This window comes from Daucus carota, chromosome 4 (genome assembly GCF_001625215.2).
Source record: "Daucus carota subsp. sativus chromosome 4, DH1 v3.0, whole genome shotgun sequence".
Taxonomy (NCBI): domain Eukaryota; kingdom Viridiplantae; phylum Streptophyta; class Magnoliopsida; order Apiales; family Apiaceae; genus Daucus; species Daucus carota.
In genome coordinates this window covers 41,481,652-41,620,634 of record NC_030384.2, presented here as the reverse complement: position 1 = coordinate 41,620,634, position 138,983 = coordinate 41,481,652, and the positions used below count along the sequence as shown (strand labels likewise).

The following is a 138,983-nucleotide window of genomic DNA, read 5'->3' as shown; positions in this document are numbered from 1 at the left end:
AAATCAAATTTACTATTTGTTGGGCCTGCCCAGTCCAGGGAACACTAAAAGAGCTACAGAAGTCCAAAACAGGGTCAAGACGGAAAGAACAGCCCAACCCAAAAGAGAGAGGGGACTATAGATATAGCAAGAGAAGGCACAAACAGAGGTTTGCCCTCCAACACTATTATTGTCAGAAAGTGAAAAGTTGTTTGAATTCTTTTCACGTATTTTTAAAAATTTAACCATATATTCATACATTTTTTTCTTATGAATAAAAATATTAGTATCATCTTTTTTATTCATAAATTTTTATATAACTAATATAAATTATGCAATATAAATATACGGTCAAAACTCTTTAAATAAAAAAAGTCAAACACCACTAGTACTATCGTACATTTGGCTCGAATTTACGTGGAATCATTTTTGTGTCAGCCGACATGAACTCAAAGTCAATAAATATAGTAGTAATATTGAGTTCAAGCTCATTTAGGATTTTAGGTGCATCATTTAATCCATCACACCACACAACAACCCACATGTTCAAGTTATCAACCACTCGCGAAGAAACTGGAGCAGCTGAAATATTAATACCAGTTCTTTGATTCACAAATACTATGCGTGAAACCGACCTCGAAATTTAAGGAAATTGAGTGAAATTTATAAAACCCGTCCAATCCCAACTTTCACGTCAGTTTGGGTCCCAAGCTGGCAATTTATCAAAGGACGCGGTACCTTGGTGGAGCATGCGCAATGGGGACGATTAGTTGCTTAATTAATTACAGTCATGCATGGTTTAGAAAAGCATAATCATATTTAAAGCATTGGAGCCCTCGCCATTATTTCTATTCAGCATTGTATGCCTCCCAGGGACCTGGTAGATGGGGATCAAATCTATTGCGAGTCATCCAGGTCAAATCATGGTACAATTATTTGTATCTCTCTCATCATCCTCTTCCATAGAAACCCCGGCGTGATAATTCAAGTACCATTAGGTGTTGTAAATGATCACATTAATTCTATTGAGTACTAGTAGACGATATATATACAACAACGCCTGTTTGGGAATCACAATCAATTTCTTCCACTGACTTCTGCTTTTTCTAACCCGTTTGTGTAAAGAAGTAGAAGCATTTTTAGGAAACAGAGAGCCTGAGGATGCTAACTTCTAAGAGAGATTCTGCTTATTTTCCAAACAATTTATTAACTTATTTACTTTTTAATTCTACTCCATTTTTTTACTTTAAGGAAGCAAATCATTTTTTTTAAGTTTGGCCAATCCACCCCATAATCATATCATTTTTTTCGATTCCAGCAAATATAGGATTGGAGGATCAAGTAAGAAACAATTTATGGGTTGAGAGTAGCTCGTTTGCTGATACAAATGAGTATCCTTAGGTTTATTATTATTGCAATTTTTAAATTTTTGATTAGGTTGATAAAATACTCCTGCTATATTTTTATCTTTCTAGCTAATTCTATATATAGAAACGGAGTAAAAAATACGGGTTAAAATATATGTACTTTAGATTACTGAGAGCTCCCATGGGTGGAAAATGTATGTACTTTTGTGAAGAAAAGTGATGAACATAGGAGAAGTATATGTATGATATATGTACAAATATCAGTGTTGTAAAAAGCGCATTAAACGGCCGTGTAAGCGGAATCAGCATTAAAGCGCTTCGATTTTGTACTAAACGAAAGATTACGCGTTTTTGAAGGTTAAACGGACAATTAAGCGAATTAAGCGGTCGTTAAGCGGATTGAGCGGTAATTAAGTGGTCAAAATGATGTTGACTTGCTAATTTTTTTTTAAAAATTAATTTTGAAAAATTAATTTTTTAATAATATAACTATAATTATATTATAAAATTAAAAAAATATTTTTTATCAAAAAAATTAAAAATGCATATTCTAAACACAACATAATATTATTTTTAAATATATTAATATTATAATTAAATATTTAATTAATCCGCTTAAAATTTCGTTAAAGCGTCCGCTTTACCGCTTAAGCGCTAGAAGCTACTCCTGCCGTTTAGAACCGATTTGCGCTTTTCACAAACACGGAAAATACAGAAAGTAGATACCATCATACTGTTGTTAACTAATTAAAAGGTGGATCCTTCCGGTTAGTTAGAACTTAGATCTGGAACAACAGCATAATTGGGAACAGTAGAATAATAGAGTAGCATATTTAGAAACACGGCCCCAGTAGCTAGCTAGCTTGATACGGACATTGTATGCACAGTCCAAATCCAGTTGAATTATAATCTCTAGTCCCAATTTTTGTGAACCGTCGACTTTTCATTTATGTTATTTATATTATTACATCAAATTAGCTCACATAAAATGGGAGGAGAGAATGTCATAGAACATTTATTCCATCCTTCACATCATTTCTTATATTTGATGGGAGGTGAATTTAAAAAATTAATATAAATATTGAAAAAAGTAAGAAAAATATGTCAAACATATATATATATGAACTGGATGAAAATAGTAAACCGAAATAATATATTGAAATAATTTTTCTATATTATAAAAATTTGTTATTTTGAAAAAAAATGAAGCATAAAACATTGGGAGTGATATTCAAAAAATAAGAATGTAAAGGAATGATTGAATCCGCGAGTAAAAGGGTTTTATATCATCATGGACATCGATCATACACTACAAAAAAACAGGACAAAACCGACCGGATAAAACCGACCGCCAAAAAAAAGTGTCGACTTAAAACCGACCGGACTAAATCGGTCGGTTACGTCGCAGAGCGACGTCGTTTTGCCTTGCTGGCAAGGCCAGACATTTTATAACCGACCGGAGCAACAGTGGTCGGTTTTACGGCTGACGTGTACAATGCTTAACCGACCACAGCATCGGTCGGTTATGTGTTTTTAAAGAATTTAATTGATTTTTAAATAAACTATGAGTTTAAACGACGACGTGTGATCGCGAAAACGAAAACCGACCGCCAGCGGTCGGTTTTATCCTAATATATTCATATAATTTTTTTTATTTATGTGGAAAATGGATAACATAAACTCGTCAGGGAAGGGGTTACGACGCCGTTTTTGTATAAATATCATAACCGACCGGCACCGGTCGGTTTTAACTCGTAATTTTGATTAATATGATTCTCCCCCACCAGTCTATCTTTCTTTTTCCCCAACTTATTTTCTTCCTCTTCTCTTCCCAAAAATCTCTCTCTACTCCCCTCTCTCTGTGTCTCTGCCAACTAATCTCTCCCTCTCCGCCAATAAAATGCACATGAAGAATATGGATTTTAAACTCCGTTCGGTCTCGATTGGATTTTGGATATCAATCTCAATTAGGGTTCAATCTCAATTTAAAGGTATATCGATCTCTCCCTCAGTTTCTCTTTAGCATTTTGTGTATGTATATATATATATGTGTTTTTGTATGTATGTATATATATGTTTCTTTATGTATATGATTTTGAATTTGAGTTTGATTTTGAATTTGAGTTTGATTTTGATTTTTAGTTTCTCTTTAATTGTGAATGTTCTTTGAATTCGATTTTTAGTCGAGTTTGTAAGCATGAATGCATGATAATGAAGAAGGAGTCCGTTTTTGAAGCAAAATATATAATCATTTCATTCATATTCATAATTTATAAGAACACCCATAAACATATATATTTATAAATACTTAAATAAAATTCATAATAAAACACTTGAAAACAACTGTAACAACTTCAAATCCCCGAAGGGCCCGCCTTGCCTTTGCCTTTGCCCGCCTTGTCCTCCTTGTCCTCGTCCTTCTTTTGTTGCTTCAACTTCGCGGTCATCATCCCCGCGAAGCGAATCAACCACTCTTGCTTGCGTAGCGCTGCCCGCCTTTCTTCCTCTAACCGCTCCTGTTCGAGATAGTGATCCATTTGCATGAACATGATTGGGATTCTATAATCCCAATCCATTTCCACCCAAATGTCATCGGGGATGTCGAGAATGCCATAGGAGACTCCATCGATTGTGACGGTGTTGTTGTTGTAGTTGATTGTGACTGCCATTGTAATTTTGATTGTGATTGTAGTAGTTGTAGTTAATTTGTGGTAGATTAGAGCCCTTTTTATAGCACAAGTGTTAAGCAACTAAAAAGTCTCTACATTGAATTGTATTAGTGTTATAATCCCAAGAGTCACCCTTCCATTACCTTGTATTGAATTCTATGAGTTACACTCCCAATATTCATACCCCTTGATTGCTTAGGAATTTGATAGGATTTTGAAATTTAAATATTATTAAGATTAATTTTATTTGATTTTGGACTTTGAATTTGATTTACTCATCTATTTTATTTGATTTTGAGTTTGATTTGATTTTGATATATTTTTTTGAGTTTGATTTTATAAAGCGTGTGAGTTTAATTTGTTGTTCGCATAAATTTTAATTTGAAATATTTTGAAGATTAAACAATTTTTTAGGGAGTTATCAATGACGGGACTGGTTTTTATCAGACGACTTGTGAATAAATGGTTGCGTTTGTTATGAGTTTTCTGATATAAAACCAGTTCCGTCAAATTATTTTTTAAAAATTTAAGCGACAAAACCGACCGACTAAAGTCATAACCGACCGAGGTTACCATTGCCGTAACTCAGTAAACCGACCGATTGGATCATAACCGACCGTTTATAGCATAATCAAGTGCAGAAAACCGACCGATATGGTGGTAGGTTTTGTTCTTATTAGTTTTATTTATCGGTTTATTTGGCTAAGTCTTGAGAATGCTCTGCGGCACCGAAGAACGACGTCGTTTGCATACTATAAAACCGACCGATTTCGGTCGGTTTTGATTATTTTATTTTTATTTCTTGATTTATTTTGGCTAAGTGCTAAGACGACGTCGTTTGTGCAAAATAAAACCGACCGAATTGGTGGTCGCTTTTGGGCGGTCGGTTTAATATGGTCGGTTTTAAATGCTGGGAAAGTAGCGTTCTGCTCGTTAACCGACCAGAAACGGACGTTCGTTTTATTTTGCAACATAACCGACCACCCGGTGGTCGGTTTTGACCCCCATTGTATATTTTATTATTTAAAAAACGGCGGGTAGGTGCGTTTTAGCAGTGATACGACATCGTTTTGTTTAAATAGACATAACCGACCGTTTATATTTGACAGTCGGTCGGTTTTGTGTGAGCTAAAAAGTTAAAAACTACTCTCCACTTTCATTATACAACAAAGCTTGGAAATTATCAAATATCAAAAGAAGAAGAAGAAGAAGGAGAAGAAGAAAAAGAAGAACAAGAAAGGAAGGAATCAATTATCAAAAACAAAGTAAGCTACTCTTCTTAATTATGATCACATTGTGATTTTTATTTATTTTGTTGAGAATAATTTGTATGAATGTTGTTTATATAAATTTCTTGGATAATTTGTAATGTGTATATGTTTTATGTTATGTTAATACATACGTGCGTGGTGTGTATATATATTTATGTAGATGACAAATCTTGATCGAAGTTGGATTAGTAACCGGTTGCAACGAGATAAAATTACTCTTAATTTAGAATATAGGGAAGGTGTAGAGGAATTTTTGAATTTTGCAAGCTTGAAAATGGAGGGAGGTATGATGAAATGTCCTTGCAAGCTTTGTAAAAATTTGAATTGGTTAGGGGTAGATGATGTTCGGTTTCATTTGATATCCGAGGGTATGATGGAGAGTTATACGGTATGGACTTCGCACGGAGAGGTTTCGCAAAAAAATAAAAAGCGAAAATCATGTGAAACGCGAGAATGTCGTAGGGTAGTAGATGATCATGTTGATATCAACTCCATGTTACATGATTTTGCCGGTTCGAATCATGAATTTTATGATACCACGGGTACTACTAATGTTGAAGAAGCTCCTAATGATAGTGCTAAAGAATTTTATAAGGCGATTGTTGAAAATGGTGCTCCTATTTATCCCGGTTGCACAAAATTTACAAGATTAAGTTTTACCGCAAAATTGTTGGAGTTCAAAAATGCGTCTAATTGTAGTGACAAAGCCTTCAACAGTTTGATTAAGATCATTATGGACGTGTTACCAAAAAAGCACACATTACCCGAGTCTTATTATGAGATGAAAAAGGTTATGAAAAGTTTAAGGGTGGAATATGAAAAAATTGATGTGTGCGAGAATGATTGTATGCTATTTTATGGAGATGACAAAGATAAAATTGTGTGTGATATATGTAGTTGTAATCGATATTTGGATAAATCAAGGAAAAATGGTAAGAAAATTCCGAGAAAGATTTTAAGACATTTTCCTTTGATTCCCCGACTGCAACGCTTATATATGTCGGCACATACATCCAACCACATGAGGTATTACAAAAATCGAGAGGTCAATGAAAAAGAAATTTCTCACCCTGCGGATGGAGACGAATGGAAGAATTTTGACCTCCGATATCCATCATTTGCTCAAGAAATTCGTAATGTAAGACTTGGTTTTGCGACCGATGGTTTCAACCCGTTTGGGAATACGGGTAACAAAACATATAGTGTATGGCCCGTGGTAATTGTTGTGTATAATCTTCCGCCGTCCATGTGTATGAAGAGACCGTATATGTTTTTGACGGATATTATACCGGGTCCGGAGAGTATTGGGAAAAATATTAATATATATCTTAGACCTCTCATTGATGAATTGAAGACATTATGGTATACCGGAGTGCAAACATATGACCAATCTCTAAAACAAAATTTTACCATGAGAGCGGCTCTTATGTGGACAATCAGTGATTTTCCTGCCATGAGTATGGTAAGTGGTTGGTCGGGGAAAGGAAAGCTTGCATGTCCAGTGTGTTTGGGAAGTGTGCAGGGGTTTCAGTTAAAACATTCTGGGAAATGTTCTTTTCATGGCACTAACCGAATTTTTCTTGAACCTAATGATCCATTGCGTAAGAAGAGTAGCTTGTTTGACCATTCGGAAAAAAGGTTGTGGCGTGGACGCTTATCCGGGGAGGAAGTTAAAACTTGGATTGATAGCATAGACTTTCCACCACCCGGAAAGACTAACAAAAAGAAAAGAAGTGATGGATATGGGGTTGAGCATCATTGGACTCATGCCCCGATGTTCTATGATCTCCCTTATTGGTCTTCACATAGTTTGCGACATTCCATTGATATCATGCATACCGAAAAAAATGTGTTTGAGAACATATTTTTTACCATTGTTGGGGGCAAGAAGTCAAAAGATCACCACAAGGCAAGGTCGGATTGCAAACACTTCGGTGTGTTGCCTCATTTGTGGATTGATGAAAATGGCAAAAAACCAAAAGCTCCGTACTCTCTTAGTAGAAAACAACTCAAACTTCTATGTCAGTGGATTGAGTCGTTGAAACTTCCAGACGGTTATGTCTCAAATATATCTCGTTGTTGCAATGCTAAGGAGTGTAAGTTTTTTGGATTTAAATCGCATGATTGTCATATTTTCCTTCAAAAATTGTTGCCTCTATCAATTCGCGAGCTTCTACCGGGACCAATTGTGGATGCCTTGACAATGATTTCCAATTTTTTTCAAGAATTATGTTCATCTGTGATTACGAGATCCGACTTGGATCTAATGACGAAATCGGTTATTAGAGCTTTGTGTTTATTGGAAACAATTTTTCCTCAGACTTGGTTTGATTCGATGGAGCATTTGGTAATACATTTAGCAGAAGAAATTAGACTAGCAGGACCCGCTTATTGGCATTGGATGTATCCAATTGAACGGTTATTAGGGAAATTTAAACAAAAGGTTGGTAATAAAGCGCGAGTCGAGGGTTCAATTGCCGAACGTTATATGGAAGAGGAGATTCTTAATTTTTGTTCCTTCTACTTTGCCACGGACTCAATTCATAATAAAATACGTCGCAATGAAGCTCGTTTTGATGGTGATGGCTCCGAAAAATTAGAAGTTTTTGAATATCCAATTGAATGTCTTGGTAAAGAGGGAAGTCGTTATTTGACCGATAAAGAGCGAAAGTTAGCAGAAGAATATGTACTTCTAAACTCTCCAGAAATTCAACCTTATCTAAGGTATCATTTATAATTTAAATAAATTTATTTAAATTTATTTAAATTCATCTTAATTTATTATAATTTATTGATAATTTATTTTAATTTATTTATTATAATTTATTTCAGGCGGTTTACAGATCGTGTTATGAGTCAACGTCCGGAGACAACACCTCAACAATTAGATTGTTACATAAAGACCCGATTTAAAGATTGGTTATTGAAAAAGGTATATATTGTTTTTTCAATTTCTTTTGAAATTTGAATATATTTCATCAATATAATTTTAATATTTTTAGGTTGGACGAAATGATGTAAACCGACCTCTTCTTCAATATTTGTTTGAGGGACCGGCTATGCGGGTAATGACATTTGAGACTTGTAAAGTCAATGGATACAAATTTTGTACGAGAACATCTTCCGGTTCCGGTGTCATTGTTAAGGGCACTTCACATGATAACAATAGTGATTATTATGGACAATTGGAGGAAATTGTCAAGCTTATTTATCGAGGAGGAAATTATGTATATTTATTCAAATGTATATGGTTTGATAGTGTCGGAAATGGTGTTGTGATTGATAAAAATAGGGTCGTGACCGTGGATATTACTTCAAGATTGAAGTCGGATGAGATTTTTATTTTGGCTAGTCAAGCTTCCCAGGTTTACTATGCTCCCAGTGTATTGAATCCACATGGCAAATATTTTACGGTCGTCAAGTCTAAAAGTCGTCCGATAAGCGAATCTATCAAAATATCAAATGATATTGAAGAAGCTTATCAAGAAGATAGATCAAATGCTACTAGTGCATTCTCTATATTTGTTGATTTTGCACAATATGGTTCTTTACCGTTCATTCGACATGAAGAAGATGAACAAGAAGAAGAAGACAAAGATGAAGAAGAGGATGATGATGAAGAAGAAGAAGAAGAAGAAGAAGAAGAAGAAGAAGAAGAAGAAGAAGAAGAAGAAGAAGAAGAAGAAGAAGAAGAAGAAGAAGAAGACAAAGATGAAGAAGAGGATGATTATGATGATGGATTTGATGAAATTGATTAATATAATTGAATATTTTATGATGTTGTTGAATTATTGATTATTAATTTGTTAGTTTCATGAAATTATTGATTATTGATTTGTTAGTTTGTTGGATGGTTGTTGGTTTGGTCGCAGGTAAAGGCAGAGAAAGGAAACAACAAAACCTTGTTTTTTTTGTTAAAATACGCAGAAAACCGACCGACTAGTCACATAACCGACCGCTTTTACCATTCAATACGCAGAAAACCGACCGAACTGCTATATAACCGACCACGGTTACCATTCGGTAAAGCAGAAAACCGACCGATTGCAAATATAACCGACCACGGTTACCATTCGGTAAAGCAGAAAACCGACCGATTGCAAATATAACCGACCGACTTTCCCTATATATTTTTAAAAAATCCGGTTCGCCTAATTTTCACGTTACGAAGTCACACATGTTAATTATAAACTTGACTAAGATGTTTTAAATTTTTAGACAATTCAAAAAACATTTTTATATGTACGGATCCCCTAAACAGAAGACTAATCATATACCAGAAGTCTTATTTTGAATTACCTCGTTCACTCTTAATTATTCAAAAATTAGATGTTTTATTATTTAAACGATCCAACCGTACGGATGTTAATAAAATAATCTCATCAACGTCGAGACAAAATTTCAGATGATTTCGATGAATCGAAATACACCTTTATAACCTTTTTATTGTGAAAATATACATAAATAAAATTTTAAATTAAGAAAATATTTTTAAAAAACCCGGTTCGACTAAATTTCACGTTACGAAGTCACACATGTTAATTATAAACTTGACTAAGATGTTTTAATTTTTTAGACCTTTTAAAAAATATTCTTATATGTACGGATCCCCTAAACAGAAGACTAATCATATACCAGAAGTCTTATTTTGAATTATCTCGTTCACTCTTAATTATTCAAAAATTGATGTTTTATTATTTAAACGATCCAACCGTACGGATGTTAATAAAATAATCTCATCAACGTCGACACAAAAATTCAGATGATTTCGATGAATCGAAATACACTTTTATAACGTTTTTATAATAATACTTTATATAAACAAAATATTAAATTAAGAAAATATTTTCCCAAAAACACAAAACCGACCGACTATATAGTAAAACCGACCGACCTTGAAAAATTACGCGGAAAATGAATTTTTTCGTGAAAAATTAAAACACCCGCGCGACAGAAACGACGTCGTTTGATGGTTCTGCACAGATTTCCAGGTCAAAACCGACCGGGTTGCCGGTCGGTTTTGGTGCGTCAGTATATAAACAAAAAAAAGCCCCCTTTTTCCTCTTTTATTCTCACACGAACACTACTGCTGCTCCAAACTCTTTCCTCTCCAAACTCTTTCAAACTCCAAACTCGAATCAAACCCTCTCCTAACTCTTTCAAGGCAAGAATCAAGTGCAATGGCGGCAAGAATCAAGAATCGGAAACCCTCTCCAAAATCCTCTTCAATGGTAGAATCCGAAACCCTCTCCTAACTTTTAATTTGTGTTAGTATAGAGCTTAAATTTGTGTTAGTATAGAGCTCTATTGAACTTCAATTTGTTTGATTTGTTTAGTTTTCAAGCTTTTATATGTATGCATTGTATGTATATAAAATTTGTATATGTTAGTTTGGAAATATACATGCAAGTTCTTGTCGTCGGTTATGTCATGAGAATGAAAACGATAGGTTTTAGTTTGTGTATGTTAGTTTTGGTTTGTATATGTTTTAGTTTTAGTTTGTATATGTTAGTTTTAGTTTGTATATGTTAGTTTTGGTTTGTATATGTTAATTTGTATATGTTAGTTTGGAAATCTCTGTTTTTTATTTGTTTTTATATTTTTGTAATTTTTAGTTTGTACTCACATTCATAAGGAGGGCTTGGAATTTGGTTTTGTGTTTGTATTAAGGGGTTGTGGTTTGCATTTGGCATTTTGATATAATTAAGGTGTTGTGGTTTGCATAATTGGTTGTGAATGAAATTTATGTGATATAATTAAGGGGTTGTGGTTTGTATTTTGGCATTTTGATTTATAAGGGGTTGTGGTTTCATTCATTTTGGCGTTTATATGTTCAAAAATGAGTCGATTCATAAGGTGTTGTGGCTTGCATAATTGGTTGTGAATGAAATTTATGTGATATAATTAAGGGGTTGTGGTTTGCATTTTGATTCATAAGGGGTTGTAGTTTCCATTTAAAGTCGATTATTTTTTTATTCATATTCTAACCAATGGTGTTTATGGTGTTTGATTAGGGCACCTTGTGGTGGTTTGTCATCCTTGTGGTGATGATCATTGCCTTAATGGCAAGAAAAGGCAAGGGCAAGGGGAAGGCCAAGGAGACAACCAAAGGCAAGGGAAAAGGGAAAGCCAAGGAGACAACTTCCACTCGGAAGGGTAAAGGAAAGTCTAGCACCTTGGCTATACGTGATGAGCCAACTGATTCGGATGAAGGCGGGGAGAATCCGAATGAAGAGGAAGTTCCAAGACGAAGGGTAATTAGGAGGCCACGATCCCATTCAGCCGGTTTGTTTGGAAAAGTCCCTCCGAAACCAATCCGTATCAATATTTCAGGAGGACAGTAAGTCTACTTGTAGTAACTTATATATATATATATATATATGTATATCTATCTATCTGTATATATATATATATGTATCTTGCACTTGTTTAAATTTTGTTGACATACATATATATGTACATATAATCTCTTTTCACATTTTGGTAGTATTGAAGATGATCAAGCAAAGAAGACTTTGCTTGCTATTGTTCGTGAAAGGTGGCCCGTTGGACATTACACGTTCACCGACATTGTTGAACATGATGGTGAATGGCTAAAACACGTAGTCGAGGAATTTAATGTAAGCTACTCTTCTTATGCTCACATCGTGATTTGTATGCATGCTTTTTTATTTATTTGTATTATGTGTAAATAGTCTAACCATATGTATGTAATTTATCTTGATTTTATTATAATTGTAGTTATATTTCAAGCAACAAAAGGGACAAAGCCGGTCCGAAGCAAAAAATATAATTGAGAAGCATATCAAGAACACAATAAAGAGGACGTTGAATGAGCTCAAGACAAATATTGAGCAAAAATCAAAGGAAAGCGGAATATCAAAATTGAGTTTAAGACCTGGATATTGGTCTGAACTTTTTTGGAAGGATTTATTAAATTATTGGGAAAAGAATGAGGGGCACTTGCATAGGTCATCCGTTGGATCTACGAACCGCAAGAACGTCGAGCGGTTGCATAGTGCCGGTGCCCGGTCTTTTAATAAAGTGAAGGAGGTATATATAAATATCTATTATCATACACACCTTAATTTCTTAATTAAGATTTAATTCACATATATATTATATTCATGATTTAAATTGTTTTTGGAAGGAAATGAAAAGGAAGGAACGTGGAAAGAATCCAACTCGCCTTGAAGTATGGAACCGGACGCATACAAGGGTTGGAAGTGATCCTGAGCACCCCGTGTATACCACGCCTGCTGCAATGGCCATAGCGGTAATTAAATGATTGTCTTGTGGTTTTTTTTTAAAGTTTCAATGTCCATTTTACTTTTTAAGTTGTTTAATGTACTGATTGATGCACATTTCTCTGTAGACACGATATGCTTCTATTCTAGAAAGCAGGCCGGTGTCGGTTACACAAACAGGGGATAGAGACGAGCCCTTGGAATGGTGGTTGTCAGCAACCGGAGTTCCCGAAGGCAAAAAGCCTAAGAAGGACTACCTTGTTGGATTCCCCGAGGCTCGTGCTAGTCAACTTATTCCGACTCTTGCCTCACGTTACAGGGATTCAACAAGAGGCGAAGCCGGTGGATCTTCCGGTCAGAGACAAGAAGCCGTCATTCCCGACAATGTGTACCTCTCGGTCGTGCGCAATGTGCTCAATGAGGTCCGTGCGAACCCCCTTCAATTTCAGCGACAAATGTCTGAAGAAGAGATCGCGAATTTTGCAAAAACCGCACTAGAGGCCTCCGATCCAGCTGCCGATCCAAGTACAAGGGTTCAATGGAATTCTATGATTGGTGGGGAGATGGTACACATTGTGGGGTCGATGGTCGAGGATATACTCCTCAAAATGGAAAGGAAGGTTGAAGAGGTACGAATTCATATTTGTTATCTACTTGTATTGATCGAGTATGCTTATTTTCTTATTGGTTGTCATTGTCTATTATATGTGCAATTAGGAAAAGGAACGCAGACTCGCAGCGGAGAAGGATTATACTGATCCAGAGGAGCTGTCGGAGGAGGAACGCGGGGGACCCGAAGCCGGTGCTGATGCGGGTGCCAATGCTAGTGCTGCTTCGGGAGCGGATGCTAGTGCTGCTTCCGGAGCGGGTGCTACTGCCGCTGCGGATGGAGCTGCTTCCGATTCAGATGTTACATTAGATTAGTTTGGCTTTTGAATATTTGTGTTTTGAATATTGTGTTTAAGTTGGATTTGGAATTTGGTTAATGCTTGTGAAGGGCTTTTGGTTTGCCCTTGTAGACAATTATAAGTTTGATGTTTGGGATTGTAGTTATGGTACATTTTGTTGTTATATATGGTGTTGTGGTTTATGTATTTTGGATATTGTTGTTTGTTGGTAGCAGGTATGGCAGTATATAGAAACAGCAGGATTATTTTTTTTTTGATAGAAAACCCAGAAAACCGACCGACTTAAGACAAAACCGACCGTCCTTACCATTCAATTCACAGACAAAAACGACCGACGTACACATAACCGACCACGGTTACCATTCAAAAAAGCCAGAAAACCGACCGATTGCTTACTTCTCGGTCGGTTACCTTTGGTAGATCGGTCGGTTATACACGGTCGGTTTTAATCCCTGCAAGCGTTCTGGTCGTTAACCGACCATGTCCTGTCGGTCGGTTATGGGAAACCGACCGAACGCGGTCGGTTATAAGGTCATTGTTTTAGTTTGACTTTTCTGGTCAAACGTTTATAACCGACCACCTGCGGTCGGTTTTAGTGAGCTGCCGCAACTTTGACTTTTTGGTCAAGATATTTTAACCGACCACAGACGGTCGGTTTTAGTTCCCCCAACAAATTTGACTTTTTTGGTCAACAGATTATAACCGACCACATACGGTCGGTTATATTATTCTTATATCGATTGACCATATTTTGGTCAAACATGTAAAACCGACCGACTCCGGTCGGTTTTAGTTTACACGTGGCTGTGGCGTCCACGTGGCTCCAGATGGCATTGCTGCAGGGCCCAGGTAGCGACTTTCTTAAATAAGCAAAACCGACCGACATTCCGGTCGGTTTTCGTCTTTAAACCCGACCAATAGCTGATAACCGACCAGGTTACAACCGACCAGCTTCTCCGGTCGGTTTTAGTGTTAAAACCGACCGTTTACCCTTTTAACCGACCGTTTTTGGCGGTCGGTTTTGTCCTGTTTTTTTTAGTGATAGCCGGAGAAATATAATTACAGTATAGTTTCTTTTTTCTTTGTTTTCTTAATTATCAACAGTATCTGTAATATTTGCTGCTATCACAACTCTTGTTCTTGGTAATGAATACTACTCTAGCTGAGATGAATGAAATAAGAAATATGGCATCCATGCATGTCATGTCATATTCCCTCATAATCTCATTATGAGAAGGAAGGAGACCAAAGTAAGGTGATGACTGGAGCGGGCTGCAACCCCATGCTCTATTATTACTCATATTATTATTAGGAAAGCAGGACATACTATAGAAAACGCGATACACATGTAGGGCAGAACCAACGGTGGAACTTTACTGGGGCATGCTTTGCATGGACCCTTTCTAATTCTCCATCCAGGCATCCACCACACCAGTTCATTGTACGTATGAATGTTCATACACAACTTATACAAAAAACTGATAACTATTTGTAAATCTCATATTTTTGTATTTTTTTTATATTCGGAATGCAAATAAAACAAAGAGACTATGCATAATGCTAATACATGTCCTTCCATGCAATCGCTACACTGTTCATAACTTCATTTTATTGTTTTGACTATCACAATAATCATGGAAAACAATGTTATTGATGGATGAAAGTATTAATTGGTAGCATTTCAGCTGCCCCTAAAAACATTTAGAGGGTAATATTTTGATTAAGATACTAGATACATTTCAAGAGTATAAACTTAGCTACTGCTTATATGCGGACTTCTTATTGTTGCTCGTCGTCTGTCATTGCCGGTCGTTAGAGTGCTCTGCCATAGCAACTATCTTGTTCTCAATCCCGAATATATTAAAGATTTGGTTCATTATTAATGACTTCTCTTAACATTATTCTTGATCCGCGTGCATGTCGTATTTGTTATATTTTGAAATGATATAGAGTATTTTTTTTTATTTTAATATTTAATAAGCAGATATTTAAGAGTAGAATCGTGTGTATATAAGGTGTATGTTTTTCTTAAAATAAATAAAAAATAGGTATTTGTCACCGAAAATTTCCGCTCCCGTTCTCCGTTTTTAAGTTCGCACCAGTTATAACTGCGTACACCGGAAACACTACATATTCGAGCATGTGTGAATTGTGATGGTGGCTTGTTTGTTTTTGCACGTAATAAACTTTAAAGTATTATTCCCAAATGTATTTAAATTTATAGCCTTTCATTTGTGGTGAGGAGATACTCAAGTTGTTACTCCACATGTTTTGATGAGTCCCAAAAAGTCAATTTTCAGCTTCATATAAACACATGAACGCATGGTTTCGGTCAGATAAATATTGACTTTTAATCAAATTCTATATCCTATTTTTTTTTTTAATCAAATGACATATTTGTGACAAATTGAAAATTCTAATTCAATAATTTAAGTGTATATATGAGATCCCATTATTATTAATATAAGTCAATCATTATTAATTAGGATTTGAGAAAATTTAAAAAATAGTGTTTGAGATAACTAGTATTTTCCTTAATGAAAACGTCACCAGCTCTCATACAAAATAATGTGTAAATGAAATATTTAATATTAAATAATATACGTTATAGTTAAAATTAAAATTTTGAAATTTAAAATTTACATTAAAGCTCCTCTTAAATCACACACTATTATAACAAAGTATATATAAACTAAAAAAATTCAAATTTTGAATTATATGAAATATAAATTATTTATTATATTAAATGTCATGATACTCATACATATGTTTTGGAAAAATTAATAATTGTAAAATATTATACATTAAATTTCAGAATTGTGACCAAAGTTTACACCGATTTTTAAAAATTTGGCCAGAGTTCCGGATTCTCAAAAAAGTGGCCAAATTTTGGCTCCGCTTTTCAAAAGTGTGGCTATCGTCGTTAAATGTCATTTAACAGGAGCCACATTTTTTAAAAACGGAGCCAAAGTTTGGCCACCTTTCTGAGAATTTGGAACTCATTAATTTTGAAAAATGGAGTCAAAATTTGACCTTTTGAGAATTTGAAATTCTAGCCAACTTTTTGAAAATCGGTGTAAACTTTGGTCACGATTTGGAGTTTACTCAATACTCCCTCCGTCCCAGTCATTTGTATATAAATGGCTGGGACACGGAGACCAATAAATTGTGTAAGAAATGAGTAAAGTTAGATGAAAAGTGGGTATAGTGATGGGACCCATTTATATTTAATAATAGATTTGAGATAGTGGAGGAAAGTAGTGGGTGTAATAGTGTTTATATTATTATAGAATGAAGATAGTGGAGGAAAGTAGGTGGTGTAATGATATTTTATATTATAAAAATTTACTACTTTTGGAATGTATACAATTGATGGGACGTCCCAAAAAATAAACTGTATACAATTCACTGGGACGGAGGGAGTATTATATATCAAATATAAATTAAATATAATCGACTATAATAATGTGATGTGATATACATCAGAGTCAAAAAAAACCCGGTACAACCAAAACGTATCTTACCACCGGAATCAATCATATGATGTGATATAAATCGGAGTCAAAAAAATTTCTCAAAATTAATTAAGAGCCGTATGGCCTCATGCATACACAGCACCTCATGTTCTTCTATATAAGAAATGTTCTTCGTCTACACAATGTCCACGCAGAAACACATATAGATGTGTATATTATTATCAGATGGTCTTCAGTAGGTTTCTTCATATTGCTTGCAGAATGCCTGCATATTTTACTAATTTTGTACCTATACAGCAGCACCATAATACACATACAATCTTTCTTTCTTCAGCCCAGGATGCTTAACTTGAACACTTTGCTACCGGACCACCTGGTAAATTCTTCAATAATATCAATACTATCCTTGTTGAGTTGAATAAAAACAAAACTATTTTTATCATTAGATTCTGTCAAGAAATGTGGTGTTGTTTTAAATTTGTAAATATGTTGTACTTGGTGTCAACTAAATTTACTGTACTGACTTGATTTCCATGGACCATGGAAGTGAGAAAGCCTTTGTGAGAAATATCTGCCCACAAAGGACCCCTGCTTCTGCGATTCTTGTATATAAGGAAATTTGTTTAGGTGTGGGATTAGAAGAGATCTGCGAAGATGGGAATTCTGAATCTATTTCTTGCTGCTTCAATGCCGGTGCTGAAGGTGCTTTTGGTAACTGCTGTTGGATCATTCCTTGCACTAGACCGTATCAAAATATTGACAGAGGATGCACGGAAGCATTTAAACACTGTAAGAAATAATTTTATGCAATCATCTAAATTGTGCTTTCTGCTGGATGATTTTATGTTGCGGATATGTGGTGCTAGAGTATTTTAGCCACTATCATAAAATTTAACCGGGAGAAATGAAAGAAGAATATAATTTTTCTGCATTCTTGGAGTATTCTGTTCAATATACTTTCCATGTGACAAGTTGATACCTACGGCTATAAGAGAAACAACATCAATATTGCATTATTCTATATTTAGTTTGCTAATGCTGATTTGATTGTTCAACTTTCTGGCTTGGCCGGAATATTCACATGTAGTAACTAAAATGTAAGGCCCTTCTGCAATCTCAAAATATATGCATAACACATTTTCATCTTCTGGAGAAGCTCGGATCCCTAAACACATGCGAATAATTTCTCAACTAACAAACTCTAAGATGTGTGTTCTTATCGTCGTTCTTTTAATTTTTTGATGCTCCACCAATCAGCCTACCTCTGACAACTCTCCTGTCTTACTTCAATTGAAATCCTAAAACAATTTATGAATTATATTATCAGGTCAGTCTCTCATATTCGACAGAAATGACATCTTTTATTTTTTACGGGCAGGTTGTATTTTACGTTTGCACTCCGGCTCTTATACTTGGAACCTTGGCGCAAACAATAACATATGACAGCATGGCTAAGTTGTGAGTTCCTTTTTGCTGTCACAAACTTAAGGACATGTCAGCCTGCCAAACTTGGTTGCAACATATTTAGACTGCTTTGTATTTGATTGTAGGTGGTTCATGCCCATAAACGTCTTCATTACATTTATAATTGGTACTTTGCTTGGTTGGCTGGTTAACCTTGTCACTAGACCTCCACCTCATCTTCGAGGACTTGTTATAGGCTGTTGTGCTGCAGGTAAGTAGTAGCTATTGTTGGTGATATATTTTGTGTACTTGTCAATGGGGTGAACGAATTCAGGCTCTCGAATGGCCTCTTCTATAGATGTTGTTACTCTGTCTCTGTGCATCTTTACTTAGATACTGTTTGGGGTTGCTGTTGCAGACAGCAACAACAGCTTTTTGCTGAAAAGCAGGTGAAAAACTGTCTAGATAGCTGCAGTTATAATCATCTAAACTGTTTCCTCATTGGAACACCATAATTCGGGACACAAGTTAAATAGCTTGTTTTGCTATTTTTTTTTGGGAAAATTAAATTGCAGGTCCCTGAACTATTGACGTTTTATTGTCTAGGTCCCTGAACTAAAGATTCCATATTTCAGGTCACTTAACTTTTCTGTTTTCTGATCTAAGTCCTTCCGTCAAAAAGATTCTAACGGTGTTAACTAGGGTTCTTGAGTTTCATACAGATCAAAGCAATTTTGAAGGTGTTAGTGATATCCAAATTCAAAGTTCAAGTAGTCAAATCGAAGCTTGGGTCGCTGGCGACACTCATATGACACCAATTTTTAAAAATTATGTTTAATTTAAAATTTTATAAATTTAGGTCACTAAATTCGATAAAAAACCTTAAATTTATGGTCCAATTTGGGCTTTTTTAAAATTAAATCTAATTTGTGAAAATTGTTGTCATATGAGTGTCGATAGTGATTCAAGATTCAATTTGACTACTTGAACTTTGAGTTTGGATATCACTAACACCTTCAAAATTGCTTTGATCTGTAAGAAACTCAAGAACCCTAGTTAACACCGTTAGAATCTTTTTGACGGAGGGACTTAGATCAGAAAATAGAAAAGTTAAGTGACCTAAAATACGGAATCTTTAGTTCAGGGACCCAGACAATAAAACGTCAATAGTTCAAGGACCTATAAATTAATTTGCCCTTTTTTTTTTTGAATAGTTTCACAATTTAATTATTACAGGAAATCTGGGCAACATTCTCATCATTATAGTCCCAGCAGTTTGCAAAGAAAAAGGAAGCCCATTTGGAGATCCCGATGTCTGTAGCACATATGGACTTGCTTATACTTCACTCTCCATGGCGGTATATAATCTCTTTTAGCTAATCCTTAATTTGGAATATCTCATTAGATGAATGCAACAAAAAATGATGTTTCTGTCATCAGGCACTCATTGCAAATTTTCGATATGGCTATTGTTGCATTGCAGATGGGAGCTATCTTTCTGTGGGGTTATGTTTATAATGTAATACGATTATCTATAGAAGTAAGTGCTTCCTCTGTTAGTGAGTGCACTACTATAACAGGCACTGCAGAACCGGAGAGTTTCACTGAACCATTACTTTCTCCAAAAGAATACAACGTGTCTGAAGACAAAGCAGATTCATTACCCTGCACTAGGTTTGATGGAACACAGGTTAGTTATGGCAATAAAATTACTACTTTGCACTAGAACTTTAGAAATAATCTGCAACTTCACTAGATTCTTTTAAGCACTCTTTTCTGTTATACCCTTATGGCCCCTCCAACAGTTCTTTCTTGGTGTACAATTTTGTACAGTATATTTCTTCACTATAATTTTATATCAAATGTTAGTCTTGATAGTAGATCTTTGGCAGGTGGGAGTTGCAGATAAACTAAAGCAAAATGTCATGAACATCTCAAGAAATCTCAATTTGAAGAAGTTATTTTCCCCTTCAACGAATGCAGCAGTAAGGTCCCATTAATATTGTTGACATTCTACGTTAAACATAGCAATATGCAAATACATGTTAGGTTTTTCAAACTATTGGCCGTGTCGGTTATAGGGAATTATGTGGTGACTTAAAAAATTTCTCTGTTTCATGTACAGATCTTGGGCTTCATAATAGGACTTGTGCCTCTGCTTAAAAATTTATTGATTGGTGATGAAGCGCCTCTCCATGTGATTGAAGACTCAATTGTCTGGATTGGGTAAAAGCTCTGAACACGCGCTTGCTTAAAGTCTTGAGCAGTGCCTTGCTTGTAATTTTGTATAACTGATCTTCCGACTTCCATTCAGTTTTAAATTATTGAATTATGTTCTGTATCTGCGTTTCTTAAACTGCAGAGATGCAGCTGTGCCAGTTCTCACTCTAATAATTGGCGCAAACCTCCTGAAAGGTAACAACAAACTACACCTGCCTCAGCTTAGTTAAGACTGAATCTATATGGACAAAGCCAAGCCTCTAACACTTCTGAAACTTTCCGAGCAGGTTTGCAAGCATCAGGAATCCAGAAATCCATGATTGTTGGCATTATAATTGCTCGATACATTGCCTTGCCAATAATAGGCACTTTGATCGTTCGCACTGCAGTCAGGTTTAATCTGGTGTCAGCAGATCCTCTGTACCAGTTTGTTCTTTTACTTCAGTTCGCGGTCCCTCCTGCTATGAATATAGGTAATCCTACATAGGTGACTCTCTCTCTCTTCTGAGTCTGAGCCTCTCGTCTTATACTTAGCATCTTTCATGAAGCTATTGCCTTGAATATATTGTAGTCATCTGGTCTATTTGTTCAACGTGACTGCAGGTACAATAACACAGTTGTTTGGTAAAGGTGAAAGCGAATGTTCTGTTATAATGCTATGGACCTATGTTTTTGCTACTGTATCGCTTACTCTTTGGTGTACCTTCTTCATGTGGTTGGTCGCTTGATTCCGCTATTTCTACCACATGAAAGGATTACAGATTCGAAGGTGTGAAAATAAAGAACTGCTACAAGACTACAGGAAAAGAATGTGTTGCACCCTTCAACATGTATTTTTGAAATATAGCATATTGAACTGAAAATATAGCTTCAATACATAGTTTCTTCCTGGTTTTTCATCTTTTTTGCCAGTTGATTACACTGTGTGGTGATTGCTGCAAATGCCCCGATTTATGCAAATATTAAGATTTGTATAAATTAGTTAAAAACTATCTAAAATTTAAAAAGTGAAGTTTCCAGGTTCACTGCTAAAAAATCTAGACCATCCTCTTCCTGATTGGGGTTAGCTGATGACATTTGCTGCGGTTTCCACTGGGGAATCATGCCGGTTCATGAGCCTGTTGACAACGGGCCACATTTCTTCATTCGGAATGCCCCCAAAAAATTGTTAATAGTTGCAGCACAAGCAGTACACATACAACTTATTTTCCCTTTATGCCCTCTACATTGTGGGACTAGTTTCATTTATTTTTGCTTTACTTGTGATCGGTAATTAAAGGCATTTTATCACAATATACTACAGAAACTACCACACAAGTTTTTTCCATACCTAAAAGGCTAAAATGTTACTACTCCAAAGATAAGTTTAAGTTAATTTGTTCATGCAGATTGGAACCGCGTCGCTCCCTCTTCCCTTCAAGTACGCAACCATTATTTATGTTTGACTAGCCACTCTACAAATCTCAACTTACATCTTTACAACCCTTCCCACATTCCTTCACTTCGATCTACGTAACAATCTCAAATAGACCCTGATTTTCTACGACTCGTCTTCGCTTTAAATTCAATTCTCTCTTGTTATTTGGCGAGTCTATATTATTTTTAGGTGTTATAGTAAGTCTTTTCTCATATAATCTATAGTACCTTTGAGTTGTGATCATTTTAGGTTAAATTTGTTAGTGCGATAGTACATTTTTCTTTTATGTATTCCATCTTATGATTTGAATTGATTTGTATCTGTTTGATATGTGAAAAATGTCAAGTCAAGTGGTCGGAGTGATTGGGCTAATGCGGCTTTTCAGCCTTTTTGTTGCTGCCTCAGTGCCGGTGGTCAAGGTCCTTTTGCTCACTGCTCTGGGATCATTGCTTGCTCTAGACCATATCAACGTACTCAGCCCGGATGCACGTAAACATCTCAACACTGTGCGTAAAACTCAGTGTCTCATCTATTGTCAATTGCATACTTGTATTAATGTTTAGAATCTTCTCGAACAAAATACTAGTTAGCTGCCATGATTTAATCGAGATCACGATCCATGTATGATGGACTAACAGATAATGCAATTTGCAGATAAACCTAAGTGCGGCTTTGTTACTTGATATGTAGAGCTTAGGCAAATTTAACCTAGATATTAAATTATTTTTCAGTGTTATTTAGCTAAAATTCAGATAAACTTGGGTCTGGTTCTTAATGCACCTTCTAATTATATATCTGAAAGGGACTTGGGTAGAAACTTTAATCCACAATCTCCTGCTTACAAAAAAACGATGACTTGCTCATTTATCTCCTCGAAGGGTGAGTGTGACAAGAGTAGGATGTACGCAATCTTACCCCCTTACTTGCGAGAGTAGAGAGACTATTTACAGAAACATGTCAGATAAGAGAGTCGAAGTCATGACATGGGCACCTGAAATGTTGAACGGATGCCTTCTGACTTCTGAGACCTGAAATAGATAGTAAACGTGTCCAAATTATTAAAATAAAACTCTTATCCCTCATCCTATGAAAATAATTTTTAACACCAACAAACCGCGTTTATGTAAATCTCTCCATTATGTTGATCAATTTAACTACAGTTATGTTAGAGCAAGTCCAATGTAGGTACTAAAAGTGGTGTTATATCTATGATATAGCACCCAAGAAAAAAACCTCATTCCAATGGGATGCTAAACATGGATGCAAAATAGCAAAATACTATACTTGGTGCTAAATATAGAACACAAGCATAGGTATTGCTATAATTCACAGTTTCACACATAAGCATGCAAGTGAAAAATCAACATTTAAAGTAATGTTGACAAATAAAATAGTGCATTTAATGAGTTAGCGAGTGAAATATAGTTATATTTAGATAATTTGGTGCTATTCTAAAATTATCATTGGAGTATAAGTTCTATTTCAACATCCAAAATCACTTTTTGATCATAATATAGCAAAATCTATATGTATTTTAGCACCACGATTCTACTTGCTCTTAGTTATCATGTAGAACGATGTTCCCTTGGTCCCTCATATCTGGAACATATTATAGGTTTGTGTGTGCACAAATATATGCCTCCGTATGTTAAGATTGCCTGTCACACAAATGGTCAAAATCGAAATTTTCTGGAGCATTTTCTCGACTCCAAATTAATAGTTTTGAAGAAATGGTTTTTCTTGTGATGAATAAGTCTCCGTTTGATGTGATGACATGGTTGCTTCTTGCAAACAGATTGTATTTTATGTGTTCAGTCCAGCACTTATAACAAGCAACTTGGCGAAAACCATAACATATGAAAGCATTATTAAGTTGTGAGTTACCTTCTTATTCTTACATCAGCATGCTGTCTGTAATGAACAATCATATCATTTTTTAAGTTTGGTTGCTTCCTTGTTTTCTGTAGGTGGTTCATGCCCTTAAATATCCTCATTTCATTTGTTGTTGGTTCCTTGCTGGGCTGGGTGGTTAATTTACTAACAAGACCACCACCACATCTTCGAGGCCTTGTTGTAGGCTGTTGTGCCGCTGGTATACCATCTTCAGATTTTCCCCAAATCATGTTTTCGTGGAAGTTACTTTATAGTCCTGTACAATATTGCAGATTCAAGTTAATTAGTACTTACCCATTCCCATGGCAGTAGTATTCCCTATGCTTTATTCATAACATTTTGTTCCTTTGACGAATATAGGAAACCTTGGCGCCATTCCCATTATTATTGTCCCAGCAGTTTGCAAAGAGAAAGGAAGTCCGTTTGGAGATCGTTATGCATGTAATTCATATGGATTGACTTATGTTTCACTTTCAATGGCGGTATATACCTATTGCTAGTGGTTAATTTTTTTAATATTACTGTACATGGTAGAGGGTGAACAGAAACTTGTGAATAGGACAACCATTTTGCTCATAAAGACATTTTTTAATCATTTGAAGCAATAGGGTAAATTCATAATGCTTTACAATCAGTGCAATAAAAAAGATTTGATTGAGATAATGTATTTATGCAAATATAAGCTTAGATGCAAATATAGAAGGAAAATGAGACTCTGTTCTGCCAGGTACTTGATATAATGTTACAATCTGGTTATTGTTGAATTGCAGATAGGAGCCATATATCTATGGGTTTATGTTTATAATGTATTGAGGTTATCTATACAAGCAATTCCAGAAGAACTAAGTGTCTCCTCCATCGGTAAATGCACAATGGAACCAAATATTGCAGAACAAGGGAGTCTCATTGAAGCTCGACATTCTCCAATAAGATTTGTAAGATCTGAAGACCATGCAGATGCATTGCCCTCAACCAGATTCGATGAAGAACCTGAGGTTAGTCCTTGAATATGTCATTTTTCTACATTTCTTGATTAGTACCTCAGCGTTATGAGAAGCTCATCCACAACTTTTTACTTTTTCGTTCTCCTTGCTAGTAATTTCAACATATAGTGTGTACTTGACAAAATGATACAAGGACAAAACTAGTCTTGCATAGGCATCCCATTCCTATTCAATCATGGCTTTACACTGGCCTTAAAAATTCTAGGATTGAGCATGATTCCTAAGTGTCTTCATGAACGGATTCAATTTACCAAACTATGGCTAAAAAATTAATAGAATTACAAGTCCTGTAACAATTTACAGGCCTGTTTTGGTTCAGCAGTTTGATAATATGAAACACTTGTTATAACATGTGAATTTTGTTGGATACGAGCATAAAAGTAGATATCTGATTTAATAAGTTCTTTTTAAAATATAAGTTCCTATACCGATAGTTTAATGTAATGCAAGTCTCTTAAACACAAACCTTAACTTACGTAATTGTCTACACGTCCAAAATGCCTATTGTTAAGTTCTAGAAGTTTAAAGTAGAAGACCTCTAGAAGCCTTATAAGTAATCATTTTATCGTACCATCTCTTGTTGATGATTGAGAATGAGAAGACCTTGATAGATCGAATGGTCCAGGGATACCACTAATAAGTAAAGCCAGCAGCCTTGTTAGATGTTATGCAACCTTGCAGGTCAATGAGGATAAATATTAGGCACTAACTAGTGAGTTGAAAGTTAATCATAATTAGATCTGTTGGCAGTTGGGATTTACATATAAAATAAAGCAGCACGCGATGGAGCTCTCAGGGAAGCTCAATCTAAAGAAGTTGTTTGCCCCTTCAACCAATGGAGCGGTAAGATTCTGCTTCTTGCATTACTTAATAATGTTCAACTTTTCCTGTTTTAGATTTATTATGATTTGTATCATCTGTAATATATTTTGGCATTCTAACAAAATACATTACAAAGTGGATTGTTCTTAAGCCTGGTAAGAATAATGCAATCTATTAACAGATTGTTGGGTTCATAGTTGGACTTATACCTCCACTTAGAAAATCGATGATCGGTGATTCAGCTCCCTTCCATGTGATTGAAGACACTATCATCTTGCTCGGGTCATTTCTTTAACACAGTTCTCATTGAATACATTTAATTTAAATTTTTTGTCATATTTGAAGACATGTATTGGAGAGTCAACATTGAAATATACTTGATGGCTTGCAGGGATGGAGCCATCCCACTTCTCACTCTGATAATTGGAGCCAACCTTCTTAAAGGTAACATCTGCATGATTTAGTTATGGATGGAGTTTCTCTTGTACAAGCCAAACATCTAATACCTTTGATTTTTGTGCAGGTTTGCGATCATCAGGAACACCAAAATTCATGGTTTTTGGCATCATAGTAGCCCGTTATATTGTTCTACCTTCGGTGGGCATTGGCGTGGTAAAAGCTGCAGTGCATCTGAATTTGGTACAGGCAGACCCCTTGTATCAGTTTGTCCTTCTGCTTCAGTTTGCACTTCCACCTGCCATGAACATAGGTAACATTCATCAGTCGTCGCCTTGATTATTTAGGACAGTCACCCAAGTTATCTGGCCTCATTTAGTAAATACAGGAGGGCTGAAAACAAAACTTTAACTGTGTTTGACTCGTCTGTGCCACGTTACAGGCACCATGATGCAGTTGTTCGGCAAAGGTGAAAGCGAGTGTTCTGTGATTATGCTATGCTGTTATGTTTGTGCATTGGTGTCACTCTCTCTTTGGTGTACTTTCTTCATGTGGCTGGTTGGTTAGTTTTGCTGATTTGCAAAATCACACACACTTCTTGTACTCCTGTGAAAGATGAATGATGGCAACCACATTACTATATAGACCATATTCTTACATGAACTCCATTCATTCTCTGTTGTCTACGCGAAAATAATGTCTGAAATTGGGGCAGCTTGACCAAAGATCCTTGTGGATGCTCGTAATATACTGTGCATCAATATACATCAGGATCTGTGTTAGGAATATGCCAGTGGGACAAATATCAGGATCTGTGACTCTGTTAGGAATATGCCAGTGGGACAAATATTTGAGTTGTTTCTTACAACTAATGAACTAATACAGGGTTTAACAAGGAGAGTTTTAGCCCCTTTCCAAATAATTAGTTATGATCTTTTTGCAAGAGACAATACATTGCTCTTGATGAAATCCAGGGTAATCTTAATTGGCATGAACAATGTTGACAATGTAGCAACAGTCTCTTTTTCGGTTCCCCCAGGCAACATAGTTTCTCCTCCAAATCTTGGCACCCTTTATCACAACTTCAAGTAATAATGTCTCAAATATCAAGTCTGGAAAATATATTCTCAATTATCAATTTATAATTTATTTTAATTTAAAAAAAAACAGAAATGCTACATTATGCAGCGTTTACCATACTCAAAAAAAAAACAGTCAAATACCTATAAACCTGATATAACGTTATGAAATAATCTAAATATCCCTTAAACGTTGTATCATATTACGTTTTATTGTTATAAGCTTACACGATGTAGTGTTTTAATATGAGATATGATATGCCATATTTTTGAGATGACATTTCAGCTCGAAATTGAGGCCAGTTTCGACATAACATAAACAGGTGAAACAGTCTTTTTCCGTGCTATTTGTTATACTCATTAAAGAAAATGTTGACAATCAGATCACTCCACTTCAGAATTCAGACTCTCAGCCTCTCAGGAGCTGATGCTTGAATTTCGGTCAAACTACAAATAAATGAAATAGCATCCAGGTCAGACTTTAAAACCTTACTTTAGGGTAGATGATTCCAGAATGTAAAACCGTGGAGATATTCCTTCAGATTATTAAAATGAAAATTTTACAAAATTTAGATGAAGCCAAGGTTTCTTCTCATCAAATTTGATCAAATCTATTCATCTGTAACTCTGCAACAAAGGAAAATTAGAAAAATGCCTCATAGTAAAATTTCAACGCTGTGCAAGTACTTTTTGCATCTACACCCCGCTGTTGGCTGGGGACGACACCATGGAGAGAATATTTGTCACAGCAGCCATGGCACTCAATGCCGCTTTCAGAACATCCTGTGAACATCCTGGTTTCACTATAGTCCTCACCTGGCAACATAGACATGTGTATGCTATTAATGATTAATCAATGCATTTCCACCCATGTAAAAGGTAATTAAATTCTCAAGGAACTGATAGCTAAAATCTCAACTCTTATTCTCCTGATGCACAAAATGTGATATAAATATAAAATTTAGTCTTTAGAATATTAAAGATCCATATTTTTTTAATATCAATAAAATTAGTTTTAAAGCCTTTCCGATGCACTTTTGCTAGAATAAAAAATTAGGTCACCTATAAGTTACAAATTGTAATGCATAAAGTTACACATATGTACCTTGTCAAGATATACTTCCAGTTCCTTGATACGGCCCATATAATCCTGATCCTCAACACACAAAGTCACAGCCTTTGCATCAGCTCCAGGACCATCAAACTGAAGGGGTCCTGGATTTCTGTAAATGTCCTCGAGCAAAAATTTTGCAGCATTTTGAGTTAACAACCTGCATTATATAGTGACTTAGACGCAATATATTAACGGTGGTGATAAGCCATTTTATCTACCAATATTGTGCAAGGCAAAGCTTGTATGTTGAAATTCTGAATAAGCATAAACATTGCATAAAAGACTTTCAAGAAAATCACACAAGATGACATACTCATATGATTTGCCTTTCAAATCCACAGTAGCAGGATGAACAGCGGGTTTCCCGCTAAATGCGCCCCCTGGACCGCTGCCATATCGTTTGACAGTCATCATTGCCTGACAAGAAATTTTAGAGGAGTCATTTCTATGCGAGGAGTTGCAAAAATATACAGTAACACAAAACAATCAACCACTCAACCCAAATGTAGATCAGGCAAGCACGAACAGAAGTAAATATTTATCATTAAAACCCTTTTACTTGAAAAACAAAACTGAAAGATAAGTTTATTGTTTTAATATCCCTAACATGTGAAAATTGACACACAAGCTTGTCTGTGTGTAGAAAGAATTATCGTACTGTTATTGGGGCAGCACCACAACGCCACTTGTTCAAAGGATTCTTCAGGTTAGTTACAGTTGCCAAGTACCCATTAAGACCAGCTGCCAGAACATGGTAGGCTATGTGTCCAAGCACCTATATGAAGATTGGTTGGCAAACAATTTTTAATCCACAGGTCGGTTGAAGGACTCCACATAGATCAATGTTAATATAATGCTGAAAAAATCAGTTCAAATGAAATTTATATACAGAGTAAAACTGCTTACATAAGCATAATCACAATCAAACTTCGACGGCAAAGATCCACGAGCTTGATAGCCAAAGAAGTGACAAATAGCATTGAATTTTTTTCCTTTGTATGTCCCTTCTTTCTGTTTAGATCACAAAAGAAACACCAAATTGAGGTTTTACTCGATGATAATGTGATAAATTCTTTATTCGATTGAGAAAGAAAACGTGTTTACAAGCACTCAAACGGGATCTAAATGAAAAACAGTTGAGTATGCATACACAAAATTGCAGTTGCTACATAAATCAGCATCATATTTAAAATGTTAGCCAGAAAATTTCATAGTAATCTAAATGAAATTTGGAAAACAGAAAACTACTTTTAAGGTTTGTCTGAACTTCAGTAAGCACTGACGGTATTATACGTCCGTCGGGAAAGACTACTAATTTTTAAGGCATTGTTTCCACTAGAGAAGACTTCAAAAAGAACAACAATGAATTACTAGAAGGTTTCCAGAAAAAAAATAAAAAAATCTTGATTTAGACCATTGCGACAATGCTTACTTAAAAAGAAATGTCGCAGCTTCTTTGAACACTCACGTCAAGGTAAATTCAGCAATAACATTGCCCGAGGGCAGATAAATGTCAAATTAAAGAGACCGTGTGTGTCTGATCAGTAACTTATAAAGTTCTATCAGCACAAGCCATGCACATCCCTACGGCACTTCTAAACCAGCCCAATAGCCAAAGAGTCTGGAGGACTTTCCACACCAAACAAATGGTGCAACTGATGGGAAAAGATAAAAATGTTCATCCACTGTAATTAGAGAGCGCTACTAACTACTAAAAAATGATAGTCAGAACAATGAGTATGTTCCCTTTGCACACCATCTCATAACCTGGCAAAGAGTATGTAGTTGTGTTCTCATGTAATAAAAAAATAAAGACTTGAGAAGAAAGTGGGAAGTGGGCTATTATTTTTCATATGGGAAAGTGAGTAAAATGCGAGTCCCTGAACATCACACTGTCATTTGTCAGAAAGGTTAACATACCAAGCGCTTGTTCATTTCTTCTTCCACAAGATGAGCAAGAAGCTTCTCTGTCTCAATCTAAAAGGGTTTAAAGATATTTAGAGTTACTTAATTTGAATAATAAATTTACGTAGTACAGCAAAAACAACAGTTCCCAATACCTGAGAGAGTTGAGCAGAGTCGTCTGATTCAGGATGGAGGAGCAACTGCCATATAACTACTTAAAATGAGTACCTCAGCATGAAGATAGTAAAATTCGCATTAACATGAATTAGAATATAGACCTGTTTTCTGATGAACAGAGGCAAGAATTCAAACAAGGCAGATGCCCAAGGTGACAATTTAGAGGAAATATTATCGACTGAATGGCCCTCACGGAGCAAACCATGAATTTCCTGTAATAATAAGATGTTAAACCACACCAATAACCACTTTAGTGAATTCTTGGGAGAACAAAATTTTAAGATACAATACTTGGAAAGTTGAATAGCAACCAAACAATGTAAAACTTATTGGACTTTACCTGCAATAAAGCATAAACCTCAGGAATGCTTTCTATGAGACCCTCTGGTAGTAGGATAACTCCGTGGTACTTGTCTGTTCAAATAAAATTATATTAAGTGGATGATAAGCATCATAAAACACAGAGGGGAATATGATATTCTCACCTTGCTCTGCTCTGGTTTGCACTGCGTCACATAGTTGTTTTGTAAGGTCAAAAAGAGTGAGTTTTTCTGCAGCCACCTCCTCACCTAGAATAACCTGCAAATAATAAATCAGCATCCATCTACAAGAACCTGAAAGCATTATAAATATTAAAGTATAAGAGTAAAAGGCAGACCATGTTTGGATGTGACTGGAGAGTACATTCCAGAGCAACATGTGATGCCTTCCTGCCCATGAGTCTGATGAAATAGTAATACTGAGGAGAAATAAAAGGTCGCTCAGTTGAGTTTAGAAAAGCAGAAACAAACCTAGTTAGCCAATAAAGTGCATGAACAACAGATTATTTAGTAGAATAATATAAAGAGGATAAGTAAAGGTTGGCAGTCAAATTCCTTGTATGGACGTGGGATATATACCTTCTCCGCTGAAAGGGCGTCAGTGCAGACATTGCTAATAAGCTGGGAATTGACCTGTATACCAGAAAAAAATTTAACTTAACAAATATTCACCAATGTTATGAACAGAATATGACATCGTAAGCCTCTGAGAGAGGATGACAATGAGAAGCAAATAACATAATCTGTCACAACATAAAGACTAGCTGCACCTTACAGATAGTGTCAAATCCAACATTTGCTTCAACAAACTGATTCTTGAGATCCCCATTTAATGTAACAGGAACCCCAACCACCTGCAGATCTCAAACATAATCAATTACCATCGAATCATAGAAGCGCAATCTGTGGTACGTTTACGTAAAGTTAAATGAAGATTATCCTGATTGCAGACTGATGCCTTATGCACAGAAAAGTACCTTTGTTGGGCATTTTGCTTCTGCAAAAGTTTCTGCAAGCTGCGCAGCATCTGTGTTTGATGTTACCCCTATTACAGTATAAAAACTGTCTTGTTAGAGGAGGAGGAGAAAAGGAGGACAAGAGGAGATGAGAGAAGCTAATTTACCCCCTATAATGACAAGGCTGTCCAACTTTAAAGCTTTGCATGTTGATAATGCAGCAGTTACTTGCTCTGTTGTTCTTATTTGATCTTTTGTCCTTCCGAGCAAGTCATAACCACCTTCACAGGATTAGAAAGTATAAGTGAATTGAATCTAAATAGATCTTTATCTTAATATTAAATAATTATTGTTTTCATCTTAATATTAAATCATCATTCTACTGATACCTTGATTTTTATAAGTTGCCAGTATTTCATCGGTGATTTCAAGAGTCTTTTGTGCAAATAAACCTTCAGATCCACCTGGTATGGAACAGAAAGGCAATCTCACAGTTAAAAAAACTTCAAACTCATTCCTTCTTCTGGAGACATAACCTCCAAACTCATAACAATGAGCCTTTAATTGATACTGAAAATGTCTTTAAGTTTGTATATGAATTGCAGAAAGGTCTCTTCTGCTAACTCCACATAACTCAAACAAATAATATAATGGAAGTGATACTGGACAACTCAAGCTCATTTGCAGCAAGAAAAATTGATCTATACAATGGAGTGCAACGAAGAAATTTGAAGTCAATTTCTAAATGCACGGATTTTGAAAATTTTAAGAGCTGTGCTGAACAGAAGAGGCAGAATACTTACCCAGAAACCCGAGCAAAGTACTGCTGGTATTATGAGTTTTAAGAGCATTGTGAAGACCCCATATGACATTATGTCCTCCTGGTGATTGTCTACCGCAGAAAACCACTCCAACCCTGAGGAGATTTATAACAAATATTAGTTTGAGTATACAACTAGATACAAGATTCTTCCTCACCTTTATGATACCAACACTGTCTATTGTTGTTATGGCACACATTACAGGAACATAACGAGATCTGAGCAAAACGATTCTATTATAAAATCAAATTTGTTTTGCACAAACTTAAACAGCAAGTTAAATACTTATACATATGCAGATTTAAACTAGAAAAAAGTTTTTCTGACTGGGTACTCCAATCCGAATACTTTTAGCTAGGATGGCCTGTTGTGCAAGTCAACTGAAAGAAAAATGAAATCCAATTCAGGTGTATACCTAACTGCTGGATGCTCGGAGATTATCTGAGCATCAGGAACCTTGGCACTTGCTCTAAGAAAATGAGCCAACGGCTGACCATATGTATGCGGAAAGGATCGACTTATGGTGTGAGCACCAGAGGGATCTGTAGAAGCAGTGGCATCACTAAACTCTACCCGCACGCTTTTTCCCTGTAAATTACAAAGCAGAGTCAGATATTATTTATGTCCACATAAACACAAATTATCAACAGCAAGGAGCCGAGCAACATTTTCTGAAAATTTCAATAAAATGCCACATAAAAGTATATTAGCAAGAAGTGATGACCAACATGGCTTCGCTTCACCAGAACTTTAGTTCACAAGTTCACAAGGCAAAAGAACACTCAGCATAGTGAGATATGTTCTTGCCATAACGAGTCAATAACAATACCAACCGAAAATGCCAGGTGATCCAACCTTTTCCGGTTTCCCCATTCCTAAATATATTCTAGTAATCACAACTATCCAAATCTTAACTCATACTCATTGTAAACACATTGCATTAAAATCAAGAAGCCGGCCAACAACCCACAACATCCCCATGATCCAACACCTGAGATCTACCCCTTCACTCTAGAACACTATATTCCCAAACTTAAACTAAAATCTCACTTATATATCAACAATAATAAAAACAAATCAAGTACATATTCACAAACAACCAATCAGATGTATATTAGCATTAACAAAGTAGGGATCACAACTTTTAAAAAACACCCAAAAAAAACTGATAATTTTTCAGCATTGTAGATGATAAATACAAAAAATAATTAAAAAATACCTGCAGGCACGGCGGAAGCTCCGGCTGATATTGAGATCGGAGCTTCTGCAAGTGAGAAAGCTCTCTCGGGACACCAAAATCTGAATCCATAACGCGATTCTCCGACGTCGTTTTGTTTTTATTAACGTTTAATATAATCGATATACCTAGAAACAAACCAAACAATATTTTCTTCTGTTGTGTGTTTGAGGTTTTATATACAGGCAGTTTGTAATATTACACTAGGACGGCGATACGTACAAGGTAGTTGTTGTATGTATCTAAGCAGTCAGCCCACCCGTTTGTAAAGTATAAGCTTCCAGTACTTTTAAAAGCCCATAGATTCATTTGTTATATTGCGAAAATTACACACTTTCTTCCCGACTTTTTCCTGCAACATAGTATTGGACTTGCCTTTACTAGGCTGACCCATCACAATTTTTTGTTACGAAAACTGAATAAATTGTTAAACTTGACCCTATTAGAATACTGGGGATTCGTGTTTAAAAAGATTTTTTCAATTGAACTTGATTAAAAATCATTATAATCTAGAAATATTTAATTAAAATTTTAAATTATGTTACAGAATCCGATAAATATTCAATCAGAAATTTAAATTATGTTTATAAATTCGATGATATTCAATTGGGATTGTTTAAAATTCATTAAAATCTGATGGTAATCATATGTATATGAATTTTTTGGATTTTGTGAAATGATGGGTTTATATCAATTGTGCTTAAATCCTAGAAAATTTATAACAATTATGTGACATTTTATCAAGAATCCGCATAAAATCAAAATCAGATACAATTCATAAATTAAATTTTAGGAAAATATTATGAAAAATACAAATACTATTTGCTAAAACAAAATTTTGAGTTTTTATATTTTAGCTCATTGTTATTTATTATGTTCCGGGGAGAAAAAAGATTTCCCACTTAAATTTGATTAGAAAAAGTGAATCAAAATAGAACCTTCTAAGGCAATTGGGTGCCATTTTGTTGGCTTGTTTATTATATGTAATTTGTTTCTAAAATTTTAGATATTATCTTGAAGATGTTTTATATTATATTACTTATATTATTAATTATTCTTAGTAATTATATAGCTTGTTTTATATCTAGCCAAAGGGTCTCCCTTTGGTTAGATATACTTTTTTTCTATCTTTTATTTATCTTCTGTTTTTGATAAATTATTTTTGGTTTATCTTTTTTTGAGAATGAGAACTATACCCATTTTAATAATTAAATTTATTATTATTATTTTCTTGTTATTAATTGGATTGTATTTGTTTTAGGTAGCGTGGTCTTACAAGTTAGGATGTTTTTCTTTTCGGACATTACGTGTTATTGTCTAAACTTCCGGAGACATTTTCATGTCTTTCGGTTCAATAAGCTTTTTGAATGAAGGAAACTTCTCGAAGTATTGGTGTATCTCATTACGGGCAAGTGCATTTCTGTCAAAAAAAAAATTTAGATAAATAAAATAAAACCTTCTAAAGTAAAGAAATTATAAAATTTTGTCCACACACTCGTATTTCTCACACTCCAAGCTACTATATGCTGCAGGCATACACCTTCACCCACCACACATATATAGTTTATTTTCCATCGCCCGTACTTATTCTCACGTCAGAGGCGTTGCGAGGCTCAAATCTCCCACCGGTGTTGTTCAGTAGGCTCTCATTCAGCAACATTACAAGACACTCGTACACGGCGAAGGAGGCACTAGAACGGAATATGTAGTTATCATTGTCTGAATAATATTAGAATATATTTAATTCAATTATTGATATTCTCAATGATTTATTTGTGAAATTAAATTCTGTGATCAAACCAGTATAATAAACAAACTTATGAGCCCTATTCAACTTAAAATAAAAATTATATTTGACAAATTTAGAATAAGATTAAAATCTGCGATCGAAACTAATATAATAAAAAAAATTCTGAGCTTTGTTCAATTTAGAATAAAATTCCTGTCAAAAAATCTTAAAATAAAATCTTGTATATTCGGTGGACTGGTTTTCAAGGAAAAAATGTGGCTGCCTTCGGAATTGACTATCGAGGATATGCGTGGTTACGGGAGGAAAAGGTAAATGAAACACGCCTTTGCTCTTACCTAGCCTAGATAGGCTAGATTATATAAGTTACTGAAATTTTGATCAAGTGAACGTGGGACAAAGCGAAACTCGCATGTCAAATTGTAGCGTGAAAAGGCGATGTGGTCCTTGGTCCCAAAATGGAAATTTAGACCACGCCTTAATCCTGCTTCACACTTTAATTACTGGTGACGTAAGCATAGCCTCGTTCAATCTAGGTCTTTCTCCGACAATCTATTTAGGAGTATCCTATGGAATAAAATATTGACAATCTGTCCCGGATTATCTTCTCTAGGGATCCAGGGGTGAGCTTGTTCGGTTAACCGAAAACCGTACCGAATCATTGAATTTTTTCGGCTCGGTTAATCAAATTATATAATTCGGTTCGATTTTTGATAGTGAAAATTTTGAAATTCGATTTTTTGGTTATTAGGTTATTAATCACAATTAATCGAAAAAACGATCGATTAGCCGAATTTTCAATATTTAATATATTATTTTTATTTTTTAAAAATAATAATATCCATGATTTTATTATTTTTAAAAAATAATATAATATGTGGCTCGTAGTAAGTTGATACATTGAATATTGTGACAACCCCAATCCTACTCTTTATTCATATTTTATTATTATTTGAGAGAAAAGTTGGAGAGAGAATTAGGGAGACATGAATAAAAATAGAAAGAAGTGATTATTTTATTCAATGAAAATAAGTTAAGAGCACCTAGATGCTCTTTAAAAGAAAGGAGAACGAGGAAACTCTTAAATTTTTAAAGAGCTGCTAGGAGCCCATTAGAGTATAATTTTTCATATCATCTTTAAATTTGGAGTTAGGATCTTGTTTTAAGAACCCACCGAAGATGCTCTTAAATCCTCATCTCATTTACAATTCACTTATTAAACTGAGACTATAATCTAAACTGAATGAAATAAATTTTAACCGTGTTTGTGAGAATGATCTTAAATCAAGTAATTTTTATAAATATAAACCTCATTAAATAAAATCTTAAGAGTTCTGAGTAGTGCATGTGAATGAAATAATTAAATTTAAAATAATATATTAGTGATTTTCAAATATAATGATTTTCTCTCTCTCTCTATATATATATATAACGTGTATCAATTTAATGTATTGTATTTATGGATAGGATGATAATGGCACTGGATAAGATGATAATGACACACTCGATGAAATTGATAATGACACTGGATAAGATGATAATGACTCATTTGATGAAATTAATTAAAGTTAACCTATTACCAATTGATCACGTCGAGAGATGGTAAAATAATCTGATCCGTTCCGATCAGATTGGATATTACCGAAACTGATATTTTTGATTTGGATCTTACGTGTGCCGAATCGAAATCTGAAACCCGATCGAAACTCGATAAAACACACACATTCATATTATAATTTATATATTAATATTTTAGATACAATACAAATACTATAAATACGTTTCTTGCCCCATTTCAATATTAATCAATATTCAAATTATTCCATTCTTTTATTTCATGAAAAAAATCATTTAGTTCTTAATTCAATGACTATAATAATTTAATTTCCGAACAATTCATATATTACCAATTAAACTTATTTGTTTATAATGTTATGTGTTACACACACACATTATATTATTTGCTAGAATAACAAAAAATGTTATTAATTGCTCATATTAAGTATAATGTACTTGCATGTATTATTTAAAAATTTGTAACCCGAAGAAATTTAACTTATCCGCAATCCGATGAATTTAGATTTAGTTTTAAGACACAAAAATATTTGAATTAGCTAAAATCGATCGATATCCGACTCGTTGTCATCCCTGATCATGAGTGTATACAACTATAGAGACATTCAACATCATCCAAATATAACAAAATAAACTAGCATACCAGTATTTATAGACAAAAGATGAAACAAAAAAATAATATAATTAAATACGTTTATCCATAGAAATAAAAATTTAGTTGTTAGGTGGGAGATACTGTATAGGATAATATTGTTTATAATATCCTATAGATTATATGATAATTTTCAATATCTTATTGACTTTTTATATTTATAGATAACATCGTGATCTCATAACATTTACTATAAAAAATTCGCTTGCAGATAGTTTTAAATATAATATTATGATAAATATTTATATTTGCAGATAACATTTGATCTTACAACAGTTACTTTCAGATAACGAGATACATTAAAATATCCAGTAAAAAGATTACTTGTAGATAATTTTAATTATAATACATTAAATACATGTTACTAAGCACACAACAAATTTTACTATTTACACTCTTGAACTAAGTATTTGACAATGACAATATCTTTCAATTTAGACTAAATTAAATTATAATGCATAAGTAATTTTAAATTAACATAAGGATGTAAAGACAATAGATCAAATAATAATAAAAAAATTAGTTTTTAAACAAGGTAATCAATAACATATTATAAATTTAAGACTATGTTAATAGTAATTCTAAAATTGTTATATTTTATTATTTTATATTTTTTTTATATATTAAAATATAGAATTATTTGAAATATATTAATCTTTTGTATCAACCTAAATTATAAAAAATATTGAATCTAAATCTAATTTAATATATCACATAATTGTCTAAATTTATATGTTTAAATACATAAAAAAAATTAGTTTGCGCAAAAAATTGGTGTCAAATATATTTCCGAAAGAAGTTCGAACATGATTTTTTTGCAAATGTTTTTATTAAACTGATAGTTTGTACTCCTTTCGTTCCCCTCAATTGTTTACATTGGGAAACGGGGCTCGGCACGCATTCGAATGCCCTCATTAAATTTAGTTTGATAAATATTTTGAATTATTTTCCTTCTGAATAAATATTTACCATCTAAATTTTTATACATAAAAAGAAAATTTCCAAAAAAAAATTTTGGAACCATATTTTATATGCCCCTGAAAATGCGTGTCGGATAATGTAAAAAAAAGTGTAAAGAAATGAGAGAGACGGAGAGAGTAATTATTAGATGATTTTTACTCTTCAATTATAATAAATAAAAATATATTTTAACGATTAAAAAAATAATATACTTTTCGAAGGTATCATGCTATATAAATACACTCTTGGTTATTCACATATCGATATACCCTGACTTTCTTCTTCCTGATACTAAAATATTACTCTGCTCGATCAGTTATATCCGATAACAATGTCCGGCACCAGAAATATATCACCGTTCGTTCAAGTCGATCGGCAAAAAAAATCAGAAATACATAGGTAATGATCGACCTTTCAACCTTTTATTTTATGCAATAATTTACTGATTTTCTTATAAATTGTGTGTCATATTAAGTAATAATATTTACTAAACAAGAATTTTGATTCGCAAATATATTAGCATCTATGAATGATTAATCAGTTGTCCATGTAAATGTTCAATTGCAAAAAACTTGATCAATTTAGTCGAAATCATACTTATAAAATTTTGTAACAGTTTTCAATGACAGATATATTTCGTATTATTTGTTCGATTTATATTATATATTGTTCGATTGAATCTGTTCTCGGTCCATATTCATTAGGTATTGTTCGAACTGTAACACGAATTTCAAGCTTGAAAGCGATGGTTCGCTTCAATCTTTACGATTGAATATTATTAAAAGACATGAGGCATATTTGAGGCATATTTTATGGATACAGTAATCATGTATGGGCGATTATCACCCTACTTCATGTTCGTGAAATTCAAAACGATGATCGTATTATCGAATGTCAGGTTTGTTCATATCTATCTGAGACGCTTTTAAATATAATGATCATTTAATTATTTTTACAACATATTATTTTACGTCTCTGATACCAAATTATGTCAGATACCAGATTAGGTCATCGTCTTTGATACCAATTTCCGTATCGGATTTCCGAAATCCTTCTTTCAAAAACACAAGAATATCAATTATTAATTCACATACTTAACTAATTAACATCTCATCAAAATTTCTTAAAAAGCATTGAAAAATTAGTTGTTTCTCCCCTCTGGTAATCTTGAAATTAGAATACATCTATGATTATTATGCATACCCAATTAGGGAATGAATTTGCTAAATTGGTGTGGCAAAATAATAAAAAAAAAAATGTGGCACTCCCCACCTAAAAATTTGACTATGTGTTCAACAAAATCTCTGGAGATAAAAAGAGGATACAGCAGTAAATGTTATGGCCACGGTAAGGAGGATTGTTTGAACAATAGGATACTAATTACATCTACAAGACTCCTATATATATCGTCACTATCCCTCAGCCTTTTCACACAACACAAGCAGCAAAAAATTCCCAGTTGTTAATTCTCGCTTCTTGTCTTGCTTAGCTCTCATTCCCAATTATTAAACCCTAATTGCAGTTTTAATTTGGTGCACTCTTTGATTTTGATCAGGGGCTCTGTTGCTGATCACAAGGAGTCAGGTATGTTAATTCAATTAAAATTTTTGATTGTGTGTGCGTGTTGTTGTTTTATATACTGTGACACTGTTTTTTAGGTACAATGCACGTGTTTTGGTTTTGTAATTATGTGATTTTATTATGTTTTTGTGGATCTGTGAGGAAGATAATTTATGGGGTTTTTTGTGCGCGTTTGTTTTGTCGTAGAACTGTGTGATCGTGTTGTAATTGTGGGTTTAAATGATGGCTGGTACTGGGGATGATATGGTGGGTTTAAAGGGCTTAACGGGTGGTGTGGAATTGAGTTCACACCAGGATCTGACCCAAGTCGGTGGAGATTTTGGTGGGACCAAGATTGACTTTGTGGACTGTAAAGGGAATGGCAATGCGTGTGGTGGTGATGGTGGTTCGTATGTTTTTGTCAGTAAGGTAAATGGCGGTGGTGATCCTGTTGGTGGTGGGGATTGTAATGTGGAGGTGAAAGAGGGGGTGTTTTTGAAGGATGGTGATGGGAGAGTGGGGAATGGGGGAGTGGTTGTTGGGATTGGGGGAGATGACGTAGAGTTTGCGGGAAAGGGGAATGATCATGTGTTGGCTGCGGTGATGGATAAAGGTGGGGCTTTGCATGGTGAATTGGTTGTTGAGAATGGAGGTGTCGGTGTAGTAGGCGATGGACAGGCTGATTGTGAGGTGAAGGTTGAGGATCAAGGAGGCTTGAAGGATGAGAGTGGTGTCGGGCTTCAAAATGGGGAAGTAGTTGTTGGGGATGGGAGGAATGGTCGTGAGGTGGAATTTGGGGATCAAGTTGGCTTGAAGGATAAGACTTGTCTTGGGCTTCAAAATGGGAAAGTAGTTTTTGGGGATGGGAGGAATGATCGTGAGGTGGAAGTTGGCTTGAAGGGTAAGACTTGTGTCGAGCTTCAAAATGGGGAAGTAGTTGCTGGGGATGGGAGGAATGATCGTGAGGTGGAAGTTGAGAATCAAGTTAGTTTGAAGGATAAGAGTGTTGTCGGGCTCGAACATGGGGAAGTAGTTGTTGGAGATGGGAGGAGTGATCGTGAGGTGGAAGTTGAGGATCAAGTTGGCTTGAAGGATGAGAGCGGTGTCGGGGTAGAAAATGGGGAAGTAGTTGTTGGAAATGGGAGGAATGATTGTGAGGGGGAAGTTAAGGATCAAGTTGGCTTGAAGGATGAGAGTGGTGTAGAAGTTGAAAATAGGGAAGGGGTTGTTGGGGTTGGGGATAATGATCAAGATTATTTGAAAGAGGAGAATAATTGTGGGTTATCGACGGTGACTGATAAAGATGTGGCTTTGCATGGTGAATTGTTTGCTGAGACTGGAAGTATAGGTGAGGTAGAGGATGGCCAGCCTGCTTGTGAGGTTAAGGCTGAGGATCAAGCTGACTTTGAGTCTACTACTGAGCCGATAGAGAATCAAGAGTCTCTGACTGACACTGATAGAGAGTTTGGAGAGAGGAAGGGGGAAGTGATTGGATTAGTATTGGCTCGTGAATTACCTGAGAACAGCGTTAAGTCTGTGGAGCAAAATGTTGTACTGCCATCTGCAGATATAGGAGAGAATAAGAAATCTGAAGCTGTTGTTTTTTGGGCTGATGGATGTGAATTGGCGAAGGTTGAGCATGAATATGAGGTTGATGTTGGGGAAGGACAGATGAAGCGAACTGAGAAAAAGTTACCAGAGGAAAGTTTGGAACCTCAAATTAGTGTCACAAGTTCTGTTGATTGTGTGTCCTCTGATGTTGGAAAAGATCAGGCCAAGTTAGAGCAAATCAATTATCTGGCTAATGATGTAGAGCTACGAGAGGGCAAGGTTACGGTGATGAAATCTGCAGAGGATGATGAAATATCTGATAACTGTGCAAGGGCTGTGCAGCAAGATGTCATAGTCTCGCCTGCAGTTATTGGTCAGAAATCCGACACTGTTGTTCTGGATGCTGTTGGATGTAAACCGCCGAAGGTCGAGTCTGGGACTGAATTTGGCAGTGTTGATAGAAAGCCTGAGGAGCAAGCTGAGTTAGAATCAGGAGAAGACAATTTGAGATCGCAAATGAGGATCACAGAATCTGTTGATTGTTTGTTCAATGAACTTGAGGATGGCGACAAGTTTAAAACTGAGAAGGATCTGGATTGGGATATTGAGGGAGGAATTCAGTTGAATAATGATATTAATGCAGTAGCTAATAAAGGAATATCCATGGCTTCTGCAGATGATTACGAAGGTTCGAGAGAAAGCATTGACGAGAGCCAAACTGTCAACAAACTAGATTCAACTCCTTCAAATGCTGGAAGCATTTCTTCAATAGAAAAGGTGCCAGTGAACTGTGGTGAAGGCATTAATGCTGGTACAAACGATGGTGCGACGGTAGAACTTGAGCCATCCGGATTTATCCAGGTGACGAATGGTGATGGGACAATGACAAATGAATCTCTCACCTTACAGACAAATCTCGATAAACAGATAGGCAGTTGTGCAAATTCACTTGAGCTGAACAGAAATTCTGATGATGCTCAATGCAATGGTATGGTAATGCAAGCTCAAGGTGATGGAGGCTTCCAGTCTGATTCCAATGGCAGTGCAGGAGGACCAGAAGTTGGAAATCTGGCTTTTCCAGTCACTGAAAAGAAGTCTGAATTGGAAACTAAGAATCTTGACTCAGAAGATGTGAAGACCGGCTCTGCTACGACTGGAACACATTCTGATATTTCTGATTGTGTTTCTAGTCGCCATTCTAATGATGGGATATCTGCGATGAAGATTGAATTTGGTACTTTTGATTCAGCAGAATTACTTTCCAAATCAAGCGATGTGGATGTGCTTTCCAAATCCCAAATCTCAGATGGTGAAAGTGAAAATACTGGGAGGGCGGACTTAACAATGAATTCTGGGTCTGATAGTTATGTGGATATGAATTTTAAAACTGGCGTTCAGTACCATTCTGATGTGCCTGCTAAAGATGCAACTGTAGCTGAATCTAAAGTTCCAAGTGGACCAGTTAATGTTGGACCTGCTCCTTTGCTGGACTCTTCAAGTAGTGATTCTGTAAATGGACAAAATTTGGGTTTTGTGGCCAAGGCAAAGCCATTCCAATTTCTTGTCAGACTTCCCAGATTTGATGATGATAAGCTTCGACAACAAATAAAAGATGCTCAGCTGTTGGTTGATGAGAAGACAAGTAAAAGAGATGATATACGACGTGAAATTGATATGAAAAAGGTACGTACTAGATATTTTTTATTGTATATGATATAATTATATCTTGAGTTGTAACCAATCTAATGTTCAATGAACAGGCCAAGCTCCAATCAATTAATTATAAATATGAAGCTACTAAATCAGATGAGAGAGCTGCAAGGAGATCAGTTAAGCTCAAAAGACAGGAAATAGATTCCATTCAAGATGATATAAATAGAGTGAAGAACTCGATTTCAGTCATAGATATTACTAACAGGGTAAGCATTTGCTCTTACGATGACTTTTATTTCTTCCAACTAATTGCTAAAAATGAAAACAACTGGCATTATGTACAACTTGAATCCAATTATAGCTTATTTAATGGGTTTTTTTCAGATAGCGCATATGGAACACATGATAGAGCATGAGACCAATCCCTTGAAGGAGGAAAAGCAGTTGCTACGTGAAATTAATACATTGAGAAAGCTACGAGATCAAATTTCTTCCAATGTCTGTCCCGCGGACGAAGTTAACCAAGCTTTTGGTCAGATAGAACCCATGGAAATGCAGCTAAAGGTATGTGTGTCTCTGTTGTTCCTTAATGAACAAGCAGTATGCAGATTTCGCTAGCTCATCACATCAAATTGAGAAAGGTAAAATGTTTAAAATCTACATCCGAAATCAACCCGGTTGGAGCTTTAGTTTTCTCACTTAATTGTTCCTGGTTCCCATTTATCAATTAGCAATTACTCTTATAGGCAGAAGTCGGAGCATTATTCTTTTGCTAATATACTATTTCTTCTTTTTTGCTGATATATGTAGACTTTGAAGAGGGATCTAAGTGATCTGAAGGCCAAGGTTTCTGATGCTGAAGCTGCTGTCATACTGTTAGGAAAGGAGTATAATGGTGAAAGTATAAGGCTAAAAGAATTGCAGGCTCAGTTCAGAGCTGTCAATGATGTTCGGCAAGACGCATACAAATATTTCTCTAGTTTGAAAAGGCAGCTGCATGAGAAGGTTTGTTCCAGTATCTTAAGTTGCATCTCTTTATTTTGTGATACTTATTAGTTATTTCTATATTGCTTTTTTGTTGGTCTACTTGTTCTCCATTGGATTGCAATAGACCCTATCAATGATATGTAAATGTTTTTATGCTAAGTCTATGATATCCGAAAATGTTGTCCTCCTTTTGGCAACACCAAATGTCGTACGGAGAATGCGTTATTATACCATCTATTAATATGAGGGCCAACGAATGGCTCATAGATCAGGTTGGACTGCTGGAGTTTTGTCACTGCGTCATATACATAGATAGTACAATCTGTTTCAGTACAAAAAAAAGCAGCAGAAGCAATACAATAACAGAGATATATTCACTAAAGCAACACATTGCTGAAAAGCAGTATAATGCAGCATTTGATAAGAAGTAATTACATTGCAGAGCAAGAATTTCTGGATGTACAAGGATGAAGCAAAGGCAGCTAATGATTATGCACTGAGTGGAAATAAAGAGGCACTTTATCGTCTTTGCTCTAATCAGGTTGGTCAGGCTTACCCTGTTTGTTAAAGGAAAAAATTTATCTTCTTTCCTCTGGTTTACATTAGCAAGTTTTTTTTTTTATCAGGTGGAGACTTTCATGGACCTTTGGAACAAGAATGATAAATTCCGGGAAGACTATGTTAGATGCAACAACAGAAGCACATTGAGGAGACTAAAGACATTAGATGGCCGTTCACTTGGAATTGATGAGGAGGCACCTGTAATTCCTATGTATGTGGGTGAAAAGGAGGAAATGCAACAGTCTACTCCACTGGGAACAACCTATCCATCACTGGCTACAAATCTGAAACAAGAAAATTCAATGAAACCTGTTAAAAGTGAACAAGTAGATGGGAAGGCCAGGGTTGTGGCAGAACCTAAAAACAAGATTTTAAAAGACAAAACATCTGTCAAACCTATTTCTGGGTCTGGGAGTGTGTTAAATATTGTTTCTGACTACCTGGAAGATGTTAAGACAAAGGAGGAAGTGAAACAGCAAACCGAGGAAGAGCTGGAATTGGCAAGGAAAGCTGAGATGGTGAGAGAAGAAGAGATCGCTGCGAAGTTGAAAGAGAAAATTCGACAGGAGGAGAGAGCGAAAGCTCAGGAGGCACTCGAGCGGAAAAAGAGAAATGCAGAGAAAGCCCAGATGAGGGCCATGTTACGGGCTCAAAAGGAAGCAGAACAGAAAGAAAAGGTAATCGCCGTTCCATTTCAACTTTGCTTTCATTTACATCCATCCTTCGGATACATATTACTGTCTTCTGTAAATTTTTTGGTTTGCATTGCACTCTTGTCTTGATATAATAGTAACTGCTTTGTATGTAGGATAAAGAGAAGCGCCAAAGAAAAAAGGAAAAGAAAAACACCGATGGAGAAACTGGTCTTGAAGTCCAGACAGAGTCTATTAAGGAAGAGAGGACAGACAGTCCCGGGACACAGCCTAAGAAATCTTCCCAAGTTAACAAGTACAGCAAACCAAAACCTGCTGCTATTCCCCCAGCTCTTCGCAACAGGGGGAAGAGACACTACTGTAAACAATTGATGTGGTGGATACTTGCAATCCTGATTGTTCTTTTCATGTTCCTGGTGGCTAATGGTAGTACTCAGCGCAAGGCGAAACCTGTAACCAGAGGTGACAGATTTCCCGGCGACCAGTGGCAACCTATTTGACAATCTTTGACAACCGGGAAAACTTGGCAATGGAATTCCTTTGCATATTTTCCCAGCATTTCACATTGAAAGTTGCAACTGTTTTCATGGACTCATTTGGGCATTTTATGTGATTTTCCTTCCGTCAGTTTTTACATATAGATTATATAAATGTTATCTAATAGGCTATTTGAACAATAGGATTTTAATAATTTTCAATATCTGCTATATATATATATATATTTAAAGCACAGCTATGCTGGTTAATGTTTCTTGAACATGTTGGCAGCATTTCAAAACTTCTGGTGCCTCTATTTTGTATGTTCTGCTGTTTGCTCATTCTATTTTTGTTTTTGAAATATGGATATCAGTTTGGGCCAAACTTTGCATAACTGAACGGGCCTAACTTTCTGGGCTGTGAGCCTTACGGTGGAACACATGTTAGGACATGAATGTGACCACTGATAAAAAATTTGGCGTAACAAATTTGAGCTCTGGTCACACATGAAGCCAAAATGCAGGTGGGGTCCAGAATTTCAGTTCATGCATATCCGCTCGTCCGTCCCAAAATTCACCTCATTAATCACAGTGCACGTCGTTTATTATTTAATTTTCACATCTTTATCTTATCTACTAGGAGTGTTGCCAACAAATCACTCCTCTAATGCCCCAATAATTCAGTTTTAGATAGTTTAATCTTATACTATTATATTGGTTCCTGTCGACCGAATTATAATGTTTCTAGTATATACTTTTCTATATTTGTTTCAATCCTTTTCATCTTGGTTTAATAAATATATTGATTAAAATATATTAGTCTTTAGTCTTTACCTCTTCTAACTACACCCTCTGTCTTTCTCTCTTTCTCTCATTTTATGATCATATAAACACAAAAAAAAACACCCCAAAAACAGAGCAAAAGATAAGTGACAAGTCTGCTCAGTATACGTGACGCTTTTGTGTTCATTCAAGGTGCATACAACACTAATTTCAAAGGTTAGATTTTTATTTCATCTTCTTCGATTTGCAGTCTTGTTTCTTGTTTGAATTCTCTATAAATGGTTTAATTCATTCTATTTTTCTAATATCTACAGCGTTTGATTGAGGTTCTACATAAGAAACTTATGCTTTTCCCCTGTTTTTTTTTTATATTTTCTAGATTTTTATTGGTTTTCAAGAAGTTGAAATTTCTTATATTTATGTGGTGATTATATGGATTATGTTCTAGGTGAGTTTAGCTAGTGGAATGGAATATAAAGATATTATAAGTCCCCCATGGTTGATTCCATTGCTGAAAGCTGATTACTTTGTGCCCTGCCAATTTCATGGAGCTTCCAGCAAATGTGAATGCAATATGTACTGTTTGGATTGCATGGGAAATGCTCTTTGTTCTTACTGTTTGATTAATCACAAAGATCACCGTGTTATTCAGGTCAGTTTGGAGGTCTTTTCTTCAATCAAATTGATTGATAAAACTAGTTATCTGAGATTTTTTGTGTGTTGTAGATACGGAGATCTTCGTACCATAATGTGGTGAGGGCAAGTGAGATACAGAAGTACATAGACATCACTTGTGTCCAAACATATATCATCAACAGCGCCAAGATTGTGTTCCTGAATGAGCGTCCGCAGCCCAGGCCTGGAAAAGGTGTTACCAATACTTGTGAAATTTGTGCTCGGAGCCTTCTTGACACTTTTAGGTTCTGTTCTCTCGGCTGCAAGGTTAATATCTTTCTGCGCAATTTTTTTCCTATGCCAGTAAAAATTCGTGAAATTTGATTGTTATGATATGTAATGAAATAAAATTAGGATTGCTGTAGCTTTGGTGGTTGGATTTGTATTTCTGTTCTGTTTTAGTGATTTTGCTTTTCATTGCATAAATATGTTCCGCATTTGATTGAGTGACTTATTGTTCATCTATTGAATTACATGTAAGAAGATATATTTTTGTTTGAATTATAGTAGCTGCCATATGGATTTTGATTATGTTGATTGCTGTCGTCGATCTAATAACAGCTTGGGGGTATAATGCGGGGTGATCATGAGCTCACATTCACGTTGAAGGTGAAAGACTATCATGGATATTATGGATCAGAGTTTGATGAACCCTCCACGCCCAAGAAGATTCAGAAGAACCATGTCTTCAATCGTTTCAACGAAGTCTCGTTGTTTTCAAATGACTCTCCGCGCTTCTGTTATGGTGGTTATGACAAGTATTCTGGCTCTACATCGGGAGACGAGGAGCAGTATCATCGAAGTATTTCCCCGGGCACTCCCCCAATCTTCAATCATCGGAATCCCAGCAGAAGGAAGGGAATTCCGCATCGGGCTCCTTTTTAATCACGTCTTGCAATGCACATTCCGGAGCTAGTCAGCTAGTGGCCTAAACGCTGAACAAGGAAGCAAGGTTAGAAACAGAACAAAATGTTAGATGAATAAGAGTAACTGATGGCGAAAAAGTTAATAATGAAAAAAATGTATACATAGTGAAATGTAGAAGTACAGAGTGTGTATTAGTGTATATAGAAAACAAAATATGTAATGTATGTGTAATGTGATAGTATCTTGTGCGACGTTTGGCAAAGGTAGAAGCAAGCATTGTATATACTCTGGTTCACAGAAAGTAGAAACGAGCGGAGGTAGCACATTAATAGTGAAGATGGTGTATATTCTTGTATAATTTTTTTTTTTTGCTAAATATTCTTGTATAATTAGATGTACTCGAAAGTAGGAATAAACGTGTTTTATACGTATATTTAAATGCATGTTATACAACAAGTTTATTGTATCTGTGATGTGTATTTTTTGGATAACCTTGTTGCCATGTGTAAAATTAGTTTCTCTTGTTTTTATGAGAAATGTGGAGTGGACATGTTAATTGGCCCCAAATTTAATCGATAATGATACAAGATTAATTTGAATAAGAATTAATTGAAAATCAATTTAATTAGTAAAATAATTAATTGAATATTTGAAATTATTTGACGAATTAGATAATAACGATCGACTCTGTTCCTTTAAACATGAAGCACAGCTATACTACAAGTGAAGCTGTAAATTTTATCCACTTCAAAGGAACATTATATCCACTTTAAAAAGAAAATTGGTAGCCACAAGTCAGTGACTCATGTTTACAAACAGAGTAATATATTATTAATATATAAATTATGAGTCAATAACGGCCGTGTTATATTGACTCAGCAGGCACGTACGTGCAACAGAATATAGTACACAAATAATTATAAATATAAATATATATTATCGAGAAATATATTACTCCATAGGATAAGACTGGAGACAGGGAGCTAACTTTGTGGATCATGATTGTAAACGTGGCGTTGTTGAAATATGCCACGAATATGAAGCTACAGGTGCTGTTCTGCTGTTCTGCCACGGATTTTCAAGGCTTTGTCACAGGCCGTGTTGACTCATGAGCTACCACTTACCAGAACTCGCCTACTTTGTTGATTGTTCCGTGTGTTTTCTTCCTTGTTTTCGCCCCTTTTGTTCTTATTTTCAAAGCATAATAACCTGGGGCAGAATAAATATGTTCCTATCCTTTTCTTATTTTGGTAGAATAAATATTTGGTCTAGACAAGAAAGAATTTTCGAGATGGCATATATTCGTTTTTTAAAATTAAAGTGAGGATTTTTTAGTTTGTATCCATACATACACAAATAACCATGTTTAAGTTACTCTTGAGTGGCCTTGAGTATATAATGTACTCTCTCCGTCCCCCTCAATTGTTTACACTGGAGGGGGATACGGAGACCAAGACAATGTATGAAAAATGAGTAAAATTAGATGAAAAATGAGTAAAGTGGTGGGATTTATCAATATTTAATAATAGATTTGAGATAGTGGAGGAAAGTAGTGGGTGTAATAGTGGTTTTTATTGTTAAATATGAGATAGTAGAAGAAGATAGTGGGTGTAATGATGTGAAAAACTTACTATTTACGGTAACGTAAAGAAATGAGAGGGACATCCCAAAATAGTAACCGTAAAGAAATGAGAGGGACAGATGGAGTATAAGATTAAAAATAATGGGGAGACTATTAATCTAATTTTATTAGTATTGTTACAACTGTAAGTTTTTTAAAATATGTATTTACAAAAATAAAATAAAATGAGGCCACAGTGAAATTTAGTCTAAAATAAATAAAGACTAAAAGATCAAGTATATACGAGTGTCCAATACTCTCAATGACTCAAGCCCCAAAGATAGTATCATATATGGATCGACCCATTACTCTAAGCCCAATCAAGCCATCTACTTGCCCCAACTAAAGAACACCTTGCCTGAAATCACGTCACGGTAACAAAAAGATCAAAGTAGCATACTTAATGGGAAATCTTATTAATAAATCATCCATCCTACCGGACAACAACGAGGTGACAATGTTGTGAAAAAAGAATATATAAATAATTGAATATTAAGAACTTTATCAAATCATGTTTGTGTTTAGTCATAGCAAGTAGCAACATGGATTTGATTGAATTATTGTAATATGATGAAGTCTATAATGGACCAAATTCATAAATAGATCTTTTTTTTCTTCATTCATAAATTGAATATATTGACATAAGTGAGGGAAAATGTTAAATATAATATGATCTTAATAATTATTTTTAATGTTTTTTGATGGTTTAAGATTTTGGAAAGACTGAAAATTTCCAACTAATAATATAATTAGTAGGGGCGTAGATTGTAGAAGGGCCGTAGATTAGTGCGAGAACTCTCTAACAAGCATGCAATTGTCTATCAACTAAATCTAATGTAGATGTGTGTGTACAAATTTCAATCGTGTGTAATACTGCACTAATGTTTCTTTGAAGAGTGTGTAGCTAGTAATAAAGCAAGAGTTGACATCTTGTTAGTAATTTTAATTTGCAATGTTGACGAAATATTTGTAACATGATGAACTCAACAGTGGACATACAGATTTTATTTATTTATTTCATAAATGAGTAGAAATTGTGAATATAATACGATTCTGATAACAATTTTTAAAATATTTTTTGATGGATTAATATCTTGGCAAGACGGAAAATCTAAACTACTCAAATTCAATATACTTTATGTCGATTGGAATTGGAATGTGCTAGAACTATCTAACATGCATGCAAGTCTCTAAACTCATTTTATTTAGATATGTGTACAAATTTCATCCATGTGCAATACTGCATTAATTATTATTTGAAAAGTGGTAGCTAGTAATGAAGCAAGAGTTGACAAAACCGTTCCTGTTAATTCAGATTCGTATGTTTGGACTTGGTAAAATATTTATAGATTCTTCTTATCGTGTGTGTATGTGGATTACAGGAGGCCGTTTAGATAAACACCGGCCATGAACATAAAATTATAAAAACGGGGATGTTAGATGAGTCAGCGACAACTTGACAATAAGGTTAAAAGTCAGAACCAAGATTTGAGGCACTAGTCACGCATTCACGGGTTTTGTAACACAGGCCGTGAGTTTATAGGATAAGCAATAGAGCCTGCTTATGCAATAACGCGTCATGGCTTAACGAATATTAATCCATGAATATTAGTCTACAGCAGTATGTCAATAACTTTATTCTAAAGAAACACGCAAACCCTACTAGTCAATCATCGCCTTGAGTGGTTTCACGCCGCACTCGTGTCTGTGGGCTGGGCTTCACTTTATATTAAAGCTAAACCGTTAACTTTGTTTTTCTTAATATATTTGTGTTAGTATAGTAGTGCGCTTAATTGTTTTTTAATCTCACTGATACAAACATAGTGTTGAGCACGGTTGGATAGTTAGGTTAAGAGTTTACCCTCTGTCGTTCCAGGTTTGGAAATCATATTTATCAAAAAAAAAAATAAATACAAACCCATTATTTTAATGTGTTGTTACTTATATATCTCTTTATAATAATATCACAAACTCCCCTTTCGCAGATTATTAATTTGTTAAATGATATACTAATTTTTAAATTTTACTCCAAAAAAAGAAGAAAATCTGAAGTTTGATTCCTCAGTAACAACGATTGTAATCACTCATTTAGTTACGTGTTATGGATATTTATTTTAAGCAACATTCTTTCACATTCTAATAAGCTTTGTTTTTCCAATCTTAAAAATAAAACTCGGTCAAAAATAGCTATCACGGTATACTTTTCACAAGGGCACTTTTCACAAGGGACCACTTTAGAAATTTCTCTTGTTTTTCATTCGCCGAGACGTCTATAAGAACATGCAAAGCCTCGCATTTCATCCCATTAACACTATCACCTTGTATTTCCTCACACGCTAACTTAGCTTTACACATCTCCATCTCTCCCAACTAGAATATCATCTCCATCAACAACAAAATCACAAGCATTTCACGGAAGCGATATGGGTGTATGTTTCTCTGTTATGATCAGTCCCGACATGAACGATAACAAAATATCTGCAGCATCAACAGCAAACATCGTCACCGTTAAAGGAGAGTTTCGACAATTCGTTACACCAATTTCTGTCTCTCAAGTCCTCGAGCAACTCGAGTCCTCGCCTTCCGAATCATTTGTATGTAATTCGGATAGTTTGTACTACGACGAAGCCATCCCCGCTTTGAAATCGGATCAAGAATTACAGCCTGGCGAGATTTATTTTGTATTGCCGAACTCGAAACTTCTATATCCTTTGACCGCATCAGAAATGGCCGCACTTGCGATTAAAGCAAGCGCCGCTCTTTCGAGTAGTAAAGCCAGTAGGTCTCGCATATCTCCTCTTTTGTCGATTGAAGTGGACGAGAAGGTTAACGAAAATTCGGTTTCTGACGGGATCGTAAAGACGAAAAAGAAGGGCGGTGGTTTAGATAAGCAACATGATATCGGAATATCGAGATCAGGGTCTATAAGGAAGCTGCAGAGATACTCTTCTCGGCGGGTTAAGTTGGCGGCTCGTTCGTTTAGGCTTAAGCTGAATACTATTTACGAAGGTTCAGTTCTTGTGTATTGATGAAATTTTCGTAGATATTTCAGTTTAATCTAAACTTAGTTAATAGTGAATAGTGAATACGGTGCTAGCTGAAATTGTATCCTGTTAAAATTTGCGAACAGGGCTGGCCAAAATGATAAATGTATAGTTACGATATAAAAAAAAAGACTATCTACGACTGTGTTATGCATCGATCGGTTGTTTATCTGATGTTGTGCGATTAATAGAGATTAAATGTTTTTTTTTGCAGTAATCTGAATCTGTAATTTCGTGCTTATACTTGTCTGTGTTAATTGTGTTATCTCCTCTAACAAGAGGTTTTGAATGCAAATTCTGTTTGTACGTAATCATCCGGACTAGAAACCATTTTGGTCTATGAGCGATTTATTTTATTTTACTTTGATAACAAGCCAGAGATTAAAGCGGATGTTTCAAATATAGCACCTATACTATATAGCTGGCTACCTAGATCTAAATCTTTGCTAATGACGCTAAGTGTCGTTCTTTCTTGGCTAACAAGGGAATAATATGGAGGCCCGAAACAAACTTTCTTGCTAAGAAATATGCTACGTTCAAACCGTATGTGTCAAGCGTGGACCGTATTTTGCGAGATTCGGCCTAGGAGACACCTCTCTGCTCTACTCTACTCTACGCTTAAATAAATACGTATCCCCCTGGAATTAAATTTCTTTAATAGACATGTATTATCTAAGAAAATGGACCACGAATCTTTGGGGGAAAATCTGCTTCATTATTTATTTTTGAAAGCTAGAAACCCTTAGTATATTATGGAGTTCAATCCGTCCCGATTATATTTTAGAAGACCTTTAAATTTTAAATTATTAAATCAATTACTAAATCACTAAAAAATTATGATTATATGTTGGGACCGACTGTCTTAATTTAAAACAAGTGATATTATTTATAATCAAGAAATTATTTATAAATGAAAAATATTTTTAGATTCTGACTTATAAATGAGAAATAATAACTTAATTATACAAATAAAACAGTTAAACTATTTCTATTCAAGTATTTATTTATAAACAATAAACCGGTAAATAATCGCTCGCCAAACAGACACACTGCATATCAGACCTAAATTTTTAAGAGCACTTTTAAATCGAAAGTTTGGTACGGGCCTAAATTTTTTAGAGTAGTTTTAAATAGAAGGTTTGGCACGGTTGGGTCCTGCTCATCCTGGTCGACCCCCAGAGCCCTAACACGGTTACAGAAACATGAGCTGTCAGTGCCGTCTTTTCCTTTCTTAGAGTAAGTTACAAAATCCAGTTGGTGTCCTTAAGAAATATATTCATGTACGGCAGTGTGAGGAGACGTGAAAAATATATTATACGCGCCGTCCGGTGTGAAAAAAAAGGAGCTAGATACAACAGCTGTGTATGAATAAGATTTATCTCCCATTGCCGTTGAGATACTCTAGCATGTTCTAGTTGTTATTATTCAAGTCGGAGCACATTTGCTGAGTTACAATTCTGGTTTGACCAGGGCACCATCAGTATTAGTTTACTACTTCCGGTGCCCCTGGTTTCTGGTCCTATTCAAACTATGTAACTCCATGGTTCACAATCCTATTCAACTATTCAAGTCCGGTCGTTATCAATTTTGGTGATTTTGGTCCCATTTTATTTACTATGTAAGATTGACCTTCATTCTTTTAAGATCGAGTTGATTTTTCGCTTTAATTTGCAGAACATAAAATGAGATAATAAATATTAAAAAATTAATTTATGAATATGTGACTATGATAATACGATAACATAAATAGGAGATTCAATATTTTTGAAAATCGGAGAAAGTAAGTAGTTGAGTGTAATCTTTATACTATAAACAAGAATTCTTTTCGCTTCCTCGTCTGGAAAGACAATCTTTCTAGAATTTCATTTAGGAGGAAACAATCAAACAATGCTAACATCCCTCTTATATTGGGTATACAGTATACTCCATACATTTGTTGCAGAAAATCCTACGCAGCTCTGACTATTTCCTTCTTTCCTTATCTTCTGATCACCAAAAATCTTTTTAATTTGACATTAGACCTGGATTTCTTTTACTGAAAGTGGGCCAATAACATAAAAAGCAATTTTTTGTCCTATGCATAATGTCAACTTAACAGCGCCCGACGAGAGTTGATTAGCAGCAACACAGGTACACTTTTTTTTCAACAAATAAAACATACTCCCTCGGTTTAATATACATGTGCCTCTTGACGAGTTAAATTGACTATAATTTGACTAAAAATTTTATATATTATGTAATTAGGAAAGAAATTATAAAAAATATTATCACAGTATAAATCTAGTCTATTTTAATATGTAACTTTCAATTTTCTAAAATAATATGCAAATATTTTTTAATAGTTGATCAAAAATTAGATAATTTAAGTTCTTAAAAAATAAAAAGAACATATAAATTGAGACGGAAGGAGAGTACTGGGATACAAATTATAGAAAGTTGGAGGAGTAACAGTACTTTGGGTACTGTTGACAAAAAATTAAAATGGGCAGCCAAATTCAGTCATCCTTGTAAAGTTGCAGAGAATTAACCAGTTTCGCCAGGGAATAGTCTGCGGGCTTCGTATCTGATTAAAATTAAATATAACCACAAGTCCAATTTCAAGTAGAAGGTCCATGAAATGTAAACTGTTGAGAATGGCCCATCGGCAATGTCCGTAAAACTAAAACGGCCGTTTATGAGAAAAGTTTTTACACATGTACGGCTCTACTATCTAAACAAGGGTGGGTGGAATGGCCCTGTTATTAAGTCGAATTTTTATTTCATAGACTGTTAGCAAGCCGGATTGAATTGTTCACATAATAATGTGTGAGTTCGAAATTCTGATTGGGAATGAGCTGGTAAATTCCTGAACATGTTGAGTTTCAGACTTTCAGTGAGTTGTCAAGCTGAAAAGTTTAGCCAAATTCACTCGACCTCCCCTTATAAAACAACGGTTTTTCTAGTGTGTGCCCGGAGCACATGCTAAGCACGGAATTTTATAAGTTTGAGAGATTTTGATTGGCTCTCATATCTTAATAATTGTGGACTCCCCCTGCAAATACAACAACCACACCAATCAAAATCTCCCAAACATATCAAATTCTGCGCTTAGCATGTGCCCACAGGCACACACTTGACAAACCCATAAAACAAAACTAATATAATGATTTATATAATTTCGAATGTATCAATCATGTGAATGAGTTATAAGTTAGAAGCACTTTTTATACCGTTTGTGTAAAATGTCGAGAATCACTCAAAAAAGCTAAGCTTCATGACTTTTATTTTTTCCCAGACATTTTAATCACTTATAAGTTGTAACTAACTTCTAACTTCTATTCCTTTTTTTTTTACTTTAAGTAAAAAACACTTATTTTAAACTCACCCAAACAACCCCATGCAAGCCTCCTCCTGTCCTCTTGATAATATCCCATCCTGATTATTCTTCCCGATTAATTTAAATTATAGTAGTATTTAAATATTTCTAATCAAACTCTTGAATTTTGCAAAAATTAAAAAACCTGTCAGAATCGAAACGTCAAGGAAAAACTTGAAAGAGAGAGCTTGACATATTCACGAAACGGTTCCTCTAATTCACACCATAGTCCATAATGCTAAACCTGAGTGGAATCACATGCTTCTGAACAAGAGCAGCTAGAAGTGCGAAGAGTATTCATGGTGCCAAGCACTCAGTCAACTCTCCTTGTTCCCAAAGCCCTGCACCATGCAGCAATCGCACATTCACACTGATTCACTTTTGTATGTATGTGCACTATATTGATTCCATTAAGATCGACTACTAGATTCCCCTGTTTGTTGGCACACGGATTAACGACTATTACTTCTCTCAAGAACGGACAGAGAATTTTATATTACTGGTAGTATTAGTACAGTACCAAATTTTGGTTTCCTTAAAGTTGTTTGAATCGTTTAATCTGTAGTCCCGGTGATTTACTTCCTGCATCGCAATTTATACCGGTCTTTTACTCGTTTCACATGTTGAAAGATTTCTAAATGATAGTGTCTTCTTCAATATTTATATGGGATATTTTTGAAATATTATTATTTTTGTTTGTCATTGAATTCAATGTACCTACTAATATTATAGAAAGTCAGAAAGTCGATATAATAAGGGCGGTTCTATTAAGAGGTACAAAAAACACGTGTCCTTCTAATTTATTTTTCAAATATTTTTTTATTATTCTAAATTTTATAAAATTATAAAAGTGCCTACACAAAATCTGTTTTGTGTCCCGAAATTTGAATCCTACACTACAGGAAAACAGGTCAAAACCGAAAACCTGTTTTCTTGTAGTGCTAGATCCGTCCCGTAAATTTCTATATTTATGTTCAATTTTTTTAATATGTGTGAAATTAAAAAAAAAGCATATAAATCGGGATGAAGGGAACATATATTCAAAGAAGAATGACTCAACTAATCAGTAATTAAAAAAAACCTTAAAAATTATTTAAATTGGATTGGCCGGGAAGCAATTGTTAGTTAAAAATTTTAAGATTCACACTATTGTGACTAGTACGCATAAATCTTGAGGCTTTAACCGGTGTAGGTTCGGACAAGGTCAAACAAATCTGATAGTAATATGTCTGGTTGAATTTGGTCACAAGCACTCTCAGATTCTGCAGCAAACTGGAAGCTTGCACTAAATTCGCTGTTTCAGAGTCAGTTCACGAGTAAATTTACACGTTCTTCGACAAGAGCATACATGGACGCACTCAAAATGACAAACAAGTTTACATGCATTTCAAGTTACGAAACGATAACTGAGGGGAAAATTAAAGATTTGTTACTCCAAAGCAGCTCACGCCTCACTCTGAGAGACAAGAATCAATGACGCGCCAGAACTTGACAAAATACACCTCGCTTAAATATGGCAGAGTAAAGTTTTGTTACATTCCCGAGGTCTACCGATGGGGAGATGCAACTGATGCATGCTCAACTTCAACCTAACACCATTACTATACCCTATGTACTCGTCGAATATAGGAGTAACACTTCTCGTGACTCCTGCGGGGAAAGCTTTGTATAATTGAGATGCAACTAATATGATTCGTGTCATCGGTAGGTTATTATCGACCCCTTCTGCATATAGGATTAACATCTCTTATGGATATTTTGCCAATCAAATCCCAGACATAATATTATGAATAAATTTTTATTTTATCTTGAAAAATGAGTGATAATGTAAAATTAAAATTAATTATAATCAACTTGCACATAATTACAAGAGTAGAGAAGGGACTTGCATAATTTATGGGATTATTGGGCCAAGACCTCTTGCACAAAATAAAGAAGTAAATTAAGAGTCACAACTAAATAGATAAATCAATAAAAAATATTTGGAAAAAAAACTAGAACCTCCTGTAAACAAGTTATCATTCTCAACTTTTTAATACTTCTACTTTTTTGGAGTTATATGTAAATAATGTTACCAAATAATTATCCAATAATATTTATGTATTTTATAGATTTTTCTATTTATGTATTTTATAGGTTTTTCTATACTCTGCTCATGAACACATGTTAAACACCAAATTTCATATATTTAACTCATTTTTATTTTATTGGTTATCACTTGTACAAAAATTCCATCGGTCAAAACCAAGCTAAATTCTTAGCACGTGTCCCATGCCAATGAATCAAAACTTGGAAAAGATAATCCAAGATTTATGATTGCGAAGAGTGTTTAAGTATTTCAGAATTCGATCCATTATAATTACTGTATGAGAAAAAGATGATCAAGAGTGTGTCTAAAACAACTGATACAAATAATCATGTGAATTTTCAATTATAAATGAAATTAAAATCTAAATGAATAATTAAAAACCTTTAAAGAAAATGAACGAAGATTCACAGGATCTTACGACTTTCATCATAAAGGAGAGAGACATGATATATAAAATTTCATTGTAATTGAGTTACACTTAATTATAAAAATAGAGACTTATTTTCCTAAATAAAATAAAGTAAACTATTATACAAAACAAAATAATAATTAAACTATTTAACAATATTATATTAATATAATAATATCATATATGTTTGTTATCCATATCTTCTTTGACAATTGTTATAAAATTCATTTCAATGATTAACAATCTTAAAAATTATAATTGTGTTGTCTGTATAAATTATAACATCAGTATAATAATATGACGAGACCATATAAAAGGACTACACTATCATACTTTTTGTCCTCCAAAAATAATGTACACAATTTAAAAAACCTTGTACCATGTTATATCTAGAGGGTAAAATTATTTATTCTACCAAATAATAATTAAAAACATTTTATATAAACTTGTTCAACATTGATTTTGACTTAATTTTACTTGTAAATTAAAAATATACAAGTTAATTAAATACTTTATAATGAAACCATGTACATCATTTGCAAGCTATAACATGGAAAAGTAAAGTATTGATCTCTTTTATTAATAACACAATCAACTAATAAGACTTTAAATTTAAAACATGTTGCAGATCTAAAAATTTTGATTTCTCAATCACTTCGTGATACCTTACTTCTTCCCCGTACTATGAGAGCATTTGAGCTTCAAAATGATATCCAATCTTGCATACTTTTTGGAAAAAGAAAATTCACATTTTCATGTAGACTCGATATCCCTCCCGAACGATGTACAAATATATAATAAAAGTAACAAAAAGAAGAACACAGCTCTCAACAAAATGACATACGTACAAATGCACAATAAAAGCAACAGAAGGAAGGACACAACTCTCAACAAAATGACAGTTTTGGAGAAAATATAGACCCCTTCCATACATACAAATGCACAATAGAAGCAACAGAAGAAAGGACACAGCTCTCAACAAAATGACAGTTTTGGAAAAAATAAAGACCCCTTCCGTACGTACAAATGTACAATAGAAGCAACAGAAAGAAGGACACAGCGCTCAACAAAATGACAGTCGTAGAAAATAAAGACCTATAAAGCCCGTTTGGGTTTGAGCTGTTTATGAATGTGACAAATTTGAGATTTAAAATTTTTGTTTAGATAATTATGATATATATAAATTATTAAAATAATAATAATAAAAATAAAAGTGATTTATAGGCATTTTTATGTTTTATAGATAATTTTTATCAGATTAAAAAATTTAAATCATTAAAAATACATCTCCAACTAACTTCTGCCTTGATTAATTCTAATTTTAAGCCGACTTGTAACTTATTACACAAATTTATTTATTTTTTTGTCCTCATCATTATTTTCTTTTTTTTGGAAGAGTCTCATTATTTCTTAATTTTAAATATTTATTAAAATAATATTTTCTTTGTAATAGAGATCTCATCATTTTACCTCATTATATTTGTATTATACCTTGGTGCTAAATAATGTATCATTTGACTATAATGAATAAATATACTTTTTCAATATTGGTTATTCAGATTATATTATAAATATTTTAGGTGTGTATTCGATTGAGATTTTAAAGCATTTTTTTGCATTCATGGAATCCGAGGGTATTCGATTGAGATGGTTTGAAATTCATTAAAATCTTGAGGTATTCAATTGAGATTTTAAATTATGTTACAAAATCTAGTGATATTCAATTAGGATTTTAAATTATGCTTTAAAATCTTATGGTATTCAACTGCTGATGGATTTTTTTGGATTTCATAAAATGATGAATTTTGTGACATTTTTCAGTATATTTTAAGTTTTTTGAAATCTCATCAAAATCAATGGGATGTTGAAGCATTTTTCTTAAATCCTATCAACTCTGTGACATTTTATCACAAAATCAAAATCACATACAATCCACTAAAATCCATGGACTAGAAATAATCCATTAAAATCCCGATAGAATACACCCCGTAAGTATTACTCTAGCTGAAATAAATTTTCAATCTGTCTTATTTGATAATATATGTTTTTCTATACAAAAGTAATGATAAAGTTCAAAAATCCAATCAAGCTAGCATTACTCTCTATTGTACTGTAAGTTAGCATTTTTTACCCCATAAAATAAATGAAAAGAACAATTATTCATTTCATAACATCCAAATAATAATAATAATAATAATAATAATAATAATAATAATAAAGTGTTGTTGGGTTGTCCATTGTCCTGATGTTCTCGTCAAGCCCAAACACGGCCCAAAAGAAAGAGGGAAATACAAGGCGGTTCTGTCACGGAAAACGGGTATAAATAGGCATCCGATCTCTCACAATTTTCTTCGAGACACCCCGTTACGAAAGTTGGTGTCTCCCCTCTGGCCTATTAACCCATAGTCCAGGTGATTTTGCAATCATTTTCTTATATGTGTATAACATGAAATTGTTGCATCTAAATATTTACTAAATCGTTGAATTTGTAGTATAATCACACACATACAGATGGTAATTTTTAGTTGCAAATGAGTTTCTCACTTTTGAATTGTAATTCAAGTGCAAGTATGATAAAATCACAATTATTGATGATTCCTCTGCTACTCATTCATATACATGATTCCTGTGAGCACAATTACTCCTTTTCTTTCTTCTCGTTTCCCTTTGATAATTTGCTTGGCGGAAAATGCAGCCTAGCAATTAGGGGTTTGGGAGCTCTGCTCTCGCGGTCAAATCCTCTCACACAAACATAACCTGAATTTTTATAACAAATATGATGAATATGCTTTGCCAATTTTCAAATCATACTACAAAATGCGATCAGAGTGTTAGAGATACCTCTCCAGAAGCACAGCTGGATGTCTTTCATCGACATACCTAATAAGATGAGAGAACGTGTTAGTGTCATTCCCCTAGCTGAATAACATCTTGAAACCACGACTTTTATGAGTTCTACCTCTAAATATAGCAGTAACGGAGGTTCCGAAATACACAGTTTTTCTTGGCAAATTCCACAACAAATATCTAGGTACTTCGAGTGGGCGTAGGCTAGAAGCATGGTCTGCAAACACCTGTGGGAATATGCATGTTTAAGTTTAATTAGACAAAGGTACATCAAGGTATAATAATCGCATAGCAGTAGTTATTTTAGCTAATTAATGTGTATTTACCTCATTAACCTGAAAGTATGTCCCATTAAGGGGAAAACTTCCCCTCATAGCAGTTCGACAAGGTATCTGTACATAACATAGGAGATGAAATTCGATGTTAGTCTGTGTTTTATCTGGTTACCCTGAAATTAATCATGATAATGTTCTCACCAAAAGAGTCCCTCGAACGGTTTGGGATTGTGCTTCTCTTGTGCTACTGCATGCAAAACAGGTATTATCATCACAAAAGCTACCTGATTCTTGGTTGCTACATGGTCCTGTTGGTGGCTGAATTGAGTCTGCGGTTTCACCTATATGAAAGTATCATTCCGGGTCAAAATCACTTTAGTTAATGCAAAAAATTAGGTCATGTTAACCTGAGATAGGAGTCACTACACTGTATAAAGTCGGTGAAATGGCTGTTGCCCTTATGTTTCAGGCAGAACTGTTTCAGTATCATCTTAGATAATTGAAAGCACAAGGTCATGTTAAAATTGTATCTTATGATGTTACCCTTATGTTTATGGTTTTATCCCTTTCGCCTATTACCTTACTAATTTAATTGTTTACCTGGAGTCCATATGGCAAGAAGGTAACTGCATGGGTCATCAGATTCTCTCTGCTCAAGCTGTAAATTTAGAAATCACTCAGAAAAATGCTTTAAAGTAAAATAAGTAATTGCAGTTATATGACTTTATACTAACCCCATTTAACAGAGGGTGTGTATCAGGAAGCTCATACCTACAGAACAGAGAGAACATTAGTAGAAACTAGCAAACAACCTTGCTAAGGTTTTAAATCTGCTAAGATGGCTACCCAGAAAGAAAAACCTTTAAAAGTATACCTTAAATATTTTTCTTTACTGCCTAATTTTATCTCCAACTATTTGCTCTATAAATATAACACAACCATTATTTATGATAGACAAATAGAAGTACACACTTACACTTGGTGTTCTGTTCTCAGGCGGCCGGTGGTTTTCAGTTTTACTGCTGGAATTGATGCAGCTTCTGGTGTTAAAGCGACCAAAGACTTAGATACATCACTTTCTCGAAGATCCATATTCTGTTGAATGTATTCCTGTAAAGTTTGAGTGAACTCCTCAATGTTTAAGTTGATTGTAGGAATATCATCAGGATCTTCACTAAAAAAGTCTTCAATGTCATCTTCTAACTCCTGTTCTCGTTCGGCCTCTGGTGTTGCTGGAAGCTCAATTATAGGCCCTGGTGATGCTGGTTCTTCAATAATAGGCAGACAATGGCTTATCTGCGTGTTTGCTTCCGACAGCTGATCACTCAGAGATACAGGTAGCTGCAATCTATCAATATTCTCAACAAAGTTTTGATCGACCACATTACATTCTGTTGTCTCTACATTTCTTTTCTCTGGCCCTGGTAGAGCTAGCCTTGCACTGCATAAATTAAATTAATTACACATCTGACTCATAAGTGAAATGATCTTTTTGGTGAATAAGATTGCATTGTATGATGGTGCATTGGTATGACTCTATAAATAATCTATACAATTTACTTTTAGACTGTTAGAGCTTTCATTGTGTTTGATGTGCTCATGTTTGTCAGTATATTTTGGTCAACCAGTAGTTTCTGCAATTGTATATCCTGGGTAACCATATTTAATAGTTAACCCCTTCCCATTTTACGCATTCTGGACCTCTAAAAATATGTTTCTTATAAATATCAACATGCATGTTTATTCACTTTTGAATTTAAAACAAGAGAAGTGACTTGCACACCTCGCAAATGCACTTGCAAAATGTCTGCACTCTCCTCTCAGTGGGCATGCATTGCAATTGGGTTTGTTTTTTGTACAGAAAACCTGCAATTCCCAAAATTTTCTCTAAGATATTTCATCACAAATATACAGTTTGAAAATTTCTCTTGTACTAGAATGGATTCAATTACCTTCCCAAAGGTAATCATCTGGTAGTGCAATTCATACCTATAAGATGAGTGTACAAAGTTAGCAACTGAAGTGTTTAATTAAATGAATATAATTTATCGAATATATGGATAGAAAGTTGGCTCACAATGTTCTTTGGTCTAGCTTGCAGAGTCTGGGCCAGAGATATTTCTGGATTGAAGACAGCACAGGATACCTACAACTAAAGGTTAGTAACTTTCGTAGTTTGACATGGTTATGTACACTGAGATTAAGTACCTACATTTCCAGTAAATGTAACTGCAGCGATTCAGGTAGTGGCTGAAGGGGTACCCATCCAAGTCTAACAGCTATACGTCCTACATTTGTGTCGACCTGCTCAAAAGGATATGTTTTGACTCTGATTTATCCTAGGTAGATGCAACATGATTACAAGTCGGACAACTTACAGGGAAAGCAACATGGTGAAGCGTTAGAAGGCGAACACACTCCACGCTCTTTAAACCTAGTCCCCTGATGCTTAGTAGATACTCTCTGGGAAATGAAGTGAAGTTCCATTAATTTAAATAAGTAATGTGGTTGGATGAAGCTTTAAACAGGTATATTAATTAATTATCTTCTTCTTAAGTTGTTAATCTGAGCTACCCAGCATCTTTAAACACAATTATTTTAAATATATAGAACAGAAATATCTTTGTAATCAAAGACTCACTTTGCTTTGTCAGGCGGGACATCCCTCAACCACTCAAGATCAATGCTTCCGTGGTCGGTTACGAGCCTATCAAGAAATTCCTGCTCGCAATTTAAGCTAATGTCAATGACTAACTACATCTGTAGTATAAATTAGGTATCCCACATGTAAGCAATTCTTAAATCTGAAATGTAAGCCATACCTTAATCCTTTCCGCAAGGACATTGTTCATTCCCCTGTCTCTAATGATTTGAGCAACCTCATCAATATCGGCAAGTCGTACTGCCTCCCAGTCTACTGAGTCCATTGTGTTAGGTGTACGTAGTCTTACACCATTGGGCTTGGCCTGCGCCTGCTTCCTAAAGCTATCCCATTCAGCTGCAGGCTGTTTACCTTTACCCTTTCTTCCCTTATTGGGTTTGTATGTCTTGCCATTAGGTTTTGAGTGAGAATCCCTGTGACGTTGGACGTGACAGGAGGCACGGGCGTTTTTGATGTTTTCGGAAAGACAAGAAGAGCTTTTCGACTCATCAAAAACACCCGTGGCTCCTGTCACGTCCAATGTCCCAGTGTTTCTTTCAAAATCTACACTCTCCACCTGGTAGATCTTTTCCTTGTCGATAGATTCGACCTCATTCTTAAGGTTTGGAGAAGATGTTTGAGGCTGACATACTATATCAACACTGCATCTTGCAGTTCCTTGTGATGATCCAATTTCTTCTCTCCAGAGAACTTCTGTTCCTTCCCTGTGTAATCCTGATGACATAGCTACCTCACCAGAGTCAATTCTGCTTACACACGGTTCATTGCTGTTGAGTACCTCTCTGTTTTTATCACAATCAATCTCCTGAATAATCACTGATCGCTCGTTCAAGGTGGGCTGCTTTGACTTCATTTCTTTCGGGGTATCTTCTGGATTACTGACAGGAACGTTCATCACCTCTTCGACAAGTGGACCATGGTTGCTCTCTAAGACAAGGGGAAATCTTGCGGCAAGTGACATATATGCAGAACTGCAGGGACAGAAATAATGGAGTCAGAAGTTTCAGCTACAAGTCTTCGTATCAAATTCTTTGAAAATCAAATGACCAGCTAACCTGGAGAGATGGTCTGTGACATTCTGTGTAAGAAAAACACCAACGACAGAGTCTACAACTGACCCCTTCCACCTAGAAAAGGTCCTGTCTCCTGCAAAAACACGACAAGCTTTTGCGCTGTTACAGTGAAAATCCAGGTAAAATTTCTATTTCTAATATTTCTTTATCTATAGGAGTTGCACATAACATGAATTGGGGAATGACTCTAAAGGCATTGTATTAAAAATATCATAGCTCTGACGGCTTTGTGTTGAAATATCATAGTTTCACCTTGAGTGCTCTTTTACAAGCACTATTGAAAGACTTGAACTTGAAACTCTTTCAATGTTGCTATAGATGTCTAACATGTATAATGTATCATATCAGGATAACACTTAACTTGAAATATTTTGTTATGCGGAAAACATAACCATACATCATTAGAATGCAGAATTGTTTCTTGGCCAAGAATGATAAGCAAAGGAACGATAACTATGTCTCAATTTTCTGCCATTTGACTTGACATGTTTTCCGAATATGGATCTTTTTAATTACCTTGAATAAGATGCATGCACTTAATAAACGAGTTTGCTCTTGCATTAAAAGTTCTTCTTTCATCTTCCCACCATTTTTTTGTCTCCTCGTCGTTCCCATTAATACCTTCACTGTTAATGTCCTGCAGCAGAAGATTCCAGACTCTTATCGTCTCCTGGTCAAGTTTCACTCTAGGGCGTGGTGTTTGCTCCTTCACATTCATAAGAGTGCCATCTCTCTGATAAACAACAAGTGTGTTTTGCTCTTGACATCTTGCACTATTGCAGCTACCTGCACTTGTATTAGGATTTGCACCTTGCTTCCTTTCTGCATTAATATCCAGAAGCCTTAAATGATCAGCTAGGGCATCAACAGAAAGCATAGCACCTGGGGAAGAACCTGCAAGGAAAAATGCAGAAGAAATAAGTTGCTGATCGATCAAGTTGCTGTTTTGTGCCGACTTTGCTACCTGAATTCCTAGTATTTTTCTTTGTCTGCTTCTTGGTTGTTTTTGCTGCATGGATGTATGGCTGATGGGCGTTTCCATCTTCTTGCATGGTACTTGATCTTGTTGATAGAATGTGTTCTGAAGTTTCAACCAGAGAAGCGATGTTCTTTACTCTAGTAGAAGAGCCCCTTGCTCGCTTCCTTCTAGTTTCCTTGTTACCTGTGGGCAAAATGGATCTGAAAGTTAGAGGTGTATTAAATTGAGCTACAGATGACATACAATTACTGTCTAAGGTGTAATAATTCCCTTGGTAAATCTTGGGAAAGTATTTTTATGTCTGCTCTATTGCATTTTGGCATTTCACATTTCTCATTTTCATATAGATCGTGGGAAAGTTCATGTCAGGAATACCATCATTGCAATTTTGACCTAGTGGAAGGATTGCCTTTTATCATAGCTATATTTGTCAACAGGAAGAAGAATCGTTTGCACAGATGCTTCTTCTAGTTGATCAATATACTGCAATGGCGGTATTCCTTACATGCACCTAAATGTCCTCTCTTCATCCTTCTAGCTTGTTCCCCCTAGAACTAGGGGTACTGGTGTTGAAGTTGGAAGAATCACTTGGATTTCAATGTGTTGTGAGTACAAAATTAAATCTACTATATGTACAAAATTAGACACGCTGTCATGAGGGGTCTGAGGAAAATGTGACATTTACCTCTTGTACTACCGCTTTGAACATCGGATATATGCTCAACTTGGCTTTTCCCCGCAGTTGCTTCTGGTCCATGCCCGAGCTGCAGAGTTGACTGAATTTCTGTATAAGAACCTTGTGCTTGTGATTTCAAATCAGATTCTGCAGCAGGGTCGCATGAAGATTTTATTTCCCCCACTTGTGAAGAAATATCAAAATTCAACGATCTCTTGCAGAGTTTACGGGGACGGGAAGCTGTCTTTGGCTTACTGCTGAGCGAGGTGGTAGAGGGAGTATCTGGGTGAATGTTTCTGGTTAAGTTGGTTGGAGTTTTTGAAGGAGCATCTTCATCTGTTTCGGTTAAATCCACAAAGTCAATATTCGGTGGAATGCTAGTTTCTTTCTTTTGTATGCATTTTCTCTTGAGTGTCGAGGCATCATTGGGGTTAACAGGTTTTTGAGTCTTTACATTTGGGGTTCTTTTAGTCTGACCTTCCCTCACTACTTTGGGCATGTATCTCTTTCTCCTTGGTTTTTTTTGTGCTGGTGTAGCTCTACCCAAACTTACGTCGCTCCCTTGTCCAGGGTTGCTGTGCTCTGGCACCTGTTTGGATACAGCATCACTTGAATGTTCACTTTGCTGGACAACTCCTTCCGTGTTGTTTACAAGTTGTTTGTCCTCTTTTGGTTGACAAGTTTTTTCATGCCCTTGTTTTGATTCTTCATCTGTATCACAAGCAAATGTCTATTACTATTATCGTGTATTGAATTAATCTTTGTACTCTGATTACTTTAATTCATTTCAAGCTGCAGCAAATTCTTCTTGTCATTTCTCTCTTATGTTTTTTAAAAAAATTCCGTTCCTCTTTTTAAGCCAGGTAATATGCAAATGTACTAATAAGCAAAATCAGACTTGAACTGTATCCTCATAAGATTGATTTTTAAGACTAAGTTTGCTATGAAAATAATCACCTACAAAGATCATGGATCCAAATAAAACTCCGACTTGACAAAAGAAGATAACAAAATCTGGTTCTCGTAATGACATACCTTCAATCTGAGTTGCAGGTACTGTAGAACCTACAAAGCTGTTTGACACAGAAGCTATTTTCTCGGCACCCCCTGGATTTACAAGTGCTAGCAGTTCACAAAAGGGCATGTTTTTGTCAACAGAATGCAAGGAGAAGCCCCGCGCTGAAGTTTCTGTAGGACCACTAAATTTATTGATTGCTTCAGGTGAACTTCTCAAACTACCGCAGGAAGCTGATTTAGGAAACTGCCCGGTTTCACTAAGGACAGAGACCCCGGTAGTTTCTTGACACAGCTGTGGCTTCCCTGGGGTAGCTGGAGCGCATGAAGCTTTCAAACTATCTCCTCTTGTGTCCATAACTAATTCTACAATGTAAAAAATTGGATCTCAGGATTTAGTAAGAACAAGATCAGTTGAGAAAACAACAAATAAAAATCCAGAAACTAAGCTACTGCAGTTTAAACACCGACTTCAATTCTAAAGACTCATCTACTTAACATATCTCTTCTCAATAAGTGCATAAAATAGACATGCACTTGGCATAAAATTTTTGTAATATTTAACAAATTTCACCGTACCAAAATGAAGATGAGAACTGAAAACTTAACATATAACAGAGCAATTTAACAAACCTTGTGATATAATACAAGCTATCTCCTTTAATTCTTAGTAGTTATTTTAGCGAACCAAACAATTGCAATTGACACAGATGAATAGACATAGATAGACTCTAACTATGCAACGTCGGTTTATCAGTGTTACGATGAAGTGTGAACAAATGTCAGAGCCACGTGTCGGGACACCAGGAAACGGAGACATGCAGCGAGCCTCGTGGTAGTAAATGAATTGTTCAGATTTTAAATAACAATTTTATTTGTCACGATCTCTCATATGATAACTTATATTGATAAAACATATTATATTAATTAATTATGACAAAATATATATTAATGTTGTTAACAATGTTTATAATCATGTTTTAAAGTTAATTTTGAACCAAAATTGATTCTATTTATTTATACATAAATGACATGGTATAGGTGTAATTGAAATATTGATTTTATTTTGTGAGACTGAATCCAAATTACGTTAACAATATAATATATATATATATATATATATATATAATTTTTAAATTAGCGTTTTGTAATATTGTATATTGTGGTCTCGATTATGAATAGCATGTAATAACATTTAATTTGAATGATATGTAAAAATCATTTAATAATTTATATGTACTAGATTAAATGAATTTATATAAAAATTATATAAAAACAAATGAATGCATATAGAATTTAAAGCATGATAATTAAACTTTTTATCATTAAAAAATATATTTATGATATTATATAAATATTATTTATAAATATATATATATATATATATATATATATATATTAATAAAAATTGATATGTTATATAATATCAATCATATAGTCTTTATTCATGATATATGAATTAAGCGATGGAGTAATAAACCCCACTACATTATTGTTATGTCAATGAAATTGTTTTCAAATTAGCTATTATGTCTGCTCGGAGGGTGTGGATTAAATTTTTTCATTAAATTTATTTTATAGTGATTTAAGAAATTTTTTTCATTAAATTTTTATTAGTGAATATATATTTATAAATAATATTATACAATATCATAAAATATATTTTTTAATGATAAAAAGTTTAATTATCATGTTTCAAATCACTGTAAAATAAATTTTTTTTATTAAATCAACGTGTTCTCTCAATCATTTAGATTCCAATAAATATTTTCAACAATATTTCAAATTGCTCATTATTATTTATCAATTTTGGTTTATACCAAGTTAAAAGTATAATCACTTTAAACTTTTAGATATTTGTGTAATTACTAAAAGAATGTCTAAATATGAAAAAAAAATGTCTACATTAGGATGTTGGGTGTATATTTTGCCCATCAATAAAATGTATATTAAGTTATACTATTTTGGAAAAGGAAAAAGGTGGTAACTAATAAGAATAATATTTTAAATATTTGTTACGTATAAAGTGAATAGTGTTTTATAAAAGAGAAGAGAGAAGAACTGTTTAAATTTTGATATTACCTTCTAATTTTACAAATTTTGAACTATTATTATGGATTTGAAAAATATTTTCTATATCCACTTTGGTGTATAATAGTTTCACCACAGCTGATGTCCATAATAATTTTGTTGTCGATAATAGTTTTGTGAGAGTGAGGCTAGGCATAGTAACGTCGATGTTACTTATTATGATTACATTGAAATCAAGATTAATAATACTTTCACGACGAGAAGATGTCAAACATCCTCTCAAGACACAGGTCCCCACTAATACAGCCGTGCAAGTTAGTGCATTTGGAACCATAACTGTTTCCGCCATCTCATCAAGCACTCTAAAGTCTAAGGCCTAAGCGCACCCTCAACAAAACCCTTCAACAATACTTATATTACAACACATTTGCAACAATATTCAACTTCTTACCATTCTTAAAGAACACATGCACCAACTCCTATTGTCTATTCTGAACCAAAGCTTTGAAAAGCTTATGGAACATCCTCACCGAAGTCTTTGACTCCAAACTTTATAATCAGGGCCGCCCCTAGAGATATGAACGTCCCAGATAATTTTTGAAAATGATGTCTCATTTTTCAAGATCGTGAAGGAAAAATTTACATACATTCAAATCAATAATATACAATGACATAATAAAAACATTATTCTAAGATTAACAACACAATCAATTCAAACATATAAATATGTTTGGTTAGACCTACTCAGGAACTTTTGCCGGGCTTGCTTAGGCCTACTCGCATCGCCGCAATCCCTTAATTACGGGTAAAAAAAAATAAACAAATTATGCCTACACTTAGCTTTCAACTTATGCAGCCAGGGCCGTCTGAGACTTTTTTGAGGCTCTGTGCTAACTTTAGGAATGAGATCTTTCCAAATGACACGACAAAAGTTTAATATATTTATAATAACAAGATATCATCCATAAAATTGTACTACTGCAACTGAAAATTTGTTTGATTGCAACTACTACAAAAAACATCAACTATCACTTGAACATGGCTTTTAAAAAATAAAATTCAGACGATTTCTACACCCATTTGATGAACACCGGAGCTTGAAAATTTTTGATGGAGTCCGGAAGAAATGAGATGACGGTGGAGTGTACAGATGAGTCACTAAAATAGCTTTGCTGATTAAAAATTTTGTTTTTTGGGTAGTTAGACTTAAATATATATGTGACTGTGTGGGATTTACTGCTTGTAAAGTGTACTAGTTTGTGGGGGAGAGAGAAGGAATAAGAAGAGACATTCATGGCTGAGTCTTGGGAATTGATTAGTGTTTAAATAAAATAATGCTAACAATTAAAGTGATATTAATATTATATTATATTTATCATGAGTATACTAAGAGATAGAAAGAAGTTGTCATAAATTGGGGCCCTGAATTTGCATGGGCCCTGTGCTGTTGCACTTGTGCACTTGCTCAAAACCGACCAATACAGCTCCCTTTACCCATCTTTCTGTCACTATAAAATCTCTTTACCCCTCTTTACCCATCTTTGTCCATCTTTCTATCAATGACAGATATAATCTCTTTACTCATCTTTCATTTCATAGAAAGGATAGTAAAATTAATTTACATTTTACTTTACACTTTAAAAAACAATGTAATAAGAATTATAGAGCGTTATTGTCCAAGCAATCAGAAGTGCAACGGTCAGGTATCAAATCTATGCAGAATAATAATGCAAGCAGATGTTGCAAGCCAATGTTGTCCGAGTTTAAAGATCAAACAATATCTTTAAAGTTTATTAGCAATCCGCGAATAAAATAACACATTATGTAGTTAGGTCTAGTTCAATTGTTGGCAATTGGATAATGTCCGTTCGGAATTTTTACATGTATTGTTGCATGATTTGAGGTTTTAATAAAATCTCCTTCTGTGGCAAAAATAAAATAAAAATAGAAGTAAAGCATATACAATTTTACAAGTAAATTAAGTCAGTTATATACAAAATATTGTTATTTTGTAAAATAGTTCAGATTTTAAAAACTTACGAAAAAACTTCCACAACTTTGCAAAAATAATAAGAACCGTCAATGGAACATGCATAAAGTGTTTAATTGATCTATACAACAATATACATAATTGTAATGGAAAGTTTTGACTTGTACCAGAAGATAGCAATTCAAAAACCAAAGTTCTGGTAAATGCCAATTGATTGCCAGGTGAGTTTTGCTGCTAATTAATACGTATAGGGGAGCATTGGCAAGGAAACTGACTCTACAATAATTGGCCCATACATCTTTGTACTTCTCCGCCTTGCTTCATCTCTATTTTGCCAAGTTACCACACTTGTCTCTCCATATCAACAGTATAAGTAGATAAATAGGGTGAAAATATGGAAACGTGGAACTGCAAAGCCATAAGTTAGGTTTAAAGGTTTGGTTATTACATCTTTATACGTATAGAAATATCAAATTAAGGCATTTTCAGAGAAATTGGGGGAAAATTACCTTATTATTCCCCAAGGCAAAGAAAGGACGATGCCAATAACAAATCTCCAAGGTAATCACATTGCCTTGCAAATTACCTAAAACCGCATTCAACTGGAAGTTTATGAGAGAGCCAAAAGCAAGAGTTAACCCAAGCTGGAACATCGTATAGAGTCTATACTGATACAGGATATTACTCTGGGTCAAAACACTTCCGCATGACATTGAATGACGTTGTTTCCTCTACATCAAAGCAATTATTAATGCTGTTGAGCAGATTCATGAAAATACTCCAGCCATAATTCCCTTGAAGGTATCTGCTGTTTTAGTGTAGCCTCCGGCTAATCATCTCCTTGCCTAAATAACAAATACCATTTGTTCACAAATCACAAAAGAAATATGTAGCATCATAAAATGCATCGTCTCTAGGGTACAGAAAAAAAATGTAGATTTGTATCATAAATTACCAAAAATATTTGCTTTCAATGGAAATCGAATGGAAGATCCTTTCAACTTTAAATCTCTAAGTTGCTTGCTTTTACTTGTTTTTCGAAGTTTTGCAGAATTACCAACACTTTCTCCTCTTAAAAGATCATTTCCTTTCTTTACCTTTCCACTGCTACTTGCTTCACCAAAAAAATTGTTCTTCACCTTTTCATGATAAAGGGCTGGTGGCGCAAGTCTTAACTGAGGTGTATTATCTACATGATTCAAACTATTGTCTTTCTGAAGACTAGTTAAGATTTCATACTGTTGCACCCAAGTGGCAATCTGGTTAGTATAAATTCAGGCCACGCAAATACACACACACACAGACACACACACACACACACACACATCACAGATACTAACCCTTGAAATTGGATGATAACCATAGGAACTCTCAGCTGCTTCACTATCATTTAGATGGAGGCTGTTCCCTTCTGCTGGCTGGTTTCTTGACAAAGGTCTTCTTACTAATCCAGGCTCTGCATAGGCAGACTTACTTTTAGAACCCTGAGTGTTCTTCTTAGGTATACATATGGGGCATCCTGCCGAAAATCCTCCCTGTAATGCCTCATTTTCTTGAAGTTCACACTGCAGATGGGTTGTATGTCCACAACTGAATACTTGAATTCTAGAGGTTGTGGAGTTTCTCGAAAGTGGGCAATTACATATGCAACATAACAGACTCTTAGGCCCATACCCATGAGAAGCCCCCTTCTTCAGTTGGCTCATGGTATAGTAGTTGTCATCGTCAATCAATGATTTAGCAGTGTCCTGTAAATACAGCACTAGTCAATACAGAAACTTTGTCTACACATGCAACAGCATCCATATAATTTGTCACAATCACTTAAATTGGATGTAAAACATGTTAAGATATACAACAGTAACTCAGATCAACGGTCAATAATTCATTCAATCAGTAAAGGGATAAAAATAAGTCAGTGCAGAATATACTGCCTATAACGTACTGTTCTCATATCTTCTACACAATGGTTGTATCTCTTTGCATTAATTACTGGTTAATTTTATCATCACATATAATCCTACTCTTCTTTTACGGTGAGAATATCCTAAAAGATTAACTACACAGTCCAGAGCATATCAAACTAGTACTTAAAATACAAAGAAATTGCCAGTTTGCCACTCATGCTCTTTGGTCTTTAAATACAAGGCCAGAGATATTAGACATACAAGTACCCCAAGGAAAGGTTGGCAATATATAACCAATAACTCTATTTTCCCCTATAACCAATCGAAGACGACTTAAAAGAGACTTCACATAAAACTCTTAAGTTGAATTATTCTTTACCAAACGAACACTTCTTTCACAGTATATAAAACACGTTACCATCTAGGGGGAGGCTGGTTCCAAATTGTATCTCCCTGGTTCAATATAATTGGTGCATGAGGAAAGGACCCTTTTCCTATTATTCCTACGAGAGGACTTCGCCATGGTGATCCTTATAACCATATTTTTATCAGTGCTATGGACATGTTTTAAGCATTGAATAAATGGTTTGAGATGACAGGAAGAATATATGGTGTAAAGTGACCATGGGAGCGCCTTCAATGTCTGAAATGTTTGCAAATGATTGTTATTTCCTGTAAAGATGCCTACCAGGAAGGTATTCAGTAACAGCGACTTCTTCATCAATTGGAGAGAGCATCAATCAAACAAATTAATTTGATTAGATCATCAGCGTTCTTCAGTAGAAACACCCATGGTACTACTGAAATTAAAAAATTTAGGTATTTGGCAGGCAGACGAAAGAGGCTTTTATCTGGGTCTTCCTAGCCATGATGAGTAGAAATAGATCAGCTATGCTGGGGTACTTAAAGGATCGCATTATACATCCGATTCAAAGTTGGGACAACAAGATTCTTTCAAAACTGTAGTTCAAGCGCTACCTAAGTATGCCATGAATGTTTTCCTCTTCCCTTAGAGATGTATACATACATATACATGTATATATATGTATGTATGAATGTTTTCCTCTTCCCTCAGAGATGTATGTATGTATCTTGTTAAAACGGGAGTGAAGGAAGTTTATCAGCATAGGAATGGATACTGATATTTTAAGAGACTCGTTTTTCCAGATAATCATAATCACCATCCTCACCTAACATCTACTCACCTTGTTTTGATATAGCTACAGTTAATAGTCTCATTGTGACAAGCACTAAAGAGTAATAGGCTTATGGTGGCAGGACCTAAAGGGTAATAGCCTCATGGTGTCAGGCTCTAAAGAGTGGGACATAGTGTGACTTTAGATCTATTTAATGAAACGACAAGGCTCTTAATTTAGCATTCCCCAAACTTATACTGTTGATGGGGGATCACTGGTACTGGAACAATGTTAAGTCAGGGTGTTATATGATGTGTAACGCACATCACAAGATTCAGGAAGTTGAAGGTCGATGGGTGACTTATATATCTAGATTCTGGGAGAACTTGAGACAATTATAGATCCTATGAAAAGCCCAAAAAAAAGTATAGAGGGTTACATCTTATTGTTTACCTACTAATCCAAAATTGAGAAGTAAGAATGTTTGAGGTTATACCATCATGTCCGGTGTGTATTAATGCTCTACTGTATTGCTAGTCTGCTCAGCAATATTGTCGGACACAACGAAACTTTAGAATTCGAGATGTTCGAGATGTTCAAGATGATGTGATTGAGGATTTTGGGGATTGTTTGATAAATTACTGCAGATTAATTCCAAGGAACGTGAGCATGCCTCAATATTGTGTTTTTTCAATTGAAAGATTAGATATAATGTAGTTTGGGACGATTAAACCAACGGTGCTTTCACCTGTTTAAATATTTATCCTAAAACTTGGAGAATGAGTTAATCTTAGTTTAAAGAAAATTAATCATGGTCAATAACTACTACCTAATGTTTATATCCCAACTTATTAAATAAAAGAGATTTATTAGCTACAAATAATTTACCATTATAATAAAATAAGTTAATCAACAATTAATTCCATAGATACATGCTCCACATTTGTTACAAACAACATATAAATCCCATGGATGGTTTATCAGACTCAAGTTGATTATATGGAGCACACATCAACACCTCTTTGTTTACCATCTAAATTACGGTGAATATGCAATTAAGATCATAACAATTTTTTAAGCAAGGGATTCTGACTAGCTGTTAATAAAAAATAAAAAAAAAAATAGAAGAAAAACAAAGAATCTGAACAGTAAACATACCAAAATCCTTCTTTCAAAATCATATGTCCCAAGCATTCCCAAGATAGTCACTTTAAAATCACCAAATTCCTGGCTACCATTATCAGATAGGAGTTTCATCATAATGGTCGGAAGGCGGACGTAACCAATCATTCCCTCAACAATCTCTTTAATGAACAAAGAAAACAATTTCCTTAAAATGTAAGCACTTTTTTCAAATCTTGATAGCTTCCACCTGATTCCGTACCCTGATTTATTTTCTTCGCTGTCCAATGAGTTAGCTAAAGTATCCGTGCTAAATTTTCCCTCAGAATTCACTTTGGTGCTGTAGGAATCAATCAATGGTTCACAAAACCTGTATTGGAATTCAGTAGTTTCTATAAGAACTTTTAGCAAAGCAGTTGTATTGTGGAGCAAGGAAAAGGAGATATGTCAAGTAGCAAGCCACCAGGAGAATGTGCAGATTACATAATACTATCGACCCATTTACCTTGTCAATACAACTCAGACTTAATCCTGAACCACACACACGAATCGATGAATTCAGACTAATCTAGAATTAAAATAGAAATGCTATCATAAAACAGAAAGCAGTGAGGGCAAATGTTTTGCGCAAAAATTATATTAAATTGTTTTAGTACAATAAGGACATCTTTGCTCAATAAGCTTCAAAGGGCTTATAATAAGCTTAATGTAACAATCATTTGTAAAAAAAAGTACCTAGCGCAACGATTTATATATTAACATATAAGCAAGTATTTGTCTCTGTTTAAACACGTGAAAAATTATATTTGCCTATTATGTTAAGAAAACAGGGGGTTAAGATAATAGCTATATGATTACAAGGATCCTTAATCAAATAAATTACTCCATAGTAAATGACCTCAAAAGAAAAAGTATATAACCCTACACATTAAGAACTTACGAATCAAGTAATCGGAACCAGAGGGACTCAGACTCGTCAAAATCCATTCGAGGGCTGTTCCGCTGGCATAGTCCAATACAGGCACGCACTATCTCAAGTATGTCATTTACCTGAACAAAAAGCTATGTTTAATATGCATAGGACACAATAGTTGATCCATGATGAGAAACTTTAAGAGATTGTGCACCTCTTTCTTCTGCAAAACAGTGTTGAAACTCTTCATACTAGATTTAGAAAGTAAATCTTGAACAGTGGTACCAAGAATGGTAAATTTGTCATCGAGGACCGAAAGAGTAAGTGAGAGAGCAGTGCCAACATCACCAACCCGTTCTAATAAAAAAGCAGTAGCATCTACCACCCCATACTTCTGACACAAACGTAAACAGTGTTCGACCCTATAGTTCTCAAAAGTCTCCAGGAAATTGAGTACCGAACTGGGTTCATATTGACATAATAGCTGCAAAAACATCAGAAACATGCTTAAGCTATAAGTTGTGTGTTCCTAGAAAATTCGTTATGCAATTCCCACACTCATGTAGACATTGCAGCTATTCAGTAGATTATAGAAATATATAATAATTATTATGAAACAACTGCTGGATACTATACAGTATATATGCAGAAATTTGTAACATTATGTGATGCTAAAGGAGCAAAGGCGCTATTTAAACAAGTTGGACACTACCGTTAAACAAAACCGACCCCCAATCAACAACAAATCACAGTCGCCCTTAGAACCAGCCCGCAATCAAAAGAATAAAAAGAATAACAATTACCCTTTCTCTAAGATTGCACTCAATAGTACAAAAGTGCATATGCAACAACCGAATCACTTAAGTAGAGCATGCACCACCTGCTAGACAGTCAGAATTTTACCTCAAGATACTGTTCAACTATATTATCTGTTACATGAACTGGATTATCACGCATCAACTTTGGAAATTCAGAAATCCTTTCCATGTACGTCTCAATTCTATTAGGATGACATCTATTCCTTCTTCCACTGCGAATATTTACATTATCACCTTTCTTGAAACACAAAAAGTTAAGAGACCCCTTCGTGTGAGCTTCCATTATAGTCTTTAGATAGAGGAAGAGGCTTTTAGGACACGATTCCATCTCACGTAAAGCACGATCATGATCGCTGCCGAAATGCTCAACCACCAAAAAGAATGTGCCCTCTCTGAAAATGTTTAAGAACAAGACAGCTAGTATCAAGCAGAGTCGAAATTCTGTCAATATAAACATATCACATTTCATGTGAAACAACACTAAAACATAGTTATGAATTCTCACCTGCTTAATTTGACCAAATCTGGAATTCGTGACATAATTTCTGATAGAAAAGCATCGGAAAGATTTCCATGAAGTTGAAGCAGTGTAGAACTTATAAAGGAAAAGGCATGGATTGGTTCTTCAGCATCTTTCATATAGCTCTCCAAAGCAGCAAGATTCTGATGTCCAATTGCATGAATGAAACCACAAACCTATATAAACATATGACAGAACTGGTCAACATTCATTGTTTATCATGGCTTGTCTACATAGAGAACAACAGTCAAGCAAATTTCTGCTCATACACTTACATGTATATATCAAATAATGTGAAAGACCGCAGAATGTGGTGAAGTTACCTGGTAAAACTGTGCTTCCTCGCACAAACTTAACAAGTATGACGCATCCCAATCTGTCTCGTTCACTACTTCCAGAATTTCAAGAACTTGCTTTTCTCTTTTTCTAAAAGCTTGTAGATTCTGTCTTGAAACCATTGGATGAATATCAACATCCGCTGTTGATGTCAGGTACACTAATATTTCACCCAATATATTCTTCGAGACAGTAGCCTTTTGGCACGAGATATAGTAGGCAACAAAGTCAATGACATGACTAATGTCTTTCTTTGAAGGCCAAATTTCTTTAAATTCGACATCATAGTTACTGACAGATCTGTTATTTGGGGAGCATCTTTGATCAATGATTACAGCAAGAACATCAATCGTCTTCTGCAACAAATTCTGGAAGAATTGATCTTTTGTGGAGTCCATATTTGAGAGGGCTGATACAGGTGAAGGATGGTCTGATTTTTGAACTTCATCTTCTACAAATGCCCACTTCAGAACATCTAAAGTAGCTTCCGTGTCCAAAAATAACAAATGAAATAGGTTTGGGTGCGGCGTTAAGCATGAGCTTGCAGGTCCAGGTGAACTTGGAATCTTGGAATCCTCCAGTAAAAATTGTACAAGTTCTCTTCGAACAGACTGTAAGCGTGTTGGAGAAAGAATTCCTGGTCCTGCAATACAAATTATATATTCTTTTCTAATTATTTTCAGAAGTTGCATACAAAAAGATAACTAACCAAAATGCTTTAGTTCCTAGAAAAACTATTAGTGTGCTGGTAACTTTTTAGGATTGACATGCTCTAGCTCTTTTCTTAGGTAATAAAATTTGCAAATTTTCAGTCAAAACTTTCTCGAATGATGGTTATTTCTCACCATTGGCTTACAGATGATAAATGCTTATTGTAGAGATGGGAACAATGGAGTGCTTTGTTTAAGGTGCAAAGGAGGATATTTAAGTTTTAGGAGGTAGAGGAAGGTTTTGGCCTCTGACTTGGTATGAAACTACTGTATACTATAAGTAGAAAACATCAGGCTTAAAGCCCTGGGAATTTTTTTTATGTAAATAACGGTTTGGTTTTTTTACATACTCTTCAATTGCATGTGTTGCTTACATGTTCATTTGGAACACTTGGGAAGTAATTTCGTATAGAAACTTATATCGACTTGCCATCCAATAAAAAGTGCATAATATAAAAATTCCATGTCCAAGCCATAATATTGTCATATAAATAACTGTTAGCTACTAATTTCAACAGAGTCTATTCATCCGTGTACATTACAATAAAACACCATACCTGGAGGAAATGCACGGCCTAAAAAACAGTACTTCAGGTAAACAAGCATCCTGTACCTGTTTTTACATGCAATAATGTGAATACCAACTTCTATAGACTAGAAAAAGGATTATCTACTTGTCATGAAAGCACAAACAGTTTCATGTTGGCAATTCAAGTGCTCTTCATGTTTTGTTATTCAACAGAAAATAATAAAAGAGTCAGACCACATTTTAGAATTGTCAATTAACTTTGTAGAGTCCCTGCCATATACATTTAATTTGTCCCCTTGACAGTTTTATCTATGTTAGACTTAATTACACTTCGTTTTTTGCCTAATTGATTACAATATTAGCATTCTGTCTCTACAGTAAACATTCTGCAATTATATTAGAAGTAACTTTTCAGCATAAACATACTGAAATAATATTATAAGTATAGTTTTTAATAAATATAAAAAAATAATTCAAGAACGTCTATGTTATATCAACTTTCTGCCATATAAAAAAATCTGTTCCATTATTATCATGTATAAGAGAAAACTTACAAAAAGAGGCTCTGTTACCACCCCATAATGTCCATAAGCTAATGAGCATCACAATGCACAAACAATTGAAGAAAGATATGCCAAGCAAAAGTAACTGTCATGCAATAGAACAGACACAGGAAACATACCCAATGGAAGCAGCAATGTCTTTTTGGCTATTTTGTAAAACAACTAAAAGCTCCTCTAATGGTGTTCTGAAATCATCCAGACCTTTGTTAAACAAATATATCAGTGCACCATACAACCTGTGCTCCCGGCACAAGCGGACAACCTACAGCATAGATAGGAACTAATTACAGGCTCCTTTAAATAAAGTTAACAGCTAAAAGTGTGAAGTCTTAATTGATCTTTGAAAGATCAAAGAGGAAGATGGGGAGTTCGGGACTAGTAGATGAACTTTTAAAGAGACATATAGAGAAGAATATATTTGGCAGTTCACATTCCAATTCTTGGCCTAGCCTCATTTAAACACTCAATCCAAATTTTAACCTGCAGAACTATGCACATATCTCTCAACTAACTCTTCATTTACAACTAGCAAGTAGCAAGTGTCTGTAACATATTAATAATGTCATGGCGAATATCAGCCATTTGTAAGTCCACCATTTGTATTTCAAAAATTTAACAACCATTAATTGAAATGTAATTTTTATAACTCAATGAACCTGATTGAAATCCAAGGAAGATATGTCCATGTGCAGCACACATTGTTCGATTCGCTGCAGCCAACCTTTCATGCTATAATGCTCTACCAGTGCTTGCATAATCTTTGCCCAAAAATATATAACATTTGACATACATCAGAGGATTGGAAAAGGAGATTCTATCATAATTTTACTTAAATACTCTAAATGTAGCAATTAACATATTAGCTATACCTCAGGTGGAAGGGATCCAAGCTTGTCATTCAATATATATGGTTCCAAAAGCTCCAAAAATGTATCTGTGCAAAACAATAGGTGGGAGAAAGAATATTCACCAAATTCAGTATCAAGAAGCATAGAATGCTGCTGTATGAAATATGTATGCCTAGTAAATTAACAATATAAAGTTACTACATATCTGTATTGCTACAAAATTGTAAAAAAGAGTAATACTTAAGGCACCTGTCTCCTCTCATTATCAAGATTCCTGGCATATATCTTTCCTTTTTTTTGCTTAAAAACTAGTTTTAGGCACAAATCTTCAGTGTGTTTAAAACATATCAGACCCTATATCTAAGACTGCATGGCAAGAAGAGAACACAGTGGCACAACAATTAGGACTTTATCAACACAAGCGTACCTTTATGTTTAACAGAAACAAATCTAGAATAAATTTCATCAAAAAGAACATCAGTTCTCTTGATATGAACACAAAACTCTACAGCAACACCACCGACACGAGTAAACTGCTCTTCTATCTCGGAATGTACAGAACCACTAGTGCTGGAGTCCTCTAACTGATCCAGCTTGCCAATCTGGTTGCAGAATGCTACTGATATGTATGAAAATACTTCATCAACATAAGATAAAAGTAACTCTACTAGGTAGGGCATAACAGTATTGTTCACTTCATCTGATGTCCTAGGAAAATCAATGACTCCATGGGTGTCCCCATTATAAAGTGAAATTGCCATGTTTAAGGCACCTATCCAGTCTCCTGCTTTTCGTAAAACTTCAATCCTCTCCTTCCAGGGAAGAAGGCAAGAAACAGTAAGCTGCTTTGGCCCAAGTACATAAATAGAAGCACCAGATATTGCTACACAATTATGATATGCTTTTTCTGGGCTTCCAGAAGTAGTACTGAACTGGGAATGGTAGGCTATGAGATCATCTGCTCGAGATCCATCCACAGCAAAACTTGTCTGGTGAATCAGAATCCCTTCTTCAGTTTCAAACAAACATAGTTGTCCATCTGATGTAAGAACCACTAACAACTGTACAAACAACAAATAACATTTTCTTACTATTTTAAATTAACACATGACAAATATTCAAAATGAATCTATGTCTGTGTTGGTGTGTGTGTGTTGGGGGAGGGGGGGGGGGGGGGGGGGGGGGGGGATGAACTGCACCAGAGACCTTCAAGCCACAAGCATAACCTAATAAAAAAAAAAGATACCTGGTCATCCAACCATGTCACCCCTACAGCTGAGCTTTTAAGTGTCATCTTCCTAAATATTTTTAGCTCCGACTTTACCAACCTTGCAACCTGAACTTTCCGATCCCATGCAAGCGCAAGCAGCCCAACTCTCTCTGATGATTTGTCAGGCACATCTACAATAAATATGTATACTTATAATAGTTGAATAAATTATTCTCTGCTTTTGAAATTTTATTTGGGTCAGTTACACCCATACATAACAACCAATATATATTATCTCAAATTTTCATTAATCCATAGAGGTAACTTATTACAATCATCATTATTTGACATGTGTTAGTCCTTGATCCAGAATAATCAGATGTGCTTTCCTAATTTGTAATTATGTGCATTAAATATATAGAAAAGAAAGTGACAAACACTTCTTTTTTTTAATACATATGTAGCCTGCTATAATATTTTCTATCTTTATAGAGTCTAATACATTTACTGCATCACTGAGTTATTCATATTCAATATTTTACATCAAAAATGTATTGTTGATATTATATAAATAAATAACTGATATATATATTATAATATAAGTTGTTATCTATAGAAAGAGGGTGTGAAGCACTAGGAAATAATAGTCATCTTAGAAACCACTCGCATCAAATTAATAAACTCATTTAACACATACCGTTAATAGAAGTGAATGGTTGTCTCATGTATTTCCAGGCGGCATAAGGCATACACCCCTCCCGAACCCCTTCAGGTCTCGGAAGTTGTGCATAGACTTCAACACCTGGATTGACTTTTGCCTGCACTCCACAAGAACACAACATATAACATTGATTACAAAGAGCGCTTACATTCTTATGGACATGCATGTGCAGGAAGGAGGGTCCACAGTATTTGGAGAATCTTTTAGAAATTACGTACCACCAATGCTGACTGATGACTGACAAATATGACCACACCTTCTTCAACCACAGAAGAGCCCTCAAACAGTTTCCAGTCACCCCCGACTACACCTCCCATCATGCTTCCAATACTACTGCTATTTACTGTAGCACTCCCCTGGGCAGAAGTCAAGGCACCTCCAGAATATTCGTCAAAGAGCAAAGGACAAGCACAAACAACTGTGCTTGTTGTTTCATCAAGAAGAGTCTGCTCAAGTAATGGATCAACGTTACTAAATTTGAATATGCTTAAAAGTATCATTAATGAAAAAATATGTTCAGCACAAATGTTTCAATGAAATTTATGCATGCAAGGGTAGAGGCTCACCACTTGTTTATTTATGGATATCCTATTCATCCATGGAACATATTTAAAGTGTATCACCTTAATCACCCCTTTACTGTCACCACTAACCACATTAAACTGCCGACTGGTTTGAGAATCCAGTCCAAGATAAAATATGTGCACCACTGGTGCCTTGTGTTCCCTAATGATTTTAAGAGAAGTAGCTTTCTGGACATCCCAAACAGTATAATGCCCATCAGCGTATCCTGCAAAAAGCAAGTCCCCTTGCCGATTGAAACACATGGCCATGACTGAGGCATGAGATCTTTCCCCTTGTATTCCAAGCATCACGATCTGGAAAATTTTATTGGCATATGAAACATAAGTCAAAATGTGAATTTTGGACTAGTCAAACGCCCCATATATTATTCAGCAGGATGAATGAAATAAGGCAGGAAAGAGAGTTATATACTAAAGTAAAGGTTTAGGAGGGAAGAGTGAAAAAAAGATTGCAATTTTTTATGAGGACACTGGAGAAAATGAATAGCAAGGAGTATGAAACTTCCACTCCCAAATTGGTGGGTTTCAGATATTATTCAAAGCATAAAAATGAAATAGATGAATAAATGAAAATTACAAATAAATGTCCCCAGAATAATACAGATTTAATTTCACTCCATACAATTTCTTTTCTTCCAACCGAGGACTAGTTGTATACTAATTAAGATTTTATTTTTATCAAACCTTAGAGCACATCATGTATATTCTTAGATATTACTCCCTCCATCCCATTCATTTCTTTACGCTTTCCTTTTTTAGATGTCCATTTCAATTCTTTACATTTCAAAACTTTCTAAAAGTAGTAAACTTTCATAATATAAATATGATTCACCCACCACTTTTATTCCCTTATGTAATCTATAAATTAAATACCCACCACTTTATATACTTTTCTTACTGTTTCACACTACTTTATAATTTATCTTAACCATCGTGCCCAGCCCCAATGTAAAGAATTGATTGGGACAAAGGAACTGTATTTGAGAAAAAATTAAATATTTAACGGTAGATTAATAAAGGTAAAATATATATATATATATATATATATATATATATTTAAGAAAATGATTGATAAGCAGTAGATATGTTTTATGCAGTTGTATACTGTTTGAGATTTGATTTTTATCAAACAATATTTTTCTTTAATTGAACTTATATATTAAAAAATAAATCTGTCACATATTATTCATTATCTAATTTATGATCAATTGCCTTCGTTTGATCAATTAACTATGATATCTAAAAATCCTATTTTTAATAGTTCTCACTTTTATTTTCTTACCCCAGCCCAAAAAACCAACCTATCCATAATATATAATATTAAAGATCTTTATGACAAAATATATATATTGAAGATCTTATTTTTAAAAGTCATATTTTAATTATTTGTGGCCCAAAAGACCAAACAATCCAAAGTGATGTATTTTATTGTTTTTATAAAGATTTTTTTTATTAAGATTGATAGACTACTAAAGATATAATTGTCTGGTTTTAATAGTATTATTACTGAATTTAGTGTCAGTTCCAGCATCATGCTCATGAGGTCGTACTCATGCACAAGGTTGTTGCACAGGCTAGGTCTTCAGGTCGTCTCAATCCAGGCATAAATGTAGGCATCCTGATCTAAGAGGTTAATATCTAAATTGATTTTAGGCAAATTGTATGAATGATGGTAATGCACTCACAAATAATAGAAAAAAAAGGTGAAATAGAGTTCAAGTAAAAAACTTCCGTATGAAAATACCTTTGCATCGCTACTATCGGCAACCATAGGGGTTTTTTTACTTGGAAAGCAGATAATCACCCCTTTTGACATTCCAATAGCAATATAGTTGAGATGAACAGCCAAAACTTGTGCAGATCCATGATCTCGCCTAAATGTTTCGGAAGAAATTGTGCGTGTAACAGTGTTGTTGGCATTAATGTCAAAGTATCCCAACACAGTAGACCCATGGTGCACACCCTCTAACCTCATAGGTTGGGAGGCTGCGTCTTTCTTTCCCTGTGAATCTGTAAGTGCATATTTCTTCTCAAGTTCTTCTGCCATATCAAGAGGCTTCATGTAAATGTGAGTTTCCTCCCTAGTTGTTTCACTCCCCCTATTTTCCAATTGCATATCAATGTTTTCGTAAGGTTCCGAACCATCACTTGAGAACGTGTTTTCATATTGATTCACATTATCTTCTACTTCTTTTTCAGACGAAGGTATTCCCTCCGCTTCATCATGTTTCTCTAATATCGATATGAAATCCTCCTCAACCACTCTCCCATTCTCGTATTCCAATGCATTATTATCTACATTTTGTTCACCAATAAAATTTTCTGTATTAACATCAAAAGCAGAGTCATCACGTAATACGGAATTTTTCGAATTACATTCTTCTTTCTCTTCTTCAGTAGTTAAACTAGGAGTAGGAGCAATGTGCATATCCAAAACTAGTTCAAAATTATCACGGCTCGATTCATTCACATAAGATACACTTGTAACTTCATATCCTTCATTCCGTTCCGTAAAACTATCCCTCAAATTACTCATTCCATAATTAACATCTCTAACCGCATCATCAACATCAAAACTACTAGAAAGTTCAGTTTCAACAGCAAGCGGTTGAGAAACTACCTCATTAACCTCAACAGAAGAAGCACTAGCTCTCCGCAGCTTAATAGCAGCAGCGTGAGGCGACTGAGCATTCCGAGACGCAGCAAAAGCAGCAGCCAAAGCAGCACCAGGCTTAACACTGGATCTCACACTACTGCTACTGCTGCCAAATAAAGCAGGCAAAGCATTTCGATTCCGTGCATCAGCATAAGGCAATTCAGGTGATCTGTTTACAAGTGTTAGGGTTTTCGAATTATTCGAAACATCGATTCGCTTCGGAGACGAGGGAGGAGATGACGAGGAGGAGGAGGAGTCGTTGAGAATGATCTCGTCAACTGTGCGACGCTGAGAAGTGGCGGTTTCGCTGTCGCTGTCGTCGTCGGTGAGATTTGAATTGAGGAGAGAATCTAGGTCTAGCTCCATTCGAATTGGGTATTGAATCCTGAATTCCTAATGGTCTTTGTTGGTAGTTTTAAGCTACTCCGCCCTGCAATTTGTGTTCAGAAAACTACAAAACTCTGATGACTGTTTTCCAGTTGGGAACACTTTAACAGAAGGACCGGTTGGGTAAATCATCTAAATTAATAATTTGTTATTGACTTCGAAATTCGAATTAATAATTTAGACCATTTGTTCAGATTATTTAATACCATATTCTTTCGTATGGGCAAATAAAATTAAATTTATTAAAAGTCATTATCACAAATATGTATTCGGTATAATAAGCATGTGTGTATAACAAATATTTAGATGTGTATAATTAATCTTTTATATTAATATATTTTTAATATAAATGATTAATTAAATCACGAAGATAATGTTTTAAAATATACGATATCTTATGTAATATCACTGGTATATTTAGTTTTTTCTAATGATATCATTGTATATTTTCACTTGTATTTATAATAATCTTGTATGTTTGTTTTTTTACTCATAAGACCCTATATATGTTAAGTAAGATTAAATAAAACATAATGGAATTAATCTCGAACCCGTAAAATAATTTTATAACTAAAATTTTTAGTCAAAAATACATAGACTTTTAAATCATGTAAAATATAATGAAAATGAGTAAAATATATTCAAATTTCATCATCAAAATTTATTCATTAATATCTCATTCGCTTTTACTCAATTTAAGTCACATGTATATTTTCGTAAAAATTTCAAATATATAATACGTTTTATAGTCTCCAATTAATTTTGTGACATTTTACTTCATTTTTATATCTCTGAACAATATTAAATATTAAAATTTATATTGTATTACTAAAACAAAAACACTTACGACTTGGATAAATATTAAAATTGCTTGTGTCATATAAGTTAATAGAACAGACTTTGCCTACATAAAACTCATAAGTGAAACTATTCAAATACAAAAAATTAAAAGTTTCATTAATCTCTCAAGCATTCTAAAAAATTGGCATGAACACTTTGCAGGGGTCTGAAACATTACAGAGAACCGGGGTACAGTATATGACCATTCACTCACCAAAAAATAGCTTTTCAAAAACTTGTATGACTTTCAGTTCAGGTACATGCCAATTAATTGTATCCGCCATTAGCAGGTTGCTATTGCTAATAAACATAAGGGAGTATTCTCCAGGGAACCACATTACAATATTCTGCCCATACATCTTTATACTTTTGTGCACACCTTGCTTCGTCTCTTCTTTCTCTCCATATTAACAAAATAAGGAGATATATTGGGTAGAAATATGGAACTGGGGAACTGCAAAGCCGCCATATAGGTTATAAGGTTATTACAACCTTATATCAATAAATGTTCAAATCATGACATTTTCAAAAAAATAAGAAGAAAAATTACCTTATCCCACAAGGCAAACTAAAGGACAATGCCAATAACAAATCACCAAGGTAATTACAGTGCCTTGCAATTCCCCTGCAAACACATTTAACTGGAATTTATGAGCAAGCCATAAACAAGAGTCAACACAAGCTGAAGCGTATACTGAGGCAGGATACATAATACCATTAGGGAATAAAGCAAAATTAGCAATTAATTAGAGTTAGTTCAGGACTAGAATGTCATATGCCAAAACTGCACAAGAAACTCATTATAAATAAACTATCATATGTTGGGCCAGCTTTAGTGCAGATATCCACCGTCGCCGACCATAATCAATCTCTAATTTCTTTGTTTAGAAACATTATTATATTATTATTTGTTGAGGCAATAGCAACGTAATAGGCTGTAAATATTTTACTCCTAAGGTCTCCATTATAGCGAGGGTGATCGGATAGCCCAGTGGTATCCTGTATCCTTTGTCAATCCTGGGCCTTGGGTTCGATTCTTCCTCAATGGATTACAGTAGAGGTTTAAATCAAAATTACTAGAGAAGATTCCTAATAATCATAGTCACGATTTAATGCCAATCAACTTGTTAGTTGATAGTTCATACAGTGTACATGCATGCCTACATGGAAATTAAAAGCAGACCATAAAAGAATAGACTAGATTGATAGAGTACCAATAACCAGATACAAGCAGCTTCCCTCCAATAACCTTTGGAGGTCTACCCCATATTAGTGCTTTTGGATTCTTTTTAAAGACGTGCTTCTGCTTGTTTGCTCCTCGAAACACCATATACCTTCGGTATACATGATTACAAGTTTCAGTTTAGCAAGGTCATTAGATCTCTCTCTATATTGATATAGATACAGGAGGATAAAGACTATTTGTGTGTGCACGTGATCCAAATTACACATAGTACCCGATAAGAAAGACAAAACAATTTGCAATAACAGCCGCTGTTGTTAGCTCCACTTTATTATACAACAGCCACCAACCCTATAAAAGAAAACAAAAATGATCACTTGGTTGACACAATTCATGAATGTGCAATAGCCCTTTGTTTAGATGATAGCAATAGAGATTCAAATTTATAAGGGCAACAAGAACTCTAGAAGCAGTCGTATAAATTACAGGTAGGTAACGTGAAACCTAGTACTACATATTGTGAATTTAAATCCTCAGTAGTCACACTATCTCTTCTGTCTTTTTAGTTGCTCTATTTAAGAAGTAGAGACCACATGCCTGTATACTAAAGGTGTAGGGAATCCAAACTAGATCTCCAAACACTAGCATGAAGCCCAATCTCTCTGCAATTATATCCCACCTAAAAAAGAGGCCCGAATCATTAAAAGGCCAAACAGATTATATAGACACACACGGAAACCTATGTTATAGCACAAATGGTTAATCATATATAGAAAATAGCCAAGAGGAAATTAAATATTCTGGAATCAACTTTTCTAAAACATTCAGAGTACAAAAATTTACAAGAACTTGCCATGTTTCATTTAAGTAGGTCAATTCAACTATCATGTTTCATATATAGTCATAAATTTTGGTAAGGATGCGGATACTACTGTACCAGGTTAGATGAAGGTTCTTGATAAAATTGAGAATTGACAGCAGCAATACAACATTCAAAAAGTTGACAGATTCGCATGTTAAGAGAAGACAATTTCTCAAGGCATAGAAGTATAGAATACATATAGAGATTTCAAAAGGTAAATTATATGCGAGTATATTGGCTATCACTCACATCTTGTTAAACGTAAAAATAAATATTAAGGTTAATACGTACAGTCTACCACTAGTCTAAATTCCAAGCAGCAGAAACTATACATTTCAGTACTTGGAACATATCTTAGAAAGAACAAACATTAGAACAATAGATGCCTTCTGAACTGCCGACTTGTGATAATCTACATTTATAAATAGAACTTTTAGCCACTAATGCGATAGGAACAACACCATAGCTTGCTCAATCTTTCTTAGTAGGACAGGGGATGAACTTACGTAGATGTCATGTATTCTTCATGAATGAAATAATCAAGGATGTATAACTGAAAAGACATTACGAGTGATAGAAAGTCAGTATCCATGATGCTTATTGTAGATCACAATAATCAAGGAAAGTATATAATTGGAGATTACCAGACAGAATAATTGATAGAGAATCATTGACTGGCTCAAACTGCTGTTTTCAAAACATTTTCCAAGAACTGAGAGATTGATAAGTAGCCATCCCATCATCCCAGCTCTAACAAAGAAGAATCTACAAATGAAGAAATTCATTGTTGTAACAAAAAACCATATCGCCTCATCCTGGCTTGACGGGGGAAAACATTTTCTTTCTAAGAAACAAGCATTTTGAAGAAGGGGTACGATAAATATGGAAAATTTTAATATAGAGGACAATAACTCTAAACATCTGTTGATACGAAAGGAAGTAGACAGAAAGCATCATATGGCAGAAAGAACATAGATATGATAAAATTGTTACGTACTTGAGGTCAATGCCCATGAAATGAGGATTCAATTGTATCCCCAGCCACCTATATAATGAACATAATTACATAAAGATGTATGTGCGCAGACAGGCATGTTGAGATGAATAAATCAGGAGTAATGACATATCCTCCAACTTAAACATGCTGAAAACATAATGCAAATGAGTTGGCTATATCTAGATTATCCGTATATTCATGCGGGCCTATTTGAAAAGTAACACATGTTTCATAACCCGATCATGGATAACAACATCAATTCTTATTTGTTATCGGCATGACTTATATTATTCAGGATCTCTATCATCACTAATACCCGAAATCCCGAATGCACAAGCACTAAACATTTTCAACTCAACTAGAGAAACCAGATATACAGGTTCAGCATTCAAAGAATTGAAGAAGGAATCAACTACATAATTAGTTTTTAATCATGAATTACTGATACTTGATACAATATCTGCATATACGAAAGTGTTTTCATATGGTTACATCACAAAATTTACATATCCTTTCCTTGACATATACTGATACCAATGACTTTTGGGTGAATATAGACAAAATCATGTGATACTTTGAAACTACACAAACCTTTCTCCTATCAGTTTAACTGCATTAATATTTTAAATTAATGACTGCTATGCGCTAGTTTGCTACTGCAGACAACACTTTCTCCAGAGGAAGTTAAAATGGGGCTCTTCATATAAATATGATTCAGATTACAGAAATTTTAAAGTCACAAAAGGATCAATTTTTTTTTTACTTGTCAATTAAGAATGACAAGTATGTAGAGACAACAATCCAAGATTATCACCGAGGCAGTCAGATTGAAACCTTAAAATAAGAAATGAAGTAGGGGAACCCCTAGAAGGGGTGCATTCCGAACCAATACTTCCAGACTCAACCAGATTATTTGGCCCCCCAGTAGAAACAATTATATATATACATTGTAGATATTGACTTCATACTAAATAAGATGGAAAATGCTGACAAACTTGGAGATGTCAAAATAGTCACGGAAGGCATTTAAATATTTAATGCAGAAATGTATTCGAAGAAACTATAGTCTAGCTACATTCCAACATTTTTGATGTTTATAAAAGTCTCTAGGTTTTGGCTATGGATAAAGATGGTCTGCCCCCCTGCAGATATTGAAGATAGAAAAAGAGTTTGTTGGTTGTGAAGAGGTGAAATATAGTCACTAAATGGCAATGCTTCTAGTTTTTTAAATGCCAACCTGATGGACATAAGGAGAGGGAAAATCACTTACTCTTTTATTTTAATCCTTTATTTTTAGCATTGAATCTTATCAAATCTTGCTTTCCATATTAAATTTGGAATCAAGGCCAAATGAGAGCCTGGTAGAGCCAAATAATGCAGTAAATTTACAAGATATACATGCAAAAAGAATAAGCGACAATACCAGTCATTGAGTTTGTTTCTTGTGACGTAAGGTTTCAGGGATGAACTCTGACTAGAAGATTTGCTACCGACTGCACAAAGTAATGATGTTACCTGAAATAGAAGATGATAAATTAAGACGATGCAAAACACTGATTATGCATGGTCACATAAGCATAGTGAATTGAAACTCACAATAACACTGAATATAAAAGTTGTTGACAGAAGTTCGAGTCCTCTATCTGCTATCACCTGCACGTATCAAAGGTATATCAAATGATTGTGTGAGTAAATGCCGAATATCTAATAAACAGTATATTATAATTCCATCTCTTGACACAGAGATGAAGAATGCAAAAAACAGGGAGGCGGTCTAATATTGTTTTATAAAATTTTCCTCGTAAACAAAAAACCAGGAAACCATCCTCGTAACACACACACACACATCCAGAAGCGGTGACGCTGTTCATGAAGCAAGATACAGTCATGCTTATTAATAAATAGTAACAAGAAGAAAAAAGAAAAAGTAGCTTACCCCATGTATGTTCAATACAGATAGTAATAGTATATAAAAATGTATCAGCACAAAATGTTCAATTAAGAAAATGGCCTATAGTTTTCATACAATAGACATGCATTCTTCCTTATCTCACTCTGAATGAGATCAAGTGTAAGTACCTAATAAGAATATATATATATAATTATCTAACCCCGATTCGCTAAAAAATCTCGTAAAAATTTCATTGGCTTACTTTAACAACCAACACTCATAACTCAAGTCTCAAATTTTGGATGATCATAAACACCATAATCCATTGGCAGTGGCACCCATCCCCTTGTGACACTACCAATTGAATGCCCAACTTAACTCCATCCAACTTTATAAAACAATGAACACCGTCCTAAATTTCTTCACCAATCAATAATCATTGTCAAAACAGGAAAACACATACTATAAGATAAAGTGCTCCAGCTACAACAACCAAAGTACAATCAATTAAATACCCGAGAACACTCCACAGTAAACTAAATATGCAAAATGCATTTAATTTTGACGGATAGACACATATATAACAGCTTATACACCAATTAAATAATACATACAGCAGGCGATACGAAATCCGCCCAGGCTCCAAGTCCAAGTAGAGCTACTAGCAGCACAAGAGATGCCAATCCTGAAAAAAAGTGGATACACATTTAATCAAACACCTGGCGTGCATCAATTTAAAAGCGCCACGCAACAGAGATTTGTACCATTGCAACGGTAGTAGAGACGAGAGCCGTCGGATAAGGTGACTCCAGGAACAAGCTTTCCAGGTAAAACAGATCCAGCTAATCTCAAGTAAGTGAAATACACTAGTAGCAAACCAGCCTATTACAATGCTCAATACACAGAAATGACTGAATTAGTAGATAAAATATTTATGTAAGGATTGATTAACGACGAACAAAAAGTGAGTGAGTGAGTAAATTGATAATGATGAAGTGATAGTTGGAGTGTGTACTAACAGAGTTCCAGGAAGGGATTAATGAATTGAGAAGATGATTCAGATCCATTCGCATTGTTGGTTTTTCCTCAGTCTTACTTGGTTATCAACTGCTGCAGACTGCAGTTGCCCCGCTCCTTTTATATCACCACTATTCCCTGCTGTGCAATTTGCCACTAAATTAAACCGAGTAGAAATGATAAAAATATCATAATTCTTGTATATATATTCAAAAAAATCTAACTTTTTTTTTGACAATGAAGGCACAGAGATAACCCCACACTATCCAATTGTGCTAAAAAAATATCAAATCTTTTACTTTTTTGAGAATGGATAGCTCAATTATCTATATTTATTAGCTATTACAATTTTTGATAAAGATATAATTAACTATACATGATAATATTGACGATTGTGTGTTTAATTGAAAGCGATATAAAAGAAATTTATACACAAGAACGGTTAATGCGTAACTTGTCTTCAAGAAAGATTATTCTTTTTAATTATTTACCCACTCTGATACCCAATTTGAGTGTGAGTGTATAACAGGTCTTTCAAAAAAAAATTATTTTGTATCCATCGACCGAGTGATAAGATCTGGAATCTCTGGAATCTGATATGCAACATTTGAGACCTGATCTCTTTTGATGAAATATTTCCACGCCCTCCTCAACTCAAATAAACGGCAGGGAGCGGGTGAGATTCAAACCCTTGACTATCAATGTAAAACTCCGTTTCTATGGGAAAACATTCTTAAACTCTTGGTTTATACTTTTTCTTATCCCGAATTCAAAATTAACGCATCATCTCAAGTATTGTGAGAATTTAATTAATAATTATTTCTTTTGGAAGTTCCACAGATCATAAATGTTAAACAGGTATTATACTATGCAATTAATTTTCATCCTCCGTCTTGATGCTGAGTCCAGAATTCCTCCAAATTAGAACATTACGAAGAAACACCCCCACAAATCGCCTCCTATTGCTCTGAGACATTATAGTTGGCAACTGCAGAAAGATCCTCAGCTGTGCTACTATCAAGCAACCCTTTAACACTCATTTGAGAGCAGATAATATCGACCTCTTTTAATCTACCTTCATCTCTTAGGCCAGAGATAAGCTCATCACAAAGGCGAACACCTGGGAAAATACCCTTTTCGAACATTTCTCTGTACCAATGATATGCACCGCTAAAATCCTTGACTCTGCAATGTCCCCTAACAAGTGTGTTATAAGTGTCCGGATTTGGAACTAACTCTTTGTTTCTCATATCATCAAAAAGTTCTCTGGCTTCTTTCACCTTTTCTTCCTTCAACCTACACAAAATTAAGCTATTGTAAGTATAGCAGTCGGGAGGAATTCCCCGATCTATCATCTGACTGTACATAGCACTTGCTCTTTGAAAATCTATATGCTCTGCGTAGCAACGAATGAGTTTATTGTATATGAATCTATCAGGAGTCAAATTATTATCCAATAATTCTTGAAACAATTCCTCAGCCATTGCTGGACCATCTTTTGTAAATCCAGTGATTAGCTGATGGTATGTAACCAAGGTCGGTCTGATGCCAGAAGCTTTCATCTTCTCATACAATTCTAAACCCTTAATATGGTTGCCAACCTTGGCATAAGCTGCTATTAGGGAATTATACGTGAACGCATCAGGATATAAACCTTTACTTGGAATCTGACTTGCCAATTCTTCTGCTTCCACTACCTTACCCTTTCCACAAAGCCCATTTATAAGTGTATTATATGTTACGACATTGGGAACAACTTTTTTTTCTGACATCTCATTGAGGCAGCGAAAAGCTTCATTCAGCTTTCCAACTGTGCAATAACCATCTATAAGTATGTTATATATCTGTGCATTTGGAAGAACACCTCTATTCACCATATCCTCGCACATCAACTCAGCTTCAAGATGCCTACCATCCTTGCACAAACAATTTATCAGTGACCCGTAGGTCAGAACATTAGGCTTCAACCCACTAGTTTCCATTTCTTCAAGAATTTGGAAACACCTATCAAATTGGCATTTTCGTCCATAGCCACCTATGAGGATATTATAGGTCTGCAGATTCGGAGGAATACCCTTCTGAATCATTCTCTTCACCCATTCCTCTGCCTCGACCATATTGCTCAAATCACAGAACTTGTTGATCATCGAATTGAAAGTGATGCCACTCGGCTTCAAGCGAGTACTTTCCATTTGTTCAATAGTAGAGATTGCTTTTGCCATATCCTCCGCCTGACAGTATCCATTCACCATTGTATTAAATATCACCTCAGTAGGAACAAGTCCACTCTCCATCAGCTTCTTTAAAATCTCCTCCGCCTTATCCATTTTTCCACTCTTACACAACGTATTCAACAAAACGCTACAAGTAAAGTCATTAATCTTAATCCCTCTCCTAACAGTCTCTTCAAACAAATCCAGCGATGCATTTGCATTACCGCTTCTCAAATGCCCATCAAATAGTATACTATAAGTATACCCATCCGGAGCGAACCCATACTCCTCCATCTCCCTCAACATCTTCTCCGCATCCCCCACCCTCTGAGCCCGACACAGTCCATTAAGCATCACATTAAACGTCACAATACTCGCCTCCACATTACTCCTCTTCATCATCTCTCTCACTCTAAACGCCTCCTCCAAATCCCCCTCCTTACAATACCCATCAATCAACGTATTATACGCAACCTTATTTGCCACAACCCCTCTCTCCGTCATTTCATCAAACAACTTCCTCGCATCCCTAACCCGCCTCTCCTTACACAACCCCCCAATCAAAACATTATAAACAAACCCACCTACAACCATCCCATCCCTCTTCATAACCTCCAACAAATCCAAACCCCTCTTCAAATCACCCCCCTTCACCGCAGCTTGCACAGCTTTACCAAAACTAAACCCATCAACCTCAACACCCAGCTCAACCACTTGATCAAACACTTGAAGAACCTTATCATACTTACACGCACCTACCAAACACTCCAGCACAAGATTAAAAGCCCAGAGAGCAGGAAACACACCATCTTTCCTCACTAAAACATAGCACTCCAATGCATCATTAGCTAATTTACATTCAGCACAAACGGACAAGAGGAGATTCAAGAAAGTGAGTTTAACAGGATGTGAGGAGGGTGTGAACATGGAGTAGATTTGGGAGGGGGAAGTGAATGGGGTTTTAGAGAGAACGAGACATTTCAACATTCTCTTGGCTTTGTTAGTGTTGTGGTTTTGGAGGTGTGTTTGGAGGAGTTTGATTTGTTCATGGCGGTGTTGATCAGAGACTAGTGGCTGGAGGTTCTGAAGCTGTGTGGGATCAGTGGTTGAGCACAAGGATCTGCGTAGGGAAGCTCTGGTATTGAGAAAAAGTGAGCGTTGCAACATTCTTTGAGTCATGCTGTGGCGTAGTATGATTGGCCGTATTTGTTTGCTGTGGTCCTATGAACCATTTTACCCTCAACCAGTAGTCCAGTATGATATTTGTATACATTCACAAGGGTGCAACGGGACCGGTTAAAATAATCCGCAATTTCTGGATGGATGGATGAATATGCGGTGTTCTGGATTATAATTTTTCTTTTTTTGAAAAAAAAAATTAATTTCCAAACGGCATCTACAAGAACAATCGAGTCAAACAAATATAAAACAGATCGTATCGTTGATTAATTTATTCTTTATAAAGACACAATCAACCGATTTGTTGAAATTGATATATATACATGTAGCCTTCATCAAAACCAGTTTGAACTATCGAATCCAGCAGATCTAATATTCTGAACATTGAATCACACCAAAATACACCGGAAAAACACACTAAGCTCTCAAAAGGAGAGACTAAACAAAATCCAAATAAATTATGAACAAAATTCACCCAAAAAATATTTTATCAAACAAAAAAACAATCTTGGAAGATAGAAACCTTACATGAGGAGGAGTATTATTGAAATACAAGAAACAAAACAAAACAAAAATGATTTGGGGTTTTCCACAAGTGAAAACCGATGGAAGCCCCTCACGACGACTAGGGAATTTTTTTAGGGTTTTGAGAAGAGACCTATTTATTTTGAGTATACTTAACCACTGGACGCTCTTTTTCCCGTTCAGCGGTTAAAAAACACCGAATATATTAAATTTTTGTTATAATGAATATTCATTCAACGGCCAACAATCGAATGAATATTCATTCAACGGCCAGCAATCGAGGGTTGTTTAACCGGTGCCTGACATATGTATGCCACCTGGACCCAATAGAAAATAAATATACTAATACTAGTAGTATATAAGTAAAGTTTATAGGTCAAAATAGACGAAAGTCCGTCAAAAGAGCTCAAGATGTCAAAATGTTAAATAATAGAATACAATTTTCCTGAATTAAAAAGATGCGTTTTATAATTAACTCTTTATTTAAATATAATGATGTAACAATGCAGTTCTCTAAATATACAATAAACAATTCAATTTCTAAAATGTGATGTTCCATATTTAATAACAACTCCGGTAACAATTTTTATTTATGTTTTCTGTTATTATTATCATTATATTAAATTTAAAAAATATCAGAATAAAAATAATACAAAAAATATGAAAAAGAGTGTGAAATAAAAATTAAATATTTAAAAATAAGTTACCGTACCAATTATCTGGAGCGAATCCTGAAGTGGGATGAGTCACCGATCTGTATTCCAAATCCCGAGCCGGACTTGACAAAAAAAGAAAAGGAGAAGGAAAGAGAACCCAACCCTGTTGAGCTTTAAATATTCCAAATAAAGTTAACTAGGAAGCCAAGCGTTGATTTTGGGCTGACCTGAAAAGCCAGCTGATCGTATTAATTAATATGAAGCTCAAAGGTTGTAAATTGGGTACTATATATATGTGTTAATACTCCTGAGTCCTGACCTTAGTATCTTTAAGATATCATACAATGGCATCAGAAAACACAAAGCTGAAACTGAAGAGCGTTTTAGTTTCACATGAGAGCAGTGACGATGAAGAGGAGAAACCCGAGGTCACTTTAGATTTATCTTTGGACAAGTTAAACCTTGGTCCGAAGAAGAAACTTCTTGTGTTTTCTCTGGGAGGGCTGTTAGTCCACAGGCAACATGATCGCGAAAAATCCACCAAGATTCCTCCAAATGTCAGACCTGATGTTTTTCATGGACAATTTCGTGGTAATCTGTTGGTTTTTATGTAATTTAGATCTATAATATTTCACACTTTTCCACCTAATTTATTTTGTGTACTATTTGTATTTGTACAGTGTATAAGAGGCCATTTTTTGATGATTTCTTGAAGTTTTGCTTTGAAAGATTTGAAGTTGGATTGTGGTCTGCTGCGAGAGAGTGAGTAAATTTTCATTGTCCATATCCAAAATAATATTCATGGTTCTTTAAGCCTTATAGACGATTAAATGTTTTTTTTTAATCTTTTGATTTGATAGGCATAATATACAAGCTTTATTGAACACCTTACTGGGAAGTTACAAAAACAGGCTACTGTTTGTATGGGTAAGTAACTATTTACCCATCATAAGTTCATAACTAATGCCCTGCCCTCAAGTTTTAAAGAAGAAAACAAAGGAAGGGTAGGTAAGTAATTTCTGATTTTGGAGTGAAAGTATGTGGAATTCGCATTCAGTTCCCCCTGCCTTTTGTCCTTATTAAAATCTTGGTAGCACAGATACGAGCGAGGATTAAATTCCCACAAAAAAAACATGACCCCAGGTCAATACTTTATTGTTAGAAAATGCTAGTTTTCAATATATTAATGTTGCTCTAATTATGTCAGGATCAAGATGATTGCACTGATACTGGGTTCAAGTGCCTGGACAATAAGTACAAGCCTATCTTCTTGAAGGAACTTGATAAAGTCTGGGAAAAACATGGACAGTACTCCTCTGCTAACACACTGTTAATTGATGATGAACCTTACAGAGCACTGCTAAATCCAGTAAAACCAATCACCTTTTTTTTAGCTCTTTTATAATTTAGAATGAGGATTTGGAATTTTATAATAATAGTTAAATTGATTATATAATGTTACAGCCCAACTCTGCAATTTTCACTAAAAAGTACATTGTCGGTGATGTCGGGGATGATTTATTGGGTAAGAGTAGTTTGATATTAGTTTTATTTGGTCTAATGTTAATTTATTTGCTCTATAACAATTTATATTATCATTGGTATTTAGGTCCAAAGGGAGAGCTGCAATTGTTCTTAGATGGCCTTGTTGAAGCTGCAAATGTTCCTTCTTATGTTAAAGATAATCCGTTTGGACAGTCTGCAATAACTTCCTCGCATTCTGACTGGGCATACTACTCGAAAATCATTCGTAAGTTAGGAAGGGAGCTGCATCGCAGAAGCAAGGTTGAGCTATTAGAATAAACCATCTTCTATGAATAAATTACCTACTATGTGAGAAAGGAATATATATTAAGATTGTGTGGTGTCTATGATCATTATGTTTGATATCATGTGCGTGTGTATTATTCTAAGATTGCTAAAGAAGCATCAGAGAAGCAAGGGTTGAGCTCTGATAACATTTCACCTTCATTGTCATTAGTTTTTTTTAGGTAAAAGAGTAAGTGAATGCAAGCGAAAGTAAATGAACAATTTCACTTTCATCCCACTTTTGAAGTGAGAGTTCTGGAGTGAAACTCTGTTATAATTGCATCCATTTTCACTTGTTTTCGTCCTTTTAAAAAACTCAGGAACACAAATAGGAGTGAAAATTATATAATTTTACTTCCTCTTCGCTTTTTCCCACTGTTTTTAACTCGGGAGCAGGGCGTTAAGAGTTAAGGACTGAAATTATATTCTTCACTTATTTTAAGTTTGTGAAATATTAATCTTTCAAGGTTTGATGCAGATTTTTTTACTGTTTTATTGTAATGTTTGGCTGTTTATAGTGGAATGTGCCATACTACCTTAGGATTTTTAATTATTAATCTTTGAACCAAAGAATAATGGCCTGGATTTGAACTGCTGTTAGTATATATTTTGAGTTGTATGCTTTGAACCACATGGATCAAACACAATCAATTTCATAAGCTTCTGTGGCTGATCATATGAACCAAAGTAGTATAAAAAACAAGGAAATATTGTGATATGTTCATAGAAAGAAAAATGAATACTGAGCAGAGCCAAATTCCAAATATAAATTTGAAAATTTTGGATAGCTAAATTATATCGGAAGTAATTGCATTCATATATTGAGTGTAAAAAAATGAATTTCAGACACACGATAAAAATGAGCAAAATCGAATAGTAAATCAATGTGATAAATTTAGAATTTGGGCTAATACAACTCCCGATATGATTTCTTAAAACTTCTTGGGTATTATGAATATTGAAAATTCACAGAATTTAAATGGTCCAGGGGATTGAGTTGTCAAATATTTTTGTCATTGCAGTGTACAAGAAAGCTTTATGTGAAAACTTTCTGAAGTACTATTAACAAGAAGGATGGCGAGCCCATCAAATATTAAATAGACGTGTGCATGATATTTTCAGGGTCAGGAAGAATGCAAGGATTTCTGTGTCTGCATGAAAGCTTGGGAAAAAACATTAGAAACAAATTGACCTCACGTAAAGAAGAGATAAGATTTTTATAGAAAGAGGATGATCTCGCATAAAGAAGAGAAAAGTTTTTCTATGTGTGAGTATATATGTTTTCATGAATGCATAGGAATTTAATGAGAAACTAGATAATTAGCAGAAGCGAAAGAGAACAGAATATTCACGAATACAAATTAATAAAATAAAAAATACAAATATTTATATAATTATATTGTGGATGTTGGTCTTGAACAATTAATTAATGGTTAAATAAGTCCGATGGGAAAAAATGGTTAGATGACAAAAAACCCAAAATGGGTCAAATTTCTACCTAATGACACAGTAATATCCTTGCAAATACAACAAAAATTTAAAATTAAACCGTCAAACAATTTTTCCCTGCCAATTGTATGTCCTGACATTCGATTGTCGAATCTTAATCTTTCTACAATTATAATAAAATGATATTCGTATTAATTCGATTAATGGAAATCAAATTAAATTTGGAAATTTTATTCAGGTTACCTGTCTGCGGTGGTTAGGGATGACACTCGGGTCGGATCGGGACGCGTATGGCAAAATCCATATCTAAACCCAAAAATTTTATCCGTACCCGAACCCAACCCGAATCCGAAAATAAAATCCGTGAGCCCGATCTAATAGATTTCGGATCTATATAATATTACATGTTTGCACGTATTTTGAAACTCTCGTAAAATATAGTTGTGTAACGTATTCTTAATTTTTTCCTTTTTGAATAAAAGTTTAAACGTCAAATTTTATTTCTGGATTTTTATAAAAAAAATATAATGCATGCCAAAAAATAACGTAAAAAACTTGGTGAGACGGAGAGAGTATATATATATAATAGTTAATACTAGGGTTTTTTTTAGGTTCCGGTTCAGATTTCCTAATATCTAAATTCAAAGATTTTCAAGTTTGAAAATCAAATTCACATCTAAATAGAAAAAAGGGGTTCGATAAATCACAAAATTTCGAATTTCGGATCGGATACCTGTCAGATCGGATTATTTTACCATCCGGTGCCTGTATGATCGGATTATTTTGTCATCCGTGCGCGCCGACCCGATCCGACATCAATCACTCACCCACTTTCGTCTTCCCCGTCTCTTCTTGTTCACTTTCCCGCCATTAAACCCTAAGCACTTTTTACTCCTCTTTTCTCACTAGTACCTACTCACCATACTTGTAGGATCCGTACAAGGTAAGCTTCCTTCCTTCATATCTTTCTTGATGAAGGAAGATTAATTTTAACTGCTCATTGTTTGTTGAAGATTTCCTTTGATTTTGTGCAGCAAGAGCTTGAATCAACCAATGGGTGATGAAAAGGACGCCTTTTATGTTGTGAGGAAGGGGGACATTGTGGGTCTATACAAGAATTCTGCTGACGTTCAAGCCCTTCTCGTGCGTAATTATACACTTTTATTCTATTTCTTTTGTGTGTGTATATGTTCATTGTCACTCCTAAGAGCCTAATGCTTGTGATCGCCTTCAATTATGAAATTACAAGGGCAAGAATTTGTTTATTTAGTTTGTTAAATCAACTCAGAGTAAACTAATTAACTGTCTAGGTTAGAGGAATATATAATCTTCTTATATGTTCTGTAAGTAGTATAGTAATGACCCTTATAAGTGCATGCTTGCTTATATTATATTTATTCTTGATTGCTCAGATGTGTGATCCTTCTATTACTGTGTTCAAAGGATATTCTCTTCCCAAAGAGACTGAGGCATACCTGAATTCACGTGGTCTTAAGAATTCTATTTGTTCCATTGGCGCCTCCAGTGTGAAAACTGATCTTTTTGGCCCGCTTGCTGTGTGCCCTTTTCAGGTAATTACTTTTGTATCTGCAAGGCTTAGCCTAGAGGATACTCCTTTACTGGAACCCCGGTGGGGGACTGGTTGCTTTTGTATATAAATTTCTGTAATTGACCTTTACCAAAGGAAAGGTAACTCCTTAGCCTGTACAATAAGTTCACGTATAAGTCCCTCCCTGCACTTTGCCCCTACTCAGTACTTAAACACTATAAATAACTATCAAATGTTGTCATTGATTGTTGATTTTGGAGTAAGGTTTTTGTAGGCCATGGTATGACAGTTCTATGTTCGTCTTTTCTTTTTTATCAGCTAGATGTCACTTGTATTGTTTTTACTTGAAGTTTAGTCTTGTCATTTGTTCCACTTTCTCAACGAATTTGATTCTCAAATGGACCAAGACTCCGAGAGTCAAAAAAGGAAAACCAAACATCTTACTCGGCCTTAAGGTCTGCAAGGTGAGATGTGAGCATAATTTTGCTCCTTTGAGTTGAGGTGTTCAAGTGACTACCTCTAACGTGTGAATATTCTTCTGAAAAGTTACAAAAGATGTTGAGAATCATGAGAATTTTAAGCAGATGCAAAAGGGCATTAAAAGAAAACGCTGGTGCAAATAGTAGGATAGTCATCTGTTTTGGAATCGTACTTGTACAAACATGGCATAGAACATCATAAAAAGACAATGCAATAATAAAAGCAGATACGGAAAGCACAAGATATCACTCCGGAAACGAATTCCTAACTATATAGGATCATGAAAACCACCCTCCCCCCTCTATGAACAAGTATTATAACATACCAAGTACCAACTACAAGAAGAGTTAAAAATCATTCAGAAAATGTAGGTGTTTACTGAGTGAAGCCAATTTAGTGTCAATTGTATGTAAGCTTCCGTTATTGTTATGAAAATAAATTGTGTTTGTTGAAAAGAGAGTACCAGGTTCTTGTTTGTGTCCAATAATAATCTTTTCTTTTAAATGTTAATATTTATTATATATAATTAGATATACACATCAATTTATATCTATCGAGTGTGTTTCTTCTTGATTTTGTACTTAAGCTCTTGGTAGCCTCTTGCGCATTTCATGCTTATTAACTATGCCCTCCTCACGGATGCCATCATCCGTCTCCTCCGGATGTGATCAGGCTCTCTATTAACACTCGTAGACTTGTTCTGGTTTCTGGTATTGGTGTATCTGTTTGTGTCTCAGGATTTTTCTCTTTTTTGTATTTATTATGCTTCAACAATCTAGTCAAGTATTAATCCTTGCTATGGTTAAATTATTTAAGGCTCTAGTCAAGTATTATTCCTTGGCATGATTAAATTATTTAAGGCTTATATTTTAAGGAGTAGCTCATGCAACTTGCAAATGTTTATCATTTTCAGCAACCAGCTAGCGATAAAGAGAAAGCAGTGCAGATGAATTCTTCAGAAAAGAGGCTGCAGGTAGACTAGTGGTTGTAAAATCTAATAATGTTTGAAACATACACTATAACACATATAGCTGCTTGAGACTGATTTTTGTAAAGCATGTTCATCTATTCTGATTTATATGAAGTATTCTTTGTTTTGCAGCGCCTTTAATGAAGATTTTTGTTGCAGAAAGTATGCATTTATGTTCAATTTTACTATATTACCCTATGTTTGCAAAGTAGCAAAGGAAAGATTTGAACTCTGTAGACACCTTTCTTACAAATCAAACAAGATATGAGGGTATGGCAGGAATTAGTTTAAGGAATTAATGAAAGGAACATGTTCGCCAAATGCTTCATGTCCTGCAAGATTGCTTAGGCTCTGTTTGGTATAGTTGTTGCAAACACCTTCAGCAGTTTTCTACCAAAAAGTAGGTAAAAAAGTGTGGTAAAATTTAAAAAAACAGAGCTTTTGGCCTTAAAGTTGCTGTTAGAGAGAGTAGGTTCCCCCATGTTTTTGGAACAAGGTGCTTTTCAGCTGTTGCGGGAAGCATCTACATTTTAATATCAAATCATACCAAAAATACTATTGCAAGACATGCAAATATTAAAAAAATTACCAAACACTCATGTGATTTTTATAACACTTCCCGTCAGCATCTTTTCTTTTAGCACCGCTGTTGTAAACTCATGTAAGAATGAAATTCTTTCCTTTCCTGTTCCTTGTCTTTATTGTGAAAGTTTATGCCACATAACGTTTTCTAACATCCGAAGCATTCATAAATTGTTTTGGACCAAGGAAAGAAGACATGATATATTCAATGCCAACATGTGGTTAAACTGAGAGTCATTTCTTGCACACGTGTATTATATATTATCTGGCTATCAACTCTGGAGAAGGCCCTAGGAATTGTATCGAGATACGAGATATATATGAATTTGAACTGTTCTATTATAATAAATGTATAATATGTCCTAGTTCTCACATTTTAAATAAGCATATTTTCACAGAAAGCAGGTTATCTCAACTTTGCAATGACTTTTTATTAGCATTGTCTTAATTGTTAGGTTTTGACCAATAAATCACCCCACATCATCATCTATTACACATTGTCATGCTAGTGGTCAAGAATCAAGATTAAGGTTGCTTTTTTTTTTTTTTTTTAATTTTGAAAATCTTATATATATTTCTGTTGTGCATAATGAATTTGTTGTGTCAATGCTATTTTAAGAATCATGGACCCCGAAATTTATATGAATTTAGCCAGGGAGATTTACGGTTCTCTTCAGAACTTGTCTTTTGCCTTCTTTTTATATATTTATTTTTTAGCATGGTGCGGGGGGATCAAATCCATTCTCAAGCCCTCAGCAAAATCAACCAAGAAGAGAGAATGCCATGGCTGTTCCACCAGTTTCTTCTTATTGTGTAAGTAGTCTGACCAGTTCCGAGTCTCTTGTCATGCAGATGAGTACATGTTCACTGGACCTTGCTCTGTAGAGTGGTTCATGACAGTGTTTTCAAACATATTTATATCTTAAGCTAATTCGATGTTCCATATTTTGGCTGTAAAGAGTCAATAATGCTGTTTTTCTCTCTCAAAATTTATATAATAAATCTTGATACTGTTTGTTTCTCATTATTTTTTTCCCTATATATATGGTAGCACACACAAATTGTGTCTGACTAGCCTTAAGTCAAGGATATGAAGGTTGAAAATTTTATTGCAAAATTACTGATTTTCTGAACCGTTGACACGTCTAATGATGGGATCGAGCATGGAGTTTCTTGTGCCGAGTTGCTGTAATGAAGGCATCTTGAACGCAGATAGTTCATTACAGGAATCGGTGCCACAAACAAAAAATTTAATTTGGGATGTTCTTCAACAAGTTCAAATATACACAATATTTAACCTGCACAAATAGGTCTAAGTATCAAGTAAGTCTGACAAGGTGGAGATATGTAGTACATGCAGATATGCACCCACTATACAGGTATCCTGATTATCTGGTTAAGCTCATCTTAAAGCAAGTAATATTTTTTCATGTTAGAAATTTGTTACAATCGTACATATAGTAATTAGGTGATGCCATGTGACGTGGATATGGAAAGCGTAATTTTTAATTTTTGTTTAAAATTTATTCTATCATTCTAGGCAGAAAACTGGCTGTTATATAAGGAAGAGAAAGTAGTCGTGTTGTGTTAGCACAAAATATCAATTGACGGTATATTTGGAGTTGTCAGTTCACAAAGGTGTGGACATTTTGTTTCTGTTTGTGTTTTATCAATCTAACATACTAATAGATAATTTCTTCGTCCAATCTAAATTATTTGCTTCTAAAATTACAAAGCCTATAATAGTTTGGTGTAGTTGAATTTTTATCTTCTTATTTTCCAGACCTTTATTCTTGAGTTTGATGGTGCATCAAAGGGAAATCCTGGTCAAGCTGGTGCTGGAGTTGTTTTGCGTGCTGCAAATGGAAGCCTGGTATGCTACTGATTGGCATTTATGTTTCTCTTGTATAATGTGAAGGTGTCTGATATATACTTGCACAGGTTTATCGGCTCCGTGAAGGTTTGGGCATTGCAACTAATAATGTTGCAGAATATCGATCTCTGATATTAGGATTGAAGGTAGCTCTGCAGAAGAGGATTACACATATAAGTGTGAAAGGAGATTCTAAACTTGTCTGTATGCAGGTTAGCTATATTCCTTTGGTTTATCTTTCTTTCTTCACTCACCATGAATTTAGTAATTTACTCAACTTAATTCATAATTTAAATTTTATCCCATATCTTCTCTTACACTTGCATTATGTTGTAATTAAATAGAATATGAGCTTCGAAAGTAAACTCTTTATTGAAAGCCAGAACCAGTTTTCAGCGATGTTACCCGGACTTGGCTAAAAGTGTCCAACATGGATATTATTAAGTTTTTGGCTTAAAATAAGTGTCGGAGTGTCCATACTCATGTCCGAGTGTCGAGTGTCCGACACGGGTACTCGAGACAAACCGAAGAGTCCGGGTAACATAGGTTTTCAGTGGTATCTTGTTAAACCAATCCTGGTTTCACCCCTAAAATCCTATATAATTTTGGTTTACCCTATTCTTTTACTACGGTGTTTAGTATTTGGCATGTATTAACTTTGGTACGTTGTCACATGTGCAACACTTTAATATTATATTTAGGTTTTTTGATGATCAAGAGACAAAATATTTGTAATTTGTACTACAACATTTAATCTAATTGATACTACTAGTTTTGCTCCATCTTACAACAAGAACGTAATTTAATGTAATTGCTACTAGTAGTTTATATATTATACCATCATTTAAAATTAATTATTAATTTGTAATATATTATAGTGTATATCTTCTTCATTCACTTAAGAATATATAGTTTTAAGTTAGCTAACAATTATAGTTTTAGTTTAGTTACGGTTACTTATTATAGAAATAAAAAAAATAAGACTACTGCAAAAAATTTTTTTGTATCTATTTCAATTATGGGTGGAATGGTAAGCATGTGCTTGTTCTTTGCAAATTTTTGATAAGAATAAGAATGAAAAAAGTAGAGTAGCTGAATTTTCGAAAATTATACTGTTATATTAATTTGAATATAACTATAACTATAAATATTTATATTAATAAAATTTGAATGGTCCAACTTCACAGTAAATCAGTAATAGACCATCAAATTACAGGCTCAAATATTGAGCTACTAATACGAGATCTGATCTAAGTTCATCACTACTTTGGGTGCATGTTCTTTATTTTTTATTACATTTACAATAATGTAATATGTTTCTTACATAATATATTATTATTGAAAATTATATAATATTTAAAATTTATATACAAACTTACACAACAAATTTGTAAATAATATATAACAATATTGCAAATATAATTAATTATGACATGATACTATTATAATATAGAATTATTTATCATTTAGATTATAACTTTTGAATAGACATTATAATTTCAGAAGTAGACAAGTACCACATGCTTAATAAGAACAGCCCATAATAAACATTTATATAATCATAATCGTTCATTTCTTAATCGGGCGATGAAAAACAATATGTTAGAGAAGAGTTCCCGACATAAAATCACCAAACCAGGACCCTTTAAATATATCTCGGGTTCAATTACTTACAACTAAAAAATAAATAATATTTCTACATTGTTTTATTCTTTACTTAGTGTATCCGTACTATTATTAAAAGCTGAAAAACTTCTTCTGTTATATCTCATTACAATATTGTAATGAGTTATTTCTCCTTCCACTTCGTGTTGTTGACATAATCCGCTGTCTAATTCTTATAATCAATTGCATCTGCGGTTGCTATATATCTTAATGTTGGGCATTTTGGTTGTGGTCAGTTGCTAATATACTGATACAATATGTATCTGTTCATTGTAATTAAATTTGGTTTTTACTCTCTTGAGTGCCAAAATGAACTTTGCAGATTCAGGGTCTGTGGAAAACTAAAAACCAGAACATGGCTGACTTATGCAAGGTGGCTAAGGAGCTCAAAGACAAATTTACATGGTTTGAGATCAATCATGTTGAAAGGGTATATGCAGTGAAGCACTTTTTACTTATCTTGCAGTACAAAATGATACGTCATATCTTATTTAGTTACCAGAGAGATAAGTTGATGGAAGAGCTTACCTGCTTTTATTGAAGCATATACATACTTTTCGCTGTCGGATGCTAAAGGCTTAGTAATAGTTAGTAAGAGCTTTTAGTAGAATAATTTAATACGTGAATATAAACAAGAAAAAGAAACTAACGATGTGTTACAGTTAATTCAGTAACTTCCCAGTCATGAGTCGAACTCATACACTGTGAGCTTTTATGCTATATGTTGTAAACTATCCCCTTATACATGTTGTTTTGTGAAGGAGTGGAACCCGGAAGCTGATGCTCAAGCCAATCTTGCTGTTTATCTCCCAGGTAATGACTTTTGGGCTCTTGAGCAAAATAGTTTAGTTTGACGATCTTGCAGATCATTGTGCCTTATCTTTGCAGAGGGTGAAATTCAAGAAGAATGCGAGCGGAAATAGGGTTTATAATGCAGAAAAGTTGCACTTCCCTTTTGTTTGTTTTTGCTGACAGGATCCAAGTGACACTGGTGTTTGCGAATATTTTATGTGTATGAGTGGTTTTAGTTAAGTACTGCCTCAGCTAGCTTTGTATTATGAACTCGGAAGATAAAGATAGTATGTAGGTAAATATGTAACAGTTATATAATGGGATTCTATAAAGGTTGTTTAGCGGCTTAAATACCTTTCTACCATCCAAATTTGGTCCGTTATACACACTTGCCATCAAAGTATGAAAATATACGGTTCAACCCTGCAACTTCGGATAAATGTACTCCCCGACCATGATCCACTAAATAAACCAAACCGGCACTCATTTTATATGCACCCGCGTGAAAAGAGAGTGAGTGGGTGTTCAAACCACCTGTGCTTGTCTCCATCTCCATACTCTCTCTCTTGTTTGTAGCCTGACAAGTTCTAAGAGTTTCTGTATTTTAAATATAAATATATTTTATTATCATATAAGTCCTAAAATATTAATAAATAATAAAATTTAATAATTGGTATTTATTATGTTATACTATATAAAATAAAACACAATATTTTTATATATTCAAATAAATTTATTGAAAAATTAGGTAAATGTAAACTCGAAAATTAGTAATAACATATTTGAGTTTTAATAAAAAATAAAAAATAACAATTTATTACTTTCATGCAGCAAGCATATTTATTTTTAATTCTAAACAACAATTTCATTGATATTAAACACAACTGAAGAGCCCTGCTCTTGATGTAACCAATCTGGGGCATCGTCCTACAAACATAAAATTTTAACTGGGACCGGAGGAAACTAGAACCACTGCTCTTTACCATTGCGGGGGAAGCTTTTCTCATTGCTGAGACTAAGCTATGATGATGTAGTTACCATCACCACCACAGAACAGAAGGAGCATACCAGCTACAAATTGCGGAGGAAGGAGGATATAATTCAGGTGATTATGCAGAAGTTGAGTCTGATATTATATGAGATCTAAAAATCAAGACAAAGAAGATGTTATGTATGACAACTAGAAGTCTGTCAGAAAACATGAAAAAATTATGTGTCCTGGAATGGTGAAATGGTTAAACAAGAGACATTGCATCATCTCAATCTTTACGAACCAAAAACGAGAGTGCAGCTTTTGATCTTCTGCCGCACATGTATTTTTCTGGACTTTGATTGCAAAGCTTCTAATATGATAATTTCATTTTCATTCCGCAAGGCATCAGTAAACGTGTGCATGATGCTAGTATTTACTCATAATTTCATTGTTGGTGGGGTTGCTGGAGCTGCTCATAAAAATTTCGATCCGAATTAAATTCAGTTCACTATTCGGTTATGGTCTTTGAGCTTATTCAGTATTTCAGTTATTTCGGTATACGGTAATTCGGTTCGATTTTTACCGAATAATCAGCCCCAGCTCCAGAGGATCGTCTCAAATATTATATTTATTGAAGACATTTAGTAATTATGTTATATATAAATTTTAAATATTTTTTTTAATAATAAGATTTATTTTTGCATATAAATATTTTTCCTATTATAAAATATAATTTTTATATTTGGTTAAGCATAGAAATGAATCTTTTTAATTTAAAATATTATTAAATTTATTGATTAAATTTAGTAATTATGTTATATAAAAATTTTAAATAAATTTTACTAATAATAACAAGGTTTCACCCCAGAGTGCTATTAAGTTCTACGCTTATGAAATGACTAAATATGGACTCTGGACCTGCTACAGTTGCTTGCAAGTGTATTGTAATTGCTGTCAACCGCAAGTGCCTGTCAAACGAGGGCTGATTCGGTTTATTTGGGGGGTTATGGTTGGGGATACGTATGTTCAAAGGTGGATGGTCGAACCGTATATTTTCAAACTTTGATGGCAAGTGTGTATAACGGACCATACTTCGATGGCCGGAAGGTATTTAAGCCTTGTTTAGCATTACTGAGGAAAATAGTGAATTCGTGATGGCAACAGGTTGTAGACTTTCCCTAAACAAATTGAACTGCCTAAATTCTGAACAAGATATTTTCTTAATTTTCTACGTTATTCTATTTTGATTGAACTATTTCGAAGCTAATTAATTATCTTTTGAATTCACATAAGTTATCTGGTTCTGTTGATAATGTGATAATGAGGGTGAAATTAATTCAAATTTCCTTCGAAGGTGGTGGGATCGTCTGAACCCTAAAGGCTTATCCCCGCTAATTCCAGATCTTAAGTTTGTTCCCTTCTAATTTGAGAATGAATATTAGCTATGAGTTTTTACACTCTACTTAAAGAAAATAAGTTAAACTTCTTTTGAAATACACACGCATATATACAAGAAATAATAACAAATATATAAACCAAACCATTTTTTTAATACACACACATATGCAAGCAGAATAATAATAAATATATGATTGTTTACATATTCGCATACTAATTTCTTTTGCTTTCATTCTCAATAATAGTCTTTAAATAAGAGAATTTGACAAATATACCAATTTTTAGGTATTTACTTGCAAACATACCAACTTGCATATAATATTGCAAATTAAACTATCTTTTAGAACATACAAGCGATTAGATTGCAAAAATACGTTTCTAGATCTACCCATCCATTCTCTTACCCTGCTCTGTCCCATGATTTTCTCCGCCAAATTCCATCCTGCTCAGATCGAGCCCGTGTTTCAATTCTTTTACTCACACTTAGACGCGTCCGTGGAAGGGTCATGTTCACTGATTCTTCGCTGCCCCCGTTTTCTTGTATCCAATGTCGACTTCTGTCTAGATTCGACACTTCAATCTCAAAAGTTTAGGTCCGGAAAAGTTGAATTCTTCAATTACGCTCATCAGTTGAATACTCGAGTTAAGAAGATTAGGAGAAAGTTAGACTCTTGCACAATATGCCAACCAGGTGATTTTATATTTTTTAGGAGTATCTCTTTCACAAGAATATTGAATAATTTTTATGATTCTATTCTCGACACAAATTATGGAGATGTGATTAAATATCTTTAAAAAAATCGATACTTTATGGCAAAAAAAATAAAATATCGATACTTAAATATGAATAATTGATCTATACAGCCGTATCACTAACATCTTTGGTACTGATCAAGTCTTGCGATCAAAAAGATCAAAATCAAAACCGTAATGCGTTTTATAGAAAGGAAATATTTATCATAATAACGAGATTAGCTGGTATAGTTAAATTTCGAATGACCGAGAAATGTATATTCTGGAGTTGAAAAAGAGAGGAGGGGATTATAAAAAGAACGTAATAATGACGTTATCTCAGTAGTACCAAAATTGGATTTCATTTTAAGACTTCCTCAGCAGAAGAGCGAGCTTATTTCGCCGTTTCGCGTAGTTTCATCTCTCTCTCCTTCTCTCTCTCTCTGCGAAATCCCCGGTGCCCTGAAATCTCTGAATATCGTTTTCTCCGATCATCTCTCTTCTATACATATATCTAGATCTTATAATTTAATCGAATTATTCTCCGCTTACACCTAAACCCTAGCCTCTCCGATTCTCCGATTATTTCGCTCGAAATTTGGGGATTTCTGTTGTTTCGTAGATATTTTCATCGATCTAGGGTTTTGCAACAGCTCCAATTGACGAATTATGAAGAAAAGCTAGGGTTTTGATATCGAGTCATGGTGGATCAGTGCTAATCGATGCTTTTTTGTTAGGGCTGGAACTTCAGTTTAAATTATTCTCACTGCCGGCACATGTTGCCGGTCTCCGTTTCCACCACGCCGACCGGAGGAGGTCATTCCGAAGAATTTGCTCCAGTTACTGCTGATTCTTTCACAAAGGTCCCAGCTTTTTCATTATTATTGGGCGCTCCATTTCTATTGTTTGTTTTTGTGTGTGATTGTTTATTTATGTGTGTGGGTTTTTGGTTGGGGTTATAATTTTATGTCTTCTCTTGGTCTCTTTTTTTGTTTTTTTGGACGAAGATCTCCCCCAAATATCATGATGTGATTTTTGTGTATGAAATTAATGAATTTGTTTGATTCGTATATGTAGAGTTATTGAGTTCATTAAGTTGATCTTTATTCAGTTACCGATACACATTGTCCAAAAACTTAATTTAATTGTTATGACTTCATTCTGTTTTGGTCACTAGTTACTGTCATGGTCCGGGTTGAGCGTTCGGTCCAAAACCAGACCGAATCGAATAGACCGAGAACCGAAGTTTAGATTAATTCAGATAAGTTTGGAATTTACATGGCTATATATACCTCAAATTACTACTCCTAGGATATGTGAAACAAGTTCAGATGAAATTGGAAACTAAATCGAAAATTTCTGTTTAGCACTTAATTAATATTTACTTTAAAAAATTGCATGTAAAACAAATTATAATCTATAAGGTTGATTTTTTGAGCAAACCGTATGTCTCAATTCAAAGACTTTGATTTTCTTGGAAGATGATACGCATGACACACGTTTTGTTTTATTCTTCGTGATAGTTGAAATGTCATTTATTGTGTCTGTGATTTTTTCTCCTTCAAGCATTATTGTAGAGAATTTTTATTGTTGTGATGCTATTGTCGTTTTGAGACAAACAATTTCAGGAGTATATGTATATAAGTACTATATACTTAATCTTAATATACGAAGGTATAGTTTCTGCATGTGGGCATTTGAAAATGTTACCTAAATTGCATTTTGGAGGTAATTCTTGTCTAGAATGACCCCAGTTCGGATCATTTCTTGTAATTAAATTGGAGATTATTTTATGTGGAGGTTGTATATGTGTGTGTGTATTGGTCCATTTTTTTAACTTTACTGTAACTTTGACATCTTCCAGGATGGAATCAAGATATCTGTTGGCGATTGTGCTTTTTTTAAGGCACCCAAAGATTCGGCCCCATTTCTTGGAATGATCCATAGATTAATTACAAGCAAAGAAGAAGGTTTGAGGTTGTCTGTTAGTTGGCTTTATCGGCCTGCTTACGTAAAGCTTGTAAAAGGTCTTCCGCTTGAAGCAGCACCCAACGAGGTGTTTTACTCTTTTAACAAAGCTGAGATACCTGCTGCATCATTACTCCATCGGTGTAAGGTTGCATTTCTTCGTAAAGGTGTTGAGCTTCCTTCAGGGTTATCCTCATTTGTGTGTAGACGAGTGTATGATACCGAAGCAAAGTGTTTACGGTGGTTTACCGACAGAGATTATGTTAAGGTAAGTATATAATTCAATTAGGTTTTTGTGTTTTACATACATGATTGTTGTGCACGTGACTGTAAGGCTATTCTTCTTCAACTCAGGAACACCAGAAAGAAGTAGATCAACTCTTAGACAAAACAAACATAGATATGTATGCAGCTGCACAGCCAGGAGGTCGTTCTCCGAAAGCATTAAATGGTCCACAAGTTAAGCCTAGTTCAGATAGCGCTCCGAACAGTTCATCCTCTTATCATTCTCAGGCTAAAGGGAAGAAAAGAGAGCTACTTGTTCAAGGATCTGATTCTGTGAAACGTGAGCGTACTTGCAAAGCAGACGATGCGGATTCTGGTCAGCTTCGACCAGATCAGATTTTAAAGTTTGAGATTGCTAAGATAACAGATAGAGGAGGCCTCACAGATTTTGAAGGGGTTGATAAATTGGTGCAACTCATGCAACCTGACAGTTCAATGAAAAAGCTAGATTTAGCTTGTCGAATCATACTGGCAAATGTAATAGCTGTAACGGATAGATTTGATTGTCTTACTAGGTTTGTTCAGCTCAGGGGTTTGCCCGTGTTGGATGATTGGCTCCAGCAGGCTCACAAGGGAAAACTTGGTGATAACAGTAGTCCGAAAGAAGGTGATAAATCTGTTGACGAATTTCTCTTGTCATTGCTCCGAGCACTAGATAAACTACCAGTAAACCTTCATGCACTCCAAACATGTAACATTGGGAAATCTGTGAATCATTTACGTACTCACAGGAATTCTGAGATACAGAAGAAAGCCAGGAGTTTAGTTGACACATGGAAGAAAAGAGTTGAAGCTGAAATGAATATGATCGATGCAAAGTCTGGCTCAAGTCGTGGTGGTTCTTGGCCAACTAAATCCTTGAATTCTGAAGTTTCTAATGTTGCTGGTCGTCGAAATGGAGAACCAACTGAGCCCGGTGTTATGAATTCCAGTGTACAAACTGGTGCTTCTAAAATTCCATCTGCTAAGCTTGTCACTAGTGAGAAGTTGTCTGTTGGTTCTCCTGGCACAGCTAAACAGTCAGTGACTGCATCAGAAGTTGCAAGTACTAAGGATTTGAGTACTGTGGCATTGGTTGGTGCAGGTTCTTCTGATGCCCCTCTTACAACCATTAAAGAGGACAAAAGCAATAGTTCTAGCCAGTCCCAAAACAATAGTCAGTCCTGTTCAAGTGAATATGGAAAAACAATCTCTTGCAGGGAAGAAGCAAGGAGCTCAACTTCTGTATCAGTTGGTGTTAATAGGACGTCTAGTGGTCTTTCACGCAATAGGAAGTCAAACAATTGTAACGACGGAACAGTTGTCCAAGGGACTCAAAAAGAAACTAGTATTGGAAAGATGAGTTCTGAACATAGGAATTTGTCTTCTGAAAAGTTATCTCCTACCAGATTAACAACTGAAAGAACACCTGATGCACCCCATGTGGACAATGGTAACAGCAGGAGGCTCATTGTTCGGTTGCCAAACACTGCTCGCAGTCCTGCATGTAGTGCTAGTGGTGGGTCTGCGGAAGACGTTTCTGCAACATCTGGTAAGGGTTCTCCATCGATGCAAGTTGAGGAGCCTGTAGGAAATGACAGGAAAGTAAAAGGAAAAATGGGTACTTTTCAAAGGAATGGTGCTCTGAATGTGACTGTGGACACAAATCAGCAAAAAGATGGATTGCCCATCTCCGAAGATGCCAACATGGCATCTGGTGGTCTAAATTCTGATGAACAGAGCAGAGGCGGAGAATGCTCTGACAAACTGACAGAAACACCTACAGATACTCATTCTCCTTCGAGGAGTGCAGCAAAATCAGGGAAATCCTACGAGGCTTTGTTCAGCTCCATGAATGCACTGGTAGATAGTTGTGTAAAGGTTTCTGAAGCAAATGTAAATGCATCGGTTGGGGATGATATTGGAATGAATTTGCTTGCCAGTGTTGCAGCTGGAGAGATATCTAGATCTAATGTCTCACCTTCTGGATCTTCTGGTAAAAAGTCTTCATTACCCGAAGAATCTTGTTCCGGGGATGGTATGAGATTGCGGCATACTGATGAAGATAGAGATAAAAATGAAGATCACCGCAGAGAAGTGTCAAATGGTGCTGTTATAGGTCATGGTAGCTCTAAAAATTCTTCGCATACAAATTCTAGTGCAAAATGCACTGATGTGAACATGGAAAAGAAGTTGTCCATGGACAGCAAAACCACTTTGTTGCGCTGTGAAGAAAAGAATGTGGATCGTGGCGCAGCATTAAAAGCTTGCAATGGACCTGTTCCAACAGCTCATGAAAGGCCGCATGAACCTGTCCAGGAAGACACTGCAACCATGTCTTCTGAAAATGTTAAGAAAAATGTTAATGCAGCTTCTGATGAAGTTGACCAGTTTCAGGAACCACGGAAGCCGACTCACACCCGGACAAGAGATGTTAATGCCTCGAGCTCGAAACCTGAAGTGGGAACTGATATATCTAATGAAACTATTGAGGTGAATGGGGTACCTGTGCCACATGATAGTGCAGCCACACTTAAGAACTTGGAGGTCAAAGCTAATGAAGAATCACCATCTTGCTCATCTTCCCATAGGTGCGACCAAGACAAAAAAAATGTAAAGTTGTCTGGTATGCGTGGAAAAATGGAAGATACTGAATTGCCAGGTTTACCTAGTACAGTGGGAAACAGGGAGCCAGAAGCTGCAAAGGATGGTGAAATGAATTTACTATTACAGACAACGCAAAGTGAGGACCAAACCCCTGGTTTAAGCTCATTAACTGTTCACCAGATGAGTGAAAATTCTCATGGAATTGCAGAAAAGAATGATCTTAATAATTTGCATCCTAGTGCATCTCCTACTAAGACTACTGCACTACCTGTCCAGGAATCCAAGGAACTGATCAAGTCTAGTGGTAGCAAGTCGGAAGTAGCAGAAGAATTTACTTCCATTCCTGATATTTCTACTGTTACTGCTTCTGTGTCAGAATCGACTGTAAAGGTGGACTTTGATCTGAATGAAGGTCTTCCCATTGACGATGGAATTTCTGGGGATCTTGATAAATTGCCGGCTTCTGGAAATGTATCATCCATTCCTTTACCTTTCACTTCACCAGTTCCCATCTCATTGGCTGAAGGTCGTCCTTCAGTTACCGTTGCTTCTGCTGCTAAAGGTCCATTTGTCCCTCCAGAAAATCCGTTGAGGTTAAAGGGTGAACTGGGTTGGAGGGGTTCTGCCGCTACCAGTGCATTTCGACCTGCTGAACCTAGAAAGAACCTGGACAATCCCCCATGTACAGTTAGTGTTCCTTTAGTTGGGAGCTCCGCGACTAAACAAAGTCGCCCACTTTTGGACTTTGATTTGAACATACCAGATCAGAGAGCTATGGAGGAAGTGGCTCCTCAAAAATCTGTTGCAACTTCCTCAGAAACTAGACGCAGTGAACAAATTGGCGCTGGTTTTAATCTTGATTTGAACATATGTGATGATAGTCCTGAAATTGGTCACTTCTCAGTTAGCAGCTGTAGAACGGAAATGCCAAAGAGGCCTCTAAGGCCATCTTTATATGGTGCTGAGTCGAACACATCGAGGGACTTTGATTTGAACAATGGACCTGGTCCCGATGAAGGGGGTTATGAAGCTGCACCGCATGCTAAAAACAGTATTCCCTTTGCTTCATCAGTTCCTCCTGTCAGAATGAATAACATGGAACTTGGAAATTTTGCCTGGATTCCTCCTGGAGTCTCATACTCTCCCTTAGCAATGCCTCCTATTCTTCCTGGTAGAGGTGATCAAAACTATCTCACTCACCCTTCAGCAAATTCACAGGGAATTATGCTTCCACCTGGAAACACTTCATTCAATCCTGAACTTTATAGGGGTCCCGTCCTGTCATCATCTCCTGCAGTTGGCTACACACCAAATATCCCATTTCAGTATCCTGGATTATTCCCATTTGAGACCAATTTTCCCTTGTCATCCAATTCGTATTCTGGGGTTTCAACACCATTCACAGAATCATCATCTGGTGGCCCACATTACCTACCTGCTATCCCCCCACAGGTGATGAGACCTACGGGCATGGGGTCTACTCATTATTCCCGACCCTTCGTGATGAGCATTCCTGGAAGTACTAGTAATGTCCCGGAAAGTAAAAAATGGGGTGACCAGGGTTTAGATCTAAATGCAGGGCCTGGAGTTACAGAACTGGACAGGAGAGAGGAAAGGTTGCCTTCGGCTTTGAGGCAGCTTCCTCTTACTGCTTCACAGGCATTACCAGATGAGCAGTTGAAGATGTATCAACAAATGGCAGGAGGGATGGTTAAAAGAAAGGAGCCAGATGGGGGATTCAACGGAGATAGGATTAACCACAAACATCCTCCATGGCAGTAGGACATGTTAGTAATATGCATGAAGCCTTCGAATGCTGGTGAGAACATTTCTGTTTATTGTATAGTATAGGTTGCACTCATTCCCTTGGGAAGAAGAGTTTATTTGCTGTTTTTTCTGGTGACTCATGCATGCATATAGGTAATTTTCTAGAATCAGGCCAATAGTGGGCGGGCATATTCGCTTGTATCTGTCAATTGATACCTAGGTCTCATTATTATTAATTATATTATGAAATGTGAGAACACACAGGCTTTCTGTTCTGAATTCTGATGCTACTCAATAGTTGTGCAGGTTGGATCTAGGTACAGGACTCTTGAAGTTCTTGTCTAAAATTTCATTGGAGGGCTGTGCGGGACACACTATATGTGTTAGGTTCACTAGAACTCTTGTGGTCGAGACTGCTCCAACTCAACAAGCATTGCAATGTTGGCAGAACCTGTGTAGATATTTAACTTAAAAGGCCTGTGCTCCGTCCAGAACTAGGGGAAAAGAGATTTCGACATGTATGTATTGCGCCAATTCTCACAATCACATCCTCATTGTTCATTTCTTTCAATTTAAAAGAGGATTGGGTGTATAAACTGCCGAGGCAGATGCTGGTTCTGTATGTGGATTGTTCTTTGCTTTCTACCATCTGTCATATACATAGTTGTTAGACTAGTGCTGACTTTCAAATTTTGGTTCTTTTAAAACATAGATGAAAATGTTGATGATAAAGTGCATTCATAGGTGCCTGTTGGTGTTATGTTTATGTGCCTGTAGCTCATGTCAGGAAGAAAAGAAGTCTAGATGACATTTGTAGCCTGATTCTATTCCAATTTGTATGCTACTAATATGAAGCTATGTCAACATGTAGGCATTGATTATAGAAAGTTTGTTGGTAGGAGCATGGGGTTGGATATTAGGATCTTAGAATGGACTATTGATAGTATTGCAAATGCTGGCTTCTATGGTTGTACATGATCCTAGTTAGCAATAATGTTAGTAATATAGATTAAGAAAAGAGAACTTTTACGTGTTTGGCTTAGTCCGATTTTGAGTCTGATACATAAACAATCGAGTCAGAACTAAAGATAAATTTTGGTCTAGGAGCTGGTTGAAATGATAAGATGGAAGTGAAATGTAGGAGAATGCTTAAATCGGCAGCTTGAATTACCAATTGAAACCTTGATCCTCCTGGCCCTTGTTTGCTTGACAAAGCAGACAGACTGTACAAGCTAACACGGGTTGCTTTTAGTTTGGCCTGAGACTATACAGGGCTCTACTTGGATTCAAGTTTTTACACCAATTGCTAGCAGTGAAGTATGATCTTACTTGGATGGCATTTCGGTGGCCAAGGATGTTCTTACATATATGATATGTGTAAAACCATCCATATGGTCAGACGGCAATATTTCCATTGCATCCTTAATGGTGATAAGTACTCAAAGATTTCAGGGCTTATGCACAAGGAAGAAAATCAAATTCAACTAAATTTAGTATAACACAGTTTCAGCCAGATATCGAAGATATAAACTACTGTGACGTCTTTGTGATATCTAAAGGATTCTATATGGGGCTTTAAGTTTGTCATAATTTTAAGAATAAATTACTGAATGATGGTCATATATTTCACTACATTTTAAAAAGGTGGCCGAATTTTCAAAATGACAAATTAATGACGAGAATTTACTTTTGTTTTTTAAAAAAGGCTAAGAACGTGAGAATTAGCCATTATTTTAAAAGGTGAAAATAAAACATGAATATTATTCTGGAAAAAATTATGAAAAATAATAAAACGTCATTATTTTAAAACTCAAAATTCAAAACTGGCCATTAATTTGAAAATTTAGGGACAAGATCTCAAATCGGCCCTGCAACATTATAAAAATGTAAATGAAAAAGAAGTGAGAAAAAAGTTGGAAGAATGATCAATTTTGTAATTGAATTGTTAATAATTTGATCGTTAAACATGTGCAAATTAGCAACAAAACTATGAACAATAGATCAAGGAACAAGCTAAAGATGCAACAACGGCATTCAGGAACTGTAGAGATCACCTTGATTCAAACAAAGATATATATCTTATATTCTAGTATAAGAAACACAAGAGTCGAACCTCGTAATTAATTACCCCACCAAAACAACCAGGGTGATGAAGAGCAACATTGTTAACACTCCTGTTGTTGACAGAATGCACAGATACTCCACTAATCCCTCCTTGGATATATGACATGATCTTCCCGATGATGTCCTGAAAAAAATTAGAATACATATACAATTTATTATAGGATATAATCTTGAAATAATTGATAATGTGTGTTTGATCGGATTCGTAAATTATTTACAAGCTGGAAATACATATATTTTTCAATTTATAAGCTATTTCTAAATCATATTTTTTTTACTGAGAACTACTTTTTGCTTAAGTGGAGAATTTCTATTAGTTCCCATCATGCATAAAAATATTTATATATCAAAATCTTCCAACTAAGTAAAAAAGTAAAAAGTTGTTGATAGTTTGTGTCTATAAAAAACTCTCTATAAATTATGCCAAACACATATAATATTTAACAAAAACATGTATAACAAAACAATTCAAAACACATGTCTACCTCCCCGGGATACGCATCGAGCAAATGAACTCGAAATTCTCCTGTAGCGGAATTTGCAAACAAGCCACCATTTGACCATCAGTTCCCTTTTTATCTTTACCATATATAAAAAGAATACACATATAGTAACATATATACAAATTAAAAAAATATCTTTTGCAAAAAGCTGTGATTTATTTTATAATACTGGACAACAAAAATAATTCTAATAATACCCTCTAAAAAAATAATTAATAAATAAGTTTATAAAAAAGAAAAGAATACTAACCAATTGAAGCAATAGCCTGCCAGTTTTCAAAAGCCTGAGGGCGCCGACAGCCACGGGCCCACGGCCCAAGGTTCTGTTAGCAGAATCATCAAGTGAATCCAACAGGTGTTCGAGATACAACCTGAGACACTGGCGGTGCATAAATCAGCGGAGGCGAAGCAACAACAGTCACCCACGGCAGTGAAGCAACAACAATCATAAGTAGGGCTGGCAATTTCAGACACGACCCGATAACCCGACACGAATTCGACCCGCAAAGTACGAATTCGGGTCAGGGTATTTCGGGTTCGGGTCGATTTCGGGTTGACCCAAAATTGACCCGAAAAAATCGGGTCATTTTCGGGTCGGGTTCGGGTAACCCGAAATCAACCCGCATATATATATTATATAAATTAAATATTATATATTAAAGATTATACTTAACATATACAACCGTAACAACCCTACAGATCCTTATTCATTTTCTTTCTTTTTCCAGATCTGAGTAAGCTGCGGCCGCCTTCTCAACCCTAATTCCCTAAATCTCTCATACTCTCACTCGCCCTCTCTTCCAAATCAAGAACACTCCCTCTCTTTTCGAATCTCCTCCCCTCTCACTCCCCCTTCACTCCGATTTTAATCTCCGATTTGATTTCGAAACTCGCCCTCTCCCCTGAATTCGTATTTGGTAAGTTTCACTCGAACTCTCTCACTCGCCCTCTCCACTGGATTTGATTATCTAATCCTATTTACTATCTTATTGTCTTCTGATCTATTCATATATGTGTTTAATTTCTTGGTCCATTTTTGTTGATGTCCATTTTTAACAAAAAGAATAAGTCAGTGTCTTGATTTCTTTATATGCTCTAAAATTGTGTTATTGTCCTTGCAGAATGCAGAGAATTAATATGTGAATGGAGATGACTGGTTAAGAGCTGCAGTCCAGCTTTCAAGTTAAATCGAAGACTGAAGATTTTCACTTTCTTATGCATTCAAGTTGAATTTCCACTAATTTGTATTAAAGTTGTAATATTTGATGAATTTAATTTGTGAATGTTTCGTGTCATTTCGGGTCGTGTCGGGTAACCCGAAATCTATTCGAGTCGTGTTCGGGTTGGGTACCTGTACCCATTAAATTTTCGGGTCGGGTTCGGGTTGGGTAAAAAATACTGCCCGAGAATGTTGACCCGACACGAACCCGACCCACAACCCGATATTGCCAGCCCTAATCATAAGAGGAGGCACCACCGAGTTTCCAAGCGCATCACTCTTCCTCCGTCTCTCTCGTCTCTTTTTCGTCAAATAACTAGTTGAACTTCCAACATCACCGGCGGTAACCACCTTTTGTGGTTGGGCCGGTATTGGTATGTGATCAGAAGCATGTGAGTCGAGCGTATTTTTCCCTTTCTCCGCCATCTTCAAAGGTTACAACAATGGTTTTCTTGTGTGTTTGTTGTTTGTGTTTTTATTTTGTGGGTGAGAGTATATGTTCTTCCCTTGCATGATATTTATAGGAGTTTGTGATTATTTTCACATGGGGATTTTGTAAAATGAATCAATTCCTACATTAAATGATATCTAAAAACTTCTTACTAACTCCTACCAAACTTTTTCCATTTTAAATTGATTCACTAGATTATTAACTAGATTAAGTGTGAGTTCCAGATCTTTTAGCTATTTATAAAATATGAAATTTTTAGAAATAAATTTTAGAATAGATTGAGAAATTATGTGATATCGTTGACAGTTGAATATTATAAATACACAGTCAAATATTTTACGATTTAATTTGTAACGCGCAACAAATTGCATTCAATATATATATATATATATATATATATATATCTAAAATATATTATATTTGTACGTATTGGAATAGAACTATTTATATCACTTATTACTTAATATGGACTGAATTTCGTCCAAATTCATCACTAAATTTAGTATCAGCCACATACATATATTTGTCCGTATTGTATTGAAACTATTTATATCACTGATTACTTAATGTGAATCGAATGCCGTCTCAATTCATCGCTAAATTTATGTAATATATTTTTTCTCTTAAATTTTAATATTCAAAACTATCACAAGCTCTGAAATAATCACAATTTTTTTTAATTCACTTAGTTTTGATTACATAAATAATTATGCAATCATACTGAACAAAGTGACTCAGATGATTAAAAGTAATATTGGTATTGCATTTGTTATTACAAACATAGATGATTCAAAAAGGAAGTGCATATGTTTTTACAATTAAATTTTATAACAAATTAAAAAATTTTAAGATACTTTAATAAATTGATATTATAACATATAATAATTTTAAGTTACATTCATAACATAAAAATCATATGTTCCGGATTTCAAATATAAACTATTTTTGTCGTATGTATTAATTTTTTTTTACATGTATAAGTAATATGAATCGACTTGCATCTCGATTGATCTAGAAATATATAGTTTAAATGCATGCACCTAACAATGCAATTTTTTTACTAATATCTACCCATTACCAGTATGACATATAATATTGAAAATAACATTTTTAAAAGATAGTGTGAATATTAATAATATTAGCCTTTAACCCGTGCGAAGCACGGGTAGGTATATAATTCGTAATTTATTATTTAAATTTTAAGATCATTTCATTAGTATTTTAGTATTAATGAATTGAATTTTAATTATATTATATTAACCAATTGTTTATATTTTCTCACGAAAATTTAGCTTTTACAGTTTATTATCTATTTATCAATATTTTTGTGTTATTAATATGTGATAATTTATTATTCAATTATTTTTAAATCAGATTTTTCATATTTCATATATCCTCATATGTATACGTATGAAAAAGGATATTTGTTGCATACATATTAGAGTTAGAAAAGGTTACGTAATAGTTTGTGTTTGTATTGAAATAGAACATGTTGGAATTGAAAAGAGTTATATGAAGGTTCTTGTTAAAAAAGATATTCAAAATTGGATATTTATAATTTTATTTTTAATATTATTATAATTTTTTTATAAAATATTATATGATAATGTGTTGCTAATGAGTGTTTTTTAGTATTTAAAACTATTTAACAATGTAAAAGTAATGGAACTTCACATCTTGTAGACTTGTAATTTTGGAGGGTGAATACCAAACCAAAAAATATAACTAAAATTTTGGATTACAAATTATACCCATATTAACTTAATATTAAGGGAAAGTCAGAGGTACCGCATGAAAATAAATCAAAAGAAGCAGTAACACTATTCTCTCTCAAATTAGGGTTTTGAGAGTCGACTCCCAAAACTAGCCGTCACTTCTCCATTCTTCACCTTCATCCTCTTCATCCACCAAATCATCTTCGCTCTCCCATCTTCTCCACTATTTACTAGTTTTTTGTTTTTCAATAAAATCGAGTGTTGCTTAAACCTCGAAGATTCCAATCGAGTTTTATTCTCGGATCTGTTTCGGATTTGAGTTTGGGCTTGATTGCTTTCTGAATAAATCAGATATTTTGAAATCAAAGATCCGATTGTGTTTTCCCGTCTCGCCTTTTGGCGTGTGTTGATTTAGTACCCCATTCTTGGGTGATTCTACGTTGATATGTCGTCTTGTGTTATCAATGAGAATGATTGTGATGGAGTTTTGGGAGATCTGGCTTATCGCATCATTAATACTTTCGGCATGTCTATAGCTGGCTTCCGGCATGTAGATAGCTGGGGTATGCTTGGAACGGTGGCGATCGCATGTGCTCACCTTTCACAAATTATAGTTGTTCATTATTCGAGGACCCTTGTTCCTCATTGCTTAGTTTTTACAACTGAGTCGTCTGAACACCGCAACAGCCATGGAACTATTGTGAAGGTCAATTGTGAAGTTACCATTTTCGGGATTGATGTAGGCTGGATTACTCGAGAAGCCTTTGTATTCATTTTTAATTTCAAGAATCCTTGGATTCAGTTTGTTAAGCAGTCTGGAAACAATGCGGCTATTTGTTTAGCTCGTTTTATTGTTTATCAACCTGATTGCATTGTTAGTTAGGAGTTGTCCCGACTAGACTTGTTTTAATTTAATGGAATGAATTTGCATTTTGTTAAAAAAAAAAAAAACTTATTATAATATAGTATAGATGGATCGACTTGCATTTCGATTTATCTAGAAAACTAAAGTATTTACATGCATGCACCTAACACTGTAATTTTGTCACTAATATTTACCCATTACTCATAGGCCCTGTTCCCGACAACCGTATGCTGGGGAGGGGTTATGTAACACGTGTACTGAGCTCTTAGATCTATATTTTAAGGGCTAAGATTTAATTTTGTTTTTAAGTATCCGCAGAACCGGGTTTCTCTTTTCGCGGATCGGGAGTTTGCCATTCCGCGGATATTATAATAATAATAATAATTATTATTATTATTATTATTATTATTATTATTATTATTTCTTCAAAAATAATAATAATAACAATAATAATAATAAATTAGAATTTAATTCAAATTCTATATTCAATTCTATAGTTTTCTATTATGCACCTAACAACAATTTTTGATATTAACACTTTACTATTACTCGTAACATATTTTAGAAAATGATTTTTTTTTTGTGAAAAATAGTGTGAATCATTTTTTCAATTATAAAATACATATTTAACTCTGCCAGCAGTAAGTCAGTAACTCATATATCGTAAGTAGATAAACAGCTCGGTCATAATAAAAGCTCATTTACATTAATTTCTTTTAGTACCATCACAAGGTCCCAAACCCAAAATTAGTGTGTATGGGCACAACTTTATGTTAAATTATTTTCAAAAAGTTACTCTTTCTAATTCAAATTATATGATAATATGTGTAATTCAAAGTTGGATATTTATTTTTGGATGATTTCCAAATTAAAAAACATAAGACAGAATAAAATAGAAAATGTGAGATATTAACTTAAAAGATAAATATAACAAAGTCAAAAAATTTCACAAATAATATGTATCTTAATATTATAATACTAAATGAATCACAGCCGCATTACACAACAATCTTGCAGTGCACTTATTTGTTGATGGCTAATCTGCATTACACATAACAAAGAAGACTTTCTTTCCTATAATTAGACACACATCTATTTGCGATAATATAGAAGAAGAAACTTTATCAAGTACGTAGACATTTTTTCTAGGAATTGAAATTATATTTGACAACATAGCAGCCTTGTAATGTGCAAATGTCCGTATCACCTTCATTGTCTCTCTGAACACGTAATGGCCATCACGTTCGATTGATTTTTCTGGGAATTGCTTTAAGAGGTTCCGACATTCTGAGTGTTATACCAGTCCTCTCGGCCATGTTGATAGTCTGTGGAGTAAGGGAGTTGCCAAGCTCCCAGTCGAAAGTCCAAAGCAAGGTGGCCAAACTGAGGTGAAGAACTCGGTAAGCCAGCGCCATTCCAACACAAATCCGTCTCCCGGACCCAAACGGAAGCAACTCATAGTGCTGCCCTTTGTAATGGATATTCGAGCCTATGAACCTTTCGGGCTTGAAAGACAAGGGGTCTTCCCATACATCAGGGTCCCTTCCGATTGCCCACACATTTACAAAAACTTGGGTACTTTTGGGTATGTCATACCCCATGAAATTGGTGTCTTCCATTGAGTTTCGTGGAAGCAGTAGAGGAATAGCCGGATGGAGTCTCAGGCTTTCCTTTACCACTGCTTGCAGATATGGTAGCTTATCGATGTCACTCTCCATGACCCTTTTGTTAGGCATGATAACACTGTCAAGTTCTTCTTTGACCTTCCTCATCGATTCAGGGTTGCGTAATAGCTCTGCCATGGCCCATTCTATGCTACTGCTTGTTGTTTCTGACCCAGCGAAAAACATTTCCTGCATAATTCCCGGCTCTTAATAACTGATGTCTGATGCAACAAGCAACAAATTAAGGCAGCCTAACTAAGGTGAACCCGTAGTGTTTATAGTTCAAAATCAAATGATGGCATTTTACTATTTTAGACTTCATTGTATGTGCAAAAAAGTCCATTAATTGCTATCGAAACTTGTTTTATGTAGAGAGCTAGGAATTCAATTGAAAAGAAGAAAGTTTAATTGAAAGGATTTTGATCACTACCAGTATGATGATAATTATATGCTTTTCAGACATTTTGTCAGGTCCTTCTTTTCGGTCACCTTGATACTCCAAGAGGACATCCAAGAAGTCCTTCTTCACCTTCTCCGTGGACATAGTTTCATGACCCCTGTCTTTCAAAAAGCTGCTTACGATATTTATGGCTACGCCCATGCCTTTAGCCATATTTTTTCTAATTTTGAATGGATCAAACGGCTTCAAGAATGGCAGGAAGTCTGCCAGGTTAGGTGTCCCCGCCCATTTCATGACTTCGTTCATTGCTTCAAAGAATTCTCGTCCTTGAGTGGAAGATAAATCCAGAAGATCCTTCGAAAGCATGAGGTTTCCCACCACATTAAACGTCATGAGAAATAAGAGTTCGGACAGTTCCACCTCGCCTGATCTTCCCTCAACTTGCGAGGATGCAATGATCTGTTCTATCCAGCAAACCAGCTTTTCCACACACTTCTCCCGGATCACAGTTGAATCATTGACTCGTTTAGTGACTAGGAGCTCCATGGAGCAGAGCTTTCGTAGTGTGCGCCAATATGGACCGTAATTGCCCATGGCTAATGACCCTTGGTTGTAGTTCCAGGCTGTTAGTGCATCAGGAACCTTACGATCAGAGAAGACGGCGTCATGGTTCTTGAACATATCGGCTGCAGCTTTGGCTGATTGTATGACCATAGTATCGACTAAACCGAGCTTCAACCAAAGTACAGGTCCGTATCTCGGCCGAAGTTTGTATAGGCTCTGGTGTGGCATGCTTCCGAGATCGAAAATATTTCCGATCAGGGGCCATGCCAACGGGCCTGGTGGTTTCTGTTTAGCTGAAAAATAGCTTGCATGCATCCATTTCAGCATAACAGTAACAATTACAGCTAAAAGAGAAGCGGTCAGCCAGCTAAAAGAACTGGTGCTTTCCATTTCTAATCCTTTTCAGTTTTTTCTTCAGTATATAATTGTAACTTTAGCATGAGTTCTATATATATAGAACATTAAAGATGTTAAATTTTTGTTGTACGGTTCTTGATATTTTTAAAATGAATGGATGCAAATCACACAGAGTGCCTCGCAGGCACGCAATGTTCTGCCCCAAAGTAAAACACTCTATTGTGATTGAATCAAAACAAAATTTCTTTGAATTTAGCCGTTTTAAATTTATCTGCCTTCTAGATAAGATGGTGACAAGTATGGCTATTTTTTTTATAATTTTTTTATGTTTAATTATTCATTATATTAGTTTAATGCAAGGTTATATCAATATTTATTATTATATCATTTATATTTTGATTTACTGTTTATATTATTTTTTATATATTTATATTTTTTTAATAACGGTTCAAGGTGATATTTTTAATTGTTGCTTTTGACTTTGATACCTAATTATTTTTCTATAATGATGGATTAGCAAAATAATAATGAAACATATAGATGTAGATTATTAAAATAATTATATATAAGTTTGATATAAACCGGTGTAATACAGATATTGATATAGGTAGTGATTCAGTGAGAACAGTTTGATTGCGAGAGTAATGAAAATAGTTTTTAAAAAGTAAAGAACAACGGTTGTGCATTTATTTTATTTCACTACACCACATATGGTCTATCCTAACACCCAAAATTAGTTGCTAAAACTGCAATTTATGTTGCCATTGTGTTTTTGACAACATTTTGTTCAAATTTGAAGGTGTTAGGAAAATCGATGTGGGCATAGAGGTTATGCCAACACTTTTTCCAGTTTATGACAACACGATTTTTTATGTTGCCGTAAACCTTATGCCAACATTATTTTGTCATTAGCAACATGGTTGGTGTGTGTTGCTCTAAATCGTATGACAACATCTGTTTATAATGGCAACACCTTCTCTGTGTTGCCATATAATATATGGCAACATCGTTTTTTACAATACTGCAACAACATTTCAAGTAACATTTTATGTTTTTGCCAACATTTAATCTGTCCATGGCAATATATTTATTATTTGAAAGATTTTGTTTGTATATATAATAATCAAAACCAATCATCCATTCCGAAACCTAATTGCAAACGTTAAATAATATTGACTAAACCAACAAGCCATAACATAGTTAAATCCAAACTCCACAATACAAATTCCACATAATTTTACTACAACTTACTAAAATTCTGCAAATACTAAAATTCTATCGATACTAAAATATTATCACAATACTAAAATTCCACAGACCAAATTTTATGAAGTAATGTCGTCATGGTGATCACCTACGGCTGAAGCATTCGGCACTGCAGCAGTTAGCTCTACAATATCGAGCTTCAATTCTGGAATTTGTTCTGCCTGTTTGGACATCAACAACTTGACATTATCTCGAACCTTCTTGTCCACTTTTTCTTCCATCTTTTGCGCAATTTGATCCCGAATCTTTTCAATCAAAATAGTCACCATTTCGAAAGTAACACGAAATTCGGATAATTTATCTTCTCATTATTTTTCCTTCAAGAAAAATATATATGTTAGCCCCATTTCTTCAACGACCAACTGTGAAGTATTTTATACATTAGGAAAAATTAAAAGGTATATCTTATAGAAACTCTAATCTGAAATTGAAGAGATATTGATTCACCTGGTCGTTATTAATGATGTAGTGGTCGCCTATGTCAAACGGGTGCATCACAATAGCTTGCATGATTCCTTCACAAATGATATTCCGATAATCGTCAGACATATATGCTAGTACTAATAGATGAGACGACGAATTGTACCTTAAATATTGGATGTTCTGTTGCCCATCAAAAGGCACCAGGCAAGAGCAACCAGGAAGGATAGGTTCACCAAGATAATTTTCTTCAAATGATGTATGACATGCTAATATTATTTAAGAGAAAAACCATGAGTTTTCGCTACCTGTAAAACATGCATATTATGCTCTTAAGATTAAAAACTCTAATCAAATTCCACTTTGTGTATAGCGTGCAATTCGTGGATATGGCGAGGATACTGGTATTGATACATGGGCGATACATATCAATCTGAAAATGTGAAACAGAGCAAGAATAAATCATTATATTACCATCCACTTCCTTAAAGATATATACTTCACTAATATTTTTTCTTTCAGTGTCTCCTTCAAACAATCGAAGAACCTTTAGTATGTCTTCTTCCTTCATGATCAAGAGAAGATAAGTCTCTTGTATATCCCTATTTAACAATAAATTAAGTAAAATTTCAAGTTAATTATTAGAAAAAAACAGAGAAAGGTTTGCTTGTGTGAAAATGAAGATATTAGTAATTACCTAAGCTCTTTGTTCATTAAATTCTTGTAGACCTTAAAAATAAGATATTTAGTCTGTTGCTTATCGTCAAAATTACCATTGTCAAGTGCACTAGAAATGGTGTGTAACCTTGTGCTGAAAAGAAACATATCAGCAAATATACTCTCAGAGTACAGTTTTATACGTACATGATGATAGGGGGGAGCATTAGAGCATGATATCTTTTTTAGCATAACGCAGTTCTAAATAATCATAAGATGAGTTAATTAGTTAGCAACCCTAGCCCTTCTTCATCGGTTTCTAGCATATAATCTAACATTTAACTTCCCGCAAATATATACATCGAGAAAAGTTACTCACTGTTTGAATTAACAGCACCATTAGCAACACACGAACACATGATTCATTTGTACCGAAAATCTTGAATAAAACCTACTCACGGGCACTTAATCAAACAGATGGTGTGCAAACACGTATAAGTGGTACCATGAACATCGAATGATCTAACATTATTTATATTAGAACCTCCAAATTACGAATTTACAGTTAGGGTTTTAAAACCCCCAAATTAACAAAATTAATTTAGAGAAATACCTTATAATGTTATAGTCGGACCAAATTCAAGCTACGAGAAGAAAGTTACTGAGCTCCGAGACAAGAACTAAAACACCGAGATAAGCTTCCTGTATATAATCGTCGGACCCTTTCCTTGTATAAGCAGCGAGATAAGCTCCGAGACAAGCTTCGAGAGATGAAAGAGTGAGATGAGAGAGATGAAAGGAATGAAAGAATGAGATGGGAGAGATGAATGAGAGATGTGAAATGCGAGAGATGCGAGATAGATAGTGAGAGATGCGAGAGAGAGCGAGAGTGAGCCGAGAGAAAGAATTGGTTTTAGTTTTAATTTTATTGTTATGTTTTATCTGTGTGAGTGATGGGATGGGCGGTTGCATAATTTATTTTTAAAAAATTCAGAGTTGAAAAGGCGGGTTGTTTCCCTCCTATTAATTTTAACACATCTTTAAGGTAACATCGCACAAAATGTTGGCATTGAGGGTTTGTTTTAGTTATGACAACATTTATCTTATTAATGGCAACACCGAAAATGCGATGGTGGCATACACCTGCTTCAATCAAATTTTAAGCATCTAAGGCAACATTTTAGGTGGCAACATCAGTTTGTAATGTTAGGATAGACCAAATATGGTGTAGTGTTTTTTTAATGTTGTATTGTTTGTAGCAGAATTCTCAGTCATATGATTTGTCTTTCATAGTTAACATCCTTTTTCGCCGCTAAAATGATTGGAAGTAGGGTGTGAATAAACCAAACTGTTCGTGAGCTACTCGTGCTTGCGCGGCTGGTAAAATAATTTGAATTTGATTCGGTAATAATCTAGCTCGAGCTATTTGGATGTTTTACCGAGCCGAGTTCGAGCTTCAATTTACTGGACTCGTAAGGTTCACGAGTTATCAAGCCTCTCTTATTTATTAATTTTTTTATTATAAATATATTTTTACAAATATATTTAATTTTTCATTTATAATTCATTTAATTAATCGAATCGAACTCGAGTCAAACCAATCATATTTCAAGTTTTTGTCAATATTTTGTGGCTCAATTCGAGCTTTCGAGTCGAACTCGAGCCTATCAAACTGTGTATGACCCGAGTTTCAAACTTAAAATTAAAAATTCGGTCGAACTCCAACTCGAATTCTAAGTCCTAAATTTTTCAGTCGAGTTCGAACCAAGCCTGACAGTGTTCGACTCGGTTCGATTAGTCCCGGAAGGAATTATAGACTATCCTTTCAAATAAAACATGTTAATGTTGAGTAACACGTGCAAGCCCTCGGGAAAAAGAACAAGCAAGCCATAATCTGATTTGCATTCACGAGAAGGATTGTTTGGCATAATTAAAAAAATATTTAATTATTATTTATGAATGAGAATTTTTTTTTTTTTTTTTGTTGACAATGCAGGCTTATATGCCTTACAACTTAGTATCTGTTCTAATAATTCTCGGGGTGAGCCAGAGTCGAACCCGGGTGCCCCGGGTCAACAGAGGATAAACCCATCACTGGGCTTATACGTAAAAAATCATGTCTATTTTGTTTATTTGAATAATTTTTTTTGATATTTACAATTTATTGAATATAAAAATTATTAATATAATAATAAATTATTATAAATAATCTTTTAAGATGATCCTCTACATATTTGTAAAACCAAGTTTTAAAAATAAAAATAAATCACTAAAAAAATTAGAATTTTCAACCGTTCACATTCTGACTTATCAGTGGGAAATTGACTTATAAGTTCGTCACGAAAACAATCCAAATATTGTTTATGTTAGGACAAAGTATTTGACACGCATTTTATAAAATATAGTTTTTAAACATTTTTTTGAATAAAAATTTTATTCATAAACTTTAATATAAAAAGATTTAAAAACAAATTATGCAACCATATTTCATATAAAAAGAATTAAACAAATGGGTTTTTTCCTTTTTGACGGGGTTTGGCCATCCCATTTTTATCACACTAATCCTTTTATCGATCCTCGTCTAATTCTACTCCACTCAAAAAGGGATCTGGAGCGTGTTTATCTGGGATTAAAATCTAGATTATTTTTTTTACGAAAAATTCTGGATTTTAGGTTATCTCTGATGAACTTTAAGTTAAAAAATGTTTGTTTGTATAATAAGTTAGATGTCAGTTTAAAAGAATTAAGACAGAACTCAACTTAAAACTAAAGTTAGTTTGAAATACTTTTTTTAGTGATTAAATTTTTTGAATTTTCTTTTATAAAAATTACTCCTAAATCATTACTCATAATTTTTATTTTTATTATTATATTTTTAATAATTAATAAGTTATTAATAAGCCAAAATTACTCAAATAGGCATTTTAAGCCCTCAGCTCATCACCTCCCCTCAAAGGGTGGGTAAATGAGTTTAAAAAGATCACTTCCATTACTTTCCACTTTCCAGTAGTCCAAAACTGTCGTTATTCCGTCTTCTGCTTTCTCCGTCACAAACTTGGTCTAGAATTAAAACTGTGTCTGTAGATAATTGTTCATTGATTGCAAGATTAAATGGAATAATATTTATGTTTACACTATGGTTGGCACATTTATGGTTCATCACAAGTGACTGTGGAGTGTGAACGGATCTCTGCATGATTTATTTTAAGCCGCTAACTACATACCAGCGTCCACCAAAATTTGATGTTTGATAGTAATTGATATATCTTGAGGCCCCCTAATTCGTGCTTCCCAACTCAAGTCTCGAATCGGAATGATAAATAAGATTTAATTATCTAAAATATAAGCGGCCAAAGAACTCCGTAGTATGAGAACTATTGGGAGGAGTCCAAAATAAATCCGTGCCGGTTTGGCCACAGCCCAGAGCGAAGTTGATCTTGGGTCCGTGCGGGTTTGCTATCACAGACTAAGGCACGCAACTGGAAGACGTGATCAAATCGTTCTAAACTGGTGTATTTGATAGTAGTGACAACACTGGATTAGTTTCTGGTAATCCGTTATCATATAACGGCATGTATTATATACATATATATACATTTAATAATTTGTGTATGCTATTTCAAAATAACTAAACAGAAAATAGAAAGAGGGAAAATAATTATGAATTTTATAATAAGTACCATATTCTATTTACAAAATCTTGTGTATGATTTTAGTAAAACCTCCTTCTATTTATATGCATGTGCCTAACAATGCAGTTCTGTCATATATGGAGCAGAAGTCCCTGACCAATCTGACAACCATTAGTATCTCTAAGATTTCATATCATGGCATCAATGCAGACAAATTTGAAACAGAAAAACGTTTTAGATTCAAATGAAAGCAGTGACGATGTTGAGGAGAAACCAGAGGTTACTTTTGATTTATCCTTGGAGAAGTAGCCTTGGTCCAGAGGGCCGGGGAGCTGCAGTTGTTCCTAGATGGCCTTGTTGAAGCAGCCAATGCTCCTTCTTATGTTCAAGATAATCCTTTTGGACAGCCTGCAATAACATCCTCTCATTCTGATTGGGCATACTACTCTAAGATCACCAAAGAAGCATAAAAAAAGCAAGGCTGAGCTCTTAGAATATATCACCTTCTATGGAGTAGTTTTTATGGTCTCCTTGAGATTGAGATTTTGGTCATTACTTATTTCAAGTTTGTAAAACGTTAAGCTTCCAAGTTTGACATGAATTTTTTTTATTACTGTACTTTGAAACTTATGTTTATAGGTACTTTGAAAAAAAATTCGGGTTCCGGGTAATATACCCGAATCCGATCCGAAATTCGGACTTCAGTTATTACAGTAGCAAAAAGTTAATGGCCGTATTGTAACTCAGGATGGCCCTCTGCCAGCATGTTCTCGGTTCATCCTGCTTAATACTTATTGTTCGTTGAATAGTTTAAGCAACTACTATATTCGAAGGCTGGAGTATGGTGACACTGTTCAATATACAACAATCTTGTAGTACACTACATTTAATTATTGGTTGATAGCTAATATACACATAATAACAAAGAAGAATTTCTTTGCGATAATTAGACACATCTATTTGCGAAAATAAAGAAGAAGAAACTTTATCAAGTACGTAGACATTTTTTCTAGACAAAGGAACTTAAGAATTGAAATTATACTTGACAACAAAGCAGCCGTGTAATGTGCAAATGTCCGTATCACCTTCACACATAATGGCCATCACGTCCGATTGATTTTTCTCGGAATTGCTTTAAGAGGTTCCGACATTCTTAGTGTTATACCAGTCCTCTCGGCCATGTTGATAGTCTGTGGAGTAAGGGAGTTGCCAAGCTCCCAGTCGAAAGTCCAAAGCAAGGTGGCCAAAGTTAGGTGAAGAACTCGGTGAGCCAGGGCCATTCCAACACAAATCCGTCTCCCAGAGCCAAACGGAAGCAACTCATAGTGCTGCCCTTTGTAATGGATATTCGAGCCTATAAACCTTTCGGGCTTGAAAGACGAGGGGTCGTCCCATGTATCAGGGTCCCTTCCGATTGCCCACACATTGACAAAAACTTGGGTGTTTTTGGGTATGTGATACCCCATGAAATTGGTGTCTTCCATTGAATTTCGTGGGAGCAGTAAAGGGACTGTCGGGTGGAGTCTCAGGCTTTCCTTTACCACGGCTTGCAGATAGGGTAGTTTATCGATGTCACTCTCCATCACCCTTTTGTTAGGCATGATAACACTGTCAAGTTCTTCTTTGACCTTCCTCATCGATTCAGGGTTGCGTAATAGCTCTGCCATTGCCCATTCTATGCTACTGCTTGTAGTTTCTGACCCAGCGAAAAACATTTCCTGCAACAACTACCGGCTCTCAATAACTGATGCAACAATGAACAAACTACCACAACCTAACTAAGATGAACTCATAGCGATAAAGGGACCGTTTGGTTTAGCTTAAAAGAAGTGACTTTTACTTAAACTAAAAAATTGGAGTATAAGTGAGAAAGAAGTTTAGATTTATAAGTTATTAAACTGTTTCAAAAGAAGTAGAAGCCGAGAAAAGAAAACTAACATTCTCAACTTTTTATAAGTATTTATAACTTTTTTACACAAATGGGTTTAGAAAAGTAGAACTTATATTTAACTAGGAATTCAACTGAAAAGAAGAAAGTTTAAATGAAAGGATTTTGTTACCAGTATTATGATAATTATATTCTTATCAGAAATTTTGTCCGGTCCTTCTTTTCCGTCCCCTTGATACTCCAAAAGGACATCCAAGAAGTCCTTCTTCACCTTCTCCGTCGACATAGTTTCATGACCCCTTTCTTTCAGAAAGCTGCTTATGATATTGATGGCTACGCCCATGCCTTTAGCCATATTTTTTCGAACTCTGAATGGATCAAACGGCTTCAAGAATGGCAGGAAGTCTGCCAAGTTAGGTGTCCCCGCCCATTTCGTGACTTGGTTCATTGCATCGAAGAATTCTCGTCCTTCAGTGGAAGATAAATCCAGAAGATCTTTTGAAAGCATGAGGTTGCCCACCACGTTAAATGCCATGAGAAATAAGAGTTCGGACAGTTCCACCTCGCCTGATTTTCCCTCAACTTGCGAGGATGCAATGATCTGTTCTATCCAGCAAACTAGCTTATCAACACACTTCTCCCGGATCTCAGTTGAATCATTGACTCGTCTATTGACTAGGAGCTCCATGGAGCAGAGTTTTCGGACTGTGCGCCAATATGGACCGTAATTGCCCATGGCTAATGACCCTTGGTTGTAGTTCCAGGCTGTTAGTGCATCAAAGACCTTACGATCAGAGAAGACGGCGTCATGGTTCTTGAACAGCTCGGCTGCAGCTTTGGCTGATTGTATGACCATGGTATTCACTAAACCGAGCTTCAACCAAATCACAGGTCCATATCTCCACCGAAGTTTGTATAGGCTCTGGTGTGGCATGCTTCCAAGATCGAAAATATTTCCAATCAGGGGCCATGCTAACGGACCTGGTGGCTTCTGTTTAGTTGAAAAAAAACTTGCATGCATCCATTTCAGCATAACAGTAACAATTGCAGCTAAAAGAGAAGCGGTCAGCCAGCTAAAAGAACTGGTGCTTTCCATTTCTAATCCTTTTCAGTTTTTTCTTCAGTATATAATTGTAACTTTAGTATGTGTTCTATATATATATAGAACATTAAAGATGTTAAATTTTTGTTGTACGGTTCTTGATATTTTTAAAATGAATGGATGCAAATCAGACAGAGTGCCTCGCAGGCACGCAATGTTCTGCCCCAAAGTAAAAACACTCTATTGTGATTGAATAAAACAAAATTTCTTTGAATTTAGCCGTTTTAAATTTATCTGCCTTCTAGATAAGATAATGACAAGTGTGGATATTTTTTTTTGTATAATTATGTTTAATTATTCATTATATTAGTTTACTGCAAGTTCAATATTTATTATTATATTATTTATATTTTGATTGACTATTTATATTATTTTTATATATTTATATTTTTTTAATAACGGTTCAAGGTGATATGTTTAATTGTTGCTTTGACTTTGATACCTAATTATTATTCTATAATGATGGATTAACAAAATAATAATGAAACATATAGATGTAGATTATTGA

The 138,983-nt window shown here is 34.9% G+C and overlaps 19 protein-coding genes and 3 long non-coding RNA genes across 27 annotated transcripts; 12 read left to right on the top strand and 10 right to left on the bottom strand.

Moving 5' to 3' along the window:
* The first annotated feature begins 4,748 nt into the window (after positions 1–4,748).
* LOC135152309 (uncharacterized) lies at positions 4,749–10,984 on the top strand. The gene is made up of 4 exons (XM_064092206.1): positions 4,749–8,010; positions 8,119–8,218; positions 8,289–8,829; positions 10,902–10,984. Exons 1-4 carry the CDS (start codon positions 5,447–5,449, stop codon positions 10,982–10,984), a joined length of 3,288 nt encoding a protein of 1,095 aa, XP_063948276.1. The 5' UTR covers positions 4,749–5,446.
* A 245-nt stretch (positions 10,985–11,229) lies between these two features.
* LOC135152308 (uncharacterized) lies at positions 11,230–12,954 on the top strand. Its single transcript, XM_064092205.1, has 6 exons — positions 11,230–11,626; positions 11,774–11,906; positions 12,028–12,339; positions 12,437–12,562; positions 12,662–12,808; positions 12,853–12,954. The coding sequence occupies exons 1-6, from the start codon at positions 11,334–11,336 to the stop codon at positions 12,952–12,954; spliced, it is 1,113 nt and encodes a 370-aa protein (XP_063948275.1). The 5' UTR covers positions 11,230–11,333.
* LOC108218042 (uncharacterized) lies at positions 12,601–13,609 on the top strand. The gene is made up of 2 exons (XM_017390963.2): positions 12,601–13,162; positions 13,251–13,609. Exons 1-2 carry the CDS (start codon positions 12,989–12,991, stop codon positions 13,455–13,457), a joined length of 381 nt encoding a protein of 126 aa, XP_017246452.2. The 5' UTR covers positions 12,601–12,988; the 3' UTR covers positions 13,458–13,609.
* A 3,419-nt stretch (positions 13,610–17,028) lies between these two features.
* Positions 17,029–21,440, top strand: LOC108215810 (protein PIN-LIKES 3-like). Its single transcript, XM_017388387.2, has 11 exons — positions 17,029–17,293; positions 17,465–17,706; positions 18,296–18,375; positions 18,468–18,592; positions 19,558–19,679; positions 19,805–20,011; positions 20,214–20,306; positions 20,447–20,547; positions 20,684–20,736; positions 20,829–21,014; positions 21,145–21,440. The coding sequence occupies exons 2-11, from the start codon at positions 17,572–17,574 to the stop codon at positions 21,267–21,269; spliced, it is 1,227 nt and encodes a 408-aa protein (XP_017243876.1). The 5' UTR covers positions 17,029–17,293; positions 17,465–17,571; the 3' UTR covers positions 21,270–21,440.
* A 146-nt stretch (positions 21,441–21,586) lies between these two features.
* Positions 21,587–26,654, top strand: LOC108215809 (protein PIN-LIKES 3-like). 2 transcript variants are annotated; one of them, XM_017388385.2, is made up of 11 exons: positions 21,587–22,155; positions 22,305–22,464; positions 23,754–23,833; positions 23,926–24,050; positions 24,212–24,333; positions 24,622–24,846; positions 25,606–25,698; positions 25,859–25,959; positions 26,069–26,121; positions 26,201–26,386; positions 26,516–26,654. In XM_017388385.2, the coding sequence occupies exons 2-11, from the start codon at positions 22,330–22,332 to the stop codon at positions 26,638–26,640; spliced, it is 1,245 nt and encodes a 414-aa protein (XP_017243874.1). In that variant the 5' UTR covers positions 21,587–22,155; positions 22,305–22,329; the 3' UTR covers positions 26,641–26,654. The 2 variants fall into 2 exon arrangements, with proteins under 2 accessions (XP_017243874.1, XP_017243873.1); XM_017388384.2 differs by having other exon boundaries at positions 21,587–22,464.
* Positions 24,549–26,614, bottom strand: LOC135152063 (uncharacterized). Its single transcript, XR_010291163.1, has 2 exons — positions 26,486–26,614; positions 24,549–26,371 (listed from the first exon to the last, which is right to left on the bottom strand). It is a non-coding gene; the product is annotated as an uncharacterized LOC135152063 (long non-coding RNA).
* Positions 26,655–27,664: 1,010 nt separating the features above from the next.
* On the bottom strand, positions 27,665–33,958 carry LOC108215845 (pyrophosphate--fructose 6-phosphate 1-phosphotransferase subunit alpha). Its single transcript, XM_017388437.2, has 19 exons — positions 33,665–33,958; positions 32,861–33,033; positions 32,428–32,540; positions 32,014–32,088; positions 31,792–31,905; positions 31,646–31,713; positions 31,439–31,522; positions 31,248–31,301; positions 31,007–31,087; positions 30,834–30,927; positions 30,689–30,762; positions 30,450–30,560; positions 30,327–30,371; positions 30,187–30,243; positions 29,173–29,277; positions 28,925–29,041; positions 28,580–28,683; positions 28,258–28,423; positions 27,665–27,968 (listed from the first exon to the last, which is right to left on the bottom strand). Exons 1-19 carry the CDS (start codon positions 33,752–33,754, stop codon positions 27,849–27,851), a joined length of 1,845 nt encoding a protein of 614 aa, XP_017243926.1. The 5' UTR covers positions 33,755–33,958; the 3' UTR covers positions 27,665–27,848.
* Positions 33,959–39,952: 5,994 nt separating this feature from the next.
* Positions 39,953–46,338, top strand: LOC108218450 (uncharacterized). The gene is made up of 8 exons (XM_017391381.2): positions 39,953–40,200; positions 40,384–43,410; positions 43,488–43,646; positions 43,765–43,944; positions 44,191–44,385; positions 44,810–44,908; positions 44,994–45,605; positions 45,737–46,338. The coding sequence occupies exons 2-8, from the start codon at positions 40,417–40,419 to the stop codon at positions 46,079–46,081; spliced, it is 4,584 nt and encodes a 1,527-aa protein (XP_017246870.1). The 5' UTR covers positions 39,953–40,200; positions 40,384–40,416; the 3' UTR covers positions 46,082–46,338.
* A 379-nt stretch (positions 46,339–46,717) lies between these two features.
* On the top strand, positions 46,718–48,848 carry LOC108218451 (protein RGF1 INDUCIBLE TRANSCRIPTION FACTOR 1). 2 transcript variants are annotated; one of them, XM_017391382.2, is made up of 4 exons: positions 46,718–47,056; positions 47,289–47,492; positions 47,567–47,782; positions 48,077–48,848. In XM_017391382.2, the coding sequence occupies exons 2-4, from the start codon at positions 47,307–47,309 to the stop codon at positions 48,398–48,400; spliced, it is 726 nt and encodes a 241-aa protein (XP_017246871.1). In that variant the 5' UTR covers positions 46,718–47,056; positions 47,289–47,306; the 3' UTR covers positions 48,401–48,848. The 2 variants fall into 2 exon arrangements, with proteins under 2 accessions (XP_017246871.1, XP_017246873.1); XM_017391384.2 differs by having other exon boundaries at positions 46,742–47,056; positions 47,299–47,492.
* A 3,450-nt stretch (positions 48,849–52,298) lies between these two features.
* LOC108216723 (uncharacterized) lies at positions 52,299–53,260 on the top strand. The gene has a single exon (XM_017389558.2). The coding sequence runs from the start codon at positions 52,427–52,429 to the stop codon at positions 53,030–53,032; it is 606 nt and encodes a 201-aa protein (XP_017245047.1). The 5' UTR covers positions 52,299–52,426; the 3' UTR covers positions 53,033–53,260.
* Positions 53,261–61,324: 8,064 nt separating this feature from the next.
* LOC108218395 (DNA glycosylase/AP lyase ROS1) lies at positions 61,325–67,044 on the bottom strand. The gene is made up of 17 exons (XM_017391315.2): positions 66,274–67,044; positions 65,693–65,830; positions 64,845–65,611; positions 64,664–64,743; positions 64,401–64,485; positions 64,235–64,326; positions 64,100–64,168; positions 63,975–64,011; positions 63,806–63,888; positions 62,999–63,463; positions 62,757–62,793; positions 62,623–62,680; positions 62,224–62,363; positions 62,074–62,139; positions 61,860–61,974; positions 61,742–61,780; positions 61,325–61,657 (listed from the first exon to the last, which is right to left on the bottom strand). Exons 1-17 carry the CDS (start codon positions 66,797–66,799, stop codon positions 61,539–61,541), a joined length of 2,916 nt encoding a protein of 971 aa, XP_017246804.2. The 5' UTR covers positions 66,800–67,044; the 3' UTR covers positions 61,325–61,538.
* On the bottom strand, positions 66,869–68,860 carry LOC108218396 (uncharacterized). Its single transcript, XM_017391316.2, has 3 exons — positions 68,448–68,860; positions 67,422–68,123; positions 66,869–66,936 (listed from the first exon to the last, which is right to left on the bottom strand). Exons 1-3 carry the CDS (start codon positions 68,782–68,784, stop codon positions 66,869–66,871), a joined length of 1,107 nt encoding a protein of 368 aa, XP_017246805.2. The 5' UTR covers positions 68,785–68,860.
* A 3,633-nt stretch (positions 68,861–72,493) lies between these two features.
* Positions 72,494–87,508, bottom strand: LOC108218394 (uncharacterized). The gene is made up of 21 exons (XM_017391313.2): positions 86,109–87,508; positions 84,347–84,658; positions 83,999–84,226; positions 83,757–83,877; positions 83,096–83,250; positions 82,277–82,910; positions 81,871–81,935; positions 81,658–81,759; positions 81,121–81,263; positions 80,467–80,522; positions 79,187–79,842; positions 78,849–79,039; positions 78,429–78,735; positions 77,740–78,009; positions 77,553–77,662; positions 76,649–76,982; positions 73,788–74,195; positions 73,403–73,685; positions 73,133–73,292; positions 72,957–73,033; positions 72,494–72,855 (listed from the first exon to the last, which is right to left on the bottom strand). Exons 1-19 carry the CDS (start codon positions 87,384–87,386, stop codon positions 73,261–73,263), a joined length of 5,685 nt encoding a protein of 1,894 aa, XP_017246802.1. The 5' UTR covers positions 87,387–87,508; the 3' UTR covers positions 72,494–72,855; positions 72,957–73,033; positions 73,133–73,260.
* A 728-nt stretch (positions 87,509–88,236) lies between these two features.
* LOC108218804 (delta(14)-sterol reductase) lies at positions 88,237–94,370 on the bottom strand. Its single transcript, XM_017391923.2, has 13 exons — positions 94,200–94,370; positions 93,945–94,062; positions 93,795–93,865; positions 92,886–92,942; positions 92,713–92,804; positions 91,290–91,337; positions 90,937–91,057; positions 90,799–90,845; positions 90,028–90,109; positions 89,705–89,781; positions 89,462–89,581; positions 88,798–88,872; positions 88,237–88,701 (listed from the first exon to the last, which is right to left on the bottom strand). The coding sequence occupies exons 1-13, from the start codon at positions 94,251–94,253 to the stop codon at positions 88,548–88,550; spliced, it is 1,116 nt and encodes a 371-aa protein (XP_017247412.1). The 5' UTR covers positions 94,254–94,370; the 3' UTR covers positions 88,237–88,547.
* Positions 94,371–95,156: 786 nt separating this feature from the next.
* On the bottom strand, positions 95,157–97,337 carry LOC108218803 (pentatricopeptide repeat-containing protein At5g12100, mitochondrial). Its single transcript, XM_017391922.2, has one exon. The coding sequence runs from the start codon at positions 97,335–97,337 to the stop codon at positions 95,157–95,159; it is 2,181 nt and encodes a 726-aa protein (XP_017247411.2).
* A 1,580-nt stretch (positions 97,338–98,917) lies between these two features.
* Positions 98,918–100,873, top strand: LOC108218805 (uncharacterized). The gene is made up of 6 exons (XM_017391924.2): positions 98,918–99,361; positions 99,451–99,532; positions 99,631–99,697; positions 99,978–100,139; positions 100,235–100,295; positions 100,380–100,873. The coding sequence occupies exons 1-6, from the start codon at positions 99,115–99,117 to the stop codon at positions 100,571–100,573; spliced, it is 813 nt and encodes a 270-aa protein (XP_017247413.1). The 5' UTR covers positions 98,918–99,114; the 3' UTR covers positions 100,574–100,873.
* Positions 100,874–102,745: 1,872 nt separating this feature from the next.
* On the top strand, positions 102,746–110,290 carry LOC108216384 (uncharacterized). Its single transcript, XM_017389139.2, has 10 exons — positions 102,746–102,971; positions 103,063–103,171; positions 103,441–103,599; positions 104,971–105,030; positions 106,327–106,422; positions 107,393–107,482; positions 107,551–107,694; positions 109,470–109,577; positions 109,909–109,960; positions 110,036–110,290. Exons 2-10 carry the CDS (start codon positions 103,082–103,084, stop codon positions 110,068–110,070), a joined length of 834 nt encoding a protein of 277 aa, XP_017244628.1. The 5' UTR covers positions 102,746–102,971; positions 103,063–103,081; the 3' UTR covers positions 110,071–110,290.
* Positions 110,291–113,387: 3,097 nt separating this feature from the next.
* On the top strand, positions 113,388–120,408 carry LOC108218442 (uncharacterized). Of its 2 annotated transcripts, none has more exons than XM_017391374.2 (4): positions 113,388–113,905; positions 114,907–115,278; positions 115,365–119,700; positions 119,955–120,408. In XM_017391374.2, exons 1-3 carry the CDS (start codon positions 113,819–113,821, stop codon positions 119,661–119,663), a joined length of 4,758 nt encoding a protein of 1,585 aa, XP_017246863.2. In that variant the 5' UTR covers positions 113,388–113,818; the 3' UTR covers positions 119,664–119,700; positions 119,955–120,408. The 2 variants fall into 2 exon arrangements, with proteins under 2 accessions (XP_017246863.2, XP_017246862.2); XM_017391373.2 differs by having other exon boundaries at positions 113,389–113,905; positions 119,947–120,408.
* A 2,527-nt stretch (positions 120,409–122,935) lies between these two features.
* LOC108216785 (uncharacterized) lies at positions 122,936–124,100 on the top strand. The gene is made up of 2 exons (XR_001806146.2): positions 122,936–123,192; positions 123,397–124,100. It is a non-coding gene; the product is annotated as an uncharacterized LOC108216785 (long non-coding RNA).
* Positions 124,101–127,469: 3,369 nt separating this feature from the next.
* On the bottom strand, positions 127,470–129,580 carry LOC108216173 (iridoid oxidase-like). The gene is made up of 2 exons (XM_064092719.1): positions 128,620–129,580; positions 127,470–128,378 (listed from the first exon to the last, which is right to left on the bottom strand). Exons 1-2 carry the CDS (start codon positions 129,541–129,543, stop codon positions 127,764–127,766), a joined length of 1,539 nt encoding a protein of 512 aa, XP_063948789.1. The 5' UTR covers positions 129,544–129,580; the 3' UTR covers positions 127,470–127,763.
* Positions 129,581–130,669: 1,089 nt separating this feature from the next.
* On the bottom strand, positions 130,670–133,048 carry LOC135152393 (uncharacterized). Of its 3 annotated transcripts, none has more exons than XR_010291490.1 (5): positions 132,467–133,048; positions 131,671–131,798; positions 131,363–131,504; positions 131,224–131,291; positions 130,670–131,093 (listed from the first exon to the last, which is right to left on the bottom strand). It is a non-coding gene; the product is annotated as an uncharacterized LOC135152393 (long non-coding RNA). The 3 variants fall into 3 exon arrangements; XR_010291491.1 differs by lacking the exon at positions 132,467–133,048 and adding an exon at positions 131,894–132,454; XR_010291489.1 differs by lacking the exon at positions 131,671–131,798 and having other exon boundaries at positions 132,467–133,035.
* A 3,243-nt stretch (positions 133,049–136,291) lies between these two features.
* Positions 136,292–138,514, bottom strand: LOC108216192 (iridoid oxidase-like). Its single transcript, XM_017388885.2, has 2 exons — positions 137,546–138,514; positions 136,292–137,203 (listed from the first exon to the last, which is right to left on the bottom strand). Exons 1-2 carry the CDS (start codon positions 138,467–138,469, stop codon positions 136,589–136,591), a joined length of 1,539 nt encoding a protein of 512 aa, XP_017244374.1. The 5' UTR covers positions 138,470–138,514; the 3' UTR covers positions 136,292–136,588.
* Positions 138,515–138,983: the final 469 nt, after the last annotated feature.

Excerpts from the sequence above, each read along its gene's own strand:
- LOC108216173 (XM_064092719.1), bottom strand. The coding sequence starts at position 129,543 with ATGGAAAGCACCAGTTCTTTTAGCTGGCTGACCGCTTCTCTTTTAGCT. Across the intron at positions 128,379-128,619 it reads ATATAATTATCATCATACTG|GAAATGTTTTTCGCTGGGTC; the intron begins GTAGTGATCAAA and ends GGAATTATGCAG.
- LOC108218394 (XM_017391313.2), bottom strand. The coding sequence starts at position 87,386 with ATGGAGCTAGACCTAGATTCTCTCCTCAATTCAAATCTCACCGACGAC. Across the intron at positions 84,227-84,346 it reads TATCCATAAATAAACAAGTG|ACTCTTCTTGATGAAACAAC; the intron begins GTGAGCCTCTAC and ends TTACTTGAGCAG. Across the intron at positions 80,523-81,120 it reads GACATTGCTGCTTCCATTGG|GTACAGGATGCTTGTTTACC; the intron begins GTATGTTTCCTG and ends ATGTAAAAACAG.
- LOC108218805 (XM_017391924.2), top strand. The coding sequence starts at position 99,115 with ATGGCATCAGAAAACACAAAGCTGAAACTGAAGAGCGTTTTAGTTTCA. Across the intron at positions 99,362-99,450 it reads TTTTCATGGACAATTTCGTG|TGTATAAGAGGCCATTTTTT; the intron begins GTAATCTGTTGG and ends GTATTTGTACAG. Across the intron at positions 99,698-99,977 it reads ACAGGCTACTGTTTGTATGG|GATCAAGATGATTGCACTGA; the intron begins GTAAGTAACTAT and ends TAATTATGTCAG.
- LOC108215810 (XM_017388387.2), top strand. The coding sequence starts at position 17,572 with ATGGGAATTCTGAATCTATTTCTTGCTGCTTCAATGCCGGTGCTGAAG. Across the intron at positions 20,307-20,446 it reads CCCCTTCAACGAATGCAGCA|ATCTTGGGCTTCATAATAGG; the intron begins GTAAGGTCCCAT and ends TTTCATGTACAG. Across the intron at positions 20,737-20,828 it reads TGGCGCAAACCTCCTGAAAG|GTTTGCAAGCATCAGGAATC; the intron begins GTAACAACAAAC and ends CTTTCCGAGCAG.
- LOC108218450 (XM_017391381.2), top strand. The coding sequence starts at position 40,417 with ATGATGGCTGGTACTGGGGATGATATGGTGGGTTTAAAGGGCTTAACG. Across the intron at positions 43,945-44,190 it reads CCATGGAAATGCAGCTAAAG|ACTTTGAAGAGGGATCTAAG; the intron begins GTATGTGTGTCT and ends TGATATATGTAG. Across the intron at positions 44,909-44,993 it reads ATCGTCTTTGCTCTAATCAG|GTGGAGACTTTCATGGACCT; the intron begins GTTGGTCAGGCT and ends TTTTTTTATCAG.
- LOC108215809 (XM_017388384.2), top strand. The coding sequence starts at position 22,297 with ATGTCAAGTCAAGTGGTCGGAGTGATTGGGCTAATGCGGCTTTTCAGC. Across the intron at positions 22,465-23,753 it reads CACGTAAACATCTCAACACT|ATTGTATTTTATGTGTTCAG; the intron begins GTGCGTAAAACT and ends TCTTGCAAACAG. Across the intron at positions 26,387-26,515 it reads TCCACCTGCCATGAACATAG|GCACCATGATGCAGTTGTTC; the intron begins GTAACATTCATC and ends GCCACGTTACAG.
- LOC108218442 (XM_017391374.2), top strand. The coding sequence starts at position 113,819 with ATGTTGCCGGTCTCCGTTTCCACCACGCCGACCGGAGGAGGTCATTCC. Across the intron at positions 113,906-114,906 it reads CTGCTGATTCTTTCACAAAG|GATGGAATCAAGATATCTGT; the intron begins GTCCCAGCTTTT and ends GACATCTTCCAG. Across the intron at positions 115,279-115,364 it reads CCGACAGAGATTATGTTAAG|GAACACCAGAAAGAAGTAGA; the intron begins GTAAGTATATAA and ends TCTTCAACTCAG.
- LOC108215845 (XM_017388437.2), bottom strand. The coding sequence starts at position 33,754 with ATGGATTCAGATTTTGGTGTCCCGAGAGAGCTTTCTCACTTGCAGAAG. Across the intron at positions 32,541-32,860 it reads TCCGAGCATCCAGCAGTTAG|GGTTGGAGTGGTTTTCTGCG; the intron begins GTATACACCTGA and ends AAATCTCCTCAG. Across the intron at positions 31,906-32,013 it reads GGCAACTTATAAAAATCAAG|GTGGTTATGACTTGCTCGGA; the intron begins GTATCAGTAGAA and ends AATCCTGTGAAG.
- LOC108216384 (XM_017389139.2), top strand. The coding sequence starts at position 103,082 with ATGGGTGATGAAAAGGACGCCTTTTATGTTGTGAGGAAGGGGGACATT. Across the intron at positions 105,031-106,326 it reads CTTCAGAAAAGAGGCTGCAG|CATGGTGCGGGGGGATCAAA; the intron begins GTAGACTAGTGG and ends TTTATTTTTTAG. Across the intron at positions 107,695-109,469 it reads CTAAACTTGTCTGTATGCAG|ATTCAGGGTCTGTGGAAAAC; the intron begins GTTAGCTATATT and ends TGAACTTTGCAG.
- LOC108218042 (XM_017390963.2), top strand. The coding sequence starts at position 12,989 with ATGTCTGAAGAAGAGATCGCGAATTTTGCAAAAACCGCACTAGAGGCC. Across the intron at positions 13,163-13,250 it reads TGGAAAGGAAGGTTGAAGAG|GAAAAGGAACGCAGACTCGC; the intron begins GTACGAATTCAT and ends ATGTGCAATTAG.
- LOC108218803 (XM_017391922.2), bottom strand. The coding sequence starts at position 97,337 with ATGTTCACACCCTCCTCACATCCTGTTAAACTCACTTTCTTGAATCTC.
- LOC108216723 (XM_017389558.2), top strand. The coding sequence starts at position 52,427 with ATGGGTGTATGTTTCTCTGTTATGATCAGTCCCGACATGAACGATAAC.
- LOC108218804 (XM_017391923.2), bottom strand. The coding sequence starts at position 94,253 with ATGCGAATGGATCTGAATCATCTTCTCAATTCATTAATCCCTTCCTGG. Across the intron at positions 92,943-93,794 it reads CGGATTTCGTATCGCCTGCT|GTGATAGCAGATAGAGGACT; the intron begins GTATGTATTATT and ends TGATACGTGCAG. Across the intron at positions 88,702-88,797 it reads AGTTTGCCTTGTGGGATAAG|TTCCCCAGTTCCATATTTCT; the intron begins GTAATTTTTCTT and ends GCGGCTTTGCAG.
- LOC108216192 (XM_017388885.2), bottom strand. The coding sequence starts at position 138,469 with ATGGAAAGCACCAGTTCTTTTAGCTGGCTGACCGCTTCTCTTTTAGCT. Across the intron at positions 137,204-137,545 it reads ATATAATTATCATAATACTG|GAAATGTTTTTCGCTGGGTC; the intron begins GTAACAAAATCC and ends TAGTTGTTGCAG.
- LOC135152309 (XM_064092206.1), top strand. The coding sequence starts at position 5,447 with ATGACAAATCTTGATCGAAGTTGGATTAGTAACCGGTTGCAACGAGAT. Across the intron at positions 8,011-8,118 it reads GAAATTCAACCTTATCTAAG|GCGGTTTACAGATCGTGTTA; the intron begins GTATCATTTATA and ends AATTTATTTCAG. Across the intron at positions 8,219-8,288 it reads AAGATTGGTTATTGAAAAAG|GTTGGACGAAATGATGTAAA; the intron begins GTATATATTGTT and ends TAATATTTTTAG.
- LOC108218395 (XM_017391315.2), bottom strand. The coding sequence starts at position 66,799 with ATGGAAACGCCCATCAGCCATACATCCATGCAGCAAAAACAACCAAGA. Across the intron at positions 64,012-64,099 it reads AAGCTAGACCAAAGAACATT|GTATGAATTGCACTACCAGA; the intron begins GTGAGCCAACTT and ends CTCATCTTATAG. Across the intron at positions 63,889-63,974 it reads AGATGATTACCTTTGGGAAG|GTTTTCTGTACAAAAAACAA; the intron begins GTAATTGAATCC and ends TGGGAATTGCAG.
- LOC108218396 (XM_017391316.2), bottom strand. The coding sequence starts at position 68,784 with ATGGACACAAGAGGAGATAGTTTGAAAGCTTCATGCGCTCCAGCTACC. Across the intron at positions 68,124-68,447 it reads ACCTGCAACTCAGATTGAAG|ATGAAGAATCAAAACAAGGG; the intron begins GTATGTCATTAC and ends CTTGTGATACAG. Across the intron at positions 66,937-67,421 it reads TCAAAGCGGTAGTACAAGAG|ATCCATTTTGCCCACAGGTA; the intron begins GTAAATGTCACA and ends TCTAACTTTCAG.
- LOC135152308 (XM_064092205.1), top strand. The coding sequence starts at position 11,334 with ATGATCATTGCCTTAATGGCAAGAAAAGGCAAGGGCAAGGGGAAGGCC. Across the intron at positions 11,627-11,773 it reads ATCAATATTTCAGGAGGACA|TATTGAAGATGATCAAGCAA; the intron begins GTAAGTCTACTT and ends ACATTTTGGTAG. Across the intron at positions 12,340-12,436 it reads CTTTTAATAAAGTGAAGGAG|GAAATGAAAAGGAAGGAACG; the intron begins GTATATATAAAT and ends TGTTTTTGGAAG.
- LOC108218451 (XM_017391382.2), top strand. The coding sequence starts at position 47,307 with ATGGAATATAAAGATATTATAAGTCCCCCATGGTTGATTCCATTGCTG. Across the intron at positions 47,493-47,566 it reads AAGATCACCGTGTTATTCAG|ATACGGAGATCTTCGTACCA; the intron begins GTCAGTTTGGAG and ends TGTGTGTTGTAG. Across the intron at positions 47,783-48,076 it reads TCTGTTCTCTCGGCTGCAAG|CTTGGGGGTATAATGCGGGG; the intron begins GTTAATATCTTT and ends ATCTAATAACAG.